Source organism: Mya arenaria, chromosome 14 (genome assembly GCF_026914265.1).
Source record: "Mya arenaria isolate MELC-2E11 chromosome 14, ASM2691426v1".
Taxonomy (NCBI): Eukaryota; Metazoa; Mollusca; class Bivalvia; order Myida; family Myidae; genus Mya; species Mya arenaria.
In genome coordinates, this window is record NC_069135.1 from 15371546 (window position 1) to 15515724 (window position 144179).

General features: G+C 36.8%; 2 protein-coding genes across 4 annotated transcripts; one reads left to right on the forward strand and one right to left on the reverse strand.

Annotated features, from left to right (window-relative positions):
- Nucleotides 1-22774: 22774 nt before the first annotated feature.
- Nucleotides 22775-96054, forward strand: LOC128217763 (potassium voltage-gated channel protein Shal-like). Of its 3 annotated transcripts, none has more exons than XM_052925134.1 (5): nucleotides 22775-24504; nucleotides 83618-83780; nucleotides 91399-91587; nucleotides 92453-92617; nucleotides 93089-96054. In XM_052925134.1, exons 1-5 carry the CDS (start codon nucleotides 23396-23398, stop codon nucleotides 93374-93376), a joined length of 1914 nt encoding a protein of 637 aa, XP_052781094.1. In that variant the 5' UTR covers nucleotides 22775-23395; the 3' UTR covers nucleotides 93377-96054. The 3 variants fall into 3 exon arrangements, with proteins under 3 accessions (XP_052781094.1, XP_052781095.1, XP_052781093.1); XM_052925135.1 differs by having other exon boundaries at nucleotides 93092-96054; XM_052925133.1 differs by lacking the exons at nucleotides 83618-83780; nucleotides 91399-91587; nucleotides 92453-92617; nucleotides 93089-96054 and adding exons at nucleotides 74104-74266; nucleotides 77203-77394; nucleotides 78929-79093; nucleotides 79374-81938.
- A 16525-nt stretch (nucleotides 96055-112579) lies between these two features.
- Nucleotides 112580-113518, reverse strand: LOC128215868 (uncharacterized). Its single transcript, XM_052922477.1, has one exon. The coding sequence runs from the start codon at nucleotides 113516-113518 to the stop codon at nucleotides 112580-112582; it is 939 nt and encodes a 312-aa protein (XP_052778437.1).
- Between the last annotated feature and the right edge of the window lie 30661 nt (nucleotides 113519-144179).

Genomic DNA, 144179 nt, shown 5'->3' on the forward strand with positions numbered 1-144179 from the left:
GGTTTCCTTCATAAGAAAAGAACCACTGTTTTCGACATTTATTCATTCTTTTTGGTATATTAAAACAATTGTATTAATTGTGGTAAATCTTATTTGGGAGTAAGATTGCATCTTTAAAATTATACACGACGGTTCGCGAGTGTATACTTTCTATCACAAGAAGTGAATGAAGTAACTGTTCTGTTCATTTGTTTTCAAGGGCAACGTTCAATAACTAGCATGGGTATGAGTATAGAAGAAAAGAGAAGAAAGTTTATTCAAAAGCAACATACAACACACTACATATTTGAAATAGGCCAATATGACCCTTGATCAAATTATTGCATAACATAATACAATAGCTTATGTATACATGTATGGCGAAGCATATTTAATTATTTATAAATAGGTTTATCTATATCACAATGTTAACAACTGTATCTGTATGATTCAATATACTTTTCTAAGTACATCAACTTTGAAATATTTTCTCTGTTGTATACCCATTATAGGGAATACTTCCGCTTGTGTATACATATTTAATTACGAGCAAATGGCCCATGATCGAAATTAAGAAAAATAAATAAAATCAATTAAATTCATAAATAAAATCAATTAAATTCATAAACAAATGGACAAATCATAAGACAACAACTGTATTCAGCATACCAATATGATAATAATATAATGTTTATAACCTTAATAGTGAATAAAGATTTTGATGAAACTGGTTAAATATCTTGGTCGGCCAGCATTAAAAAATAAATAAATAAAAATAATTAGGTCTCCCTTAATTGGCCTGGATTAGGGTGTGTGTCTTTCTTATTTCAAAAGCATTAAAGATAAATACAGCTAATTTCCTCACAACATTTGCGTTGTTGGATTTTAACAACTGAATAGTTTTGAACATACTTGGTCTTTCTCTATAGTAACGCTTGATATATTTACATCGTATACCATTATACAATATTCATTCAAATAAGAAGTGGTATTCGTCTTCTAACTTATTACACGTAGCGCATAACCGTTCTTCTCTTGGCACGTTTCTCCATCGACCAGTCTCAATACCGAGCCGGTGTGAAGACGAACGTAATTTTGTAAGTGCTATTCTATACATCTGAATATTGTCTTGGTTAAGATATGACTGCATTTCAAAATTTGCGAACACTTTATAAAAAGTTGCTCTAGTTGAGTTTTCTAATCTGCTATACCAAGTTTGAATAAAAGTATCCTTAACCCGACGCTTAAATATGCTAAGAAATTTATTATTGTTACCAACACCCTTTGCAATCCAAACGTCTTGAAAACCGAATGTGCATAACACACCATAACCGCCCAGTTGTTTTCACCAGGATTATTTTCAATTTCAATCAACATGCTTTTATATATAATAATAGGCTTCACTAGTTTATCAAATAAATCTAAAACATGTTCAGTCGATATGTTAACAAAGCCTTGAAGGTATTTCTTCATTTTAAAAATTGCCTTGTTTGCTTGTCCTGACAGTGTTTTCAGGCATTCAATAAAGGATCCTCCAAACGTAAGCACAATTCCCAAATAACAATATTTTGGTACAATTTCAATTTCTGAATCACTATAATAAAATGAATATTTTGTGCTAATCTACCGCCTTTTCTGAAAACAACAATTTTAGTCTTATCTTTATTTACAGAACGCTTCCATCTTCTACAGTAATTCTCTAAAATGTTAAGATTAGTTTGCATTTTACGCTGGTCTTTGCAAAAATTACGATGTCATCTGCATACATCAATAAAAAGAATTTAACCATGTTTAGATCAATACCTTTGGCTTCATTTAGAAACAACTCGTCTTCTAAATCATTAAGATACATAGAAAATATAAAAGGGCTTAAACACTCCCTTTGCCGGACACCGAGAAAACTTTCAAACATTTCACCAGTTTCACCATGAAGTTTAACTTGTGTTTTAACACTGTTATATATGCCTTTTATAACACTAAACAATTTTCCTCTTAGGCCTAATTTATATATATAAACCATATATTTGGCCTAACCAAATAGTCAAAGGCTTTAGAATAATCCGCAAATAAACAATACAGTTGTTCCTTCATATTTAAAACCTGATTTATCAAACTATGTAAGACAAATATATTGTCAGTTGTTCCCATTTTTGAGCGAAAACCTGCTTGAGCTTCAACATATATGTAATAAGTTTCGGCCCACATTGCCAAACGTTCATTTATACATCGTGTAAACAATTTCCCTAATACACTCAACAATGTAATTCCTCTAAAATGTTTAACATCCGATAGGCTACCCTTTTTATGAATAGGAACTAAATACCCATCGCTCCATAATTCAGGAAAATGGCCTACTATAGTGTATACACTATAGTGTAGTAATTTATCCGCACGATAGATATTGCAATGTTAAGCTCCGTCTACTTGTAACGGTTCTGATATGGGTGTTCATGTTCAGACGAATACAAAGGCTCTCCAATCTAGTACAACACAAACACAAACAAGAAACAAGCGGAGGTTACATCAACGTTAATACATATTCAAATAAATATTGGATTTATTTTATTAGTTGAATTGTCTGGGAAAACACGTGACGCCTTAAACAGTTTTGGAGCTCAATAATCTTTGAGGACATAGCAAGTTGTTTTCTATTTTCATCACCAAAGATAACCATGTTAAGCGAATTCTAAATTCTAAAGCGAATTTTTGTTCAGGTAGTAAATGAACACATACGGGAAAAGTCTCGATTGTGGTGAAATGAAATAGGATGTATAACTGAACTGTTTGAAATGATTTTAATGTGATCAGGTGTTATATGAAAGTTATTTCATAAAAGAAAACTACAATAACATAAATGAATAATGCATGGTTGCTCTTGGTCTGCACGAGAGGTGGGATAATCTTCAAAACGGTGACAGATGATTGGATAGGTTTTTATGATACATATAAACATAATTCGGAATTTTGTTTAAATTCGGACAAAAGCAATTTACATTCAAATAGTTATACTTCTTTAGGTCGCTTGAACATATTCTTGAACAAAGTTCTGAATTTTGTGGACAATTTTCGCTATAATTCAAAAGATTAAATCAAAATGTTCAAGAGGTCTAATGCAGCGAGTCATCCATTTCGTTTTCTTTTAATTCTTTTGATAAAACATGGAGTTTTATCACTGAAATAGCATCACTGAATATATCAACTACTTTTAAAATCAAGGGTAGTTACTTCCCCTTGATCAAAACAGAACGTATCACTTACAAACCAGTAAGTGTTGCACAAAATATATTTGATATTTAAAAGCTACCATATCTTTTTAAAAAAAACTGCTATAATATAATATTTTCAATCATCGAAAACTTGTTCTGTTGCAAAAACATGTCACAAGATCAATCAAGATGATATGTTTTCCATTTCGTTCAGTATTTTTTTCTTTTATTTAAATTTTATTTTTCTATTAACTAATATTTATTTGATCAGTAACTGTTGTGTTTATTTCTCATTCTCTCATAATGTCATAGTAATTTAAATACAGCCAAGATATTTACTTGACGCCTTTAGTGCGCTTAATAAGACACAAATAACTTTTTTTGAATTCACAGTAAAAGAAGCCTTTAACATTTGGATAAAAGTCCCACAGCGTACAATGCTTATAAAAATGGTGATGGTAGAAGCTAAAATAAAGGTGTGTTTTACATGGGTTATACCTTAAGATGTTTATGAATACCGGCCCAAGCCTTGCCCTCGGCTGAAACACTCTTGTCAATCGAATAACCATTGCTTTCCTAGCAAATATCGATGTCATAAGAATGGAATAAGATGGCTGTGGTCGGAAGTTTGAATTGAAATTAAAAATAATATTACACAATCTTGTTGTGGCTGCACCAAGGTGTCGACCCACGTTACTTACGTCATCGATCGCATACTGAGCAAAACTGAATATCTTTTTGAGAAATAATATCGTTACGTCGACAGCGCGAACCATTACTATCAAACGATACCACCATGGGTCACGGACAACTCTCAAATCATGGAATTTTAGCCACCGTATCATTGTCATTGTTTTTCTACGATCTAGGTCGGCAACACATTGTCGATTCTACGATCTACGATCCTGGTCAACATATTTTAATATTAAACTCATTGTAGATCTACGATGTACAATCCACATCGACAATATTTGCAATTTTTTTTATTTGGTCGGTCAACCAATTTTAATGTCGATTTTATTGTCGATCTACGATCCAGTTCGACCAAATAATTTATTTTAATGTTGATGTTTTATATATATATATATATATATATATATATATATATATATATATATATATATATATATATATATATATATATATATATATATATATATATATATATATATATATATATAAAGTGCAATATAATTGAGACAAGAAAAGCTAGAAGTTTAGCTTCTTCTATTTCGAGGGGTGAATGCGAAAAGGTTCTAAGTGACATTAAATAAAGAAGCAGATAGAACCTTTTCGCTTTCACCCCTCGATTTGGAAGTAATAATGGTTGGATACTGCCTTTTGTAAATAGATATGTTTTTGTCATGCACGTCACTATATAGAGAGCGTAGCTAGTGGGTCAAAATAAGTACAAACATCAAACATGCCCAGACAACAGTCATCACAAACGTTTTGTTTTTATTAAGCAACAGGTCCAGACTTACTGTTATAGCAAATTGCAAGCAGCAAATTTAGCCTATTAGGGAACGTGTCAACTTATGAGGCTGAAGGCTACGGGTTCGAAACCCTTTGTTGATCTGGGTTGTGTATTTTAATTATAAATAGAAGATGACATTCACGTTTTATATTTCTTGTCGCTGCTGCCAATAACTGCATGTTCGGGTAAAGGTATTGCGTATGACCAGTTATGGTGCTTCACAAAACAGCTTGGTCTCAGGACAAATGGCTTGTAGACAATCAGGCAAAAATGTTTACCAATGAGCTGACGTTTTTTCCGAGAGCTTTTGTTGATGGAATCTTTATTCCCTACTCCTACTCTGATTTGCAAAATTCAAAAAAACTATTTGCACTATTTATTTGGCATCGTCTGAATACTGTGCATATGTATATAAAATCTTAGAACAGTCTCAATAAAATCGAGCGTTTTTGTCCTGATGATTAACAAATTAACGAATTACTACTCTGGGAGATGACAGTGCCAGGAGCTAATATTTCTCTATTCATGTTCGTTACTTCGACTTGTTACCGGCATCGTGAATGACAAAAGTCCCATAGCAGCATTGTGGTGTGCGGCCCATCTTCGTAAAGCGCGCACATCAATAGCGGCTCCCCAGAGAGTCCGTAAATAGGAGGCAGGCAATATGCCTCATCACACCATGAAAATGACTACACAGATGTTAGAATAAAGCTTATATGTGTTCTGAATTGACATATCTAGTTCCCCGTTCTCGGTATATGGTTTACAGAATGAAAAATATCGGGAATATTAAAAAAATATCCAGTTCGGGGCTACACATGATGTAAACAGTATTTAAGAACAGTGTCGCGAGAAAGGCAAGGTTTGCGTTTTGTCTTCGAAAACATTTTACGGTCACGAAGAAATACTACATGTAGTGCAATAAAAGCTACAGGAACATATCCTCGAGCCGTACCCAGAATACGATTATATTTACTCGAGTATACCGCCGCCTACCTTAAATATTCATTTAATTATATGTCTAAAACGGTTGAGAAGCATATCATTTTTGCATCATTACATTTACCAAGATACAACAGGGTCAAAACAAGATACAACAGGGTCAACACAAGATGCGTCAGTGTATACAATATACGCCAGGGTCAACACAAGATACGACAGGGTCAAAACAAGATACGACATGGTCAACACAAAATACGACAGGGTCAACACAAGATACGACAGGGTTAACACAAGATACTTCAGGGTCAACACAAAATACGACAGGGTCAACACAAGATACGACGGGTCAACACAAGAAACGTAAGTGCTAACACAGGATACGACAGGGTCAACATGAGATACGACAGGGTAAACACAAGATAAGACAGGGTAAACACAAGATACGTAAGTGCTAACACAGGATACGACAGGGTCAACACAAGATACGACAGGGTCAACACAAGATACGACAGGGTCAACACAAGAAACGATAGGGTCAACACAAGGTACGACAGGGTAAACACAATATACGACAGAGTCAACACAAGATAAGACAGTATCAACACAAAATACGTCAGTGCTAATACAGGATACGACAGGGTCAACACAAGTTACGTCGGGGTCAACACAAGATACATCAGTGTCAACATAAGATACGACGGGTCAACTCAAGATACGATAAGGTCAACACAAGATACGACAGGGTCAACACAAGCGTGTTTATCAAGTGTTATTGACAATCATGAAAATTGACGTTTTGGAAAAGTACCGAAAGATCAAAACGATGTGTAATTTCGGTAGCAAATGTTTTGGATGGGTATACGATAAGATAAGAAAAGAAATGTGTACCGCTACGTGCACTATTCGAAAAGTTACAAGTTTTTTTGAATGAATTTTATTGCTGTCTTAATTTGATAAGAAATGATTAATTCAGAACCAAAAATAAACAAATTAAATGATCACCTCCTATGTAATTGTACCTCTTGCACATTGCAAGCAAAAGCATATCCTCCACAGAAATGGACACCTGTTAAAACATGCCTACAATTATTGTTAAACCATTTGAAACAAAATTTTGCTTCTGTAAAAATGTGCAGAACAAAGGCGAGCCATAACAGACTCGAACACAGCTCGTACATATTTTATGACGCGGCCCTCAGAGACATGTAAAGCCATACCATAAATAGACCAGTTATGAAACCCAGGTTTTCTCTGGGGACTTCCTTGAATAAATCAAAGCACAGAGACATCTTTCCAAAACACGCATTCATTAAATAATTATATTCCCGTGAAAACAATGATTGATCAATTGATTACGGAAACTGTAAGTAAATATACACGGTACGTATAATAATGTTTGTTGTTGATAAGCTTGGCAAAAAATACCAACAAAAGTTTGTTACATATATAAGTATTTTAAATTCATTGTCATTGTTCGTTTTTGATCCCTTGTACTGGTACTTGTTTAATAATGTAGTTTCAGTTACATGGTGACCTTGATTCATTGAAATAAAATATGTTCCCTTCTATGATATTTTAGCATGTATTTGTCAAGATGTTTTAGAATGTTCAAGAGTGCTATATTTATTCAATGTACAGAAGGTTTAGAATAAAAAAGATATTTATAGAAATTGAGAGAGAAAGCTTCTGAGTGTTCTCAGAGACTATGTAAATTATGTAATAAACAGGAGATAAAAGATGAGTACCACTTTATCTTCTCGTGTCCGGTGTATGATGATTTGCGAGTGTCACTTATACCGAGTAAATACAGGACTAACACAAATATCCATAAGATGCATATCTTACTAGCATCTAGAAATGAGAGTATTATTCAAAATATTGCTCTTTATTTATATCTTGCATTTAAGAGACGACAGTATATACTTGATGTCCTGTCTTAGTGAAAAACCTAAAAGGTGTGGCATGCATGTTCATGTACATTCATGTATATATATATATATATATATATATATATGTTTGTGTAAATGTTCACTTAAAACACTGTACTGTGTTTATATTTGTAATATTGTGCATAACTGTGTCAGGGGCTGGAGGCCTTAATCACAAAATAAATGTCTTGTCTTGTCTTGTCTTGTCATTTTGTAAATAACGGCAAACTTCTCTGATCTGAGGTGTTTTTAAAGGTAACAATACTTTTTAAAAAGGCTTCACTAGTGCTGAATATATTCTTAATGTTTGGATTTAATCAAACTACTCTGCGAGGATTCCATTTCAACCTTTTGGGAATAGTTTTGCTAGTCTCCATTAGAGCTCATCTTGTGTGTAAAATAGTGTATGATGATTACATTATGTGGACTTTCAAAAATACCAGGACTAGTGAATGTGTTTGGTGAAACTATGAACCTTACTTTCTATTCTAGCTATTCAACATTTCGAATTGCTTATGTGAAATTACTTTTGTAAAACTTTAAGTTAATACACATTGTTGTTGTTGAAGTTGGTTGCTAGTTTATTTTTACCTTTTGCGTTTGATGGTTGTTAAAGAATTTTGGGCTCGTCCGGGATTGAAATGATTTTTCCAGGATATCTGTTGAAATTTCTTCATATTACTGCCATAAAATCACATTCGATACACATATGTTTTTTAGTGAAACTAGCAACAAACAGCCAAGTGATTCAAATTTGATAAATTTGAAGATAAGCCACTATTTGGCTATGAAGACTGATTCGCTAAATCCTGACAAGCATGATAATGTGCCTGAAATAAAGTACTATCTGCGTAAGCAAGATATTTAGAATGCGTTGGTCCGTTATTTAGTAGAAAAAGATATTCCACTCTGCCTCGTAGTTGAACCATAGACTGAGTAAACATTTAGGGAACTTTAACCTGAACTAATACATATGCAGTAGGAGGAAGAACGCGAAGATGCAGTTTCAGTAAAAATTGAAGAAATAAGAAATCCAACAGCGAATAAATCAGTCTGAACCGAAAATACTATCATTGTTTGATAATACGAAACATCATTGTAAGAAATTTAATTTGACAAACATTTTCTACACGTTGAAAAGGTTGCAGCAAATCCGGAATGGCCTAAAGAGCATGTTTCTTTTGAAGAGTGTTTTAATTGACGAAGCTCGTGAGGTTTACACAAAGTTTAGTGTTGATAAAAGCTCTGATTAAGACAAATTTAATAAGTTCATTCAGAAGGATTATCAGTTGGTCCAGTAGTACTCAGTTAAGCTAATGAAACACCAATGTCAGGTCCCTAGGTGTTAAGAAAACGATGCTGCACCATTTCTGTTGGCCTGTCCCTGCAGGTGTTTCTAGTTACTGTAAACCATACCACACCTGGTAAAGACACCTGATTAGACAATACCACAAGTTCATTCACAGCATTTAAGCGCCCTTGAACGATTTTTTTATGAAAAGGGCGCTCAATAAATCTGGTATAATAATAATAATAATAATAATAATAATAATAATAATAATAATAATAATAATAATAATAATAATAATGATAATAATAATAATAATAATAATAATAATAATAATAATAATAATATAATTTCTTCATTTCTTGAGCCTTTGAACTGGATCGTTGTATACGGTGTTGGTCCGTTACCTAGAACTAAGTCAGTTACTGAATACGTATTGACAACTACTGTGTGCTTCAGTACGCAACCTTAAACGTATCTATTCAAGGAAAATTAAATAAACTGTTCACATGTGTTGGTCTTCCAAAAGCCATTCAGTCCCATCAGGGGTCAATCTGCATGTCCGGCATATTAGGGATATTCGAAATATTTGAAAAGACATTTTAAAATATGACACTTTCATACTGTTTTTATATTGTGAACGACTATAAAGAGGGTATCAATTTGCTAATTTCTGCAGTAGGACAATCTGTAAAGGGGTCTCTCTTCAGAAAATCAGGTCTTTCTTCGGTCGACTTAGTGAAGGCAAGGTACGACCCATCGTGCCGAGAGTTAATTTTGACATGCACCTTGGACAGGGTGAAGTCAAGACAAGACAGGACAAGGCATTTATTTTGTGATTAAGACCTCCAGCCGCTGACACAGTTATGCACAATATTACAAATATAAACACAGTACAATGTTTTAAGTGAACATTTACACAAACATATATATATATATATACATGAATGTACATGAACATGCAAAGTCAAACCTATAGATGCAAACGTCAATGGTATCTCTGGTTTTCCGATGCCTACATGTAAAATGCAACTGATGTGATCTCTTTGCATGGCTGGTTATCATCGGAAATACAGTAATAACTGTTCAGTACTTGCAGAACCCTTGACAAACAAACGTTCATTTGAATTGAAAAATGTCAACATGATTTTAATATGCTTGACGCCATACTCAAGAGTGGAACCAGTTCTCTTGGCACCAGATTTACATAAGTTGACTGTAGATGCCAGTGACATTGATGCAGGTGCTATATTGATACAAGAGGACAAAGATGGTGGCCATAACATTATCTTTTTAGTAAGAAAATGTATTGCATTAAAGCTCTGCATATTTATCACCGTGTACACGGGTTATTGAGAAAGTTCTTTTGGCATTTTTTAAAAGAAGGCCTGTTAAGACCTGGATTTAACACCAATACCGAACTGTGGAGGCAGAATTACATGTGGTGTGACGCATCCAGCAAAAAATAGGCCCATAAACAGAGGTCCCGGATCTCCTCAAGAACACTCGTCTAAACGCTAAGTTAATGAATTGGATGCTTGTGCATAGCAATATTTAACTTACGTACTGTATGCCAAGCATTAGTTAGTTGTTTATCCTTTACAATAGTACGTTGCAAACGGTATGTATGTATTTGCATGACCATCTGTTAAACCCGGAGAACGTCGTGAATAACTAATTACATGGATAGTGAAAGCAAACGCCTACAACATATTGTTAGGCCCCTTATACTTGAATATATGTGTGGCGAAACAAAAACATAACCATTTACTTTTAACAACAATATTTATTTGAAATACTACAGAAGCAAGCTCAGTAGCAAAAAGTTTAAACATAAACCCCCTTTAATGGCACAGGGTTAACACCAAAGACATAGAACATAAAAACAAAGAAATCACAAACAAAAAGCATGAAAAACAGCAAAAATATCCACAAACAACACAGTGCATATATACTTTATAAAAAACTAGGTATGTTTAACATGGAGTGTTAGGTACCGCCTTGGAACGGTCAGAAAAGTGTAAATTTAAACCTGTTTACGTGCACAAACCTTACTCTTATCCCAACAATCCTGAATAAAGCAAAAACGTTAAAGGTAAATCTTATCAAAGTATGCATTCACTTGCGGAAACTGAATAATATACAAATAATAATAAACTAATAGGTAAACCCCTAGTACTTCAATATTTAGGGATCCCAACTCTATCTACAGACGACGGAATACAGTTCAGAGTACCTAATCTATACATACATGTATAACATAACCATTCAAACAAGTTACACCAGCCACTAAATGAAAACTACAGACAGCAATGAATGTGTTTTACTAGGTCTATGCCTTAATCTGACGATAGTGATTAGAAATTTGGTCTAGCGTTATTGCTCCGATGATTCAAATTCAAGCAATTGTTGCATGAAGGCCTTCATCCCATATACACATATGCATACAACCAATTATAAACAACGAGAGTGTTGACACAAAAGGCAAATATGAGATGTATCAGACAAAATGACTAATTTTGAATTTAAGCAGTACCCCGATATACCACGATATACCACGATATACTTGCTAGTTGCTACTCACATAGGTCTGTATTACTTTATCAGCATACAGCAAGTATATGGACAATTTCTGAACAATTGTTTCATTTTAAGATGCAATCAGCAAAAATAACTTATGACGACTAGGACTAGTGCAATATTTTGGTGGTATATAAACTACTCGTATGACCTTATACAATGGACATTTCCATTATGCGGAATTATGGCCGAAATGGGTTTCGCTGCTCTAAACTACTCGTGTTCGCCGTCAACAAATATTCTTCTCAAACAAAGGACCGCAGTTTTCCATAGCAAATATCGATGTATTAAAAATATGGATAGAAGGCAGCGGTTTTGGGGGGTTTATAGTAAACTGTGAACTATTTTACACGATCTTACTTAGACCTGCATCCAATAGTACAATTGTCTTCAAGTTAAATACTTATCGCAGACCACACGCGGCGGCAATATTTGTAGATCGTTACGGATATAGCGCCGTCCATTACGATCAAACGATACCGTTATCAGCAACGGATGCCATTTTAGCCCATACAAAGTCATAGCTTTTCTATCGGTTCGAGTTTGTGATAAACTCTCGCAGACATCGCGTATCGGGATTACGGCCGGCCGGTCCGGCCTTTTCATATCACTAAGATGTATAAATACGTATATGATCGATCCCACGATGAGTGTGTTTTTTCTTTGATCTTTGCTCTGCCTCTATGTTTAAGAGATTACATAAATGTCTCTCTCTCTCTCTCTCTCTCTCTCTCTCTCTCTCTCTCTCTCTCCATCCTCATTATCTTCTCGTTTTCCATTTCAAAATGAGGACTTTTTATATTCATACATCCGACCAAAAGGTATAGAGACACCCACGAGCTACTGTCATTTCCCAGTGTACTCTTTTTCCTTTTTTTAAGTAACTAATAATCTAAAAAGACTACAAGAGCGATTTATGCAATCAGAACCTATGCGTAATAAACTAGAGATAAAAAAACAGCCGGTCAAAATCCGTTCGCCTTCACCTGAATATATATTTATATGGCATTTTGTCGCTTTATTTACATGCCCTCTTTTTTCATCGTGTCAATTAATAAAAAAACGGTTAAAGATAACAGGTATCTTGATTGTAGGACGAAACACAAGTTCAAGTTCCGTGAGAGAAGTACAGCTGTATTGTCGTGATGGCCACCTCTGTGAACTTTATATGGAGAAGACAATGAAAGGTCAAGCACTCTCTACAGATATTGTTTACTGCATGTATAACTATACGTGCCCTGTCTGCTTTAAAAGTTACCAGCAGACAAATTTATAAACTTTGATAAGTTGTACACAGGTTTTAGTATGTACATTTAAATAATATGACTGGTAAGTTGTACAATGTAATTCTATTTTTGAAAATATATTGGCCAATAAATAAACAAGATCAAAACACAAAACTGTATTTCTATATATGTTTTGTCTGGTTACTTTCAACGTATCATTCCATATACCAATACATCCACCTACTTTAGTGCGATAGGAGCTACCGAGAACAGCCGTTAAAAGAAGACTGGTTACACGCAGCATCTACTGTAACAGAAATAAAGTGTGTTGGCATTCATCACCCTTATACATTTACGCATTATGCGAAGCATGATGATATGCATATGCATTATGCAGTAATACCAGAGTTGTGTCCCTTGACCTATTGCAAATGACTGCACGTCATGTGTAGGCCATTTTCCAGAAATGTTTGTGTTTAGGATATATATAGAAACATTACTGTTATACACACTGCACTTTGCTCGGTACATCTGTGAGTAAAACCAGATGTATGACCCTTGACCTATTTTAAAATAGACATCAACATTTGTTGATATATCTCTAAAATAACTTAACACTAAAATATTTATTACTTAGCATATTCATACTTAGTAAACACGAGCGCAAATGTCGTCTATGGTCCGTTGGCAAAGATGTCGTTTTTAAAGCGTTTGTGGTCCCAGTTTTCAACAAATTTCCATCAAACCTATAGTATTTGTATCTCTGTATAATATTGGTTACGTTATAAGCGATGTCACGTTTGAAAGAAATTATTATAATCAGTGGCAACACATTCAAACCGTGGTTCATGACATTTGTTCATACTGTGTGTGTCTAAATCTAGGTAATAGTTAGATGACCTGAAGTAACATTTGATAATTAAAATGGGTGGAGTGAGCTAAGAGACGCAACGCTACTCAAAATCTGACGCAGTGTCTGTATCGGATGGGTTGCAGTAGGTGGACCTTTAAAAGCCCGTTAAAGTTGAAATTCTGAATGATTAAGCCTACAACTTAATGACTGTCTATCTCGAATTGCATTAGTTGTAAATGTAAGTTGTAGTCTAAGTCAAATACAAGCAATACTCAATGTGGAATAAAAAGTGCGTCGCTAGTTCAAATCTAAAGAAAACGTTTAAGCACTTAAGACAATAATGCTTAACCTTCATAAACGTTCATAAGAAATTGTGAAGAATTGTGAGAATATCGGTGGCAACAAAAAAGCTTTTCCTTGAAACATTTGCAGGTGTTGCTTCGTCCGATGCAATTATATGCTGAAAATGTGAGATGAAAGCAGAGTTTAAGAGCAAAGTAAAGGAAGCCGATGTTAACATGGTTTACATTATCATATAAATAACAATTGATTAAAGATGGAATATACCACACAGAAGGTATTTCTAAGGTTGTTTTTATATTATATACAAACAATTGTTCCAAACAACAAATGCATCGCCATGTTCAGAATTAAAATGTACTGAAACCCTGAAAACAAAAATCAATATTTGAATAAACTGTAATATTTACATATCTACAATAGGAACTACACAACGTAGCTTTTATTACAACATTTCATATAAGAAAAATGCCAACCAACAAACTACTTTTTGTTTTCACTGCGGAGCAGGGGATACGGCGTTGACCGGTTTTGAGATGCGCGTTCCTTTCGTGAGGGAACATGCTCACACACCAACACAGTTTACTACTCAGCACCAAGTAGTGCAATGCCGGGCGTCATGTCTAGCAAAACGCGATTATCTTTGTTGTAACTCTCTATGTTTGAAGCATGGGTATCAATACTACTGCATTTAACATATATTCCAGCTTGTGTATTTGATCTTGGTGGATGATAAGAAGCTGTTTGTATAGAAATGAATGTGTGCAAGGCTTTACATAATAATAAGTAGGTCCTATTCCCAGGTTACAAATAAGCACGTCCACCGCTATAATGTAAAAACGCAGGAGTTAATTCACAGCAATCTGCGATAAAGCTGTAAAAAATCGATAAGATTGATATTCTGTATTATTGACAATGGACTTAAGTTATTTAAAATGTATTTGACGAAACCAGAAAGATGTTGACCAGTCATTTATAATTCACCTGATATGTTTATTCTGTAAAAACAGTTTATACGACTGCTCAATAACTGGATCAGTAGATAAGATTAGATATATTTTCAAATCGTGGATAGGTCAGATTAATAAAAGCAAACAAATTTCCAACTTGCAAAATTTCGTTTATTAAAAGCTTTGTAATAACAATTGATATTATGATGGTGACTGTGCATTTAAAATGACAAGACTTTGTTCTGACTTATTCAGCCATGTGAAAAAGGACGAAATACGCAACTTTAGCATAGCATGTGGGTTGGAACAAGAATATTCTTGCATACCGGACGTGGGTTTCCGGTCATGTGACCGGTGCTGGAAAAACTCATCTTACACCCACCATGTAAGATGAGTCACGCGCAACAACGCGCCACTTCTTATTTCTTTTATTGTAAATTTTATTAAAATTTAAAATAAATAATCGTAAAAGCGCGATTTTTAAAGGAACTATTTGACGCCGATAGTGATTTAAAATTACTGCGCTTTATGAACTCAGTACACAACGTCGCACGAGCCTTTTGGTAAAATGTACAAAAGTGCGTTTTCTACGTCAATTTTTCCACAAATGCATAATTTTAGGTATGCAAGAAAAAATATCAATCATGTTTTTCCGGTCCGGATCGAAAAATCCGACCCTCGGGCACACTGCGTGACCGGTAATTCGGCAAGCCTCGTTACCGGCTTACGCGCGTGCCCTCGGCTAGGATTTTTCTATCCGTACCGGAAACACATGATATATACTGATAGTCATGTATATTCGCTTTATGTTCAACTGTGTTCTATGATTGAGGGGCATCTAAAAAATCTCGATTTCTAAATAACATGTTTGTATGTAAACAAGAATACTGACATAACACAATTTGAATTTCAAAAACCCAATACAGATAGATAGATTCTTTAATTCCTCCAATATTGAAGAGCCACTAGTAAAAACACCTCTCAAATATCAACCCTGTTTAGAGGCACAAGGGCAGAGCAAAATCTCCACACAAGTCTGAACGAGAGACACAAACACTAACACCAATAGTCTTATAAAATTTACACTTTATGGTGTACATTCAGTATGTTTATTTTCATAATTACTCTCTATAGATGCTGTTAAATATACACGGGTTCATCAAAACGGACCAAACCCAAATTGAACATACCAAATATAACAATATGCAAGCTTAATATCGTAAAGTGAATTATGGAACCAACACGGACGCATTTGCCATACCGAGAACTGATGATTGCATAGACAATTTGGGAAACGCGAAATATGTGACCAAATTCGATTTTCTCAAAGGAGTCAGACAATTTCCGTTTATCAACGTTTGTCACACCAGTACAATGGTATGCCAATATGGGATGAAAAATCGCCAGCGACATTTCAGCGGCTTGTTAATATGATGATCTCTAGCACATGGAATGAACATTTTTAGAAAATCAAGGCCTTGTCCGATCGACTCACATCCACTAAAGGCAAGTTGCAATCAATCTTGCCGAGAGTGAATCGTGTCATGCAACCGTAACATATTTAAGTCATCTTGTGGCACAGGTTCGAGTGTCAACAGATGAAAACGTCAAAGCTCTTTCTGATTTTTCTCTGCATACATGTAAAATACATCCGATGCGGTCTCTTCGCATGGCTGGTTATTATTGGAAACTTTGTAGTATTGTTCCAGTAAATGAAGAACCTAAGACAGACAAACGATCACGTAGAATCACAAATGGCAAAGTGCTTTTGATAGACTTAACTCCATACTTCAGAATGGAATCAATTTTTTTTTTATTTTGACAAATCCCTCAAGTGGACTGTAGATGTCATTGGTATTGCTGCTTGTGCTATATTAATACAAGAAAACAGTGGTATTGCCGCTTGTGCTGTATTGATACAAGATGACAATGCTAATGCTTGTGCTGTATTGATACAAGAGGACAGTGATAATGTTGCTTGTGCTGTTTTGATAAAAGAGGACAGTGATATTGCTGCATGCGCTGTATTGATACAAGAGGACAGTGATATTGCCGCTTGTGCTGTAGTGATACAAGAGGACAGTGATATTGATGCTTGTGCTGTAGTGATACAAGAGGACAGTGATAATGCTGCTTGAGCTGTATTGCTACAAGAGGACAGTGATAATGCTGCTTGTGCTGTATTGATACAAGTGGACGGTGATAATGCTGCTTTTGCTGTATTGATACTAGAGGACAGTGATATTGCTGCTTGTGCTGTAGTGATACAAGAGGACAGTGATATTGCCGCTTGTGCTGTATTGATACAAGAGGACAGTGATATTGCCGCTTGTGCTGTATTGAAACAAGAGGACAGTGATATTGCTGCTTGTGCTGTTTTGATACAAGAGGACAGTGATATTGCTGCTTGTGCTGTTTTGATACAAGAGGACAGTGATATTGCTGCTTGTGCTGTAGTGATACAAGAGGACGGTGATAATGCTTGTGCTGTTTTGATACAAGACGACAGTGATATTGCTGCTTATGCTGTATTGATACAAGAGGACAGTGATATTGCTGCTTGTGCTGTAGTGGTACATGAGGACAGTAATAATGCTTGTGCTGAATTGATACAAGAGAACACTGATATTGCTGCTTGTGCTGTATTGAAACAAGAGGACAGTGATATTGCTGCTTGTGCTGAAGTGATACAAGAGCGCAGTGATAATGCTTGTGCTGTATTGATACGAGAGGGCAGTGATATTATTGCTTGTGCTGTATTGATACAAAAGGACAGTGATATTGCTAATTTTGCTGTAGTGATACAAGAGGACAGTGATAATGCTTATTGTGCTGTATTAATACAAGAGGACAGTGATATTGCTGCTTGTGCTGTATTGATACAAGAGGACAGTATTATTGCTGCTTGCGCTGTATTGATACAAGAGGACAGTGATATTGCTGCGTGTGCTTTACTGATATTAGAGGACAGTGATATTGCTGCTTGTGCTGTTTTGATACAAGAGGACAGTGATATTGCCGCTTGTGCTGTATTGATACAAGAGGACAGTGATATTGCCGCTTGTGCTGCATTGATACAAGAGGACAGTGATATTGCTTGGGCTGTATTGAAACAAGAGGACAGTGATATTGCTGCTTGTGCACAAGAGGACAGTGATATTGCTGCTTTTGCTGTAGTGATACAAGAGGACAGTCATATTGCTGCTTGTGCTGTAGTGATACAAGACGACAGTGATATTGCCGCTTGTGCTGTATTGATACAAGAGGACAGTGATAATGCTGCTTGAGCTGTATTAATAAAAGAGGACAGTGATATTGCTGCTTGTGCTGTATTGATACTAGAGGACAGTGATATTGCTGCTTGTGCTGTAGTGATACTAGAGGACAGTGGTATTGCTGCTTGTGCTGTAGTGGTACATGAGGACAGTAATCATGCTTGTACTGCAGTGATACTAGAGGACAGTGGTATTGCTGCTTGTGCTGGCGTTATACAAGAGGACAGTGGTATTGCTGCTTGTGCTGCAGTGATACTAGAGGACAGTGATATTGCTGCTTGTGCTGCAGTGATACTAGAGGACAGTGATATTGCTGCTTGTGCTGCAGTGATACTAGAGGACAGTGATATTGCTGCTTGTGCTGGCGTTATACTAGAGGACAGTGATATTGCTGTTTGTGCTGCAGTGATACTAGAGGACAGTGATATTGCTGCTTGTGTTGCAGTGATAATAGAGGACAATGATATTGCTGCTTGTGCTGCAGTGATACTAGAGGACAATGATATTGCTGCTTGTGCTGGCGTTATACTAGAGGACAGTGATATTGCTGCTTGTGCTGCAGTGATACTAGAGGACAGTGGTATTGATGGTTATGCTGCAGTGATACTAGAGGACAGTGGTATTGCTGCTTGTGCTGGCGTTATACTAGAGGACAGTGATACTGCTGCTTGTGCTGCAGTGATACTAGAGGACAGTGGTATTGATGGTTGTGCTGCAGTGATACTAGAGGACAGTGGTATTGCTGCTTGTGCTGGCGTTATACTAGAGGACAGTGGTATTGATGGTTGTGCTGCAGTGATACTAGAGGACAGTGGTATTGATGGTTGTGCTGCAGTGATACTAGAGGACAGTGGTATTGCTGCTTGTGCTGCAGTGATACTAGAGGACAATGGTATTGCTGCTTGTGCTGCAGTGATATAAGAGGACAGTGGTATTGCTGCTTGTGCTGCAGTGATACTAGAGGACAGTGGTATTGCTGCTTGTGCTGCAGTGATACTAGAGGACAGTGGTATTGCTGCTTGTGCTGCAGTGATACTAGAGGACAGTGGTATTGCTGCTTGTGCTGCAGTGATACTAGAGGACAGTGGTATTGCTGCTTGTGCTGCAGTGATACTAGAGGACAGTGGTATTGCTGCTTGTGCTGCAGTGATACTAGAGGACAGTGGTATTGCTGCTTGTGCTGCAGTGATACTAGAGGACAGTGGTATTGCTGCTTGTGCTGCAGTGATACTAGAGGACAATGGTATTGCTGCTTGTGCTGCAGTGATATAAGAGGACAGTGGTATTGCTGCTTGTGCTGCAGTGATACTAGAGGACAGTGGTATTGCTGCTTGTGCTGCAGTGATACTAGAGGACAGTTTTATTGCTGCTTGTGCTGCAGTGATACTAGAGGACAGTGATATTGCTGCTTGTGCTGTATTGATACAAGAGTTTTCTTGATGAGTAGCGTAGCAATACATTTAAGTTTAATCTGATACGTATTTAATCACCATAACTGCTTTTTTCTCATTGTAATAACATTAATTTAATAATAAGTTCATAAACTATGTTTTCCAACGGCATGATATGTTTTATGCTTAGAAGTCAATGATTAATTTACCATTCTTACTGAACGCATCAATAACGTGACTGAACTGATAATTACCCTTGTCGGAACTAATCACTTACATACACGAACTAATCTCTAACCGCATCATTAAATCAGTATCTGAATCACTAACAATTACCAAAACAAATGTGTACCGAATGTCACACTATGGGATTATGTTATTTTAAAATGTCCTTTTAGTTGTATTTAGAAATATACATATAATTCTAAAGGCATACAAATGTCAGCGGTTCCGCAAATACATAACTGAATAGATACAATCTGAATATGAATCACTGGCCGTTTAATGAACAGTGTAACACTCTATTCAGAGGAATAATGAACCTTGCTTTTGCGACGATGCGGGATGTAAGGACATCTGAATCCTATGGTCACATTTCTAGTCAAACATTTAAAGAAAGAATTGGTCGAATGTTATCCAATATTCCGCATCGTTTAATAGTTAATGTTTTAATGTTTAAAGGTGCAGCTGGCTTTTCCATTCGATTCTGGTTTTAATTTTGATCTTAGATATATGTATGGGAATCACGTTCTTCGTCCGTCCGTTCCGCGTTCGTATCGTCCAGTACATAACTTATTCACGGTGGGATTTCAAAACAATTCGTCATAAGTTACCATTGCTGACCACCATAAGATCATGGCGTGTCGCGCCCAACACCCGGTGTCTATCTTCACGTTTAAAGTCATTGCGCGCCACGGAACGTTTGTCAGTAGTTCTATTACGTACAGTGACAGTGATTGTGTTTATTTCTTCAGTAACATTCATTACAAGTTTTCGTAATCAGCAATGGTTCTACAGCAGCGAGGTTGTGGATGATCTATTGCTGTACATACTGTATCATTTTATAAAACTACTTCTGTAAGCCAATAGTTGAATGTGTTGACGACATGAAAGGACCGATTTCAGTATCGTAAAACATGATTATTCTAATGGTTTTCCTACTGGCACATTCCAGTGCCTGAAACCACTATGATCACTTAAAGAGGCTAAGATGAAAGTAAACCAAATGATGACTCCTGATTTCTATAAATGAACATTACAAACATACAGTTTTAAACATGATTTCTTCATTACAGCCAGTGACGTCCTTTATCCGTCCAGTCGAGGTGTGTCTATGCACATGAAGCAATACATACATTTGGTGTTCGCACATATATGTGGGCCAATGACAAAAGAGGTGTTACCCTATTTAGTATTTACTGTAGCTTCATATCATGTAGAGCTGAGTTGATGGTGAATACGAACATTTATTTTCGTGGAGAACATTTTCGCTGCGCTCGCTTTTTTCATTTTCTCTAGATCGCTAAAATAAGCTCTAAAATATACATAGCATTGTTCCGATCCGGCTAATCTTTTGATATGTCATTTCCATAAGTTGAACATTTTCGAGGTATTTATCCTGCGTTATTTTGCCGTATTGTCTTAAGCCCACGGGGACGCGCCACAAACGAAGACGTTTTTCTCCGCCTGCTGGATGTCATTGCCCCAGATGGTCATAGATCTTTCTAAAAAAAAAGAAGAACGTCGTTATATATTTCTTGCTGACTGACAACACGAAGATACACGTATCTACTTAGGATCGTATAATGTATACCACAATGGATAGCAGGATGTAGTAGCGACGTTTAATAGTTGTTCAAGATTGTTAGAATTAACTTACCAAAACAGTTTTATGCAACATAGTCGCATAACTAATTATGCTGTGTAAGTACATACTAACAACCATTAAGTACTTAGTGGTCTACACTATATTGTATAAACAACCCACTCACTGGACCAGCCACTGTTTAAATTTACTGCTTCACCTCATTATAATAAAAACAAAAACGCTAAATGCTGATTAACCGAAATAAATGTATTTGGAAACTTGAGAAATACTGCCTCCCCAGTGTACAAAATACAATACTTATAATAAGTTGTCAACATTATATTTTGTCCATTTTTTTCTTATTCATATAACGTTCTTTGCCAGTAATGATATTAACTATAACATTGTTATCGATTAGATGTTTTAATGTTTGGTTTACATCCAAGCCTTCAAGTAAAGATTAACCTATACTTATTAAAATTTAATAATAATTAAATGTAAAACCATTTAACCTACCTGTCAATGATCGTCATACAGTTTTCTATGGATATATCTCACACCTAGGAAGACTGACTTTTAGTTAAATTAACAGAGGATAGTTAAATTATTTACCTTTTTATTTACCTGGAAATATGTTATAAGGGACTAGCCGGTCGTTTAAAATGTATTTCGATTTACTAAGCAACGCGTTATTTTCCTGTCTTTAGCTCGCAGAATAACAATGCGGTATAGCAATTAAATGGTCTTTTACGTGTTCATGTAATGGAAATACTTTTGTTAGAACTTTTCCTGAAGGAAAAAACTAGAGGCTGTGCGTCTTTTCGTTTGTTATGTCTGCTTTACCTAATTATTGTCAGAAAAACATTGATACAATTACCAACCAAGTCTGAATCAATGAAATGTTGGACAGGGTAAAGCAAATGTATCGGACAAAACGTTGCAAAGTAAACGACGATATTTTAATAACGCCCTTAAACAGAAATGGCTCCGACTGATCTAATGTTAAGGACGGCACATTGATTCACGATCGATGCGTGAGCCATTGTCACCTAGCATTTATAGCAAATAATTACAAGGATAGATATGCAAATAATCAAATGCGACGCCAGTTACATCAGAGACATAAATGTATCGAATAATTTCTGGAACATTTCTATACAAATGACTTCTCCAACTTCTCATTTGGAATCGATAATTTCGTGCTCCATCGGTAATAGATTTGCGGCCTTTACAACATTTGCCACTGCAGGTTTAGCCGTCTAAGCCGCGTTATTTCCTCTCATTTGCCACTCTCCAGAATCCCGCTTAGGTCAGAGATGCGATATAAGACCACCGAGCCCGTAAATCCTGTTTGAGGAACCCGGGTGTGAAATACGGCCATCTTCCCCCAAGCGCCACGTTAGAACGGCCTAAAAGCCGAAGGAAACAGTTTTAACTACGTATGCTGATGAATTTTGAATGAGAAAATAGCTAATTATGCAAGACTGTATGGACAGCGGTATATTGGCAATCCATACAATGTCTGTATAGTACGGTCTCATTGATTTTCCGTCTGCGACGCGAGTTGCGTTCGGCAATCTACTGTTCTCCATTCCTCCAGGAGCCAAGCAGATAATATTCGTGGAACGCTGGAATCATCAGTGTGCACAGTGCCAGTTGTGAGAATAGCTAACAAAATGGCGACGTAACCACATTCTCAGATATGTTTGGACGCTATGAATCTTGTTTTGTTACATGGAAAAAAGACAGCACCGGGACAGTGTTTTAATTCTGGCTTTCTTACAAATATATGTGACACATGACTGGATTTTTTTTCAGTGACATTGTCTTGAAATGCGTTATAGTGAATGATATGCATATACGTAAGCCGCTTCGAGTATTGGATTTTGTGTTAATAATTGGACAATAGGTAATAGGTAATAAATAATTTCCAGTATATTTTTTATCTTACCGACTCTCTTTGTGAACTGAATTGAACAAACGTCGGATTAATAGTGTATGTGATAATCATATCTACATTTTTACATCGTACACCGACCGAGCGACCATATGCGTCACCTGAGGTACGGATGGGTAGGTGGCTTAGCGGTGTACCGCGTGGACCCTTGATCCTGAGAATCACACAAACCATTCAAAATTGTCGCCTTTGAGCATCTAGACCCCTCGCCCTCCAAGCCAACCGAATCAGACAAGATGGCTTCCGTAGCGGCATGGCTGCCCTTTGCCCGGGCATCAGCAATCGGATGGGTTCCGGTAGCACAGAAACCGCTGCCCTCGTCGCGCATCAAGAAGGAGGAAGAGGAACATGGGGAGGACAAGCTATGTATTAACGTGAGCGGTCGCAGGTTCGAGACCTGGCAAAACACGCTGGACAAGTACCCGGACACGCTATTAGGCTCAAACGAAAAGGACTTCTTTTACGATGAAAAATTCAATGAGTATTTCTTTGACCGGGACCCAGATATATTCAGACATATATTAAATTATTACAGAACTGGAAAACTTCATTATCCAAAGCATGAGTGTATATCTTCCTATGATGAGGAGCTGGCATTTTTCGGTATTATGCCGGATCTTATCGGCGACTGTTGTTACGAGGACTACCGGGACCGGAAGCGCGAGAATAGTGAGCGGCTGCTGGACGACAAGGCGTCAGACGCCGGCGACAACGAGCCGCTGGATTCTATCAGAGAGGAAATGTGGCGCGCTTTTGAGAACCCTCACATTGGCACAGCCGCGCTCGTGTTCTATTACGTTACAGGGTTCTTTATCGCCGTCTCCGTGTTCGCTAACGTAGTGGAAACAATACCGTGTGGTCGTGTACCAGGGACGGGTAAACGTCTTTCTTGCGGCGATAAATACTCTGTTCCTTTCTTCTGTCTCGATACAGCTTGTGTTATGATTTTTACTGCAGAATATCTATTGCGATTTTACGCTGCTCCAGAACGTTTAAAATTCATGCGAAGCGTTATGTGCGTCATTGACGTCGTGGCTATTATGCCGTACTACATCGGGCTTCTAATACCAGAAAATGATGACGTAAGTGGGGCTTTTGTCACACTCAGAGTGTTTCGTGTGTTTAGGATTTTCAAATTTTCAAGGCACTCACAAGGGCTTCGTATTCTCGGCTACACTCTTAAAAGCTGTGCAAGTGAACTTGGCTTTCTACTCTTTTCATTAACTATGGCTATTATCATCTTCGCTACAGTGATGTTTTATGCAGAGAAGAATGTTCCTAAGACGAAATTCACGAGTATTCCTGCGTCGTCTTGGTATACCATCGTAACTATGACAACGTTAGGGTAAGTAGAACCAGATTTGCCAAATTATTCTTGATCGGGTTATTGCTACCTTACGGACCCATTGATGCGATAATGAATTGTCTCTGTACCCGCATAGTGTTCTATAATAACCTGCATTCCTCTCCTGTCTTACATATGTAAGCTAACTTCTCACCTCGAACTGTCTACATGTATACATCTTACATGTATTGTTCCTACGGTAAACGCTCTAATCAATAACATGTAGTAAATATTGTTATATTATCATGGACATAGATTGGTGGCCGGATAACTGGATTGTTTCTGGTAATTAGTATTGATTTCTAACAAGGCCGCGCGTCACCTGTTGGCCAAAGTTCAAATATTGAAAGTCAAGATATTATGTGTTTGATTTCAACCAACAATAGATCAGAAGTGCATGCCTGATAGTCCCATAGTTGGATAACATTAGAAAGCATTTTATCAGATGAAAAAATAAAAGGTTCACAAACTTACTTAGCAATAATTTACAGTGTTTTAATATTTTTTTATATTTTAAATCAGAAACATTATTGAACTATGGTATGGAGTGACCAGATGACACAATTGTTGTTTATGGAATCATTAGATAGTTAGCTTATTTGTAGATCGAATTCCTTAATTGGCACATGTGTCCACACTTAATTCTTAGCGGGTCCTGTTACCGTCTAGCACAATAGATAGCTACAATGTGCATGCATGCAGAGTGTTACGTTTCAGAGCAAAACAAACATTTCTGTAATGATGCCTCTTATACAATGAAGCAAGATATAACATATTGTGATTGTTGTTTATGAATACGTTGTATTGAAATGCGATGCTCTTTTTATGTAAGGAATATTTAGGTAAAATGCTGATAAGGTTCTCAATCACATAATGTGTCTCAAAGTATCTTGAATGTTGTACTGAAATATTTAGCTCTTTGTATACAATATGTTCATTTGGGCAAATTGCCGGCGATTTTACCAATGCATACAAGCAAATCGTTCTAAGTACAACATCCATATGGATATAAACAGTGCAGTAAGAACATGCAATGTCATATACTGTGTGTTCAGCTGCTTGCATCTTTTACTAATCTGCGATTATCAGAATGAGTGCGCGATCCAGTTATAACGAGGTTACCAGTAGTAACATTAACTGTAACAGTAGAACGGTTACAGGTGGTAGGCGCTACGAGACTTGTGGGTTTTCTTACCTTACGACTCGAAGAGCTATGTGTTATGACGCCCTATGATTTATCAGATGTTCATTGCTCTTATGGATAACCATTTTTATGGATAACCATAACTACTGTACGAGAGTATATAGGCACGTACATTCGTAATCAACAAGTGCTTCCACTGTTGTGAATATCTTTTGTCTAGTACTATGAGTGTGTTGCTTAGATATGCCTTTCCTTCTTAATATAATACACGTCTTCGTACATAAAAACATAATAAAAATATATCTTCAACATGCGATACATTGTTTTTTTGAACTGGATGTTATGGAAACTATTTGAGTATACGTCTCAAACTTTGGTTTCTATGATTAATACCCTACCTGTTCTAGACAACCCCGTTTATAATCAGATCATATTAATATTGTTGGAGGTAAGTGGAACGCTTTTTACACATTAATAATGAAAATGAACCCAGATCTGGCAGAAATATTCCCATGGTATTGTACAAGGTTACATAGGTGCACCTCCAGCAGTTGGTGGAAATATGTATTTACAAACTTAGATAAATTTTCAAGGTGAATTTGCCGATAACGTAGCGTACTAATTTGCAAATATATAATAAACTGAACTCTTCAAAACATATGTGGATTTAGATTCAAAACGGCGGGTCTTCTGTTTTTATATAATAAAATATAAATGTAACGCGCTTATAGTGGAAACCTTCAGGTATTCATTTAATGTTAATTACTGGAATACTATTTATTTCATTTGGTTAATGCAGGTAAAACTATATCTTACCTGTAAATGTAAACTATGCATGATTTTCACCAGTACCACGGTTCTCACTCAAATAGAGTTTACATGTATGTGTATTTATTACATGTTTGCTGTTGAAAATTGCAATTTTGACAAAGTATTTGTACGTAACGAGTGGTGCGTAAACACGATAAACATTCCAGAAGATGGGTCTTTAATTTTATGCAAATCAGAATCATTTTCCATACCCAACAACAAAATTACAGAAGGCCGTGCAGATTATCCAACGGAAGTTTCCTGATTCCATATTTATTTCCATTCTATTTTCAAATATATTTTCCCTACATAACATGTCATTTTGTAGAGTTGATTTTATCTGAACTATTTCGTATAAATGTATAAACCAGCGTTTGGCCTTGGTGATGTTGACATGTACCATCATCAGTGGTAGTACCAAGCAAACAGGCCTTTAGCATTCAACTTTCAATGATAGCACTACTTCTTGACGGTTTATAATTTATCGGAAAAACGTGCTATGGCAAGCCTTCTCATAGTCACACGGAACAGGTATTGTGATACTAAATGAATTTTTGATTGACTGCAAAATCCTTTATGTTCCAAATCAATATTCTAACGATTGATTGTGCTAATTCCCGCGCAAACACATGTACTGTGACACAATAGTGTGAGCAACGTCAGACCGAGTAGAGAAACGCCTTGCTGTCTCTTAATGTTATACAACAGCCATGTCATCCATGTCGTCGTAGAACACACACACGCACACGCGCACGCGCACGCACACACACACATCCCTATGCATGTATATCAGTGTTGAGATCTTCAGCTAATATTAAAGTTACGTTTATATATAACTGACTTAGGACTTGAGATCAATATACATTATAATGTTATCTGCGTTTTCCAATACCTTCTTTGCGTATTTTACCTGCGTTTCCTATTGACCTTATTCTTATCTGCGGTACTATATCTATATGTTGTTCACAATTTATGTCAAGTAATTGATTGTAATTAAACTATTGAAAATGACGATAATTACAAACACCAACGAATTTTCTGAAAGCTTAACTTAACCTAATAAACAAACATACATATTTTAAAAACAAATACGACCTCTGCTCTCCTGAAATGAGCAAATGGAAAACTGAATAAAAATAGACTCGACGCCTTCTTGCCGGCGACTAACAAAACTTGTTTTCCAAATACGGTTAATGTGTTCGCCTTTTAATTCAAAATAGTAAAACTTTGGACGGATCATTTCCGGGAAAATCTGAACGAAACATGACTATTAAATAATAAATTTACGTGTGCTTTTAAAATTGTATACATAATATATGAGAGAATGTTTGACATTTCAATTTCCCGGCAAACTTCAACACATTGTATGTCAAAAATGAGCGTTGTCATCAGTTTAAGTATAAAACTTTTATCGATGTAATTAAGTTCTTATTCCATCGTACAGTAGCTATTTATAATATTCCCCACACTTTTAATTTCATAAACTGCTTGTGTTCGTGTTTGCTTGACAGTGCTTCCATTATCTTCAACTAAGGGTGTACATACTCATTTCTCCCCCCAGACTTGGTTAAAACCTTTGGGAAGGCGTTGTCTGTTCTAGTTGATCTCACAGATAGGGTAGTTGTAAACCATCTATGGCATTGACTTGTGTTAAACGTTCTGGATCATCTGGTCAAAGTGAAGTATTCTTGAACTATTGAATTGAACTATCAATATAGTAAGTCATTGGACAGCTTTAATGACGCTCGTGACAGTCTTGGTATCAAACACAGTTACAAGAAGAAGTAAAAGATAAAAACACGTGTTATGACGTGGAAAAGAAACCCCCCATGCTCCGACGACGTCATTTTTAGTCTTCGTACGATCTTGATGCGGCTCATTCAGACTGTTGCCATATTGAATTAAATTGTATTTTGCTTTTGCATTGCAATCCTTATACAGCACTGTGCAATGCTTTTCGGCGAATTAGTTCTTACGTGGTACCTTTAATTCTTGAGGCTAATAATTTGCTACTGACGTCAGGACCTCACCGTTTAGGTGAACACAAGACAAACACTGTCTCTGGTTAGGTGTTAGATTTATTATACGCAATTTGTTTAAAAAAAACAACAACTAAAATAAAATAACTACGGGAGATCAGTGGATCAACTTGTGGTGCGTTTTAATTTTACTGTAAGACTAAAAATATCGTTTTCTAGACACGTCTTATTTCTATTCGACGGATATATATTATATATAATTCATGTACCCGTGAGAGTCACGTGATGTTGCATCCCCGATAGACAGTCTCCCACACAACTTTCTGTTTTTAGAATATACACAATGAAACAGTCAGTCACGCATCCTGCGGCAGAAAACAGAACGAAGTATTTAAAGATTTAAACTAAGGTAAACTTGGGAAACTAATAGTCATCATTTGAAAACAGGTTACACTCACAATGTAAGAAATAAAACACATTGTCCAGAGTTCGCATCATATAGACAATAGTCCATCCCGTACGGAATAGACTTCTGTGCCAAAAACTGCATTTTTATCAGCACAAGAATCGATATTTACATCTACCATGGGGACAGCCACAACCTAAAAGCATTACGTCATTTCAATTTGCCAGAAATTTAGTGTATTTGTTTTATGATCGAATGAATAATTGAAAGAAAAATGGCCCAGCTGTCAGTAGACCAGATATTGATTGAGTGTACAACGCATCTCTTCACTGTAATTAGCTTTTATATTTCCGAAGTTTTTCAAGTTATGAATTATATATCTGAATTTTGTACCATTTTGGAGGGAGTTCTCTTTGTGTTTGTCCAATTATGCAATATACGGTCAGACCGGTAACCAGTTACCAGTTAGAAGAGTTGATAGCGTACAATAAAAGGCGTGCGGATAAATCATAACGCTATATATATTCACTTAATGCACGTTACTTGAACGCTGTCCTTGACAATATTGTACATTAAAAGTATCTCCTATTGCCAAAAAACTAAGATGAAGGAAGGATGAAAACGAGAGGCCACGATGTGTGCTTTGTCCCTCACCTCAGTTAGACTGCATATGCATTTTAATTGGTTTTTATACATACGGGTACTTCTTCATTTTTGCCCGTGGGCAATATAGAGAGTTCCAGCATGGCTACTTATCAGGCGCGGGAGAAAACAATTGCTTCATCCATTAGCTCCGTGATTGAAATGATAGACTCGCGATTCGCGCTCGTCGTGTACGATTCCATCAACTCGGGTAGGGGATGTAGTATCTATTACTGAACACACTATAGTTATTGCTAGAGGTCCTTCTGAAGACAAAGCAGTAGAGCAGAAACAACTCATAGACACGCTAACATTCAAAGGCGCACAATATAGTTATGCAATCATTTATTTTTAATTTTAGCGCATACTCATGTTTTACTCATCTACCTTAATTGTGTACCTTTATAATAACGTAAATATTATTATTTTAGTTCTATTTCCATCTTTGTTATCTATTTGATGCTGAAGGCTACACCCCACATGTCATGTTTATCTTACAATACTGAAAAGTTCCCGAATGCTATTTATACACTTTCTATCTTTCCAGTCATTAATCAATTAATGAACACATACATAATTAATACGCTCCTACGTGTATGCACTTCTTAGAAAGATCACTTAGGTATCGATTCTTCAAGCATAATGCTATGATAATATAATTAATGAGAACTTTGTATAATGCTTTCATTGCAGTTGTTCTGGGCTGTTGTAGATCAATGAATATTCGTTTAATACATCAATTCAAAAGTACTTCGAAAACTATGAAATGGAGAGAAAAGAAAACGAACACCAATTCGAACTATAATGATTCCAAGACGCTTAAACCCACTAAATATTACGGTAATTACCTGCAGGAATGTTGTAAGGTAAACACATTGCCGTATGGAATGAAGACACAATGGCTAACGATAACGATGCATCAACGATATACTTTATAGGCTTAATAAGTTAATATAAATAATCGGCTATATTAAATGAGATCCAGTCGGTGCTCTGGAGATGTCTGAAACTATTTTGACTGCAGTTAAATTACACGGCAATGACGTGGTAGCTTAAGTTATGGTTGTTGTTGTTGTAGTGGTAATGTTTGAGGTAGAGGTAATGGTTGTGGTAGAGGTAATGGTTGTGGTAGAGGTAATGGATATGGTAGAGGTAATGGTTGTAGTAGTGGTGACATTTGTTGTAGTGGTAATGTTTGAGGTAGAGGTAATGGTTGTGGTAGAGGTAATGGTTGTTGTAGAGGTAATGGTTGTGGTAGAGGTAATGGTTGTGGTAGAGGTAATGGATGTGGTAGAGGTAATGGTTGTAGTAGTGGTGATAGTTGTTGTAGTGGTAATGTTTGAGGTAGAGGTAATGGTTGTGGTCGAGGTAATGGTTGTGGTAGAGGTAATGGTTGTGGTAGAGGTAATGGATGTGGTAGAGGTAATGGTTGTAGTAGTGGTGATAGTTGTTGTAGTGGTAATGTTTGAGGTAGAGGTAATGGTTGTGGTAGAGGTAATGGTTGTTGTAGAGGTAATGATTGTGGTAGAGGTAATGGATGTGGTAGAGGTAATGTTTGTGGTAGAGGTAATGGTTGTGGTAGAGGTAATGGATGTGGCAGAGGTGTTGGTTGTAGTGGTGGTGATGGTTGTGGTAGAGGTAATGTTTGTGGTAGAGGTGATGGTTGTGGTAGAGGTAATGGCTGTGGTAGAGGTAATGTTTGTGGTAGAGGTAATAGCTGTGGTAGAGGTAATGTTTGTGGTAGAGGTAATGTTTGTAGAAGTGCTGATGGTTGCGGTTGTGGTAATGTTTGCTGTAGATGTAATGGTTGAGGTAGTGGCAATTGTTGTGGTAGAGGTAATGCTTGTGGTAGAGGTGATGGTTGTGGTAGAGGTAATGGCTGTGGTAGAGGTAATAGCTGTGGTAGAGGTTATGTTTGTGGTAGAGGTAATGTTCGTAGTAGTGCTGATGGTTGCGGTTGTGGTAATGGTTGCTGTAGAGGTAATGGTTGTGGTAGTGGAAATGGTTGTGGTAGAGGTAATGGCTGTGGTTGAGGTAAAGTTTGTGGTAGATATAATGGCTGTGGTAGAGATATTGGTTGTGGTAGCGGACATGCTTGAGGTAGAGGTAATGGCTGTGGAAGAGTTGATGGTAGTGGTAAAGGTAATGGTTGTGGTAGAGGTAATGGTTGTGGTAGTGGTAATTGGTGAAGTAACGGTAATGGTTGAGGTAGCGGTGATGGTAGTGGTAGAGGTAATGGCTGTGGTGGCGTTAATGTTTGTGGTAGAGGTAATGGTTGTGGTAGTGGTTATGGTTGTGGTAGTGGTAATTTTTGAGGTAGAGGTGATTGTAGCGGTAGAGGATATGGTTGTAGTAGTGTTGATGGTTGTGGTTGAGGTGATGTTTGTGGTAGGGTAATGGTTGTGGTAGAGGTAATGGTTGTAGAAGTGGTGATGGTTGTGGTAGAGGTAATGGTTGTGGTAGAGGTAATGGTTGTAGTAGTGGTGATGGTTGTGGTAGAGGTAATGGCTGTGGTAGAGGTAATAGCTGTGGTAGAGGTTATGTTTGTGGTGGAGGTAATGTTCGTAGTAGTGCTGATGGTTGCGGTTGTGGTAGTGGTTGCTGTAGAGGTAATGGTTGTGGTAGAGGTAATAGTTGTGGTAGAGGTAATGGCTGTGGTTGAGGTAAAGTTTGTGGTAGATATAATGGCTGTGGTAGAGATATTGGTTGTGGTAGCGGACATGCTTGAGGTAGAGGTAATGGCTGTGGAAGAGTTGATGCTAGTGGTAAAGGTTATGGTTGTGGTAGAGGTAATGGTTGTGTTAGTGGTAATTGGTGAAGTAACGGTAATGGTTGAGGTAGAAGTGATGGTAGTGGTAGAGATAATGACTGTGGTAGAGTTAATGTTTGTGGTAGAAGTAATGGTTGTAGTAGTAGTAATGGTTATGGTAGTGGTAATTGTTGTGGTAGAGGTGATTTTAGCGGTAGAGGTTATGGTTGTAGTAGTGGTGATGGTTGTGGTAGAGGTGATGTTTGTGGTAGGGTAATGGTTGTGGTAGAGGTAATGGTTGTAGTAGTGGTGATGGTTGAGGTAGAGGTAATGGTTGTGGTAGAGGTAATGGTTGTAGTAGTGGTGATGTTTGTGGTAGAGGTAATGGTTGTGGTAGAGGTAATGGTTGTTGTAGTGGTGATGGTTGTGGTAGAGGTGATGTTTGTGGTAGAGGTAATGGCTGTGGTAGGCATAATGGTTGAGGTAGAGGTAATGTAGTGGTAGAGGTAATGGTTGTAGTAGTGGTGATGGTTGTGGTAGAGGTGATGTTTGTGGTAGAGTTAATGTTTGAGGTAGAGGTAATGTTTGTGGTAGAGGTGATGGTTGTGGTGTGGGTAATGGTAGTGGTTGTGGTAATGGTTGTAGTAGTGATAATAGTTGTGGTAGTGGTATTATTTTTGGTTGAGGTAATGGTTGTTGTAGTGGTTATGGTTGTGGTAGTATTAATGGTTGTAGTAGTGGAAATTGTTGTGGTAGTGGCAATGATAGTAGTAGTTGTAATGGTGGTAGTAGTTGTAATGGTTGTAGTAATTGTAATGGTAGTAGTAGTTGTAATGGTAGTAATAGTTGTAATGGTAGTAGTAGTTGTAATGGTTGTAGTATTGGAAATATTTGTAGTAGTTGTAATGGTAGTAGTAGTTGTAATGGTTGTAGTAGTGGAAATAGTTGTGGTAGTGGCAATGGTAGTAGTAGTTGTAATGGTAGTAGTAGTTGTAATGGTAGTAGTAGTTGTAATGGTAGTAGTAGTTGTAATGGTAGTAGTAGTTGTAATGGTAGTAGTAGTGGAAATAGTTGTAGTAGTTGTAATGGTAGTAGTAGTGGAAATAGTTGTGGTAGTGGCAATGGTAGTAGTAGTTGTAATGGTAGTAGTAGTGGAAATAGTTGTGGTAGTGGCAATGGTAGTAGTAGTTGTAATGGTAGTAGTAGTGGAAATAGTTGTGGTAATGGCAATGGTAGTAGTAGTTGTAATGGTAGTAGTAGTGGAAATAGTTGTGGTAGTGGCAATGGTAGTAGTAGTTGTAATGGTTGTGGTAGTTGTAATGGTAGTAGTAGTTGTAATGGTAGTAGTAGTTGTAATGGTTGTGGTAGTTGTAATGGTAGTAGTAGTTGTAATGGTAGTAGTAGTTGTAATGGTAGTAGTAGTTGTAATGGTAGTAGTAGTTGTAATGGTAGTAGTAGTTGTAATGGTTGTAGTAGTTGTAATGGTAGTAGTAGTTGTAATGGTAGTAGAAGTTGTAATGGTTGTAGTAGTTGTAATGGTAGTAGTAGTTGTAATGGTTGTAGTAGTTGTAATGGTAGTAGTAGTGGAAATAGTTGTAGTAGTTGTAATGGTAGTTGTAATGGTAGTAGTAGTTGTAATGGTTGTAGTAGTTGTAATGGTAGTAGTAGTTGTAATGGTTGTGGTAGTTGTAATGGTAGTAGTAGTTGTAATGGTAGTAGTAGTTGTAATGGTTGTGGTAGTTGTAATGGTAGTAGTAGTTGTAATGGTTGTAGTAGTTGTAATGGTTGTAGTAGTGGAAATAGTTGTGGTAGTGGCAATGGTAGTAGTAGTTGTAATGGTAGTAGTAGTGGAAATAGTTGTGGTAGTGGCAATGGTAGTAGTAGTTGTAATGGTAGTAGTAGTGGAAATAGTTGTGGTAGTGGCAATGGTAGTAGTAGTTGTAATGGTAGTAGTAGTTGTAATGGTAGTAGTAGTTGTAATAGTTGTGGTAGTGGCAATGGTAGTAGTAGTTGTAATGGTAGTAGTAGTTGTAATGGTAGTAGTAGTTGTAATGGTAGTAGAAGTTGTAATAGTTGTAGTAGTTGTAATAGTTGTGGTAGTGGCAATGGTAGTAGTAGTTGTAATGGTAGTAGTAGTTGTAATGGTAGTAGTAGTTGTAATGGTAGTAGTAGTTGTAATAGTTGTGGTAGTGGCAATGGTAGTAGTAGTTGTAATGGTAGTAGTAGTTGTAATGGTAGTAGTAGTTGTAATGGTAGTAGTAGTTGTAATGGTAGTAGTAGTTGTAATGGTAGTAGTAGTTGTAATGGTAGTAGTAGTTGTAATGGTTGTGGTAGTTGTAATGGTAGTAGTAGTTGTAATGGTAGTAGTAGTTGTAATGGTAGTAGTAGTTGTAATGGTAGTAGTAGTTGTAATGGTAGTAGTAGTTGTAATGGTTGTAGTAGTTGTAATGGTAGTAGTAGTTGTAATGGTTGTGGTAGTTGTAATGGTAGTAGTAGTTGTAATGGTAGTAGTAGTTGTAATGGTAGAAGTAGTTGTAATGGTAGAAGTAGTTGTAATGGTAGAAGTAGTTGCAATGGTTGTGGTAGTTGTAATGGTAGTAGTAGTTGTAATGGTAGTAGTAGTTGTAATGGTTGTAGTAGTTGTAATGGTAGTAGTAGTTGTAATGGTAGTAGTAGTTGTAATGGTAGTAGTAGTTGTAATGGTAGTAGTAGTTGTAATGGTAGTAGTAGTTGTAATGGTAGTAGTAGTTGTAATGGTAGAAGTAGTTGTAATGGTAGTAGTAGTTGTAATGGTAGAAGTAGTTGCAATGGTTGTGGTAGTTGTAATGGTAGTAGTAGTTGTAATGGTTGTGGTAGTTGTAATGGTAGTAGTAGTTGTAATGGTAGTAGTAGTTGTAATGGTTGTGGTAGTTGTAATGGTAGTAGTAGTTGTAATGGTAGTAGTAGTTGTAATGGTAGTAGTAGTTGTAATGGTAGTAGTAGTTGTAATGGTAGTAGTAGTTGTAATGGTAGTAGTAGTTGTAATGGTAGTAGTAGTTGTAATGGTAGTAGTAGTTGTAATGGTAGTAGTAGTTGTAATGGTAGTAGTAGTTGTAATGGTTGTGGTAGTTGTAATGGTAGTAGTAGTTGTAATGGTTGTGGTAGTTGTAATGGTAGTAGTAGTTGTAATGGTAGTAGTAGTTGTAATGGTAGTAGTAGTTGTAATGGTAGTAGTAGTTGTAATGGTAGTAGTAGTTGTAATGGTAGTAGTAGTTGTAATGGTTGTGGTAGTTGTAATGGTAGTAGTAGTTGTAATGGTAGTAGTAGTTGTCTTGGTAGAAGTAGTTGTAATGGTTGTGGTAGTTGTAATGGTAGTAGTAGTTGTAATGGTTGTGGTAGTTGTAATGGTAGTAGTAGTTGTAATGGTTGTGGTAGTTGTAATGGTAGTAGTAGTTGTAATGGTTGTAGTAGTTGTAATGGTTGTGGTAGTTGTAATGGTAGTAGTAGTTGTAATGGTTGTGGTAGTTGTAATGGTAGTAGTAGTTGTAATGGTTGTGGTAGTTGTAATGGTAGTAGTAGTTGTAATGGTAGTAGTAGTTGTAATGGTAGTAGTAGTTGTAATGGTTGTAGTAGTTGTAATGGTAGTAGTAGTTGTAATGGTTGTGGTAGTTGTAATGGTAGTAGTAGTTGTAATGGTTGTAGTAGTTGTAATGGTTGTGGTAGTTGTAATGGTAGTAGTAGTTGTAATGGTTGTGGTAGTTGTAATGGTAGTAGTAGTTGTAATGGTAGTAGTAGTTGTAATGTTTGTGGTAGTTGTAATGGTAGTAGTAGTTGTAATGGTAGTAGTAGTTGTAATGGTAGTAGTAGTTGTAATGGTAGTAGTAGTTGTAATGGTTGTAGTAGTTGTAATGGTTGTAGTAGTTGTAATGGTAGTAGTAGTTGTAATGGTTGTGGTAGTTGTAATGGTAGTAGTAGTTGTAATGGTAGTAGTAGTTGTAATGGTTGTGGTAGTTGTAATGGTAGTAGTAGTTGTAATGGTAGTAGTAATTGTAATGGTTGTGGTAGTTGTAATGGTAGTAGTAGTTGTAATGGTAGTAGTAATTGTAATGGTTGTGGTAGTTGTAATGGTAGTAGTAGTTGTAATGGTTGTGGTAGTTGTAATGGTTGTGGTAGTTGTAATGGTAGTAGTAATTGTAATGGTTGTAGTAGTTGTAATGGTTGTAGTAGTTGTAATGGTTGTGGTAGTTGTAATGGTAGTAGTAGTTGTAATGGTTGTAGTAGTTGTAATGGTTGTAGTAGTTGTAATGGTAGTAGTAGTTGTAATGGTTGTAGTAGTGGCAATGGTTGTAGTAGTTGTAATGTTAGTAGTAGTTGTAATGGTTGTAGTATTGGAAATAGTTGTGGTAGTGGCAATGGTTGTAGTAGTTGTAATGGTTGTAGTAGTTGTAATGGTTGTAGTAGTTGTAATGGTAGTAGTAGTTGTAATGGTTGTAGTAGTTGTAATGGTTGTAGTAGTGGAAATAGTTGTGGTAGTGGCAATGGTTGTAGTAGTTGTAATGGTTGTAGTATTGGAAATAGTTGTGGTAGTGGCAATGGTAGTAGTAGTTGTAATGGTAGTAGTAGTTGTAATGGTAGTAGTAGTTGTAATGGTTGTAGTAGTGGAAATAGTTGTGGTAGTGGCAATGGTAGTAGTAGTTGTAATGGTAGTAGTAGTTGTAATGGTAGTAGTAGTTGTAATGGTTGTAGTAATTGTAATGGTAGTAGTAGTTGTAATGGTAGTAGTAGTTACAATGGTAGTAGTAGTTGTAATGGTAGTAGTAATTGTAATGGTGGTAGTAGTTGTAATGGTAGTAGTAGTTGTAATGGTTGTAGTAGTTGTAATGGTAGTAGTAGTTGTAATGGTTGTAGTAATTGTAATGGTAGTAGTAGTTGTAATGGTAGTAGTAGTTACAATGGTAGTAGTAGTTGTAATGGTAGTAGTAATTGTAATGGTGGTAGTAGTTGTAATGGTAGTAGTAATTGTAATGGTAGTAGTAGTTGTAATGGTAGTAGTAGTTGTAATGGTTGTAGTAGTTGTAATGGTAGTAGTAGTTGTAATGGTTGTGGTAGTTGTAATGGTAGTAGTAGTTGTAATGGTTGTAGTAGTTGTAATGGTTGTGGTAGTTGTAATGGTAGTAGTAGTTGTAATGGTTGTGGTAGTTGTAATGGTAGTAGTAGTTGTAATGGTAGTAGTAGTTGTAATGTTTGTGGTAGTTGTAATGGTAGTAGTAGTTGTAATGGTAGTAGTAGTTGTAATGGTAGTAGTAGTTGTAATGGTTGTAGTAGTTGTAATGGTTGTAGTAGTTGTAATGGTAGTAGTAGTTGTAATGGTTGTGGTAGTTGTAATGGTAGTAGTAGTTGTAATGGTAGTAGTAGTTGTAATGGTTGTGGTAGTTGTAATGGTTGTAGTAGTTGTAATGGTAGTAGTAGTTGTAATGGTTGTGGTAGTTGTAATGGTAGTAGTAGTTGTAATGGTAGTAGTAGTTGTAATGGTAGTAGTAATTGTAATGGTTGTGGTAGTTGTAATGGTAGTAGTAGTTGTAATGGTTGTGGTAGTTGTAATGGTTGTGGTAGTTGTAATGGTAGTAGTAGTTGTAATGGTTGTGGTAGTTGTAATGGTAGTAGTAGTTGTAATGGTTGTGGTAGTGGCAATGGTTGTAGTAGTTGTAATGGTTGTAGTAGTTGTAATGGTAGTAGTAGTTGTAATGGTTGTGGTAGTGGCAATGGTTGTAGTAGTTGTAATGGTTGTAGTAGTGGAAATAGTTGTGGTAGTGGCAATGGTAGTAGTAGTTGTAATGGTAGTAGTAGTGGAAATAGTTGTGGTAGTGGCAATGGTTGTAGTAGTTGTAATGGTTGTGGTAGTTGCAATGGTTGTGGTAGTTGTAATGGTTGTGGTAGTTGTAATGGTAGTAGTAGTTGTAATGGTTGTAGTAATTGTAATGGTAGTAGTAGTTGTAATGGTAGTAGTAGTTACAATGGTAGTAGTAGTTGTAATGGTAGTAGTAATTGTAATGGTGGTAGTAGTTGTAATGGTAGTAGTAGTTGTAATGGTAGTAGTAGTTGTAATGGTAGTAGTAGTTACAATGGTAGTAGTAGTTGTAATGGTAGTAGTAATTGTAATGGTGGTAGTAGTTGTAATGGTAGTAGTAATTGTAATGGTAGTAGTAGTTGTAATGGTAGTAGTAGTTACAATGGTAGTAGTAGTTGTAATGGTAGTAGTAATTGTAATGGTAGTAGTAGTTGTAATGGTAGATGTAGTTTAAATGGTTGTTGAAGATTGCATGGTTGTACCAGCATTCGTTGTTGTAGTAGTTGTAATGGTTGTAGTAGTAGTTATAGTTGTGGCTAGGTATATGGAAGCCGTTTTAGTACAACTCACAGCATTATATTGCAAAATAAATCTGTAAAGATATAAAGTTTCGAGCGTCTATTTGTGTACTGAAATGGTAGCAATGACCTATCTATCATGACACTTTTTGTAGCTTACAAGCTCTTTACAAAATGTATGGTTCTGCTTTATTAGGAACTAAGCCAATGTGACGTGAAAAAAACTTCATCAATAACACCTTAACAATCTAGAATGTGTAAAGCAACAGTAATTACTTCTAAGAACTAATGTCACGAGTGCATGTAAACCCGGCAATCCGTCAGCGCACGTCATTTCTCGTTAGCTTAACACCCTATAAGCCGAACAATTTGGATCTGTATTTAACTCTCAAACTCAATTTCTTTCCCTCCTGGGCTATTTTTAATTGTCGCTCGTAGACATGGTCGGTGAATCTCGACGGTTTGCCCCACTTCGCAAAAGAAGTGCTAAAGATGCTCTGTCCTTACGCTACTGGTTCACATGCATGAAGTATTGTTGTTTGATATGCTGAACATTTCGTCTTGTTGTACATATAAGTATATGATGTTTCTTATATGATATTAATCATCATTTTTTATCGCTTGTAATCATATATACATGCGCGTGCACTGTTTACCATGGAATCTATGGAAAGGGTGTGTGTGATACTTTGTGAATCCATCATTGACGTATACAATATTACACCAGACACAATCTGACGCAATTCATATATTTTCCAAAGTTGCCCAAAAGTGCATTATTGTATTGGTGTTTTACACATATATAGACAAAAGACATTCGTATCTGAATGAAATATCTTATGTCTAAAAGCAGATATTGCGTACTTTTATTCCTGTCTTTCAAGTGAGCATGTTATTGCGGGCGGTACGAAGCTGCATACCCTCCATTTATTTGTTTATCAAGAGAAGTGCTTTCTCATTATGAACTACAGTAGACTTTTGGTGAGTGTGTGTATGTGTACTATTATCTACCGTAGAGTATGTGGTACGTTATACAATATGGACAATCTGGTGCAGCAAGTCAGGCGCACATACATTATAGACGTCTATCTTGATAGATGCTCAAAAGAAGAAAAATAATGCATTATTATATGGTTTGATTTAATGATCCAAAAAAGAAAATGATTTGAATACAGGTAAAAACCTATTAAAAGATAGTATCGATATGTTTTTATGTTTTAACTGGATAATTTGTGGCTACGTAGCCATTAATTTAAACCCACCATTTCTAAAGGCTCATTTCCTTTTATCTTTACACAGATCCTATGCATATTGTTCATGCAAGTAAAATGAATTAAACATATGTATGCATTATACTTATACGTTTCTTTTGGCCATCTATCTATACTTTCTGCCGTGTATGGTCGACTGTGTGATATCACAACAGTAGCTTCAAGTTGCACACCTAAGTTATTTAGTTACTGCCAGTCAGTCTTTGTTATTTGAAAATAACAGGCGCGTAAGCTCGTAAATTTTATTGCAATTTGTTAAACATTTGTTCAGCAACAGGTCTACTGATGTTCCACGGGCAATTTGCGTGTGCGGTATTACTGCCTGTAAAACAGATGATTTATACCTGAATATAGACGTGGCTGTACTAACAACATTAATGTAGGCATCAGGATTGCAAATCAGATGTTTATACAGAACAGAACAGAACGTATTTTATTACACGTAAACTCAACAGTTGTTTCTCTTGTATATACAAATTTTACAAATATATTAACGTTAATGTAAATACACGAACATTACAACATTACAATTAAACTTACATCAAAACTATATTATTATATCATCGTTAAAAGTGCACTCTTTCTCCCAAATAAGATTTACCACAATTAATACTTTTTTAAGATACTAAAGAGGATGAATACATGTCGAAAACAATGGTTCTTATGAAGGATACCGAGTTTACTTAGAAAGAAAGGTGAAGAAAACACGGTATTTATTTCTAATGAGACGATAGTAGTCATTTAATTTTTTTTGTGTTTTCAGCTATTAAATTATTGTACGATTATAATAGTGTTATCAGTAATAAATATTTTCCATAAATGCCTTATTTAGTAAGAAGTGAAAGGTTTATCACTCAAATTTTATGTTGGATATACATGAATATGTATTGATTTTGAATAAGAGTGTCACTTTAAAGAAGTATTTTAATTAGCATATGAAGAGATATTTTGGTAAATATACGTCACTACGACAAACAATACATACATTGTTTCTTAATTTTAATAAACTTTAAACATTAAAATTAAACACATATGCCATACTCCCATACAGGTTCACTCTTCTATATTAGCTCATATAATATACATAATACAATCATAATAAATGCCACTGAACAAGATGAGAATATTATTACGTCATAAATGACTGTATTCTGACGTAATTGTATGTCGCGTGACTACTATTTTGGTAAATATACGTCACTACGACACACAATACATACATTGTTGTTTCTTAATTTTAATAAACTTTAAACATTAAAATTAAACACATATGCCACTGAACAAGATGAGAACATTATTACGTCATAAATGACTGTATTATGACGTAATTGTATGTCGCGTGATTACTAACTGAAAAAGTACCATTGCAAAACATAAAATACAGTTCAAAGTACTCATATGACAAATATAAGTTTTGATTATCATATATATGTAGACTCAATCTTATTAATTAGGCATTCTTTCCTTAATATTAAACCTTCGTTACTGATTTGATTAATTTCCCACATTTCTGATATATTACGATTTACATTTCCTATTGGAGATAACGCATGATTGGAAATAAAAGTTATTGTATTACAATATATTAATTACTAACCTTCACCGTTATACCTTTACTGCCTCCGTTTATTATTTTATATATCAAGCGTGTATATATTACCAATAAGCGTTGATCTTTAACAAAAGGAATGGACTGACTATCAGTACAGATATTCGTTTTGAAATAATTAAAAAGTACAAAAAGTATTCAGGATACTTGAACAATCAAGAGTTTAATTAGATATTTAGTTTGTACATGAAATATTAAATGTTAGGTCGAAGTTTACTTCACCGATTAAATACAGAAAACAATATTTCACTAGTAATCAATTTTTCAATTTAAGTGTAAGTGGTCGAAAATATATTGTACCTTATGCCGTGTCTTTATGGCAGTCGGCCTTATTGGTTTGATTTTAATAAGGTGAATCGGAACATTTGAACAGAGGCTGTGCTAGTAGACATTATATTATCTCGACCATTAGGCTGATTAAAGGGTTATGCATGCATTTACCAAAAGTAATTGAAAATCCGATGGCGTCGCATTAGATAATTTCGTCTTGTAAATGCATTTTAAGGAATGCCTTACTGAATCGCACGAGAGGATAACGTCGAGACGTCATTTTTGTGACGCCATATGAAACAAACATATCAACTGGGAATATTTAACGCTGTACTAATTTATTAAACAATATGAAAACCAATTTGAAAGTTAAGATCAGTGGAAATATCAATTCTTTAAAAATATTTCACAGTAAAACAAAATAACTAGTTTATTTGTTGTTATATAATTGGTGAAATATATATTTATATATATTATATATAATTTAGAGATATCTTTTTAAAGAACAACAACAACAACCTATCAACATATGAGTACACAACAGTCAGACTGTGAGCCAACTGGTTTTTACATGTTGACAGTGTGTGAATAGTAACTTAGAAACGAATAACAAATTAAAAACCCATACCTGCATGAAGCAAAGAAGCATAAATAAATGAATTATACTAATCATATCTATAGAAATCCGCCATAACATACCCCATGTTGTCAGTCATTCCACAGGAATCGGACTTATTTTTTGTTGTTGCCTAATAGTAGTTTCTAAGTAGGTACATGCAGTTCAATTGGAAGCTTTACAGAAGGCATGCATTTTAGCGCCATTAATGCCACTTGCCTGCCGCATGTATTCACAGGATGAATGCCAAAACCATTACCTCCTGTGATGAATATAACAATGCAAGTACGAGAAATGCACGGGGCACGGGCAAACGGGTAAAAACCATATGTTGTGAACAGCACAAATTAACTTAGATTTATGATAAACGCATCCCAATCGTTTTTTCGAATTTTTCGCAATCAGATAAATTTCCGAGACTCAATTTTCCTGTTAGATATCATTAAATCATGCGGTTGTTTGAAGCCGTGAACTAATTATTAGCTATATTGGCGTCGATTGTGTATCTTGTTTGTCGTTTATAGAGAAACAAAGAAGAAATATAGTAGATGATATAAACATAAACGTGGGAGAAAGCTTTTGATACGAGACAAGGGAATAAATAAAAGAAAAGTTAATAGGCTGCAACGAAATTGACAAGTATACGACTACATGTAGTTAACCGCATCACCGTTCAAGTTGAAGCTTAAATACAGGCAAACAATAATATTCAAACGATTACTATCACGACTATCAGAAGGTATAAAAAAGTGGACGATGCACTGATAATCATTGTTAATGCAATTGAAACTGCAGGAAGTATTCAAAAAGGGGGCGATACAATTATGATCATTGTTAATGCAATGAGAACAGCAGGAAGTATACAAAAAGGGGGCGAGACAATGATGATCATTGTATATGCAATGGGTACTGCATGACGTATACAAATACGGGCGATGCAATGATGATCATTGTTAATGCAATGGGTACTGCAGGAAGTATACAAATACGTGTGATACAATGATGATTATTGTGTATGCAATGGGTACAGCAGAAAGTATACAAAAAGAGGGCGATGCAATGATGATCATTGTGTATGTAATGGGTACAGCAGGAAGTATTCAGAAAGAGGGCGATGCAGTGATGATTATTGTGTATGCAATGGGTACAGCAGAAAGTATTCAGAAAGAGGGCGATGCAATGATGATCATTGTGTATGTAATGATGGGTACAGCAGGAAGTATTCAGAAAGAGGGCGATGCAGTGATGATTATTGTGTATGCAATGGGTACAGCAGGAAGTATTCAGCAAGAGGGCGATGCAGTGATGATTATTGTATATGCAATGGGTACAGCAGGAAGTATTCAGAAAGAGGGCGATGCAGTGATGATCATTGTATATGCAATGGGTACAGCAGGAAGTATTCAGAAAGAGGGCGATGCAGTGATGATCATTGTATATGCAATGGGTACTGCAGGAAGTTTACAAAAAGAGGGCGATGCAGTGATTATCAAATTATATGCAATGGATACAGCAGGAAGTTTACAAAAAGAGGGCGATGAATGATGATCATTGTAAATGAAAAAAAAAACAGGGACAGATCAGTTAATCTCGCCCCTTCAATGTGCAGAAATTACAAATTATCGATTAGAGTATTCTTAACTGGATTTACGCTACCCAAATTTATGAACATTCTATACTGACATGCGTTCAGTTTTTGGTTCTGGGAATTTAGTCTCATCCTACTCACGTGTAAGTTCAAATATTATCTCAACAGTCATTAAGCACAACATCAGCTTCCGTTTATTGTGTGGCCTAAGTGGCAAAGTCGATCTCGTCATAAATTATTTATGAATCAGGCCATAACCAGGTTGTTAACTTAATTTGTCGGACCTGTATTGCTGATTTTCGCTTCATATGTTGGGCCATAAAATATAATAAGGACCGCGTGAAAACATGCTCTAGACACGCTATGATTGTGTTCTGGTCCAGGCCAGACCTTGTCCTCACCACCACATCGTCTTCACACTGGAAGGCCTTGAGGCCATACACTTGGGAAAACAATTTGAGTATGAGATTTAAGAGGTATCGAGAATGATTACCACTTCACATGATGTTTTTGTCTATGTTTTGATTTTATTCGAAAAAAATATGTTAACGATATTATTTTACATGATATTTCCGTATGGAATATAGGACAAAACATACCATGCCATCTTTGACTACACAATAAACAAAGGTGATGTAAGCAAATCCTGGAATTGTTTACTAATTATATGCTTATATCATTGTAAAGCTAATCCTAATGGGCGCCGAGTGCCATGCTGACATATTTGTATGCAGTTTATATTAAATGAAACTAATGAAATACATACTATAAACAAAATATATAGCATTACAGCACACAACGTATGATACTTATACTAAAATGTAGCTCATCATTGTTGTGGGATCCTATGTCCAGTACGGGATGTTTTGTTCACCGTGTCAAAATGATTTGGGATCTTTTGTCATACTAGTCAATACTGTGCTGTTTTGCCCATGGGATATTTTGTCCATGGGATGTTTTGCCCATGGGACGTTTGGTCCGGCTCCCTTTCGTCTGTGTACCATTTAATAGATATATGTAAAAAAAGAAGCCGTTGAATGTTGAATTGTAAAGTTGTTCCTCACCTTATGTCATAATATATCTTATATTCAAATACTGCCATTTCATATTCTATATAACATTTTCATTCACGATGATTGTGTGAATGTAGAACATTAGCCCCTGAGCTCAGATTTGGACAAAAAGCAACTTCATGATATTGCACATGCGGACAACATACGTACCTCGTTCAAGTCTCGATAACCTATATGCTCTGTTCTGTTCTGTTCTGTTCTGATTATCTTGTAATATAAAGACGCAAGGAGTCGCTGTTTTAAGAGGCCCCAATTTCTCGAACCATCTCAAGTCCCTTAAAAACTATAACAGGGTAAACCTAAGCAAACCTCTTTTTTTTCGAATGTTGTGTGTAATATTCTCACTTGGAAGGGATTTGAGACTTAAAAGGATTTTTCTCATAATCATTTCGATGATCTTTTTCATTTTGTATGATCAAGTTAAGCGTAATCTTTATGAATGAAAAATGATCTTTCGGCTTGTTAGGCTTAAGATTATTCGAGAAATAGGGAGCAATTGTATGGCAATCAAGCAAAACAGCTCTGGAATGAGAACATATATGAAATGTTTTGCATATTAACATCGGATAGACAATAGACGTTTTATTGGTAGTTACAGGAAATTTGAAGAGACAGCAAGTGCTGTGTTTGTACTGTGAGCCAGGAATGTAAGTGCATTGTTGTTGTAGTTTTGTTTGAGTCGGTTATTGCTTGTCTTTCTACAATCGGTTCTAATGCCATTCAATTTGTTTTTATACATGAATAAATACAAAGTTATCAGCAATTAAGACGGACAATATACATACAATGATATAACGTCTATGTCTTGTGTGTTTGTATGTTTGACGTTTGGCCTGTGTATTGCATGTAAATATTTTATACCCACCAAAGTCAAGAGAGCCATAATTAATTGCAATAAGATCATGCTGCATACAATTTAACCGCTATTTCTAGTGTTTCTAGTGTTTCCATACTCACCTACACCTTAAATGTAGGTCATAAAAACTCCCACCAGTCAATACAAGTCAAGTGTCTTCTTCCCGCTACAACATGACTTTTTTATATACGTTTTTCGCTGGTTTCGTGATAAAAATAGTAGCTAACATAGAAATATATTTGTATGTGAATGTGCCCAAGGTTCTGGTAGCGAAGCAAGCATACTGCAATGATCTATACCTGGCTTGGTTAAATAGTAAGACATGTGGATACGATTATCTCCCGACCCCGACCTTGGATCTACTATGCTATATGTTAACTCCCCCACTAATTCATGGCCGACGACGCACATATCTTTGGCCGAACAATGAGTAAAGACGAAATTCATTACCGTTCTCAGACTTATTGTAACACTTTGGACATTTCTTAGGTTTACAAGTTACCTGTTTGACACTACGACATATTCACCATCATCTCCTATTGAAACAGATCATTTTGAAGCGGTAACCCAAACAAAACAACCGTGTGAATTTGTGTTTATGATAAACTGTATGCTTAAAATAAAAATACAAACTATACGAAGAAAACGCTTAGTTTTCTAGTTTCAACTGCTTCCCGTTTTGAGGTAATGTTATAGCGCCTGCATCGTGTATCATTTGTAACTAGAATCATCCGATAACGTTGTACCTGTGTAAGAATAGTGTCATGTATTTGCACTTTAGTTTTACCAACTTTTGGGTGATGTATTATTAACAGGTTTCAAGTTTTAATTTATGACCAGAATATCCACAAGGCCATGGTCAGGGCAGTAGTCATAAAACATCGTAAGTCATTTCTGAACTGAAGTCAATTTCCAAAAATTTTCATAGTCATAACAAAAGATATGTATAAGTGTTTTGTTACATAAAAAGTATGTATTTTGAATCAAATTAACGAAAATAACGTATTTCAGATATTTTGAAGAGATTATATGATAGGATAAATGACAAATACATAAACTTTTTGAAGTGTAAAAGTTGATCAAATGCATATATCATTCGAGTATAGCAATCAATATACACTGTTGAATAAATAAATGCTTCATAACACCCTAAATGAAATTAGTTCATACATAATAAATATATATACATATATGTAACTGATGAAAAATATATATAATATACATATATACATCTAATGCATTCAGAGTGATAATATCATACTTAAATATCAAGTACTTATGAAAGAAATCAATAAATTTTACATGTATATTTTAACATAAGATTGTAAACACTAACATTTTAGGGGTAAAGTATAACAAATGATTAAATAAAAGTTTCATTTTTTCTATTTTAAGCCCACACGGAAATGTGAAGCCAATCTTTTACCTGGTATCATTTAATGCATCTAAGCCGTACTTTGCAGTCGGATATTTGTTTTGATATTTCTATCCCACTGTTATTTGCTTGACGTGTGCCAACAATGACGCTTCCGCGAAACCAAATCATTTGCTGCTTCCGTAAGGACAAAAGATAATGACAATAACTGCGATGTTTTTCCTAATATAACTGAAAACCCAACAGAATATGACTGAAATAGCAATTTGTAGCAGATAATGCATTCGTTGCGAGAATGCTTTGCAATATCTTGGATGTAGGACTTAGCATTGATCCGCCCGAGTGTCTTTATTGATTCACCTCGCAAGCCCGGGCTTGCACTAGAAGTTAAACACAATCTGTTTAGATAACAGGTGTGTGCGTGAATTGTTGACTTTTGTTCTTTTATTACAAACTGTGTTGACTCTTAGAGTCAGTGATATAACCAGATCGTTGTATACTCAAATGTATTTATTCTACACTGTTTCAGCTATATGCGCAATTTCATTAACTCGCTAAAACCCATTTAGTAGGAATGCGCATTGCTATCGCGGCTGTTGGATAGAGGACAAACACACTAATCCAATGTGTCATCAGCCCATATTTTATGGTATATCATGTGTACTTTAAACGAAAGCAGTTGGGCTTCAGGCAACATATTTTATTGACAACATAACGTTACAGTGAATGTCGAAATGCGCTGAGTGTTTAGAGGTGCCAAGTTTATTTATGATAACTCTCGGCTTTACGTGTGTCTTTGGCGCCTCCGTAATAAAAGTATGTTGGTTTTGGACGACGGACAAGGCGTAATGCTTTTTCTGACCACGATAACATTGATTCTGCTATTATTTTCCAATCCCAAATATGTGACTGGACCATCTTAATAACTATAAAATATTTAGGAGGGCAATGTAATCGATGTCGCTAATAGATGTCGTAAAATACTCTGCCTGTCGTAATTCAGTCTGCATCGGACTTGTCCTAGAGACACATCGTACAAGAGCGAAGCTTTTAAATAAAAGCGATAGATCACGGTATGATATCCGCTCTCCGAGACATTAATAGTAGTTCTCGGAAAATTATCATAGGTTTCTTAAAGGCGGCACGTCGTAGCTGTCAATACTTCTTCCACGTTCATGTTGTTAATAAACGCTGCTAGCGGTTGTAAATATATAAGAGAGAGATATATGGCCATTTGCCTAAATATAAAGGAATGACTGCGACTTCAGAAGTTTTTCTTCACTAAATTTATTCAGTATAACGTCGGTTCAATATGAAGCCGAATCTTGGCCATAGTTAATACTCATAATTTCGCCTAAGCCACCACAGTGACTGGCTAAGTAGGCCCTCAATGGTCTTGTCCAGAAATAGATCTAACAGATACATACAAAACATACACGAATTACAAATATGAGGACAGATTGTAAAAATATAACAAAAATCATGTTTGCAAGTTAATGCTTGCTATTTCGTATATAAAGACAATATAGGGCGTATTGAAGCGCAATTGATTATTTGTGTTTGTATAACTTTTATAGGTTACGTACATAGATGAATTCAGAAAACATATATAACAATTCCATTATGTATTTCACGCTCATTTACAGGTCAGTATACTCCTTTTATAAAGTGACAGATGCTTAATCCGTTAAAGCACCAGGGTCCATATGGACTGATGAACGTGAAGTTAGCGGCCTAGCGGCGTGAAGTTAGCGGCCTAGCGGCCTAGCGACGTGAAGTTAGCAGTCTAGCGGCCTAAAATGGCATACTATTTCAAAGCATGTATGCATGCCTTTTCTTCTTTAACAATGATATATTAACTGTTTTATTGCACAAAAAAATCAATCTGAAGCGATTTTCAACATTTTTCTTCAAAAAAGTCGATCAAACATTTAGCTATTTTAAAGCATGTAAACAAGCCTGCTCTTCTAAAACAATGATATATTTGCTGTTTTTATTCATAAATAATCATTCTGAAGCGATTTTCAACATTTTTTCAAAAAAGTCGATCAAGCGATTCAGCGGCCTAGCGGCGTGAAGTTAGCATCCTATTTGAAAGCATGTATACATGCCTTTTCTTTTTAGACATATGTTTAGAAATCCATACATATCCATCCAATTGCACATCATTTGTCGAAAATAATTATATTAAAGATAGTTTGAAAATTCTAAAATTAAAAAGCCGCCTCAGGGTAAACAGGTCAAATATATGTCTTTTCAACTTTAATAGCCATGGGAGCGCCAGGTCTAACACACGTCCGAACCGGATTAAAACTAGAGAACAAGTGAGAAAGGCGCCAAAATAAAGAAGGGCGGACAATTAAACATTCGGCGCTGAGAAAGAGTTCCCTCCCTTGATAATTATTAAATTTTCTCAAAATTAGTTAAATGACATATGCCTGACGAAAATAGCCATGTGAGCGCCAGGTCTAACACAACGAATGACATATGCCTGACGAAAATCGCCATGGGAGCGCCAGGTCTAACACAACGAATGACATATGCCTGACGAAAATAGCCATGGGAGCACAAGGTCTAACACAACGAATGACATATGCCTGACGAAAATATCCATGGGAGCACAAGGTCTAACACAACGAATGACATATGCCTGACAAAAATAGCCATGGGAGCACAAGGTCTAACACAACGAATGACATATGCCTGACGAAAATAGCCATGGGACACCAGGTCTTACACAGGGAATGACGTATGCCTGACGTAAATAGCCATGGGAGCAACAGATCTAACACAGGGAATGGCATATGCCTGACGTAAATAGCCATGGGAGCACCAGGTCTTACACAAGGAATGACATATGCCTGACGTAAATAGCCATGGGAGCACAAGGTCTTACACAAGGAGTGACATATGCCAGACGTAAATAGCCATGGGATCACCAGGCCTAACACAAGGAATGACATATGCCAGACGTAAATAGCCATGGGAGCACCAGGTCTTACACAAGATATGACATATGCCTGACGTAAACAGCCACGGGAGCCCCAGGTCTTACACAAGGAATGACATATGCCTGACGTAAATAGCCATGGGAGCCCCAGGTCTTACACAAGAAATGACATATGCCTGACGTAAATAGCCATGGGAGCCCCAGGTCTTACACAAGGAATGACATATGCCTGACGTAAATAGCCATGGGAGCCCCAGGTCTTACACAAGGAATGACATATGCCTGACGTAAATAGCCATGGGAGCACAAGGTCTTACACAAGGAATGACATATGCCTGACGTAAATAGCCATGGGAGCCCCAGGTCTTACACAAGGAATGACATATGCCTAACGTAAATAGCCGTATGCCTGACGTAAATAGCCATGGGTGCACCAGGTCTAACACAGGGAATGACATATAACTGACGTAAATAGCCATGGGAGCGCCAGGCCTAACACAAGGAATGACATATGCCTGACGTAAATAGCCATGGGAGCACCAGGCCTACCACAGGGAATGACATATGCCTGACCGGTATATACCCATGGGAGCGCCAGGTCTTACACAAGGAATGACATGTGCCTGACGTAAATAGCCATGGGAGCGCCAGGTCTTACACAAGGAATGACATATGCCTGACGAAAATAGCCATGGGAGCACAAGGTCTTACACAAGGAATGACATGTGCCTGACGTAAATAGCCATGGGAGCCCCAGGTCTTACACAAGGAATGACATATGCCTGACGTAAATAGCCATGGGAGCACAAGGTCTTAGACAAGGAATGACATATGCCTGACGTAAATAGCCATGGGAGCACAAGGTCTTACACAAGGAATGACATATGCCTAACGTAAATAGCCGTATGCCTGACGTAAATAGCCATGGCAGCACCAGGTCTAACACAGGGAATTGACATGTGCCTGACGTAAATAGCCATGGGTGCACCAGGTCTAACAAAGGGAATGACATATGCCTGACGTAAATAGCCATGGGAGCGCCAGGCCTAACACAGGGAATGACATATGCCTGACGTAAATAACCATGGGAGCGCCAGGCCTACCACAGGGAATGACATATGCCTGACCGGTATATACCCATGGGAGCGCCAGGTCTTACACAAGGAATGACATGTGCCTGACGTATATAGCCATGGGAGCGCCAGGTCTTACACAGGGAATGACATATGCCAGACGTAAATAGCCATGGGAGCAACAGGTCTAACACAGGGAATGACATATGCCAGACATAAATAGCCATGGGAGCACCAGGTCTTACACAGGGAATGACATATGCCTGACGTAAATAGCCATGGGAGCGCCAGGTCTTACACAAGGAATGACATATGCCTGACGTAAATAGCCATGGGAGCAACAGGTCTAACACAGGGAATGGCATATGCCAGACGTAAATAGCCATGGGAGCACCAGGTCTTACACAAGGAATGACATATGCCTGGCGTAAAAAGCCATGGGAGCGCAAGGTCTTACACAAGGAATGACATATGCCTGGCGTAAAAAGCCATGGGAGCGCAAGGTCTTACACAGGGAATGACATATGCCTGACGTAAATAGCCATGGGAGCGCCAGGTCTTACACAAGGAATTACATATGCCTGACCGGTATATACCCATGGGAGCGCCAGGTCTTACAGAAGGAATGACATGTGCCTGACGTAAATAGCCATGGGAGCGCCAGGTCTTACACAGGGAATGACATATGCCTGGCGTAAAAAGCCATTGGCACGCCAGGTTAAACACAGATTGAATGAAGTAAGCCGAATGTATATATACGTTGGAACGCCACGCCTAACACAGGTACATGTAATATGTATGCTAAGGTGAAGATTGAAAGGTATATTTATGGATATTCTCAGCTATTGGAGCGTCAGACCAAAACAAACATAGCGTAAATGAATGTTGAAACACCAGATCTACCACAGTGGGAATGAACACGTTGTTGTCATCTCTTCTAGATCGGATATTACATGACCTACGGGGCTTCCGAGCTATTTCCAGATATTAATCGGCTGCAGACATTGCAGCGCTCAAGGCATCAACAATCGTGTTGATGTCCTGAGGTCATGTACTTCAAAACTCATTAACTACTCAATAGTTTAGTCGTGAAAGGTATTCGATACCAGTGTGGCCTTCTAATTGTAGGGTATTCCTGTTCTAACTGTTCGTTCTTGTACTTAAACAGTTTGAATTGCAAAAACAATTGTTCTAAAAACTTCATTTTGATTAGTGTATAAAGGTAATAAAACCCAATTTTATTTTAAGTTGTTAAATGCATCTACACACAATGCTATCCCAAATATACATGAAAGGTACACATGGATTATGCATTGTCATATCCCGATAGAATCAGCCACTATTTGTATTTACTTTGGAAGATGCAGGCATCGATTTCATCAGAACATCTCAAGAAAATAGGTTCCCCTAAATATAAATGTTCCTGCCATCAGAGTGGATGTTTGATGGATTTTATAGATAATATTTCTCAGCTTGTTTGGCAAAATTAATACTGTTTGACAAATTTCCCATTTCGCGATTTATGTGCTGAAATTCGGCACGCTAATATGATTGGATGTGGGGCTGATATATCGCAATTTCCTTGTAAAGAATCCATCAATATCCCCTCAATTGATGAGATATTAAGCAATAAAGGGTCTTAAAAATAAGTCCAATATAAGTTATTCTTTCCCAAGAATGGTTCACTTCAGGTTCACTGTGTATGCTGTTAATCGGGTTGGCATAAGTTGAAATGTTTGTGCGTGTTTTCGTACGCTGGTGTAAATCCGGGGGCCATGATTACGAGCTTTCTCATAATATTTACATATACTTTCGTAAAATAAATGGAATACATATTATATTTTGGTTTCTTCATAACAATGCTTCGATGAGCCTGTGTGTGAACTCAGACTTAAGACTGTTCGTAATCATGGCATCTGTTTGGAACGCCACTGAGCCTCTTTACAATGCGTTATGCCTATACACATCAATTCGATCCATGCCAGGGTGTCTCTACCCTAAGACTAGTGACATACCGTGTATACAGTTCGTATGTACTCAAACAACCTTACTCTGCCATGACTATTAGGATTTAGCGATAATGTATCTGGGGACCACGGTGTAGGTACACATTAAGCACAATGACGTCTTATCCCGCTCCTGACGTGGACATTGACCATGACAACGCCTTACTAATTGATACACTTTTATTACACGTACTCCGACCGTTGCCTTAATTTAGAAGCCGTTTCCTTGGATGCGCGCGATCAGCACATGCAGAAATACTAATATTAACTGTTGGTAGGTGGTGCGACCTGGATGCCTTATAATAAGGTATTTATCGAGACAATACAAAAACCTATATTTCTGTTATTCATAAAAAATACTGCGGCTTCAATTAAACATTTTGAGAAAGAAATAAAAATGATACAAAAGGGTCGCCTTAATCATGAAGTATTTAAAACTGTGAAAGTTTAGACGGCTTATGTCATTGATGTCACCGCATATTTCCCAAACACACAGTAGTTGTCGCAGTTGGCAGCAGTTGCCTCCAAGCAGACTTACATCCGTCAATTTTCCAGAGAATTTATTTCACCCGGTCTCCAGAAAATGTGATTATTTTAAGAACAATTTTCCTGACTTAATCCAGAAAACACATTGCGAAACAAGCTATGGTCTCCTGTGGATGCAATGCCTGGCCACAGAGAAGAAAAAAAGTGATTTTCTTTGACATGAAAGCTATTATAGCATTTTATAATTGACGGAGATTGGAATTATGCTTTTTCGTATCGGTAGAGCATAAAATGCTATCGATTTGCACGCCTCTGGATGCCTTGACATGCGCGAAGGCAATGGATTGTTTATTAGCGGATTTCTGCATCCTGCACATTCTTCATGGTCCCACTGCTCCTTATTCCTGTAGTGTGTAATTATTGCTTTGTTTATGAGAGTCTGTGACGCCATGACACAAGGAAGTACTTTATTTTAATTTCCTCTCCAGTATTGTTCTTTGAAGTAAGCATTAAATCATTTAAGACCAGTTCAAGTCATAATTAAAACCTTTCCAGTGAGGTGAATGCTTGTGGTTAATCTTATTATGCCTCATTTTGATTCAGATAGCAAAGCATGTCTATTTTTTGTGACTCTTAAGAGTGCGTCTCCATTTTCTTGGTCCTAATGTTTACTCGAATAATATTAGAGGCTTAAATATGGAAACCTCGCCTTACTAAGTAAATCCTTGTTTACGATGGTTTCAGTGAACTCGCATATGGACTTTAAACATCACAACCTTATATGTTATTCGCACCAGACAGAGGAAATCAATGTCATAAGCATTTTTATAGAATTGAACTTCTTCATAATAAATCACTCACATTTTGTCTCATATTGTTAAAGTTCATTGCTCTTTCGCTTGATATTCTGTCTGTTACACGTATTCCTTCTTCAACAGTAGAACACCTTTTGATTTTATACAAGGTTCGAGAACAATGCAGATAATTTGAACATAATTTTATGGAAATGTGCATTTGCCGCTTTGCATATATCGGCATGTAAGATTATTCACAGTTATGTATATTCTACTTGTGTGGAATAGAAGATGCAATTAAAAAGAAAGGACTTGGGAATAACAGAACAGAACTTTTATTAGGCATAAACATTAACATGTTCGTAGCCAAATGCATATATATACATTCACGGCGGTAATATAAAACAGTATTGAAATTAATGTTGAATGAGAAGAGCATAAATTCAAGAACAAATATAAATATAGCTATTCAAATACTAATAAGCAATAATTAAATTAAATTAAAGCACTTTTGCGCTTTTCAGTGGCAATATAAACAAATTTAGCAAGTTACCTTAATAATGCTGCGTTTTCAGAACTTAACAAATTACATAGTTTTTTCTTGGTTGGCCAATGACAATAATATCGTGGTAAGCACATTTGTCTACTATCTTTATAAAATGGACACACAAGAATAAATTGATATTCATCTTCAATCATATTCATATTGCAATATATGCATTTTCTATCATGTCTTGGTATATTTCTATATCTGCCTTCTTCTATAGCTAACTTGTGTGCTGAACATCGCACTCTACTTAGAGATACTCTATTGTTAACATTAGTGACACTATCGAGATATTTTTCATAACAAAATCTTGTTTTTATATCTTTATAAGTACAAAGTTTGGACGAATCATTTAAGGTCGCATACCATTTCTGCATGTGCCGATCATATAATCTTTCAATAACTTTTGACAACTGTAATTTAGTGACTGACATATTATCCCATAGGTAGTTAAATCCTAATTCATTTAACAATTTTTTAACATCAGAATACCATGAGCTGATTATATTTAGTGAACTACAATATCTAAAACATCTAGACAACAGTTTATCATTTGAATTTACAAGCTTATACCAATATTGCAATATCCTCTCTTGGCGTATAACATATAATGGCACTTTGCCAAGTTCACCATAAACAGTAGCATTAGTTGTTTGACATCTAACATTTAGTTATTGTTTTAAAAATTTCAAATAAACCCTTTCTATATCGGGAGCAGAATGAAATCCCCATATTTCACAACCATATGTTAATATTGGTAAAACCATTGAATCAAATAATTTAAGTTTTTCATGTACATTTAAGGGTATATTTTCAAAGTTTAACTTTGTTATAAAATAGACTGACATTTTCTTTCCGTGTACCTTTCTTGCATATCATAGCAACAGTTTTATTAGTATTTACAGTGATATTCCATTTTAAACAATAATCATGTAATTTATTTAATAACAGTAAAGGCTCGTGTGTGGGAAAGGTGAGGAAGGCGTGCGGGAATGGTGGAAAAGGGTAAAAAAGCATCGGGAAAGGGTGTACAAAGCATTGATAAAGGGCGAACAAAGCATGTGGTAAAGGGTAAGTAAAGGGTGTGTGAAGGGTGGAAAAGGGTGTGGGACGGGTGAAGAAAGGGGTGTGGAATGGTTGGGAAAGGGTGATAAAAGGGGTGAGGAAAAGGACGGGGAAATTTAGTGGAAATGGTTAAGGCAAGGGTTATGAAAGGGACGAGGAAAGGGTAAGGAAAGGGACGAGGAAAGGGTAAGGAAAGGGCGGGGAAAGGGACGAGGAAAGGGTAAGGAAAGGGCGGGGAAAGGGACGGGGAAAAGGTGTGGAAAGGGTGCAGAAACGGTAGGGAAGGGTGGAGAAAGGGTAGGGAAAGGGTGGGAAAGCGTGGGGAAAAGGGTGAGTAAAAGTCTGAGGAAAGGATGGGGAAAGGATGGGGAAAGGGTAAAGAAAATGTGTGGAAAGGGCGAGGAATTGTTGGGAAAGGCTGTAGAAAGGGTGGGTGTGTGTGGAAAGGGTGAGGAAATGGTGATAAAAGGCTGAGGAAAGGGTTGGGAACGGAATGGGAAAGGGTGAAGAAAGAGTGTGGAGAAGGTGAGGAAAGGGTTATTGACTTCTCCATGTTTAAGGGTCATGTACTTATAACACTTATTGACTTTGGGATGTTTACAGAAATGTAGTGTGGTTTTTAATGTATTCCCATACATACACTCGGTTCTATTCTGAAATGGGGAAACCACATCTAAATCAAAACTGCACCCTATATGACCTTAAAACATAAAATGCAGTATCACATGTGGGTGTGTCTTGTGGGGAAACATATTCAGTACAAAAAATAGACAGCAGTAAATAGATTGAATTTGAATAGATCAATTTTAATAATAATTTTAAATTCGTAACCAATATTATTTAACTATCCGGATTATGAATGTGCTGACCGAGCGTGCACCTTCAGTACATCACGTAAAGGCACGCGCCTAGCAGACACAACTGTTTTGAAAGGTTTGGCATTGCCAGAAAACCATTAACCCACCTGTTTTAAGTGTCTTCTGACGTAGATCTATTGTTTACGAACCAAGTAAAAAATATTGTCAGTAATTCTACCATATGCTATACATGTATTAGTTTTACCCATTCCTAGCACCACTACTATCCATACTTTTACCACTGCTACTGCTACTACTACTACTACTACTACTACTACTACTACTACTACTACTACTACTACTGCCACTGCTATTGCTACTGCTTCAGTTGCTGCTGTATTGCTATTGCTACATTTTTTTACTACAACTATAACTACGACTACTACTATTACTACTACTACTACTACTTCTACTGTCACTGCCACTACTACTACTCCTACTACTACTGCCACTGCTACTGCTACTGCTACTACTACTGCTACTGCTACTACTTCTACTGCCACTGCCACTACTACTACTACTACTACTACTACTGCTGAGACTGCTACTGTTACTCTACTGCTACTGCTACCACCACTACTACTACTACTACTACTACTACTACTACTACTACTACTACTACTACTACTACTACTACTACTACTACTACTACTACTACTACTTCTACTACTACTGCTACTACTGCTAATACTGCTACTACTGCTGCTGCTGCTGCTGCTGCTGTTGCTGCTGCCGCCGCCGCCGCCGCCGCCGCCGCCACCGCCACTACCACCACCACCACCACCACCACCACCACCACCACCACCACCACCACTACTACTACTACTACTACTACTACCACTACCACCACTACTTCTACTACTACTACTACTACTGCCACTACTACTACTACTACTACCATTACTACTACTACTACCACTTCTACTACCACCTACTACCACTACCACTACCACTACTACTACCACTACCACCACTACCACTACCACTACCACTACCACCACCACCACCACCACCACCACCACCACCACCACCACTACCACTACCAGTACCACTACCACTTCCACTACCACTACTACTACTACTACTACTACTACTACTACTACCACTACCACTACCACTACCACCACCACCACCACCACCACTACCACTACCACTACCACTACCACCACCACCACCACCACCACCACCACCACTTCTACTACTACTACTCCTACTACTACTACTACTACCACTACCACCACCACCACCACCACCACCACCACCACCACTACTACTACTACTACTACTACTACTACTACTACTACTGCTGCTTCTACTACTAATACTATTGCTAATTCTGTGTATACAAGCAGCTGGTACTGACATGGACACTGTTCTTTCTATCCACTGCTACTGTCAACTGTCACTGCCACTACTACTGCTACTGCTACTGCTACTTCTACTTTTGCTACTACTGCTACTGCTACTGCTACTTCTGTGTATACAAGCAGCTGGTACTGACATGAACACAGTTCTTTATATCCACTGCTACTGTCAACTGTCACTGCCACTACTACTGCTACTGCTACTGCTACTACTACTTCTGCTACTACTGCTACTGCTACTGCTACTTCTGTGTTTACAAGCAGCTGGTACTGACATGAACACAGTTCTTTCTATCCACTGCTACAGTTACTGCTACCTATGAGACATATGTTCATTCTGCGTTTACTTCACTCTAACATTAAACACCACATACTAATGTAAACAAGATTGTCAATTTGCTGTCTTTCAGACACATTTAAACCCATTAAAATAAATTGGTTACCTCGGTAACCAGGTGCCATTTCACTGCACAGACTAAAAGGAGTACTAATTGTGTATGATGGTTTGTTGATGTGGCGCGCGGTATAATTCTCTTCTGACGTCAATCAGTCCTGTACATCCCCACTCACCAGCTAATAACGGTGCCGGCAAACGAGATTTTCTAGTATTATTATTATCAACTTACGACGCTGGGATATTGCTTTAGCGAGGTTATTTCGTTCTTAGATTAGCTCAAATTGATATTAACCTCCGTTGGTCATGAAATGAAATTGCGTAAGAAGATACAAAGTACGCACGTTCCGAAGTAATATAGTTGATTTTAAAGTACACTAAAATTACCAAACAAATGCATTGCCACAGATACTTTAAGTGACACTCTTATTCAAACTCCACGCATACACATGTGTAACAGACATCAATTTTGACTGATAAACCTTTAACTTATAACTAAAGTATACATCTATGCAAAATATGAATTACTGACAACCAAAATGTAACCGTGTATTTAATAGCAGAAAACGCAAAAATATTAAATGAGTGGTGAATGCTAAAAGATTTACTGTGATCTACTATATAGTCTCATAAGGTAGAAACACCATGTTTGATGCACATTAAAACTTTCTTCAAATTAAACTCGGTATCCGTCATAAGAACCATTGTTTTCGACATTCATTCATCCTTTTTGGAAAATAAAAACAATATCATTATTAAATGTGGTAAATCTTATTTGAGAGTAAGATTGCATCTTTAACATTTTCCCCTTTTTCCATTTTAAATACAAATTGGTTCAGATTTTAGGTGAAAAATATTGTTGTAGCCAGATATGATGTTTTCATAATGATCCAAAAAGGTTTAGTTCACATGCATTGTCGCCTTCACATCCATTGTCGCCTTCACATCCATTGTCGTTATAAATATTCAGGAAAGCAAATATTTCAAACTCTCCAAAGACATTCATTTATTTACATACTGACAACACTGAGAGAAGGGAAGCCGTTTTAATCAAGAAATGGATCATTTACATGGCAACCTCATTGGGAGTGAGAGTTGTGTCTTGCTCTTGCTCTGTGCCTTTAATCGTTCTACAGGTAATGCTGGTTGGCTGGTGCAAAGTGGATTAGTGACAGCTTAGATTGCGTTCTTAACTGCCATGACGTGCATTCAGAACAACGTTATAATTGTCTGAGTGCTTATGATTTAAACAGGTTATAAATAGAATGATTAGGGTCCAGAAAACGATGTATGTATAATGTAGTGCATGACACTCTATAGTATATAAAGTGTTCATTTTGGCGATCTACAGAAAATGGAGCGAGCGCAGCGCGGCCGCAAAGTATTTATTGCTTGCACTTATTTGACCCATAGCCTCCACCTTTGTGTAGTCACGTGGAGATGTTAAATTGTCACGAACTGATGAATTTATTTATGAAAGCAACTAAAATGGATTGGTTTATGAACAAAAAATGGAAGAACACCGAAATATGACGGTTTATGGTACGTTAAAAATCAACACTGCTTGATAGATGAGCAAACATTTGTGTTAAATTCGGATTCGTGCCTTAAGTTTTAACTGACGGCACCTTTATCTGCCAATCTTACGAGTTACTTATTTAATTGTTCCTTATCAAAAATGGTTGCAAATATTGGTGCCAATGTCATTTTCTAATTTGCTGACAAATATAAAACCAAAAGTATTGTCTTGAAATGGAAATTATACCATGCATTGAGTAAAAAAACAACATTAATCGTTATCTGAACTAGGTATGAACTTTTGCCAAAATAAAGAGATCTAAATTTAGAAAGTTGTCTTAACAAGCTCCAGAAGTCTATAATTGTAATATAAGGCCGCCGTCAGTCCTCAAGAGTAAAACGAAATCCGGAAAGAAAGGAGTTGAACATACAATACCAACGCAGAATTCTAAGCCAAAGATGGTCATTGGTGCTATTAAGAGATGTACCAGGGCTGATGCTTATGAATCACAAAATGCGAATTCTCTATTAGTTTATTTTAAAGAGAAACACAAGGGCTCATAAGTGAAGCATAGGTACAAGTACAATACATCACCAGAGACTATTCGAAAACCGCAGTCATCCTCCAGTAAACGAAGAAAACACCAAACACGCTTGTATTCCTCTGTGGACAATCTATCAAGACAACTGATTTTTTCCAACCACCTAGCCAGATTTAAACCAAATCATGCAACAAAGGCCTAGCTATTATTCTAAATTTGATTAATCTCTGTCAGGAGCGATTTCATGACTTTCAATTACAGTAATTTCCTCCCGGACAACAAAATCAAGTTTTACGAGGCCCGGAACAGATTTGGTGCTCCTCCTTTTTAGGAAATACAAGCCTTTCAACTCTCAAATGAAACAATTGAATTTGAATGAGGTCGATATGTTAAGTCAGCAAATCGATTAGCTAGGACATAACAAGAAATGAATACGTTTCCAAAATAAATCACAGCATACTTTTTATTTATGCAAATGAAGATATTTTTTTCTCAGACAGTTCCTTTATGCCGTTATACGAGAGTTGATGTGTGTGCTTGTGTTTGTTGCCGTTGGTATGGCGTGTCTCAAAAGTGTATTATCAACAGCATTAAGACACAAATTAGAGCTACAGCTTAACATTTTGAGCTGTATTTGCCATATGTAGCTAAAGCTGTATTTTGTAAATAAACGTAAAACACAGCAACAGCCATAAAGTACAATTGTAACTATAATATTTAAAGCTTTAGCTATAAAAAACAACATTAAAACATTATGAAAATTTACAGTTGTAGCGCCAACAACTTGAACAGCAGCTATATAAAACAGATATATAAAGCTATATACACAGTTGTAGCTACATTGAACATGTCGCTATTGTCATATTGAGAATTCGTGCTAGTTGATACGCAATACATTTGCACGAGTCGGTAAATATTGTTAAATGCAACTAAATATAGCAATATGTCTTTATCATACGTGTCGTGCGAGACGCAGTAATACTCCATGCATTGCGACACATTTGGAAAGTAATGCTCCGTGAGAACAGTTTCTGCTGATAAAAAAACTGGCCATTTAAGCATCAGCTAAGGCTGATGTTAATATTATAATTCAGAAATATAAAATCCACCCATAATGACCTTCTTGAAATGCGGATTAATTTCATCTTTAAACTTTTTTTTTATGAAGAATTTAAATCAAAACAAAGCAAACAAAAACATAAATTGATGTGATTTATTTACACGATTATTTGTTAGTAAACTACGGACATAATTTAACTGTTCTTGTGCATCAGGAAATACTAACAACTCTACATTAGATACATACAACTAAAGATCATTTGAAAAGGGGGAATTTCTGCTCATTCCATGTGTGAGTATGTCGCTCCCCGAAAGTTCCTCCGGGCCATTGGAACAAACGAGCCAGATCAATATCGCAATTTTGTTGTTTCTCTACCATTTCCCGTCGCCGTATTCAGGGAGATATCTGGATAGCGTCTATTAAAGTTTCGAGAAATTTAATCTATCTTTGTCTTCTTTGACATTTAACCAATGATCTATCTAGCCATAAAATACCATTTGCTGAAGTTTGGCGAAAGCTGGGGTTTGGTTTTGAAACTCATAAGCGGTGATGTATAAAGCGTTAAACTTAACCCAACCAAACAACTACGACAAAAAACATAGTTTTGCTATCAAAAGGCTTTCGGTTGTACATGTCAGTAGTTTTTTTTTTTATTACAAATGACATAAATTGTTTATAAAACTTTAATTTCTTTCAGTTTATAAGTTATTGTCTAATGCACATCTTATTGAAACATAACGCTCAATATATGGATAAGTAAACACAGTAAAGTGACAAATAATAATAAATTGCACTGCGCTGTACTTTGCCCCGCAACTAGCATACGCTTTAGTTCCTCCGGTTTATTTCCCCGATAAAAGGAGACGTAATCTGATTGGCTGACACTAGGAGGCCTCGAGGTGAAGCGAAAAATAGCCCGAGTCACGCACGTGGCTGAACATTGGCGCGGTCATATACGAGTCCAGGCACGCGAATATACACTTTATTTGGTCGTATGTCTCGTACATGCATGGATAAAGCATATATATCACCATCCAGGCGATGTCATATCCTCACAAAGGTTAAAGTGTTATTGCACTTGCCTGGAGCGAGTGTTATATTCACTATTTATTGTCCATTGTAATAGCAACCAAACTTGACATACCTACAACCCTATCCTCATAAAAGATAAATACACTTATTTAGTTTATTTATTTATTTATTGCTTTATTATTGAATTGTCTTTATATACTTTCCCATTGTATAAAACAAGAGCATATGTGAGAGTCCCTCTGCCGTGTCATGAAAGTTGTTCATTTTTAGATAATTGGCATTTTATACAGACTTTTATAAAAAATCTCGCATTGAAATTAGTGGAAGTAGAATGTACAAAGTTTCTTGCCATAGAGTATACTTTAAAAATAACTTAGTTTAAAATGTAGTAAAGATACATACCACGCACTGAACTAGACACATATACAGTAAATATCCATGTAAACCAATATCAATTATTCTGTTAAGCGAACTATTCTGGATTGTTTGATATGTTTCATTAATCGTTGAACAAGTCCCTTCCAGCAAAAACATGCATTTATTTCTTTGTATTTTAATCCATAATTAAATGACTTGGCATTATCTTTAATTGTGTACAATTACATAACATTACTCGCACGAAAGAAACAAAAACTCGTTAGTATAATCGATTCAGTTGCTCAATTCCTTTCTCTAAATTACATGCGCTGAGAAACTCATACCTCCGCCTCATCATTTTTTGCAGAAACAGAGAGATTAGAAATTAAACCATTTTATTATCAAATTGTAAATGATATTATTGAACTACATTTGGCATCGGGGCTCGTTAATTTAAATGCATCCTTTAATTCCTAGCTTGTTGGTATTACAGTTTTATGGTATAATGGTTATCAGCGTCTGCAATGCTTAATTGATAATAATTCACGTAAGTTTATAATGGAAGAGAGATCCAGGTGCTGATTTCCGAAACTTCTTGAGCTTAACAGACTTAAGTAGATTATTTTGTGTATCACAATTCCTAACATAAACCTGATTTTAATAAAAAAAATAGTTATTGATGATTATCAGGCTAATAACTTCAATAAACAGTCCAAAAACCTCCAACAGAGTAATCATTTCACATAAATTTATTATAAAACAACGAAAAGAGTGTTATAACATAAAAAGTTATTTCGAGATAAGTTAAGGTTAAGCAACCATATCTTACTTAACTAATATTGGGCCAATTTTTCAGAAATGTGCTAAAGTTATCAACGTTGTTAAAGGCATCGGTGTTGACTTTTGAAGGTAGACTATTTGTTATGTGCTGATATATTTCAATGAAACAAGCATAGCTGAATCAGCTGTTTCAATATTTGTGAACAGTACCGCAGAACACATGTGTTCCCATAATACTTATAGAGTATTAAAGATTTTAAAATTAATAACGATCCAGAAAACAACGTTTATAACTCTATCAATGTTCTGATCAATCTGCCCATTATATACATAAACGAAGAGACACAATACATACAGACCAACACAGGACCAGAACCCCTTGGTTAAACTCATTGGGTTTATCCTAACGGTAATATGCAGCTTGTGCTGCAAAACGATTCCTTCCCCAGGCACGAGATGTTTTTTTCATGACACCTCGGACCTCTGTTCAATGTTTTCAACGGGAATTTTATTACGGAATTGACCGTAAAATGAAATTTTGCTATTCAAAATCTGTGCCTGGGAAGAATTTCTATTAGTTCATGAAATAAAAATTGAATTGGTAAAGTATCTTAAATGCGCGTGAAACAGAATCCCCGATGTTCTGCAGTTTTCATGACCTGAAGACTTTGATTGATTAAAATATTATAGGTTTAACGTGGATCCTTCAACACCGCCATACTAATGTAACGTTAGGATAACCAACAGAAGGGACTAAGAAATAAACAACAATTACTTTTGTTATTTTTCAATTCTGATGAATTTATATCAATCTTAAAAATTGTTCTTATCCTTTTTGAGTTCACTTTTCCCCCGTTATTTATCAGTTTCAACGTTGATGATTTATATATTATCATCTAACATAAATACCGTTGAAACCAATATTGCAAAATGGTATTGCAGGAATGAAGATGCCGGGTGGCCTTACACGATGTTATAGGGGTGGGGTTCATCAATAAGGCTGTTGATATGAGTCGTTGATTGTCTGTAAGGCCTTTAAATAATATGATATACACAGTTTAGGCCTAGGAATACGTCCCTGGAAATATCCATTTTTACTATTATCGGGTTTCCAAATGCTATGTCAAAGGATGTTGTTGTTTTAAAGTTATTGTATTAATTCCGAAGTGTTTGCCACAAGGAAAAATGATGGACGTTGTTCTCAAAAATATTGTCAATTTCCTATTTGCTATTTTAGAGACATTGGTGCATTTATTGAGGGGACATTATCTACCACTTCTTGTTCACATGTATACAGCAACATTCTAAAATAGATCATGTCTGCGTTTACGCCCTTGTGCTTTCAACCATACTACTGTTGATATTAAAGGGACTAGGCCACAGTTGATACAACTGCAAGAAAACAAGAAAACTGACATACAATTGATATCGTTGTGTACAAAGGATTGAATCTTAATTACAGATGTATCACATCGCTTACGATAAATGTATCTTTCGAAGATTTTGCGTATTATTTCCAAATCGAAAATTTTCTGTGATAGACTACCAAGTAAATTCCAGTTAATTTGTAAACAGCGTCGGTATATGTATCTGTACTAATAACGTGGCATTCACAAATAAACACACTATGAAATGGGAAACCATTATGCGCTTCTTTAAACGGGTAAAATCAGCTGCGATAACGACACAAATACTATTTAAATCATGTAAATCATTATCGGCCTCATACTCGTATTGACAATTCTAGACTTGTTTTGGGGAAATACTGTGTTAGTCGATTTTGGAACCATCTGGTGTCTAGTCTCTTCAAATGAAGCATTCTTTTGTGAAATAAAACGTTCATAGTTGCATTGACATAAATTAGAGCAAAACAAGAAATAACTACCTAAAATATTTGAGCAATTATATATTTTGGAATTACTATTTCAAGCGAAGAAAATACATGCCTTAGCTTGGTAGAAATGAACAAGTGAAGGTTCGTATGTCCTTAATTGATTCTAAGGTGACGTTTGTGTTTACAAATAGATTCTGAATGTTTCTTACCAATTAATAATTCACGAGAACGTTGTTCCAGGCTATAAACCTTCCCCTTTCTGGCGTTAATGCTGTCTTCTGATAGGCTTACTGTTACAAGTAGGAAAACCACCGCAATAACACATGGGTTTCCTACGCGTATGATGTTTTTGCTTAATGAATGAAGAGGACGGGTTTCAAATAATCATGAAACTATAATGGTGAAGAATAAAGATTATTTCAAAGCGCTCAGTCCACTATAGCATGAAACCATGAATGCACGCGAGGAAGAAAAGCATAATTACAATGAGACTATTCTAAAAGAAAGAAACATGCAGTATATAAAGATAAAACAGAAATGGTGGAGACCATATTATTAGAAATATTCTGGATTCTTTGATGTGTTTCTTCGATAAATTCCTTTCTGCATGAATTCAGTGCCTTGGCGTTATAATCAATAACAAAACGCATGAGTATTATCTGTAATTGTGTACAATTATATAACAGTACTCGCACGTTGGAAACAGTTAGCTTAATCGGTCGAGCTGCTCAACTGTCTTCTCTAAATAATATGCGTCGATAAATACATATATCAATACCATTCAACTGTTTGTCATAGAGAGACTTGAAGTTAAATAAAAATTTTTATCTTTTTTTAGTGATTTTCAGTTTCACAACGACAGGACTATTTTCAAAATGACTAAAATCCCGTAATATCCGCGTATCAGCTGTACATTGAAAGTAGAAATTTCCGTTGCAACAAGGAACATATTTTATAGCCTTATTATGTACTGAATTCCAAGTTATTTTTGGGAAGGTTTATCTGTATGTTGATAGTGATGTTGGTCATAAACTATACTATAACTTGTCCAAAACAGGATTTTATTTTTCATCAAATATACCCAATTCATTTTCCAGACAAATTTGTCGGCTATACGAGCTGACATTCTTGCGTGTACTATTGATTATTATTAATATGCAAAATTACTTCAATAAAAAATTTCATTAAGTTATCAGTCATAATTTCTTCATTCAAGTAAATCAATTTGCTCAATTACCTGCTGTTCAGCCGTATATGTGGAACAGATTAGATTTTCATTCTAATCCAGAAATAAATCAAATTAACTCATCTGTTCATCAATCATAGGAGAAATTGTGGGCCTCAATAATAAAACCCTGAAAATCTTCATTTAGTCTGCACGTAAGGCATTCACAAACCAGAGCCATTGTTGCAAACGACATCATGACTGACAATTTCTGGGACGAGATTTCTTATACAGGATTTTGATCGCATGTCGGCGGTTTTAAACAACATTTCACGCAGTCATTTCCCTGCTTTTAATTTCAAGGAAACATTTCTATGAAAACTCCATGTTAAACATATGTTTACGACTTGAAAACCATCAAGTATAGAGAAAAAAGAGTAATATATTGTACAACAGGTTTAATTTATACATTTAAGTACGGCTGCTGATACGCTCTGGTCAGAGAGTATGTTGTTAGCTTAGTTGGTAGAGCGCCTCAAATGCAAGCCGACGGTTCGTTCCAATAACGTTTGCAATCCATCCATCAACCCAGACACACACTGAACATGGTCCAGACACAGTAAATATATGAATTGTCACAAGCCGGCATTAAAGCCAGTACAATTTCGGAAAAAAATAAGGATAATATAATTTGTTGACTAACTTGTTCTTTTCTAGTCTATGGAAACCAATTCCGCACAAATTGACTGAACTATCACCATATGTATCTTCATTATCTAATAAGTAGTTCTTTTGCTATGAATAAAACACCGTCTAGACACGTTAATGATTCTTTTCGTGATTGACATTCCATAACTGGATGAAATAACTCGAGAATAGTATCAAATGACCATCAAATACACGGCATTCTATTATTAGTCGTTCTTTACACACAGATATGGATATGATAGTGCAGAAATAAATACAATTAAAAGCCTTTTATAGTATGTTGTCAAGGACAGCGTTCAATAACTAGCGTATATACATGTATATTGAAATGTCGTTGTAATTTATCCGCACTATACTTATTGCACTTTACTTATTGCTTACTGGTTTCCGTCCTGATATTAAAGTTAATAAATGAAGGAAAGCAAGGCAAGGCTTTAATCACATCAGGCACGACAGAGTTTGGCCAATTTGCCAAATAAATGTCATTTATGTAATTATTAGGAACCGCTTTTAGTTTAATTTCAACATCATGTATTAATTTCGATCATCTGTTTCAATAATGATAGTAATTATTTCAATTGGATTTGTTCTAGTACATTGCCTATATGTTAGAATGTCTCTCAAACAAGGAATGCATACTTGCTGTGTCTACTTCTCGGCCAACGAGTCCAGGAATCCCATTTCTGTCAAAGGCAGAACATAATACCGCGAAGCTTCACTAAAATGCTGAAAGTTTGAATTTGAAGAATTGTCTAACTGGCTTGATAAATGTTGCATAATTCGCATGCCTTTGGAACGTATATGTTTGATCGAAATTTGTTTAAAACCAAAGACTGGCACAGCTATCGATGTTTCAATACCATGGTCATACTTGCCATGGAATGAAAGAGTTTTGTTTAGTCGATTCAACTGGAAAGTTGTTTTTCTCCAGTATTTATAATGTATATGTTGGTGCAATATGGCAATGTTAGGGATATTATACACATGAAAGATTGTCCCAGTACTTTCAAATATCTAGTACATACGAATACCTATGATCAAACACATCTATGACAGCTACAACCAGTGATATCTAATACATACGAATACCTATGATCAAACACATCTATGACAGCTACAACCAGTGATATCTAATACATACGAATACCTATGATCAAACACATCTATGACAGCTACAACCAGTGATATCTAATACATACGAATATTTATGATCAAACACATCTATGACAGCTACAACCAGTGATATCTAGTACATACGAACACCTATGATCAAGCACATCTATGACAGCTACAACCAGTGATATCTAGTACATACGAATACCTATGATCAAACACATCTATGACAGCTACAACCAGTGATATCTAATACATACGAATACCTATGATCAAACACATCTATGACAGCTACAACCAGTGATATCTAATACATACGAATACCTATGATCAAACACATCTATGACAGCTACAACCAGTGATATCTAATACATACGAATACCTATGATCAAACACATCTATGACAGCTACAACCAGTGATATCTAGTACATACGAATACCTATGATGACAAAATAATTGCTAATTTACCTGAACTTTAGCGAACAATTAATTCTCCAATATAGCCAAAACGTCCTGGAAAATACAGCTTACCTCTTTTTCCCGAAAGGTCAGGGTTTGTCACATTGTCTGTCTTTTGTCTCTGCGGACTGACGTTCTAATCTGTCGCCTGGCTGCCCGCCGACAGCAATGAACAGACGATTTTTGTCAGCCGATTGCGTGGAACAATTTCACATCACAGCAAACTGATACCCAATTTATCGGGCTAATTGAGATGGAAAAATATTTTTTTCTAGCAAAGTATCATAAGAAGTAGGTTTTAATCAGATTGTGTCCCCAGAATCCGAGACGTTCATATATCGTGGGATGTAAGGAAAAGAGTTGGGTTGAAATGTGTTTGTTATAAATGACTTTAGGAGGAGAATTTGTTAATACGGAGATTCAGATGGTGTCATTTTATTTATGAAATAAGGACTAATATTCCATCTTAGTAATGTACACGATGATCAAAATACGTGTAATACTGTTATCTACACGACTGTCGATAAGACTGACAGATGAGGGAAGTGAGCAGGCGTTTATGCCCTTTGCAGTACAGGAGGATTAGTAAATACTCGGCACAGTTTATCTTTATACAGAGATATACGCCAGTAGCCTTAATGTGTGTAATTGACTCCAATTCCACTCTGTACAACACCTTGACCTTCAGAAATTTAAAGAAGGCGCATTTGTTCACAATTAGCTTGTAACTCCAGGGTGTGTTCATTCGTGGTAGGCATGGGGACATTTATAGAGAGACAGCTAAGGCCGGTTTCTCGGCAACCGTAGCAACTAAGTCAACTACACTGAGCCTTTGAGTATGCTATTGTTTATTTTCTAGAAAGTGAGAACTATTCCCATCTAAAAATGTTTTATGCTGAACTCATATACCAATCTGTAACAAAAGCTTAATCATTATTTTTAAAACAACAACAACCAACAACAACAACTGAATTGTATAACAACGAATCACCCTTTTCATTGTATCTGTTTTTCTACTAGAATGACACTGTGCCTATTAGATGTTCTTTTAAATATTGATAGCTGACATTGAAAGGACGAAAAGATATTGAGCGGCAAAAACAGAATAAAAAGCAATTTATACGCATCTCAAGATCTATGACCTAAAGGTCTCTACGATCGAACAGTTGTATTGTGCTAGAGTCCCACGTAGCCATCAATAATGATGCCTGTCAACAACTAAATGTCAGGGAACATCATTTTCGGGAGTCAAGTGTCGACAACCACTATACAACCACTATACAACCACTATACTATTCGTTGAATACTTACATGGCGTAGGAGGGAAAGCTCTCATAATTTTTAAATACAAACCTAAGTAGTTTCTTTTGGGCTCTCGAGGACTTGTTAGAACTCAAAGAGTGCTCATGGTTTTCCATTTATCTCAAATGTCGTTGGCAATTGCAAATGCTCCCTGTTTCATGCAACTGCCGTTCTTTCGTATTTGGAAATATACATGTTCTGGGCTAAATGCATTACTGGCCTCTGTCCTATATATCAGAATGCCGCTTGATACGGTCAAATGCACATGTGGTCCTGTTTCATAAAAAACTTAACTCATCAAACATGGATAGCTGCAAACAGCTAACCCAAACTCATCAAACATGGATAGCTGCAAACAGCTAACCCAAACTCATTACACATGGATAGTTACAAACAGCTCACCCAAACTCATCACTCGTGGATAGTTACAAACAGCTCACCCAAACTCATCACACATGGATAGTTACAAACAGCTAACACAAACTCATTACACATGGATAGTTACAAACAGCTAACCAAAACTCATTACACATGGATAGTTACAAACAGCTCACCCAAACTCATCACACATGGATAGTTACAAACAGCTAACCAAAACTCATCACACATGGATAGTTACAAACAGCTAACACAAACTCATTACACATGGATAGTTACAAACAGCTAACCAAAACTCATTACACATGGATAGTTACAAACAGCTAACCAAAACTCATTACACATGGATAGTTACAAACAGCTAACCAAAACTCATTACACATGGATAGTTACAAACAGCTAACCCAAACTCATTACACATGGATAGTTACAAACAGCTAACCCAAACTCATTACACATGGATAGTTACAAACAGCTAACCCAAACTCATTACACATGGATAGTTGCAAACAGCTAACCCAAACTCATTACACATGGATAGCTGCAAACAGCTAACCCAAACTCATTACACATGGATAGTTACAAACAGCTAACCCAAACTCATTACACATGGATAGTTGCAAACAGCTAACCCAAACTCATTACACATGGATAGTTGCAAACAGCTCACCCAAACTCATTACACATGGATAGTTGCAAACAGCTCACCCAAACTCATTACACATGGATAGTTGCAAACAGCTAACCCAAACTCATTACACATGGATAGTTGCAAACAGCTAACCCAAACTCATTACACATGGATAGTTGCAAACAGCTAACCCAAACTCATTACACATGGATAGTTGCAAACAGCTCACCCAAACTCATTACACATGGATAGTTGCAAACAGCTCACCCAAACTCATTACACATGGATAGTTGCAAACAGCTCACCCAAACTCATTACACATGGATAGTTGCAAACAGCTCACCCAAACTCATTACACATGGATAGTTGCAAACAGCTAACCCAAACTCATTACACATGGATAGCTGCAAACAGCTAACCCAAACTCATTACACATGGATAGCTGCAAACAGCTAACCCAAACTCATTACACATGGATAGTTACAAACAGCTAACCCAAACTCATTACACATGGATAGTTACAAACAGCTAACCCAAACTCATTACACATGGATAGCTGCAAACAGCTAACCCAAACTCATTACACATGGATAGCTGCAAACAGCTAACCCAAACTCATTACACATGGATAGTTACAAACAGCTAACCCAAACTCATTACACATGGATAGTTACAAACAGCTAACCCAAACTCATTACACATGGATAGTTACAAACAGCTAACCCAAACTCATTCGTGGATAGCTGCAAACAGCTCACCCAGTAATGCTTGTTCCTTCCCGAAATGTTTATGTCGTCTTTCATTCTAAATCAAAATTTAAACCAAATTCAATCGTCATCATTGAAACATTTCACATGTTGGGCAAATGTAGCAAAAGGTTGATTTTTCTCAGTTTCAGCTTTTTTTTTAGTCTGAAACCTGCAAATATGACATTGTTCTGGAATAATTGTTTATTTTATGTTATCATTATAAATAATGTGCTATGCATTTGTATTTGAAAATTCAGTACATTAAACTTGCATGAGGTGAACCCTGACATTCACATTCACTGTCTGCAGTGAGCGGGGAGCATGGAGCATATCGGGAAAAGATTGAATGTTTCTGCTGAGTTATCAAATTATTGTTTAATTAACTCTCTGACGTCACTCTTATCCCACGAGGAAACCAATCAGTGCTTTATATAAAACTTTTTGCTCCTATCTCTAATCAATTCAATGGTTCTTATTTATTAGGTTCTATTTCATTTCAATAACGATATTAAAAATTCAAGTGCTTTTTCGTTATTTACCACTTATTCAGATATCGATAACACATACATGTGACTTGCTCTTGGCATGGCTGAGAAAGGTTCTATAACATTTCACTTTAAAGTATTTTACGACCACAACTTTTGTATTCACTTACACTTTGACGAACTTTTACTTGTATTGAAAATTAATTCAGCTGCCAATACATGTACTTGCATTATTATGATGTCTTCTCGCAGGGTCCAATTTACCCCAGGCTAATTTTTCGTCTTCGTGGCTCTTCCTACCATGCAATAGAAATACTTATACAGCGTCCTGGCCCATCTTTGAAGAATTATTGTAGGGCTTCGTCTACTGGGAACTGGTGTACGATAAATATCTCATATGTTTAATGCTATCATAATTAAAGACACTTTATCATCTGGCAACCTTTCACCGCTTTCTACACTTATTTCTGGCCAAAATAATGCCTTTTGTATTGATTCTTTGTTGCGCCGCAAATAGCTCCAACCTCTTAGAGCTATTCGGGGATCTAAAAACACATAGAGCTCTACGATGAGCCCTATGCGTCGATCAAAGGATTGCATAGAGCTGACGTCACTAAGAGTTACCGAGGAGCTCAATGCGTTCCCGATCGTATCGCATTCAGCTCGCGTTCAACCGCTCGTATTTCTGTTTTTCCTGTTATCTGATTTATGAAAACTGTGTTACGTCATGAGATGGTAAAAGTATCAGTAGCACTGGAATCAACGAGGAGAAAAAGACTTCTGTATCAAGTATTGTAATATGAGGGCAAAGGAAGTATAACCTATTTCGCTTGTTAAAAACATACTGAAAATCTGAAGCTATTCATGTAATCTAAATATTTCAGTACAGCATTCAAAGAAAACAAATTCTATTTTGCATTCTTAAATAATAATCAAAATAAGTATCAATGACAAATCTTAGTATCAAATTAGAACTATTGTATTATCAAAAGATATTCATTTGCATGTTTTCTTGCTAACAATCTATTTCCAAAATAAGTTTTAACTCCACAGCAAATGGCAGCTATATGTAATCCATTAAAACCCTACTGTTATCAGATAAATATCATATTCGAACGCTAATAATTCCCATTTCCGTATCACATGAATTTAAATGTGATTTGTTTCTGTCACCAGGTAACCCCATACGCATTTAAGTTGTTTTTCCTGTACCCAGGTATGGAGATATAGTACCAAAGACGGAGATGGGGAAGATAGTTGGGAGCGTGTGCTCGCTTAGCGGTGTGCTCGTCATCGCGCTTCCGGTGCCCGTGATCGTGTCAAACTTCAGCAGAATCTACCACCAAAACCAACGTTCAGACAAACGAAAAGCACAACAAGTAAGTCCTCTTGTGTCATACTACTAATATTGTCAGTTTTGTGTCCGCATAGGTTTTGAGGTGAGGAAAAACAAACACATTGTTTTTCAGACCGAAAATCTTGTCCTTTTGCGTAATATGGCCCACGGCATAACGGAATGTGTTTTTCGATTTGTAACTGAACGCATACATGTCAAGATGTTATTTTTAGATTATTCGCTGATGACAGAGCACGTTTTAAAGGCTTATTGAATAAGCAGCTATTTTTCGAAAATATGACCATGGTCTGAACAAAAAAACAGTGTGGCCAAAGTTATTCTTGCTTTTGTAACACATAGATATAAGAATGAACACTATGTCTGACCTATACCGATAGGATATACTATAAACTAACCGAGAAACAATATCATACTTGTATAAGTATTCTGAACACAAGGAAAGAGCTGTCCTCTCAGCATTGGAAGTCGTCAGAAAGACATCATTTTCAAACAATACAGCTTAGCCATTTTTCAATCGAACCATAATGTTTTGCAATAAGTAATTGTCAAACGTGCTTCAATGCATTCAGTTGTATCATTTATTTCATAACCATGTGTCGTGGGCGTACAAGAGTCTCTCAGACATAGTTTTGTACACACACTACTTTTCAAATTGTTGATATAGGCATCAAGATGCGATACAATAAGAAAATATAAGTTTACTATTTCATATGAAGCACTGCATATCATAGAAATATTACAACAGTGAATGATTTTATGGAGACGGATTTCTGACGACTGTGCTCCATTAATTGAATACTAGAAAAAATAAAATATTCTCATTTTCGTCTTCAAAAACTGTTTTTATTTGATAAAAACATATGAAAAGTTAACGTATATTTATTACTTTAACATAAACAAATAAAATTCCGTTCATGCGTACTACAATGAATCAGTATTTTAAGGAAACACCACATATTTGTAATGAAACAAGCTATTAGTTGTAAAAGCAGCATTCTTACATGTTGATAAAGAACTACATTAATGTCTTATCCATGTTGGCTATGATAGGATTCCATTGTTAGTGTTCTCTTACATAAGTACAGTTTCAATATTTGATCATATAGCATGTAGGACTGACCACTGGGTATAACTCGCGTCTCTCGTGCATATATTCCAGACTGGATCTTAGATTAAATTGTGATACATCAGAATGTTTCATGCCAAACATTCAAATGGTGCAATCGATACTTGCACGCTGAAAATATTAGTGTAGCTTTGTTCTGGCCTTATGAATTATAAACGACTTATAATAGAGAAACGAGCATCCATTATGGTTACAAGCAGCTCATAACGATCGATTAAGAAACATAATACGCTAAAGTATGCGCCAATGCTTAATGACCTTCTTCAGCATGCCAGAACGTGAACAATGTTTTGTCATTTTGCCTCTCCTCAACTTTTTTTAAAAGCCCATGTGAATATACCATATTAACTTATTGCAACCTTTGTTCTTTGACTAAGAAGTAAAGTGCAACTATGGAACACAGTGGAAGGCATTTGTAACAATGCAATTCAAACTGTATGACTTTATTTAATACACTTTTTATAATATAACATATATATTCAAGTATGTCTCTATATTTTTTTTTAACGTTGACTTATTTTTAAATTTGCTGTTGTTGGAGGTATATGCATATATAGGGTTATTTAAAAAAAGAATCATTTCATTGTTTGAAATGTTATCCTTAATGGTAAACGTACAAGCTTAATACAGGAATTACACATTATTCAAAGAGATATGTGTCCTTTTTTGACAAAGCAGTCCCTGATAAAAACGCTTTTTCACCTGAAATTACTTTTTTTTAAATTTAAATTTTAAGCAGGAGCTTGAAAAACTTCTAAGTCGTTCTTCACTATCGAAAAAACACACACAATATTAGTTTTGAGTGCATTTCTCCGACATTTCATTGTTAACTATGCTTGAGCAAATGGTGTCTTTCCGAAGTACTGTCAACCAAAAATAGCGAGGCATTTGCGTCTCCTCGATTCATTACTGGCCAGTAACATTGCGGAATAATTAGATTTGTTCGTCACAAAAAGCAAATTACGGGATCAGCAGCTGTAAGTGTGAAGATCAGACGACACTTCTGAGTGGTGTCCAGGAGACAGTCCTTAATTCCCTGACTGACATGTGCATGCCCCACATGATAAAATGATAAAATATATCCTTTTTTTTCCAAATATATGACGTTTTTGTACGATTAACACGCAATGTTACGAAACATTCCATTCTATTGTATTATATCAGAAATGCATTTTTTCTCTGCTTACAAGAAGTTCAGATAACTTGTATTCTTTGTGCATTGGCAGTGCAGAAAAACACAATGAAAAAGTCCTATTACATGCACTACCTCTTCCGTCTAAATTTCTCGAAAGTTCTTAAACGAAACTAGCTGAAGTAGCTTATTTCATTCAGTCAAATTTCTTACTAAGTAATTTATCCCGTTATAAGGCACTGAAGATGTTCAGAGAAATTGGAGCATGTTTCTCGACCAACCTTAAGTCGCATATTACAGAATAAGTCAGCATACTTACTTTCTTGTTTGAGCATGATTTATCGAGGAGTTTGCATACTTTAAGAGAGGACTTAATGGCAATCAGAATAAGCCATTTCTTATTTGGTAAAAAAAACGTTAGAAAAAACATACGGAAAAAACCCAGATACTTACGATTCGTACACTCCAGAATGAACAAGAAATTGGGACCAGCAGGGTTCCTTGTACTAAATAATGCGTTTTGGACAATCTATGTTTGTATCATTCACATACCTTCCCGATATACATTTACTAATGATCATTCTCCACTAAAGTCGGAAATATTATTATATTTAATAAAACTATCTACTCCAGTTTATTCTACCACATAACTCTATTAGATCATTTATCTTCTCTAACTGTTAGCATGTCTTCCTTGCAGGCAGCCCGCCAGGCTCGGATCCGCATGGCAAAGAATGCCAGTGGAGCAGCGTTCCTGAGCTACAAGAAGCGAGGGGATGATATGACACTTGCTCAAGATAGTGGCCTGGATATGACACACATGCGCTGCCAGAACCAAGACAAGTTTAATATGCAACATCATCACTTGTTAACATGCTTAGAGAACACAACAGTAAGTGAACTCTTTCGAAACTACGAGTTTTATTGTCAGAAACAATATATTATTCTTATCCTTGTCCTTAGATAAGCTTCAAGGCTTACTTTCAGTCCATTGGTCACTTATTTAATAGTCCAATCAAAACACTTGGATTCTAATCTTGAAATTAAGTGAAATCTACGGTAGCTATTGAAACAGCCCCGTGTTTATTTGATTTTGCTATTAAAATGGTCAATTAAATTGGTGACACGGACACTTTTTTAACGTAGGAGATATTTTATCACGCCCATTGACAAGGTGTTCGCAACAGTAGGCTACTTCTTAACATGCTTAGAACATATCACAGTGCAAACATGGCGAGTGGATTAAGGTATGTGTGTGTGTTGAGGGGGGGGGGGATTCCCACTGCCTACATTTTTAAACCATTTGAATATCGGGTCTGAGGAAGGGGCGAGGTAAGTGCACACACTTTAAAGAAAATGTGGATAATTTTGCACTATTTGATATACAAAGACACACCCATAAAACTAAAGATGGCTTCATGTCAGAATGAAGTCATTATCAAACTTGAATTTCTAACATAATATCCACACGAATATGACCCTTTCTTTGATCAATATACAATCAGGAAATGGAACATTGTATATTATATTTTTCATGTGTGAGAAAATTGCTCAGTAATTGTGAACTACCAATTGCTTAAACATACTTGGAGAATACCAACAGTTTGTATGAAGAAAAACATCCCTTCGTTTAGATGCTTCTGAATATAAGAAAAACAATAGAGTCATTGTTCTTGTGTCAGAAATTTTAGTTTAAGACTTGTCATATTATTGTTATTCCTAAAGATAACAATTATATAGCCACTCTCCTTATTTAAACGTCAGGGCTGGTATTCAATAGTCCACTTGAGTCAATGTTATGGTCATACCTCATTGACTTCAGTCACTCTATTGGTCAGTTATTATTAACATTTAATCCGATTAGCTACTTCGATCTTATATCCAATTATGACTTGCACTGAATGCCAGCCTAGCGCGTGTTTAGACAGTAGAAGGTAAACGTGACAATACAGACTGTACGTCCAAACGTGACAATACAGACTGTACGTCCAAACGTGACAATACAGACTGTACGTCCAAACATGAAAATACAGCCTCAACATGCAAATGTGCAAACGTGACAATACAAACTGTACATGCAAATGTGCAAACGTGACAATACAGCCTAAATCTACAAACGTGAAAATACAGAATGGACATGCCAACGTGACAATGCAGACTGTACATGCAAACGTGACAATACAGTATGTACAAACAAACGCCACAAAGAGAGTCAGAAAGTATGACGGTGAAACTGAGAAAGTAGGCGAATGATCCACGAATACCCATGTGTAGCCTAATTAGTATTCTGCCCGTTCAATACGCATAGGAAATACGTTTAGGAATCCCCATCTTAATGAATATCTAATTGATTAATCTAGCTCTGCTGTAAAATCCTACTCAATGATATGCAGTGGTAATTCTATATTTCGTATTGTCATCTACAGGACCGAGAGTTTGTGGAGATGGACATGACATTCACGCCAAATGAAAAGCCTTCCGAGACACCGCCTCCGTCTCCCGATCCCTCGCTTGCCTCCCTCAACCGGAGCGGCGACTTTTCCTGCTGTGGACGCCGCCTCTCCAGCAATCGGCGCTTCCTCATGGACAAGGTATGAATCCATGTCTTGTCATTGAAATTAAATTAAGTACATTGATCGTTTCTGAATCGGCATTTTGAAAAGTTTCAATATTTTCTATAAACTTGGATTTGAAATAGTATAATGAAATAAACGTTGTGGTTTGCAAGAAATAAAATGACCGTCACGCATTCGAGCGCACACCGAGCATACTAACATACGTGTCCGAAAGGAATATATACATGTGCAAAAGTAATAGCAACAGTCGTATTTGTTTTTATCAGTGTTTAATAGAAATGATGTTAATTCTCAGAACAAGGGCGGGCATCATGCGGAAGAGCATGACGAATTGAACGACATCCAGATCCGGTTACCAACGCTCCATAGGTCATCTCGTGCCAGCTTGAACGCCATGGACAAAATCAACAACAAACCAAACAACACACTGTCCGTCACGCAGGCTGTTATTTCCGGTCCAACGCCAAGTACCACACCGGAAACGGAGTCCTCACGGACAACTCAATCAACCAGTACCGGGGCCGTATCACCGATGTCCCACAACCAACCCGGGTCTAACATTGTACGCATATCCACGTTATAACGATTATTATATAGATGCTGGTTCTTCCGGTTGATGGTTTTGCAGATTAAGGCGACGTGTCTTCAAACCGGAGGTGTTTAAAGAAAGAATATGACTGTCGACTGATGTTTGAACAAAACTGGTAGAAATGACAGCAAACGTCGCGGAAGGGAGGGTACTATTGTGGAAGTTGAGTGAGGAAACTCCCGAAAGCTCAATATTTGTTTTATGTATGGTTGGTGTTAGAATTGTGTTGAGCCGTATTGTATACAATGTGAACTACTTGTTTACGACCTCAAAAGTGAATAAAAATACACACGTGAATATCAAAACGAACCAAAGGCAAATGTCAAAACGAATCAATCAAGCACCAATCAAAACTTTGGAGTACAAAACGTTTCTCGAAATTGAGAAGATATTTGAAACAGAAACATTTAGTGATTCGCCCTCAATATAGGATTCATGATCACACAGCAACCATGAATCATCGGGTTGGTGTATAGTGTGAGAAGGTGTCTTGTGCGGTTTATCGAGAATTATTAATTTGAATTCTATGAAATAATACATACGATATTGTCATTAGAATCAAATGATATTAATTGATGTTTGCAGCATTACTTACAATGCTGTCATGTTACCTTTATGTTACCTAGTGCGTTTGAGAAGTGGTTTATCTAGAAAACTGTTTCGTTATTTGTTATATATTTTAAGTATTATAAGGCATAGTCCTTTATGTTGATATGTGAAACCTGAAGATATTTTGTACTATGATCCAGTTTTGCTCATGTCGTTTTCTTCGACCTAGTTGCGCATGTGCGGGTTTGTGTCACGTGATCGTCAGCCGCATTGCATATTAAACTGAGTTGCACGCTCACAGTTTGTTAATCTAGTTTTACATAGAAGACACACCAGTTTTTCTTTTGTTCCATAAAATGGTTGTAACTATTCTGCCATATCATGAATGTATGTCTATGTGTTCCAACAACTGTAAATTGACTTTCTACTAATCTATTTGGTGTATTATTTCATGTATGTTGAATGTCAAAACCATAATTATTGAATTCATCATCTATTAAACTATAAACAACGATTGCAAAAGAAAGCTTTAAAAAATCAAGAACTAACATGCAAAGCGTTCTAGCATTTGGTCTTTTACTAAACGATTGTGTAACAGTGTGATGGTATTAAATACTACGTTAAACATTCAACTAAAATATATAAGCATGTCGGCACTAATGCAACTGTATCAGACTGTGATTGAAAAGTTGGTCAACGCTTATGTAATTTTAATGTTTATAAATATCTATTTGAGGCTTGTTATCTTGAAAGAGTATTTTTTATCGAAAAGTGCTCACCGTTTTTTAATGAAAACGTTATATATATATAAGAATGAACATTATACATTAGTCATGATGTTCAAATCGGCTTACAACTTTGGCACAATGAACTAACTGAATTCATTTTTAAGTTAGATGAACGATTCTTATAATGTCCAAGTATTCATTTAGTGTTATAGGCTTAGATTTATTAAATTCAATAGTAAATGTGTATTCATTTGCACCTCTAACCAGCTGTTTGGATTCCGTACCATTTTGAATGACGTTTTATTAACAACGCATCTCGCGCAGCAGACAGTAGTAATATAGGAGAAGAAAATTCAAATGTTTTGACTTCATGCGCGCGACAATTCGTTTCACTCTTTCCCCCCGTCTGTGTGTTATGACGTCACTGCATGTCATGTTCTATTGAGGTGTCGCTGCATAGCAACACAACGGCTAAAAAATCCTAACTATTCAATGTATAGTATTTGTATTAATAATTTCTTATATTTGCGAAAAAAAGTTGGTATTCGATTCGCTTGGTTGTACCACACTTGCCCCTAGGAACCGTGTACACGGTGTATATCGCTCTTGAATGCGTCCAGTCATTCCTTTAACAGCCATACTATTTGGGTGAAATAGACTGGCTGCCCAATGGCTATGTCATAAGGGTAGATACTACTTTAATCCTGTGATTTATGCTGTTTAACCGCCGATGTTTGTGTTAGATCCGAGTGTAATCTTTTTTACCTAAATGCTTTTACACTTTTACAACAGTCCAAAATAATTGTAAATGTTTTATGCCTGAATAGTTTCAAGTTCTTTCATTCATGTTTATCCTTTTACTTCTAAATCTAGTGTATGATGTTCGTATGCCAGATTTTCCTTGCTGTCTTTTTACACGAATATATGATAGTATATTTGATATGTTACTCCTTGTAAAAAGACTTTTACATTCACAAATTAAACAAGAAACTTTCGTTGTTGTTTTTCTTTCCTCTAGGGAAGATTCTTATCGAAAACTAGTGGCAAGACGTTGAGCGTATCATATAACATGTATACAAAAATAATGTGTACCACGAAACCGAAAGGAGCTGCATATACGTTGAAAACAAACGTGTTTTTCGCATACCGTACACAATTTTTTTATGATTTGCTCTACAAGTATTTGTAATCAGATGTCCCAACTTAGATACTTTTGACATATGTTTTTATAAAAGCATCTTCTTTTTTCTTTCTTTTTTCTAAAAGGCGACATAGTTTCAACATAAATTGAGTATGTTGAGTAAATCAACGTCTTTTTCTTGCACGAGCGTCAGTATTTTTACTTACTTATAGTAAAATAGTACAAACATCCATTTTTGCAGTAGTTTTTAGATTTTAAGGCATGTAATCGAACTTTCCATTGATTTAAGAAGAAGCCTAATTACGCGCCTTTCTTTGATCATTTTCGATATGAAAGTTTTCTCATGCATGATAAAGTTATTACATTTTCATTTTCTTTTCTTTTTTAACAAAAAATAATGTTTTGATTTAAGTCTGAAACCTGCAAATATGATATTGTTCTGAATATTATTTGGCTAGTTCATTCGAAGCATTTGAAACGCTGAAATAGAATGAGATAATCTCTAGCATTGTCACCGGTGAGTGTTGGACATATCGGGAAAGTATTGAATGCTTCTGCCGACTTATTAATTTCTATTTTTCATTAACGTTCTGGCGACATTCGAGTCCCAAGAGAAAAGCAATCAGCGTTTTAAATGATTTTTTTTGCTCCAATCTCATATAAATTTAGTGGCTCTAAAGAATAAAGTCCTATATACCTTTTCCCGGCCACATAAAGTGTGCACATTATAGAACAGTTCTTGAAATTGTTTGATGCAGAATGTTTTAACATGTTGACGTACTTTCATTTGTAGTGATATCAAACATGTAATTGCATGATTATGATGTCTCAGAATATTCATTGCCTCATGTCACGTGTCTGTTTTACTCCAGCCCATTGTTTAGTGTTGATGGTTCTCCCCAAGATGTTATGGAAAATACCGCTACAGCATCTCGTCTGCTTATAGATTTAAGAATGGTTTAAATAAAGCAATGTCTACTAGGAACTTGAAATCATGTACGATATGTCTCTTCTATGGTTGATGATACCACGATTGAAGACATTTAATCATCTGATTTTAACACAGATGTGTGGCTAAGATTGATTTTAACATGCATGCTGTCGTCCGCTCATATTTATGTTGTCCCTGACATATTGGAATATTAGGCAAGAAGTGTATAATTTATCTTTATATCAATTCAAACTACAAAAATAACCTTTTTCCGATCCTTACATATTTTTAATATTGTAAATATTTTATAATTTTGAAATAAAAAATATGTTTTAACTAACTACAAAATAATTATCTTCTTGTAACCTAGATATTTCAGTACAGCATTTCAAGAAAACAAATATTACATTTTTACATATATACTAATCAAATAAAAACCAGTGGCAATTCCAGCATATTTATTGCATTCATTGATAGTAATACATTGATCTATTGACCTGCTTAAACCACTGGTAAATGTCAGATATATACTGCATTTGAAGCCCACAAAAAACACTTTTACGTCTTCCATTGATTTAAAATAGACTTATTCTGTCCGCAGGTATGGAGATATAGTACCAAAGACGGAGATGGGAAAAATAGTTGGGGGTCTTTGTTCGCTCAGCGGTGTGCTCGTCATCGCGCTTCCGGTGCCCGTGATCGTGTCAAACTTCAGCAGAATCTACCACCAAACACAGCGGGCAGATAAACAAAAAGCACAAAAGGTAAGTCTTCTTGTGCAATAATACAGGACAATGATATTTTTCATGCTTACGTTCATTTGTATCCGAATTAAGTGTTGCTCCTGCGACTAGGTTTTGTGTTTTTTCCAAAGAATAACAAATCCATTTTGTAAAAAGAAATCGTGTCCTTATTTTGGCCGAGGTGTCAACAGATACCTTTGTAAGTTATGTTATGTTACATGTACTTTTCTTAATGGGACTCATTCTAAGAATTTATGTAAAAAACGATTCATTTAAAACGTTGTTGAAATTGTTTTACAGACACCAAAATCAAATGCCAGATACAATTGTTCAACAGCGTTACTAACGCTTTTCGTTATTTGTTTAATCATGGAAACACTCGTTTTGTTCGAATTGCAAACGCAATTAACGTTTTCGATGTATGCAACTAAAACACTTGATCCTTTTCATTTGTAATGAATGTTTTTACTTTACATAAATCGAATTGACGTTTGTCTTGAGTCTTAAAAGTTAAACAGTGTGGCTTATGTTTACTTTCATAACATGCCTTTAGTTCTAATCAATACGCATTGAATGTGTAGTAACTATAATAACTAAAACATATTTGAATGATTGGCCAGCTTTTTAATGACTCACTTTGCAATTGAGTTGCAAATCCTTCACTGCTGTATTTTCAAAAACAATGATAAACAATCAATTGCTTGTCTAAATGCCCGATGGTGGGGTACCATTTTAACAGTTTACCCCTAACATCATAAGCTTTTTATAACGTATGCGCCGATATCATTTAGGATTGACCATTGGCTGTAACTTTCATTGATGCTTCTTCCCTCGTGTATTCGTTTGAAACTGGATTTAAGCTTCAATCGCGTTGATTGCGAGCTATAAATAGTTAATGTAGTGTAGCTATTTTCTGCGCTTATGAATTATAAACGAACGGCAATAGAGCAATAAGCATCCATTACGGTTGACATTAACCCAAAGCGATCGATTAAGAAACGTTTTACGCTAAAGTAGAAGCCAACGTTTGATGGCCTTTTCCAACATTTCAGTATGAGAACAATGCAGTGGTGTTTTGTTTTGCTTCTCTTTTCATTTTACGTTTTAAGTCACATTTCCAACAGATATAGCTTTTATGTTCATATAAACTTAGTTTTATAACTGTACTTTAATCTTGAACATTGTTAAGTACTGATTTAAGAGGAAGTTTAAAGGCATTCAAAATATTGCAATTCAAACTGTATGATTAATCTCTACAATTACATGACGAACGGTTATGACTGACGAGTCACGAATACTCCCGTAGCTACTGCGTACCAACATCACTAGCAATACATATATAGAACGTATATACACACCGTAGTATACGGGTATATATAGATAAATAGCGCATCACTATAAATATCTGAAATTATTTTTGCAAGAAGTCGAAGCGTCAGTGGTCTGATACATGATGTATACGCTGCAAAATTAGATTTGCTTTAGATGCTTTCAGAATACGAAAGGTGCGTATTTTTTAGAAGAGACATGTTTTGTCAAAGAATTATGTGAAATATTTGATTATTGTAATCATAGATTCATGCGTATTACCTTATATTGATTTGTATTTTAAGCAGATAGTTGGAAAAACGACTTTTTATCATTCCTTAAGAAATGACAAAAACAACAGTTCCCAAGTCATTTCTCCGTCGTTCTAAATTACCAACGCTTACTGGATAGTCACTTACCGAAGTAATGTGAACCAGTAAAAGCGAGGCTTTCAAGTGTCTTTGATTCATTACTGACCAGTTACATTGCAAATAATTAGATTTCTTCGTTCGAAAATGGCAAGAACGAAATAAGTCGCTATTAACATGCAGACGGTTGTATGAGCTGTGCCCGGGAGACAGACAGACGTTTGTATGAGCTGTGCCCGGGTGACAGACAGTCGTGTTTGTATGAGCTGCGCACAGGAGTGTGACGTAATACCGTAATACTTTTATCAAAGTTATATTTAAGATATAATTAAGATTTAATTAAATGTATATGTGTCTACATACTGTATGCTTAGTAATGTAGGGCATATTTGATTGTCATTTGAATATGGAGATGGTTGACAGCCGACCTGGTACAAATGTACAAAATGGTCATGTTAATTACAAAAACGTGTATTCCTGTGGTTGTAAAGCTGTCATATGTAGACAACAAATTAGTTTAAGAGAGATGATTTGGGATGTGAAAACAGAGTTGGGTTAGGCAAGGCAAGGAACGCGGCCTTGGGTCCTTAATGGACGGCAGTTAGGATGTGGGATTACCTTAAATGTCATGCTGTATTATATACTGATTATTATACTTAGAAAGAACGTGGAACAATAAAGAAATGACATTCGAACGGTTGTTGTTTAATAACTTAAAGACTTCCAACAGTTTAAGTGAACACTTAGAGAGTTCTGTGGCTGTTACGTCACAAGAGACAGACAGACGTTTGTTTGAGCACAGACCGACGTTTGTATGAGCTGTGTCCGGGAGACAGACCTTTTGATCGTGACTAATATGTACAAGGACTTCTAGCTCATAAAACATATCGACTTTGATTCTTCTTCTCCTTTTTTAAAATATATGGCGACAACTTAAATATTAATCAAACATTATACGCCGTAACATAACGTCCTGTTTTAATATCTCAGAAATGCGTAAAAGTCTCTAATGTTAAGAATTCTTATTTCTTGAAATTCTCCGTGCATTGGCAATGCAGTTAATAAAATGAAAAGATATATTTGTTACGCAATTGTGATTTTTTTGCCCTTGTAATTTAGCTAGACTGTTAAACGGAGTATCATCCATGCTCCTTTCGTATACTTTAAAAAAAAAAAACAGTATGCAAAAAATGTGTAATTCTAAAACAACGACAACAGCAGCTGAACCGTTCACTGCAAGCCATCGCTGAGACGCGTAAGAAAAATAGTTTGATTGACATAAAGGCGTCAAGTTTTGACAATCCGTGCTTTGATGTTATTAAAACGTAGTGTTTTTATTATTGAAAAAAACTTAGGTTCATATTGCAATGTTGTTTTAAAACATTTATTATTTTGGGAGTTTTCTTTGTGTTTTTGTTTTCTGGATGATGGTTTGGGGTATTTTGGTTTTATCAAGAAGTACAAAATAAAACCTTGACGTAACGATTCCACATAATCATGCAGTTGCTTGAGTTGTTATTATATTTTTGCATTAGGTTTACCAATTTTAATTTGGCTGATTGAATGGATGTATATATTTTGTATGTAACAAGTGATAATTTGTCTTATCCACACCTTATTCGTATTTTTTATATCCATCTATAATCGGAGCCAATTGATTAGGGTTTTTTGTTCTCATAGCCAAATGTGTTTTTCCTTAAACTTTCAAACCCTTATTTTACCAATATAAAAATAATGAAGCAGTTTCTAAATACAAACAACACCGAAACGTTTTAAGTTTTCCTCCTTTTTGCACACATGAATACACAGGTTTTGTTCCTTCATGTCTTTAATAAGCTTCTGTCTCTTTTAGGCGGTTAGGAATTCAATTTTCTAAAACTATTTTTATGTATAGAACCTTTTCTCATTGAAATTTCGTGGTTAATTTAAAAACAAAATCAAATATTTCAATGGCTTAGTGAAAATAAGTATTATATTTTCCATTTTCTAGAACCACATGCTTTCGAAAAAAGATCCGTGATTTATGTGAAGGTGTAGCGATATTGATAAGTCCTGACTGTGTTGTAGCATGGGACTACATTATTCATCACGTTATGATTGGAGCTAACCTAAGTAACAAATAAACGCTGATTATAAAATTTTACGGGAGGAAAGGGGACGAGAATTGCTGTTTTTGAAAAGAAGAAAAAAATCGTAAGCGAAAATAATTATCAAATGTAATATAGGAGTAGATTATCGACTTCAGGCGAGAAATAAAATTGCTGATTTGCAAAATTTATACAAATTATTTTAACATGATGAAATCCGGCAATACTTCTGATAAATGTTTTAAAAAGCACGCATGGAAAAACTGATGTATGAGAAACTTTAAAATAAATAATAGTAAACTATTAAAATGGACTGTGATTGAAACAATACAAACATTTGGAACAGTATCTGACCTGAAATTGAATGCCACAAAATGTTCAATGGGTTGGTAGTTTAAAATTATCTTTAATTTCTTAATAATCATTTTATCGCATTTTTTTCTGAAGTTGAAAACAGTAAGCAAAAGTCTTATAAACTAGTATACAAATTTATAAACAAAAGCCCTTAAACGAACACAATTAAAAAGTAAATGGAATCAAGTTTTTATTGTGATCTAAACATGTCATTTGGTCAACATGTCGGATCCGACTTAGCTAAAAAAGATTCGACCATTTTCAGAGATTTTGTTTTAGGGAGCAATTACATACAAAATGAAGACTATAATCAATTGCTGTTATGCAAGCTCAGTTTTCGTTATGCGATCAATGTATATAATACCTTCGATAGTGTTTAAATAATATCGAAACATTGGCATCTGTGCATATATTGCGTTAAATGATTATGTTTATATTATATGGTCATACAATTGCTGTTACTTTGTCAATAATATTGCGTTTGACGCGAACCCATCGTATACGTGTATGCATTATTCTCATGCTACTTCATGCATGAAATACTCTTTTTTCTTACAGATTTTATAATGCTCATATATATTACATTTTGTTCAAATCTCCCTTGCGGATGATATATCAAAATAAATGAAACACACGACGAGGCAAATTATTATTTTACACTATTTTCTTCTTGAGCAATTGCAACCCCAGTAAGAACATTTTGGTACAAAACATATTTTAAGAATAATATCGACAAACAAATACTTATATGAAGCCAAACTTACTACAAACTCTATATTGGTTATAAAACCAGTCAATGCTTCAATATAAACCGCATAATTTTCGAAACCATCAGTTAGTATGTTGTTCAATATTTGTCTGTACACCCGCATACTGCTTAAGCATGTTCCAAAACATTTTTGTTTAAAATTTAGTTGCTGAAGCTTTTTTTGGTTGTAACTTATCATTGTCAAGCCTAAGTTTTATTTACATGTCTTGTTATCTGACTTTGCAGTACTAAGCAATATCATGTTTTCATCATATCCATACATAACAACAAAACAACACTAGTGTCAATATTATAAATTCTAACATAACTTATACAGGTAAGCGGGACAACTCCATCGACTATATCATATAGCTGTACAATACTAGCCTCGATACCATTAGTTCACTGTACAATACTAGCCTCGATACCATTAGTTCACTGTGCAATACTAGCCTCGATACCATTAGTTCACTGTGCAATACTAGCCTCGATACCATTAGTTCACTGTACAATACTAGCCTCGATACCATTAGTTCACTGTGCAATACTAGCCTCGATACCATTTGTTCACTGTGCAATACTAGCCTCGATACCATTAGTTCACTGTGCAATACTAGCCTCGATACCATTAGTTCACTGTGCAATACTAGCCTCGATACCATTAGTTCACTGTGCAATACTAGCCTCGATACCATTAGTTCACTGTGCAATACTAGCCTCGATACCATTAGTTCACTGTGCAATACTAGCCTCGATACCATTAGTTCACTGTGCAATACTAGCCTCGATACCATTAGTTCACTGTGCAATACTAGCCTCGATACCATTAGTTCACTGTGCAATACTAGCCTCGATACCATTAGTTCACTGTGCAATACTAGCCTCGATACCATTAGTTCACTGTGCAATACTAGCCTCGATACCATTAGTTCACTGTACAATACTAGCCTCGATACCATTAGTTCACTGTACAATACTAGCCTCGATACCATTAGTTCACTGTACAATACTAGCCTCGATACCATTAGTTCACTGTACAATACTAGCCTCGATACCATTAGTTCACTGTACAATACTAGCCTCGATACCATTAGTTCACTGTGCAATACTAGCCTCGATACCATTAGTTCACTGTGCAATACTAGCCTCGATACCATTTGTTCACTGTGCAATACTAGCCTCGATACCATTAGTTCACTGTACAATACTAGCCTCGATACCATTAGTTCACTGTGCAATACTAGCCTCGATACCATTAGTTCACTATGCAATACTAGCCTCGATACCATTAGTTCACTGTGCAATACTAGCCTCGATACCATTAGTTCACTGTGCAATACTAGCCTCGATACCATTAGTTCACTGTGCAATACTAGCCTCGATACCATTAGTTCACTGTGCAATACTAGCCTCGATACCATTAGTTCACTGTGCAATACTAGCCTCGATACCATTAGTTCACTGTACAATACTAGCCTCGATACCATTAGTTCACTGTACAATACTAGCCTCGATACCATTAGTTCACTGTACAATACTAGCCTCGATACCATTAGTTCACTGTACAATACTAGCCTCGATACCATTAGTTCACTGTACAATACTAGCCTCGATACCATTAGTTCACTGTACAATACTAGCCTCGATACCATTAGTTCACTGTACAATACTAGCCTCGATACCATTAGTTCACTGTGCAATACTAGCCTCGATACCATTAGTTCACTATGCAATACTAGCCTCGATACCATTAGTTCACTGTGCAATACTAGCCTCGATACCATTAGTTCACTGTACAATACTAGCCTCGATACCATTAGTTCACTGTACAATACTAGCCTCGATACCATTAGTTCACTATGCAATACTAGCCTCGATACCATTAGTTCACTGTACAATACTAGCCTCGATACCATTAGTTCACTGTACAATACTAGCCTCGATACCATTAGGTGAACTACAACTTCTAACATCTTTATTCCATGCAATAAAACTATCATTGAGATCCTCTATACCTAGGTTTTCATAAAAGTGTGCTTATGACCATGGCCACATACATACTAATGTTGTAAAACTTGTATTCCATCCTCAAAACCGATGTCATTAACAATAAAAGAGTAATCTATTGCAGAATCAAAATCTATCAAACAATAATCAGATAAATGTTTTGGATCTTTAACACAATATTTATCAATACATGTAAATACATTCGGCGTAGCAATATCATAAACGACTTCACAGGACCGAGATCTCCCAACATAAGGTTTTGCTTTATCGAATTGTGTCGGTTTATGTATGTTTCAACGAAGCTTAGGCCTAAATAATTGTACATTTTTCCCGAGAAAAAAACATCATACTTCATACTTCATACTTCATACATCATACATCATACTTCATACATCATACTTCATACATCATACTTCATACGTCATACTTCATACTTCATACTCCATACATCATACTTCATACATCATACTTCATACATCATACTTCATACATCATACTTCATACATCATACTTCATACTTCATACTCCATACTTCATACATCATACTTCATACTTCATACATCATACTTCATACTTCATACGTCTCGAGAATGCAGTTACCACAAAAGTCTGAAATGTCATTATATTTAAAACAAAACTATTCGGAAAACAACAAAACTAAACAATCAGTTTCAGTATGCAAGTTAGTGGAATCTATTGTATGTAGTTCTGCCAAGCAAACACTGGAATGCTTATCTTCTCTAACTGTCACCATTTTCATATTGCAGAAAGCCCGCCAGGCTCGGATCCGTATGGCGAAAAATGCTAGCGTAGCAGCGTTCCTAAACTCCAAGAAGCGAGAGGAGGAGATGACACTTGCTCAAGATAGTGGCATAGATATTTCAAACCTGCATCGCCCACTGCACAAGTTTAATATGCAACACCACCACTTGTTAACATGTCTTGAGAATACCACAGTAAGTAAACTAGCGTTTGTTCAGTGGTTATCACGCTTAGAGTATACAGCCGTAAACAAGTACTGCATAGTGTTGGCATGCTCTTACAAATCAGAAACAAAATGGAGACATTGCTCTTGTGTCAGGCACTTTAAGCTTAATATTGATCACAATTTCCTTTCCTATTTATAACATTTTCCGTGATAATATACTTAAATATTTCATAAAGAAAATAAAACGAATATAGTATAGTCTCCTTAATCAACATACACCAGCATTAGTTTAAGTAATACTAATTGAAGCCGACAATACAAACTCCACATGCAGACGGTACCAGAGAAACAGACGACGCAACCGAGAACCCAGGCGAATGTTGGGTTGTCATAATATAGCAATGCCAAATAAATATCATTTGCGTTCATTAAGCATAGGAACCATTTAAAAAACGAAAAAAAACTACACTTTTAATGAATATCCTTATAAGTAAAAGAAACCTATCAAAAGGTAATTAAACAACAAGAACTATGATAGAGAGTATAAAAATAGGTAGGTAATGGTATACGTACTTAACCATTTTTTTTATCGAAGTTATACATTACAGACAATTTTAGTGTGGTATCAAAAAAAAGAAAGTAACTCAGTGGAATGCTAAAATATATCACCGTTTTTTAAAGAACAACTAACCATAGGGCGTAATGAAATTATAAATGGTTTACTTATTTTGCGGTCATCACCAGACCAAACAAGGTCCTAACCGTTCCACATGCAGAGACGCCTGTTACTGAGGTTGGCTCTGAAAAGCCGGTACATTTGATTTTTATACCGTCGCCAGTAAATACTCGTTTGTTTGCAGTGTGTATTGCATATTTCGTTCTGTTATCTATAGGACCGAGAGTTTGTGGAGATGGACATGACATTTACGCCAAACGGAAAACCTTCCGAGACGCCGCCTCCGTCTCCCGATCCCTCGCTTGCCTCCCTCAACCGGCGCGACGACTTTTCCTGCTGTGGACGCCGCCTCTCCAGCAATCGGCGCTTCCTCATGGGCAAGGTATGAGGCTTTAATACACCTGTTATTATTTATTTAAAATACAAAATTGAACATATAGTATATTTTAGTGGTACATATTTGCTAATAATTTATCCACACTCTTCTGTTTTGAAAATACTAAATGTAAATTGAGAATTTCTTCGGAACGCCGTTTAAGAAAGCATCTATGTTTTATATTTAAAATGCCATGGATTATCATACAATGGTATAGAAATATACAAACCGAAATACTGTTCCAGTACAGTAATGTTTGTAAGCCATAGTACGGCTAAAACATCTTTCGACAGGCTTACCGACCATAGAACTCGGCGTGTTGGAAAGGTTAATGTTCAAATGCATACCCACAATTGTATTGAACTTCTTTTGGTATTATTTTAAATGGTTTACAATGAAGATGTACACATGCAAATGGCACAGCCTCTGCCGTTAGTGTTCTCGTCAATGGCTCATGTCGATGTTGTTTATTCTCAGAAGAAGAGCGGACATCACACGGAAGAACAAGATGAATTGAACGACATCCAGATCCGGTTGCCAACGCTCCATAGGTCATCTCGTGCCAGCTTGAACGCCGTGGACAACATCAACAACAAATCACACAACACGCTGTCCGTCACGCAGGCTGTCGTTTCCGGTCCAACGCCAAGTACCACACCGGAAACAGAGACCTCGCGGACTACGCAGTCGACCAGTACCGGGGCCGCATCGCCCATGTCTCACCACCAACCCGGCTCTAACATCGTACGCGTCTCAACGTTATAACGAATATTAAGGCGACATTGTTTTAACAGTTAACGGTATTACGGATAAAGTTGACGTTGTCGGCCGTAATGAGTTACGGTATTTGTTGCAATGACAGCACACGTCTGGACATATAATTGTGCGAAAGCTACGCGGAAGGAGAGGAACTGTTGTAGAAGTCAGGTGCACGAGGAATTCGCCCCGAAAGCTCAATATTTATTAAATGTGCGGTTGATGGCAGAATTGTGTAGAGCCGACTTGTATATATTGTGAAATTTTTGTTCACGGTCGTCCATGCGAAACCAAATACACACGTAAATATCAAAATACACCAAAGACATTATTCAAATTAAATCAATCGAGCACCAATCAAAACTTTGGAGTACAAAACATCCGTGAAAGTGAAAATATATTTGAAACACAAACAAAGAGCGATTCACCTATAAACTCATAGTCGGATTCTAAATAACAAGCAATGAGCAATCACAGGAAAGTGAAATAAGTATGTATAGGTGTCCTGTGTGGATTACCGAGATTAACCTGATTGATTTCCATGAAATATAACATTTGATATAGCCATTACAACCAAACGACATAAAACATAGCTACAGCATTAGTAACAATGCTGATTATTCAGAGTTATCTACTGTTACTAAATTTCGTTTTAGAAGTAGTTTATCTAGAACATTGTTTCGTTATTTGTTATATATTTAAAGTATTATAAGGCATAGCCCTTTATGTATATGTGTGAAACCTGATATTTTGTACTATGATACAGTTTTGCTCATGTTGTTTTCTCCAACTTTAATGCACGGATGCGGGTTTGTGTCACGTGATGGACTACTTTCACATAGCACACTTTATCTTTACCCGAAATGCACTCTCACAGTTTGTTAATCAATTTTACATAGAAGACACACCATTTTATATTGTTCCATATAATGGTTGTAACAATTCTTTCATATCATAAATGTATGTATGTTTGTATCGACGACTGTTCATTGACTTTAATCATCTATGTTTTGCATTATGACATGAACGCCGATGTAAAAGCAATGTCGCATTCATCAACTATTAAACGACAAACAACGAATGCAAAACAATGCTTAAAATGTCAATGCTTAACTTACATCGCTTGATCTGCGTCTGGCCATCAATGCGTAATGAACTTTATTGAAGGAGATGTACGAGTGTGATAAATAAGAATATCAAGCACTAATGCAAATGTATCACGCTGTGATTTAAAAGCTGGATTATGTTCAAGATTATTTTTTTTTGCATATATTTATTTTATACTTGTTATCTTTAAAGGAATCAACATAAAGGAGTAATTTGCATTATATTAGTGCTCTTTGTTTTTGTATAGAAAAATTGTATACGCGTAAGTTATACAGTACGTAAAATAATGGTATTTTCTATTTAATAATGAAGGTCGCATCGACTAATGACCTTCTGTTTTTAGTATTGAAGTAAAAAATATATATATTTTTTAAGTTATAAATCAAACATTTTGAGCCAGTTTAAATAATTGTTAAAGAATCCGGTTTTCATTATTGTTATTTGGAAGTGTCGTCCGAATAGGTTTTCTATGTATAATAGAGAGAGAATGCTACCACTGCAACAGTTTATCAGTCTGAACGAGTAACCAGCTGTGTATTGACCAGTTGTGTGACAGCCGTGTTGGGTTCTCCGAAATGTGACGGAGCGTTACAATCTAGGAAATACAAAACGATACCAGTATTTAGAGTGCTCAAACCTTCCAAGTTTGATTCCAGACGAGCGACAGTTCATATTACTCATTACACCAGTGTGTAAACCCTAACCCTGTGTCATGACGTCATAACGGGTTTTGCAAACTCCTGCATGTACCATTATGTGTGCAATGACGTCATAACGGGTATTGCAAACTCCTGCACTTACCATTATGTGTGTCATGACGTCATAACGGGTATTGCAAACTCCTGCATGTACCAGTATGTGTATCATGACGTCATAACGGGTAATGTATTCACCTGCATGTACCAGTATGCGTGTCATGACGTCATAACGGGTAATGTAAACACCGGCATGTAAGAGTATGTGTGTCATGACGTCATAACGGGTAATTGCAAACTCCTGCATGTACCATTGATGTCTTGCTGCAAGGCTTCAAAACTTCTGATATTTTCCAAAGTACTCTTGTAAAATTTGCATTGATTATTCCATAGCATCATTTTTACGAAAGCTATGCTTGGTCTTCTTTGGTGTTATCAGGATATGTCTGCACGGTGAATATCGTTCCTTTAAATGCGTCCAATCATACAAATAAGAGTGTTTGCCTTAAACATTTCATCATAACTTATTAGGCTGTGTGAATGAAATAGACTGGTCGCTCAGTGTTTTATGTTTTACGAGTAACTTCGATACTCCTGTGATTTGTACTGCTTCAGCGCTAGCGTATGTGTTAAATCCAAGTGCAACCTTTTCTTCTTAACACTTGTACAAATTTCACAACAATCCCAAATACGTGTAAATGCATTATTCCTGTATAGTTACAAGCTTCCTCATTCGCTGTTTATCTTTTAACTAATAATTCTAATGTATTATGTTCGTATGTTATATTTTCCTTGCTGTCTTTTTTCACGTACATATGATCGTATGTTTACTATGTTACTCCTTGTAAAAAGACTTTTACATTCACAAAATAAACAAGAGGTTTTCGTTGTTTTTGTTCTTTCCTCTGGAGAAAATATGAATTGAAAATAAACTGGAAATATTTTTGGACTTTGATAGTATATCAAAAAAGTCCTATTAATACAACATATAGAATCTATGATAAAATAACAGTAAAATGTATTGCATCTCTAAGTATATGTTATAGGAGACTTTAGATTCAGTACGACACTACAAACAAACAATATACATACGAGATGAATGAATGTCATTATTTTATGAAAACAATATGCATACAGTATATAACAAGAAATATATATGTATGCAAAATAAGAAATTAGAAACATGCTAAACTTGGTATGAAAATAAATCAAAACAAGGGAAGTACATCAGTGCAAAAAACGCGCACTATCATGCATGGTTAAGAAATTGAAGTAAACTATGGATTATCACCGCGGTCAGGCCGGAGATATACTGATTGTTACTATTTCTAGCGTAACGTAGAGTATATATATATATGCCAAAATGCCAATTATCTAGTTTAAACGTTTTTTTCTTAAAACGATTATATTTTTTTTCAATAAAATAATATATTACGATCCATTGTTAAAAATAACGTATGATTTTGTTACAGAAAGGCTGGGTTTTGAGGTAATTGTGCATCATTATGCGATTTCCACTGACATGCTGTTGGAATTATTTTTCCGTAATTGGCGATTCAACAAAGCGCACGTGTGTGTGCGTGTGTGTGTTTTAAGAAAACGCTTAAGGTCGGTGACTACTAAAAATGTCCTATTTATTCTATAGACAGTTTACCAATTCACTGTCATGTGTAAATCTAAATTAATATGTCATGTAACTTCCGAATTGGTGTAATTTTCACTTAAAGGAAAACTTTTTTTCGTTTTGATAAAACTACATTCATCCTAAACCAGACTTTGATTTAAAGCTCTTTTGCAAAAATTGAAGATTTAAGAGCTCTTTGAAAATACTTATCCCACAGCGTCAAAATTGTTTGCTTGCGAAAAATAAATAAAAACAGCTTTTTTTACCTATTTGCACTCGAAATAACTTTTACTTGTCTATCTTCAAAATTCAGCAATTTATTGATTGAAACTAGAAACAATATCATAAACACAGACGTTTATACTTTAAATCATCAAGAAAGTACTTTATAATGGCCCTCATGCCCTTCCGTAGTGTCTACCTAAACATTTACAATCGATTGTTTTATTTAAACACTGGAAACGGTTTTAAATGTCACATTTTTATTGTTGGGATACGAAAATGGTAGAACAACATACATTTTGATAGTTTTGGGTAACCCCAGTTTGACCCTCAAAGGTCAGTGCCTACTAATGTGTCTCCTATATATTCTATAGACAATTGACCGATTTGCACGGAAAATAACACTGATTTCTAAAGCTTTACGACCCCAAAAACCATTGGGAGAAAATTCCGTCTTAACTAAACATAAATCTACGTTAGAAAGTGACCAAATCCGGTGTAGGAGTACAAACAATGCGGTGAAAATGTAAACAAAAAAAATACATCCAGCCCGTTTAGCCTGCTTCAAAACCTATACAGATGGAAAGTAGCCAATAGTCTGAGATACTATAAATGTGCTTTGATTCAATGGCATGTCTAAATTCAAATATATAAGGCATGCAACAATGTGTATGCAATTCCGAAATGGTGTAATTTGCCCATAAAAGTAAATTACCGCCATCTTGATTTTGTATCATGCGTTTAAAACGAGATACACGAATATCTATATTTTGGCGAAAGGATTGTGTGCAAATTGCCATTTACAGCATTCAAGCATTCTCGGCCACCAGGGTGGTGATGCTATGCGAACCACATTTATCATTATCAAACCTCAGATGAATGAGAATGTATTCAAGTTAAACAGCCCTGGATGACAGTTATCTGGTTATATAGAGTGTTGTGTTATGCACTGTTTACAGATGTAGTTACGGAGCGCAAGTTATTTTAAATAATACTTTTCCTCTTAAATAACTTACTTGTTACCTGTGAACGACGTTAAAGATAACAACAAATGTTGAAAAACATATATGCATGCGTCGAGTTTTCATCATTTTACTCGGCTTTAATGGAAATCAGAAGTGGAGAATTCGGACAGTAAACACGAAAGGTTGAACACTTCATCAACGAGAAAGTGTAATACGATTCCTGATATAATTCTGTAAAATATCTTCATTGTTGTTCATGATAAACGTTGTTTTTGTTGAGGTGATTATGCATGTTTCTAACTGTCATGGCTTCACTGTAAACTGTTGGTAAAGTGACATCCAATCTAACGAAAAATGTACGAAATGGTAAATTACTTAGTCAAGATATTTTCGTTCAGAAACATAACTTGATAGAAAACAACGAATGAAAAAAAAACATGAATAGAAAGGGGAACATATTCATTAAAGACGATTATTATAAGTTGCTCACTCTAACCCGAAATGTCCTTCGGGCCTATGTATATCAGTGTTAGACTGATACCATAAGAATTTTCATATTTATTTTAAAACTCTGATTTTTTAACCGTAAAAATGATTTGCCATACAAAGGCAAAACTGATAAAATTAGAAATATTAAACACACTGTTCTATTTAATATATACAAGCCTTTGTTAGTCAAAGCCCGTAATCAGTTACCTTTATCAACACCCTGTTTCAAAGCAAACGTTTTATACTTAAAGATGCACTCTTACTACCAAATAGGATTTACCACAATAAATAATATTGTTTTAATATTTTAATATACCGAAAGGGATGTATAAATGCTGAAAACAATGGTGCTTATAAAGGATACCGAGTTTAATTTGAAAAAGAGAGCATAAGACACGGTGTTTCTACCTCCTGAGACTATAATAGAACACAGTAAATCTTTTAGCATTCACCAATCATTTAATATTTCTGTTTTTAATTACACGGTTACAATAATGTAATCAGTAATTAATATTTTTAATGCATTATTTAGTAAGTAGTTAAAGGTTTATCAGTCAAAATTTATGTTTGTTATACATGTGTTTGTATTAAATTTGAATAAGAGTGTCACTTTAAGATAAATTCAGTTGGCAAAATGTTCATGTACGAGTTATGTCTGCAACGTTTCAACGTAAATTGAGCAAAACTGTTCGATCAAAACACTTTCTTTAACAAAATCCGTTTTCCCCTTACTATAGGTCAGTCAATTAACTAACTGATTTATGAAATTGTAAATTAAACGATTTCTGCAATAGTTTTTGTATTTTTGAAGAATGTCATCGATTTTGAATTACCTTAATGACGCGCCCGAAAAGATCTCGTTTCGAGGTCTGAAACCTGCAAATGAACAACAAAGTAATAAGAGTACATTAGATAATCACTAGCATGGTAATCGAGTGTGGAGCACTTTGGGCCTGAAAAAAATCTTGAATTATGTCGCAGAAGTGATATCCACTAGTTCATTACAGGATTTTATTACATATTCACGTGCTTTCATTTGTAGTTATATCAATACATATTATTGCATGTTAATGATGTCTTACATTATTCCTTTTCTCCTGTCGGCTGTCTGTAGTACTCCAGCCTTTTTTTCGTCTATATGGTTCTCCCTTATTCTCTTTTGTTATAGAAAATACGAATATAGTGTCGTAAATTTTAGAAGGATAAAAGACAAGCCATTCTACTGGGGACTTATACAATAATGAGCTATACATGTTTATTACAATATGCAATACTTACTTCGGATAATAACTTTAAACAAAGACCTATTTCTTCACCACTTGCAAGAGTTTGATTGAGAGTTTAGTTTCTTTAAACACTTCGACAAACCTTTTCACAAAACGGCCGTCTGACGGAGCACTGTCAAGGCATTATTTTGAAAACAGGTTGGTCTAAGTGTTTGATGAAACTATTTTATCAAACTCAGGTAATAAAACGAAGGCGGGGCTCTTTAAGCGGCAAAGACTTCCCCTTGTTTCATTTACATTTGTGTAGTAAAAGAAAAAAATATCTTTATTTTGTGTCATTTTATTAAGCAAAATGTTGCCTTCATGATGAAGCACTATTATATTTCCCAATAAACTAAGGCAGTTCTTGTTTCAGTCCCCAGGTACGGAGATATATTACCACAGACTAAATTAAAGAGAACACAGTCGGGTGTCTGTGTTCAATCAGCAGTATCCCCGTCATCGCGTTTCCGACACAAAGAACAAAGTGTAATAATACAAGACAATGACAGGTAGTCCGACATTTCATAGTCGACATGTTTGATCATGTTTACGGCCGTTTGTACCAGGTTTAATTTGTTATTTGGCAATACCTTACTGTGTTATTTCTATGTTCATGGTCCTGGTGCTTCCAGAAACACACACATTCATTTAACATAGACCGTTGCACATTTTGAATGATGGCAATAAAAGGACGGTGTCTATTTTACTTACTTCTATAAACAGACACTTAACATCACCTGTGAACGCAATTTTGTAAATTTAAGCCTAAGATATTTCAGTTAGCATATTGGGTTACTAAAACGGATTGCGTTGTATCATTTAAATCAGTTTTCTGTTCACCTTTTAACGATTGTTTACGTTGTCTGAACCTATAACACATGAACGAAACCCCTTTTAATTTGCTATGGAAGATTACACGTTTGATAAATGACAAGAATCTTAAAGAACAATAGTGAGACCTAAGTCTTCTTCTGTAACATATCTTAACAGAACCTAATCCCTGCCCGTGTCTGAATATCTCTCATATTCGTTTACATGTAACTAAGCAAAAACGGTGTTCCTTAACTTACAGTGGAAGTCGTCTGGAAGACTCCATCAAGGGATACGGCTTAATCTTACTTGTATTAGAAAAGGATATGCAGTGATACACTATTTTAACATGCTAGTATGCATCCCTTTTTATGATATATTTTAATAAATATGAAAAAGATCCTATTGTGTTTTTCAAATAAAAAAAATATTTATTTGTTTAACAACACAACGTATATCTATAAATTTTGTTATTTTAAAACAGTCATACTATTTATAAGTATTTGAAATATTGACCACTGTCTTTGTTTTTTCAATTTACAAATGAGTTGCAAACCCAATTCGGCCACACTCTTAAAGGTTGGTTCTATTTTACATGTTTATGTCATTATAAGAATTTTATGCTGGCTGTGCCGGTAAGATTTAGGACCGGTCAATGGCTGAACTCTCATTGTTACTCTCGTGCAAGTGGAGCTTTAAGCTTTAATCGCGATAGATCAAGTTTCATGTAAAATATTTAATAAATGTGATCGATGCTTAACACGTCGTAAATATAAAATAGTGAATCTATGTTCTGCGCTTACGGCCTATAAACCACTTAGAACAGAGACTGAACATCCATTACGGTTGACATCATCCCATAAAGATCAAGCTTTTCTTGTTATAAATCACATTTTCAGAAGCTTCTGTACTTGTACATCTCAACAAATGTTCTTTGACTAAGGACAATGAACGAAGTTAAAAGCATTTGAAACAAAAAAAACCCACGTGGCCTTCCAATCAAACCAGCCGATTGATGCCCAACTAACCAGTAAGCGTCAGTTGCGTATTGCTATCCGCCATGGCTTCCGACACGCTGCATTTAATCAACATTAGCTCGCTGTTTTCTTTATATCACAAGATATACACATTACTCCTCATTAATTAATGAAGTTAAGACACAGAAGAAGGGCCAAAATACTGACATTTTGGATAAATGTTGATCTATTTCTGCATTTATTTGGTATCTCTGTGATACCAAAGTTACCCTTAATAAGAAGAATATTACCATCCAAATGTATTAATCGTTGAATATAACCATACGTAATATACATATAATGTTCATTTTTCTTAAAATATGAAAACATACTAGCGCATATAATCAATTATAGTGTATTACTATGACGATATTTTGTGATTTTTACAATTTAAAACCATTTTCCCACTTATGAGTAAAGTGTTAAATCCGAAGCATATACTTTTCCTTTAAAGGACAGGTCAGTTATCATTTTAATTGCCATGTTTTAAGATTTAGATAAAAGATCTAATATATTGCCAATAATACAATGTAAAATACGGGAACAAGCTCAGTTGTCAAAATTCAAAAATAAACCCTGTTTAAGGGTACAAGGCAAGGGCCAAAACGAAGTGCGTCCGTACGTTCGTGGGTTAACGTGTGTATGTGGGTTCATGCGTGTGTGTGTGCGTTCGTGCGTGCGTTTGTGCGTGCATACGTGCATGTGTGTGTGTATGCTTAATAATGTCATCGAAGAGGTCGCAGCATGCAAGATATCTGGTCCATGCGGTATAAAGTTTGCTGTTAATGCTATCGTAAAAGTACTAATTTAAACAGAAATTGCATATCTTTAAAACAATATTAATGCAGGTTGTTTTCGAAGCAGTCCCTGATTATTTTCAATTTACCTAAAACGGTACTTTTATTTTTATGCTGATAGCTGAACACGACTTTGCTGTACTACAAAAACGACAGATCAGTTTCCACGTGATGTCTCCGTCTCTACATTATTAACAACGCTTGAGCAAATAGTCTTCTTCTGAAGTACTGTCAACCAAACATACCGAGGCATTTGCGTCTCTTCGATTCATTACTGGCCAGTAACATCACGAAATAATTGGATTTCTTCGTTACAAACCCCAAATTACGGAATCAGTCGCTGTCAACGTGCAAGCGCAAACGACACGTCTGAGTGGTGCCCGGGGGAAAGGCCTTTATTTCTTGGCTGATGAGTACAAGGATTTCTAGCGAATAAATCTATCGAACTTCTTCTTTCTTGTTTTGCAAAATATATAGCGAAGAACTTTATCATTGAAACAGAAGGCGAATAACTTTATTATTGAAACAGAAGGCGAAGAACTTTATTATTGAAACAGAAGGCGAAGAACTTTATTATTGAAACAGAAGGCGGAGAACTTTATTATTGAAACAGAAGGCGAAGAACTTTATTATTGAAACAGAAGGCAAAGAACTTTATTTTTGAAACAGAAGGCGAAGAACTTTATTTTTGAAACAGAAGGCGAAGAGCTTTATTATTGAAACAGAAGGCGAAGAGCTTTATTTTTGAAACAGAAGGCGAAGAACTTTATTTTTGAAACAGAAGACGAAGAACTTTATTATTGAAACTTAGTGGCCTGAAATTTGTGGGGAGGGCCATTTTCTAATGTTGTTATAACTTGTGGCCCAACCCAATATTATTGTACATGTATATTTATATTGTTTGTTGAAATGATTTATATGAAGTGCGTATTTTATATAAAATAAAATACGATTTAACTAAATGGCCCGAAATATACCATTCTGTTTTTATATCTTAGAAAATTATGCAATTCCTTACTTAAAATAATTACTTTAATTTCCTTGATTATTGGCAACGTAGTAGTGGAACTATATATTTGTTTCACTTCAAAATTTCAATATTGTAATATATCATATAGCCTATTTTCGACCACAACCTATTTTCGACCACCCCTAAAAATTGGTAAAACACTTCCATTTTGTGTCACTTGCGGTAAAAATAAGCTTCAACGGTTAGCCAAAACTGTTGAACATGTATGTTGTCATTTAAATTATCAATGATTTTAATCGGTTTTGAAAATGAAATTGTGGAACAAGATAGGATTTGATCAACAGGAAGTCTGAAAGGTTAAAAATTGAGTCATAACAAATTGGTTTTGAATGGCATTAGCTATTATAAATAACGAATAACCGGAATTTAACATGGCAAACATTTTCTCACGTGTTTTCGAAATTCATCGTCAATATTTCCATTCTTCAAATATTTCTTGTTTTTACATCGGCTGATTTTGACATTCATTTCAATATGTGACAATTGCTAGGGTCGATCAAGCCTAGCTGCAGGTTTATAATAATATTGGATTGAATGACCCTGTCAATTTCGCTAGTTAATAAACATTCCTCAGCAGATAAACTGAGGTAAAACAAAACGTTTCAACAAAACATTTCTTGTTTCACTGCTTTTTGACCATCACTGGATGTAAACATCCGGTACGGTTCTACGAAGTGCTCGTTATTAAAACACAGAGGTTGAGGTAAAACTAATTTCACCTTCCTTGCACCGATAGTTTCGTTTAAATTCCTTAAAGCGTTTCTTGTATGAGTGTTTGCCTACCAAGTATTCGTCGGCTTTTTTTCTTGACGACATGGTGCAGGTGCTCGTCTTCTTCGTACAAATGCTTTTGCAGTCAAATATGCACGTATGCGCACAACAACCAACAAAACAATACGTCGGCTCGCGATGTTTTGGATGTTCTGGATGAGACAACTTTTCAAACTAAGGATCAGCTAGTGCCAACGTGTCCCGGGAAGCAGAATTGACCACCATATGATGGGGTTTTGTACAGGGCTGACTTCGATTGGCTTCTAAAGATAAAGTTTGACGGAGTGTACCGTGTAATGGTGGGAAGAAAGAAGGAGGTGGCATCCCTAACTTCGTGTAAGGCTTTGGATAGGGTAGTTCTTCATCTCCATGCCAGCTGTTCAAGACATCAAACTTTCAGTGGTAATTCTATCAATTATGAGGAAAATTAATATTTGTAAACTATATTTACTTTCAATGTAGATATATATATATATAATATTGAGGATTAAAAGCTCGACTAGATATCTTCCGTCAAAATATAATATACGCGAACGTTTCTTTTTTATATTACAAATACGTCATTAGTGAGAAAGAAGATTTCCGTATTAACGTCAACTTTTAATGTAGTTAAGGTCCCGATCCACATAAAGGTCAAATTTCTATGACTGCCAAATTTATATTATATTTTTTTTCATTATTCAATAATAACAAATATCATACAACACAGAACATTGCAAACATATATACATATCATTGAGATATTTATATAGTGTACTTGTTATTTGTATTACATAATATTCGTTTTTTAAATATTTATGTATGAGTGATATCACATGCAAAAACATATTGTACAAAAGGGTTAATATAGGTGACTGCCAGAGCAGGTAGCAGTTATTTAATCTTTCAATATTAAAGTGTTTATAGAAAAGAGAGTAAGAAGATAATAAGGGAGAAGGGTAGATCGGATAGAAAGGATAGAAAGGAGGTATTTCTGCATTTAAGTAGTTATTCAGCAGATGTCATTTGTTTTCATGGAAGTTTATTTTGTTTCGCGCTCTATTTTTTCTTGAAGTTTTACATAGTTCAAAAAAGATGTAAACGTTGGTATAGTGTTTCTGTTTTTCATGCTAAATATGAAACACTTCATAAGCAGTATTAAAAAGTTTATTATTGTTTTATGTTGTAATTGGTCAAAGATGCCAAAGCTTATGGTTTTTAAGTTTAAATTGATCGAGGTTGGATTACGATCAATTATTACTTTTAATTGTGAACACAGATTTTGTGTAATTCTACATTCCCAGAATATATGTTCCTATGTTTCGATGTATTCCCCGCAAAAATCACATACACTTGTATAGGAATTTGTGAGTAGGTTTAATCCTGTTCTAAGGGTAAGTAACATCATTGGAGCATCTGTAGTAAGATGTGTAGATTGATTTCCATAAAGTGTTATCTATATGTTCATTTGGTATGACCCGTTTGAGTTTTTCATCTATTTGGCTGTAAGTTTCTTTATTAAGTTGGATTGAGTATAGCAACGTGTTAGGTTTTACGTTCCTTGTTTCGATTTTGTGTTTTAGCGTGTCTTGAGAGTCATTAATTGGCAATTTAGCTCTCATTTGATCTTTCATTGACTGTGGCAAACAGGCTATTAGTTGATAATATTTTAGGTAATCGTTATTTTTTATATTGCATAAATATTTAATATCTTCAAATTTGTAAAAGTCCTTTGAACGATACTCAAATATGTGTTGTATGTATTGTACCAATCTCCGTAATAAAAAGGGGCTACCGTTGTTATTAATGCGTTTGTTGTTCCATATTATGATTTTGTTTGTCGGCATATTTGGATATAACTGGTTTATTTCTGTCCAGGAATGAATGATGTCAAATAAGAACTTGTTTCCACAACAAATTGTGTTAATCAAGGTATCGTTTAAATTACACTCAAAAACAAGGTTTCCACCGTATTTGTCAATTAGATTTGAATAAAATGTTTTATATTGGCTTTTGTTAGAGCGATCTTATATTCTTTTTACCCATGACGCTTTAATTGAATTTACAAGTTTATATATGTCAGGTACTTTCAGGCCTCCATGCAAATGCTTTTTGAACTGTTACCTTGCCAAGAAGAGTTTTCTGTGATGCCAACTTTTTAGGTAGTTTTTGAAGTATCGTAATTTAGGGAGAGAATTTGAGGTCTAGGAAGCTATTTTCAACATTTGTGAAATATATACAGAGTGTTTTTGCTTGATTCGATGTCCATATGATTTTCTTTTCTGGCAAGTATGTTGAATTCGAGTCTTGCAATTTTCCTGCTCTTAATATGATTGCCTTTTTAGTGTTCAGTTTTAAACAGATATCTGTCCGAACTCATCTATTGTATTGACGAGGGCGGTAAAAGATTGTTCGGTGCCATCATTTATATAAGTCGCGTCATCGGCAATCAGTGATTGTTTTTTCTCCCACCTCAGATAAGTAGATCCAATAATTTAACCGGGCTAGAAATTCTTATCTTGCCCACAGGCGAAGATAAAATGCCCGTATGGAATTCCTTTTAAATGGTCACTACATTGAAGTTACCTCCCTAGTTGGAGACAGTCGTCTGTAGCATCATAGAAACCTTGTCTTGTGGCAATGCTTAGAATGCTTATTAACTATTTCTCGCTTCAAATGTCACCATAATTTTTTTCACGAACCTTTCAAGAAATAATGTTTCACTCTCCTTAGAACTATTTAAACACCGATTTGACTATTAACATAATCGGAATCAATGCGCGCATATCCATGCCAACCACAAATTATCAAATATCCATACGCAATATTTTCACTACGCACAAAGGAGTTCCAGCAAAAACATACATTTTTACTTAATTTTGTTTAAATGAGGTGGGAGAAAAAGCATCTACAATAGCCGCTCGTGTAAGATAGGTTCATCCCGACCCTCGCGCAGGGGTGTTTTGCGGAAACTCGGTTAACTTAGTTTCCGCAAAACACCTTACGCTCGGGTCGGGATGAACCTATCTTACACTCTCGGCCATGGAAGATACTTATAATCTCATTATTGTATATATTTAGGCCTACAATGTCCGTTTTGTTCTGTACAGCGTTGGAGAGTATATCCATTGTTGATGATTATACTAATTATCTTATAATAAAACAGTTTAACCCATTTGATTACTTTGTCATCAAAATTAAAATGACATAAACAATTGAACATGAAGGAATGGTCTAGGCTATCAAAAGCCTTTTCAAACGCAGCAAAAGATAAAATTCCTGGTGTGTTTTATTTTGTTTAAGAAAGAAATACATTAATTTACCAGTCTAAAGTGTTCTCCTATATATCTAGATTTTATGAAACCAATTTGATAGGGGCTTAGTATTGATGGCAGTATACATTTTATTCTGTTCGCTATGCCTTTGTGGCAACTTTGTAGTCTACATTCAATAAAGTGATCGGTCTCCAGTTAGATAAAATTCTTAGTCTTTAACAGGTTTTGGAATGAGAGAAATAATACCTTGTTTTTTGGAGTAGAGATAAATGTCCTGTTGTAAACGACGAATTAAATGAGTTTGTGTAGTTGTGTTTTAAGTTGTTCCAGAATGTTTTATAAAACTCAACTGAAAATCCGTCTGATCCTGGACTTTTGTCGTTTTCATTTCATTTAGTGCTTTAAAACATTCATGTTCTGTTAAAAGGCCTTCACATGATAACATTTGTTGGTTGTTGAGTAGTCTAATAAAGATAAATCATGTCGAATAAGGGTATTTTTCTTGTATAGATTAGAATAAAATTAATATTGTTCATTAACTATTTCCTTTTGGCATTTTGTAACTTTAATATTAATGTTAAGTTTATGCAATGTTTTGTCTTTTGCATTTGTAGTTTTTTTTCAGTTTTGATGAATATGTTAATGTAGCGTTTTCAATATTTCCTCTTAATATGTTCCATAAAGTTACTGGGTTTGCGTCTTCATTTATATTCAAAGTATCTGTAATTGTATTTCCAATTATTTCTTTATAGTCAGGCATGAACAGTCAGCTATTGTTTAATTTGAAATATCCTGGTCCACGTTTGTTTTGAATTGCACAAAGTCATAAACTAACAAGTGCATGATCTATGGAAGCCTTGGAGGGCCACTTTTGAGTTTCGACTTACGGGTACTTTTGACTTTTGACTTTTGACTTTTGACTTTCGACTTATGACTTATGACTTATGACTTTTGACTTTTGACTTAGGCTATGCATTATACACGTGCTCCAGAAGCTGAAGGGAACTACGTTGATTTCAGGTATGTAACCCCTATTTTAAACGTTTTCCCTGGCACATACACTGTAAATTAAAATGATTTTAATTATTCTTGCTCAAATACTTAATATCGCATATATTTAATTGTGGGTTGTGACGGAGGATTTTGTGTGTGTGTGTGTGTGTGTGTGTGTGTGTGTGTGTGTGTGTGTGCGTGTGTGTGTGTGTGTGTGTGTGAATGAGTTCAGTAATCTGTTGACTATGTTGTTAATGTTTTCATGTTTTTAGTGGTTATACATGTTCTATCTTTCTCAACACAAACTCTGATCTGACAAGTTATATCACTTTTAAGACGTTCACAGAGCCAGTATTAAACATGTATAGCTAGGTAAGAAATAGACTGCATTTTTACCGGGCAAACACAGAACCAGCATTAAACATGTATAGGTAGGTAACTTTACCAAGCAAGCACAGAGCCAGTTTTAAAAATGTTTAGCTAGGTAAGAAATATACCATTAATGAGTACTTCCTTTTTGAAGACATATGGAGTACTTTGGACTCAATAGTGTTACCTATGTTGTACAATGTAGAGAATAATATCATATATATAAACATGTTTTTCAGACACAACTACTCGACTGAAAAATATGAAGATGACAACTTGGATAGTGTTCTGTGTCTGTTTCATAATACTGCTCGGTATTGCCCAAGCTACTGTGCCAAGGTACCTACCACCAATATCTATAACAGACAAAACTCTGCTCACAGTAGAGTACTTTCAGAAAGGCTTTAAGATCTATGAAATTGTTGCATTTTTACTGACACGACATGGCATTATAACGTCATTGAGGACAGTAAAGAGGATACTTAAACGCTTAAATTTGAAACGACGTAATATAATATATACACCTTTGGAGATTGTGTCTGATGTTATAAACAGAGAAATACAAACAAGAGGACAATGCATAGGTTACCGTACAATGTGGCGTCGGTTAATGCTGGATTACAACATGTACGTCAAAAGGGACGACGTCATGGAAATAATGAGAGCGCTGGATCCAGTTGGTGTAGAGCTGCGAAAAGCACATCGTCTCCGCCAGTATACTTTGCCAAAGGACCCAATTTTGTATGGCATATAGACGGTTACGACAAATTAAAGCCATATGGATTTTGTATTCATGGTGCGGTGGATGGGTTTAGTAGGAAAATAATATGGTTTGAGGTTTCGGACTCAAATAATGACCCACGCTTAATTGCAAGATACTTTTTAGATGCATTGAATGAGCATAAAAAAGTCCCTCGAATACTACGTTCTGATGGTGGCACGGAAAACTGCATTGCTTTACTTTTGCAGCAATACTTCCGGCACGATGCTACTGATCCGTTTGCTGGGGCTCGAAGCGTTGTAGTTGGAAAAAGCACATCGAACCAGCGCATTGAGAGGTGGTGTGGTACATTACGACAAAATGGAATACATTGGTGGATTAACTTTTTCAAAGACTTACGCGATACAGGGACGTTTAATGAGCTGGACGCAATACAATGTGAGAACTTAAAATTTTGCTTTATGGATCTCATACAAACCGAGTTAGACCGGATTGCACAGCAATGGAACGTTCAGGAGATAAGGGAACAAACCAATTCTTCGGTTATTGGTGGAAAACCTGACACACTGTTCTTTATACCAGGTCTGTTTGAAACTCACGACTTTGGTAATGCAGCGAACTTGAATGACGTAAATGTTTGCAAAGACATGTATTCGCGTCCAAAAAGACACTGTGAGGAATTCAAAGAATTAGCACATCTTTTGAAGCCAGATCTACAGATGCCATTGGAAGCTGAGTCAGCACTACGACTGTATACTGAGTTGAACAATTTAATTTCGAGAATTGATTAAACATAAATACCCATTGTACTAATGAATATTGCATGGACGTACGTTATTGATAAAACTACTTTAAGGGTACTGCATATCAGTTTCGAAAAATGGCGATTAAAAATCAGAAAATTGTTCTAAACAAGAAAAGGTCTTTGAAAGTTCTACCATTTGACTTGCTTATATAGTTGTTTTAAGGCATAAATAAAGCTGTAACGTGTCTCAGAAACTGCTTATGCGGCTTCTTATATGGTAGGTGCACTGTAGTTACATTAACCCTTTACTCCATATATGCATTATACTCCTGTCTACGCCTGCTTTCTGGTCAGGATACATCTTGTTTGCAAATATGGAATATCATAGAAATTAAATCTTCAGATTCGGCTATGACAATAATATTCATTAGTTTATGTGCTACTATAAAGATATATTCAATTATATACTCATGGTAGGTGGAGACTTGCTTGAATATTCATATAATAAAGAGTTCAATCATAGTTGCCTCCATAAAAACGCATGTGTGTATCTGTCTTATATTATCTAGTGAGTTTTTTATTGATACCACTGGGGTGAGGTAGATGTCCTGCAACTGCCGGAAGCTATTGTTTTAGCTTGTCCGGTAGTAATTAGTCGTAATTGGAGGCTAACATTATGCAGATACCTTCCATTCAACATTGTCAGGTTGCAGAAACACTGTTTTGGATATTTACTATCGATATCGTAGAACTAGGCTGACAAATTAGAATAGACAGTTTAGGCCAGGGAATATAATTTTCGAATTATGACATAGCCCTTAAACCTACAGTCCTCATATTTGGTAGGGAGGTTCGGGATGATGAGTAGATGACTCCTATTTCTTTTGAGGTCAGTACGTCAAAGGTCAATGTCATCAAGGTCATTCATTACTGTAATTCTGACCAAATGATTTCCGATCAATAACTCATCCATCCTTACAGTCCTAATATTTGCTAGGGAGGTACTTGATGATGAGTAGATGGCCTCTATTTCTTTTGAGGTCAGTAGGTCAAAGGTGAAGGTCATTCAGTACTGTGATTTGATGGCAAGGCTTTTCATGTTTTATAGGTATATATTGCTTGTGACATGATATATGCAAACATACCAACTTTTTTGACCTGTGACCTTGACATTTGACCTACTTTTTATAAGTTTAATCTTGGCCATCTTTGACATACATTAGAAAAGAAATATCTGCTTTTAGGGGGGCATTTGTGTTTCACAAACTCTTGTTTAACTAATGTAACTCAATTGTTTCAAATTGCTACAATGAATTGTTTCAAATTGCTACAATGAATTTCACAAATTAATGGCATTTTGTACAAATGAACCCTTTCCACAACAGGCTTTATTTTAGATCATTTCATCATTGTCTCTACTTTTACAATTTTTAAAGTTAAGTTAAAACTTAAGTAATGATTTGAATTCAAGCATAGGCTCCATATAGTCAAATGCTTCATTTTCGAAAATCTGATATTTCAGAGGCGTCCAGAGGCGCTGGTGTTGAGGAAAGGATCAAATATACAAAACAATATACATGTAAGCCAAAGAGTTTGAGTATTGCTAATGCAGACTTTGACAACATCTACAATAATGCCGATGACTTTGACTGCAGACCAACTTTTAAAAGCTCTCATGGAATAGTCTCAATAGTGTTCAAATGATTTCCAAAAGTAGGTATTTATACAGGTTGTCTCTAAGGTATGTATGGATATAACTCGTAATAACTTTTATGAACTTTTAATGGTCCTTTTTATTTATCTGCAACAAACTAATGAACAAGTCTACTGTTGTATTTTGTATACATGTATTTTAACGATTTCTATGTATACATGTATTTTAACGATTTTAACGGTAACATTTCAAACACTGTATACCTGAATCAAAGGGCTCCTATAAGAGCCAACTGGTCTTGTTTTACACTGTGTGCAAATGTAACAAGTGCACTTTAAATCAGATCTATAATGTTAAAAGATATAACTTTGTGTAAACGGATTGTGTGAAACCTCATTTTAACAAATATCTGCCGTCATGAGAAAATGGACCCTTTTGTCTTTCTACTGAATAACATAAAGGTCACTTGTCTCAAACGTTAATTATCTTTAACACAAAACACAAAGATCTATATAAATCCTTACCAGTATTATGCGATATATGAGGTGTGTTAGGGAAAATAACCTCCAATATAATAGCCAAATGAGGCAACATGTACATTACTAATTGCACAGGGCATTCTAAACAATCGTCAATCTGATAAAGAGGGCCATGATGGTCCTGAGCTGCTCATCACATTTCTTTAAAGTTCATGTTTTAGCGCAACTACAAAGTCTAATGCTGTCGGTCGGTCCTCAATCTGGTATGATAAGCCCTTCTGAATAACAGCCTTCAGCTGCACTGAAAGGGTATGCTCCCTGTCTAAATTACTTAACCCATGTGGCATATCCTTTCTTTGCATTGCCCGGATTATAACCTGGACAGAGTCGTCATTTTCATCATCCTCACTGGTCAAGTCCCATATGGTTTTGGCAGTAAAGAGCTCAACTAATGAACAACAGAGGCTCCAAACATCTGCTTGTGTTCTGCCTCTCCTAGCTTGCAGAAGAATCTCTGGAGCTTGATAAGCTGGAGTTCCTGGCTGTGTCTCTCTGCGATCTGCAACTGTTTTGGTCATGGTATTCATTACCTTCACCTTAGACAATCCCATGTCACAAAGTTTTGCCGTTTCCAAATTTCTCGTCAGCAAAATGTTTTCAGGCTTAATGTCTCTGTGAATAACTATTGGATTATGATTATGTAAATATGCTACACCCTGACATACTTGCAATGCCACTGCATGTTTTTGAGGCACAGTAAATTCGTACTCATTGTCAGCAAAAAGCACATCATCCAAATTTGGACCTGCAATGAACTCTGTGAGAAGATAGAGACAGTCAGTATTGATTGAGTAACCCATCAGTAGAACAATGTTTGGATGCCTAAGATGACTGTTTGTGACAACTTCTTGCAACACTGACTGTTTCACAACTTTCATGCGTTTTATCTTAACTTTCTTCACTGCAATATCTGTTCCCAAATATTCACCTTTGTAAACCTCACCAAAACCACCCTCCCCTATTTTTTCCAATAATTTGAAGTCTCCAAACCTTACATTTAAGTTGTCAGTATTAGCATCCAACTGTGTAAACCCTTTTTTAACTGGTGGTTGCTCTGCAACTAAATTATCAGAAGAACCCATACTCTTTCTTGAGTTTTTTTTCCAGTAAGCTAAGCTTTAATATCATTTTCATTTTCATCCTTGTCCAGTCTGGTTTCCACAGAATCCACAAATCCTGTTGAAATATCTAAGAATTCAGTTGTAACATCACCCAAAAAACTTGTTTCTGTAACTGTTGAAATAGCATTTGAACATGTACACTCATTTTCGATCAAAATACTTGTTTCGGTAACTGTTGGTGCTTTGTTTACTGCTGCACCATATTTTTCACAGAAATAACCTGTTGAAACGGTGTTTGCATCTGAACCATCTTTTTCAAAGATTACACTTGTTGCAGGAATTGTCTGAACAGTCTTTGAACATTTGCCATCTTTTTCACAGATTACATCTACTTTAGGAATTGTCGAAATAGTATTTGTTCCTGTACCATTGTTTACACACATTGCACTTGTTTCAGGAATTGTTTCAGGAATTGTTGGAATAGCAGTTGCCCCTGTGCCATCTTTTTCATGGATTACACTTGTTTCAGGAAATGTAAGAACAGCGTTTGCACCTGTGGCATCTCTCTCATGGATTACACTTGTTTCAAGAAATGTTGAAACAGCGTTTGCACCTATGCCGTCTTTTTCACAGAATACACTTGTTTCACAAGCTGCTGATACAGCATTTGCACATGTGCCATCTTTGTCACAGATAAAAGTTGTTGTTGTTAAACTGTGTGTACCTTTACCATCATTTTAACCCAAATCACTTGTTTCAATAAACGTTTGTGTAACCATGTCTAGGCTAGAATCTGTAGCTGCTGTATTAGAAACGCAATCTTTGAAATCAGCAGTTATGCCAAAGTGTGTGGTGTTCAGATTTTCAGTAACCTCGCTGTCGATTCGCATATCCATGTCATATCTATCTGTAGTTGCGGGCAAAGCTATTTCAACACTCTCTTCAAAGGTGTACAACGTTTCGCCTACTTGGCATTTTACATTATAGACACCAGTGTCATTTGTATGTATCAACATGAGATTAATCCCTGCTGCATATATGCTTTGATCCTTATACCATGTGTAATTAACGTTTTCAGAACAGTTTGTTACTACGCCTAAAACAACTTTGCCTTCATTCATTCCACATATCTCATTAGGTCCATGAAATATATATGCACTGTCTTGTCCAGCGACGTCTTGTGGAAAACTGAGGCCAGACGAAGTTCGCTCCATGTAAACCTTATCATTTACAGCCAGATACGTTACATTATAACCATCTTCAAATGGGTCGTAATCGTCTATGTCATCAGGAATACCTGATAATTCCCTGCATTGTTTTGTGCTATGACATGTGATAATTGAGGTGTCTCCTGAATATTCTGATGTTTCATTCTTAGTATACTGTACATGCAGTCCTTGTATTGTCTTCCTGTTGGCAAGATAACTCGTTTCACTTGTTTCTTCCAGTGGCTTTATTTTATCATAGGTAATGCTTTTCGTCGAGAGATAAACATGGAATTGAGACGAGTACCTTCCTGTTGATTTAAAAAATTCTTGAAATGTACACGGTTGTTCATCTATATTGCAGAAGCGTTCAATTTTCTCACCGCTGTAATTAGTTAAATTCACTTCCATATCATTTAAATTTCCAAAAGAATTTCTTCCATTCGGAAAAAATAAACGTTTGCCGACTTCAATTATTGATTCCACTGACTGAGGCTCCGTTATATTATATTCCATCTTCCGAATGCCCCCACCTCGTCTTGATGTAATTTGTCTAAAGTCACCTTGACAGTAATGGCGCCATCCGATATGTAGCTTGTACATAGTATGACGGCCGCTAGGTTTCTGTTTTCTCTTTTCCTGTCCTGCAGCATCCTAAATGAAATAAGTAGAACATGTAGTCCTAAATGAAAAAGTAGTAGTAGTAGTAGTAGTAGTAGTATTGGTAGTAGAAGTAGTAGAAGCAGTAGCAGTTGTAGTATGAGTAGTAGTAGTAGTAGTTGTTGTTGTGTTGTTGTTGTAGTAGTAGTAGTAGTAGTACTAGAAGTAATAGCGCTAGTAGGGCTAGTAACGGTAGACGGTGGAAGTAGTAGTAGTAGTAGTAATGGAAGTAGTAGTAGTAGTAGTAGTAGTAGCAGCAACAGCAGCAGTAGCAACAGTAGTAGTAGTACATGTAGTAGTAGTTAGCAGCAGCAATAGTAGTAGTAGTAGTAGTAGTATAATTGTAGTAGTAGTAGTAGTAGTAGTAGTAGTAGTAGTAGTAGTAGTAGTAGTGGTATTAGTAGTACTAGAAGTGAAGTTGTAGTAGTACTAGTAGTAGAAGTAGTAGTAGTAGCAGAAGCAGTATTATTAGAAGTAGTAGAAGTAGTTGTAGTAGTAGTAGTATCAGCTGTAGTAGTAGTAGTAGTAGTAGTAGAAGTAGTAGTAGGAGTAAAGGTTATAGTAGTAGTAGAAGTAGAAGCCGCCGCAGTAGTAGTAGTAGTAGTAGAAGCAGTAGTAGTACAAATAGTAGTAGTTGTAGTATTAGCGGTAGTAGTAGTACTAGTAGTAATAGAAGAAGTATTAGAAGTAGAAGCCGCAGCAGTAGTAGTAGTAGTAGTAGTTGAAGCAGTAGTAGTAAAAGTAGTATAAGCAGTTGTAGTATTGGTAGTAGTAGTTCTAGTAGTAGTAGAAGTAGTAGATGTAGTAGCAGTAGCAGAGCGATAGCAGCATCAATAACAGTAGTAGTAGTATTAGCAGTTGTAGTGAAAAATCCTAAGAAATGGCATATTATATATGTGTTATAATAACTTCTATTATAGATCAATTGTATGCAAAGTTCTACAAAACAGAAATTAACAAGATTGCAGTCTGAAGGACAACTATATTCCCCACCGCCATGTATAAAGTTATATGAAATTCCATCCAGTAGTTTTCAAGTTATGCTCCGGACAAGAAAAAGTAACAAAGGAAAATAACTCAGTAATTAAGCAAATAAGTTATGGTTCTTGTACACTTCACTTCCTCTCATGAGCTCTACCATTGTATGAAGTTATATCAAATTCCATCCAGTGGTTTTCAAGTTATGAAATATGTTATATATATTTGCACCGCTTACAATCTTCTGTTTAGATAAGGAGATAGTGCATGTTTCTACCTGACTTTGCCAACGAACGACATTCATTAAAAGTTGCAGTGTTAACAATTGCTCCGCTTTTTCATCAAAAAATGGAGCTAATAAAGTGGTTTCCAATAAAGAATACCTTGTTATTTTAAGTCGTTCCCCTGCCAGTTCCAAGACAAATCTATTTTTAGACATATTTACCATTTTTTCCTTTTCTTTTGGCTCACTGACTTTTTTAGTAGCAGGCACCAGAGCTTTCTTCTTCAGCTTTTTACTACGAGTACGAATATTTTCAATTACTGCTTTAATCCGCTCTCCTCTTTCCTGCAAAGTATGAAGTGTATTAGCTGTACATCTGACATTCAACAAGAATCTGAATTCTGAAAGAAACGACCAGTTACATGTATATATAAATTATTATTTTATTACACAACACGCTCCTTTCGGTTTCTTCGGAAATATAAAAAAGAGTAAACTATTCGAACTATTAAAGGCATATGCTACAGACCAGCCACGGTTTTTCTAAAACAACATAGGTAAACGTTGTGCACCGCATCATAATGCTTTAACCTGACGAGGAAGGTAATAACGAGAACGGTTAGTCCGAGGTTTATTTGTCGTAAAGCTTAAAAAAGAAAGAAATGCACATTTACCAGAAAGCCCGATAACCTATTAAATATATACTATAAGGGCGCATAATCCCCAATGCCCGAAGCTCAATATGCTGTAATAATCCAATTAAAATGGTGTTTAAGCATATCAAATGACTAAATAAGTCAAGTACATAGAGGTATTTATCTATTGATAGTATCAATAGTTTCATAGATCTATAAACAGGACTTAAGGAACCAAATTATACTCAGTTCACATGAAAAAGCATAGTACACTAGTACACCACTGTAATCCACCTAAATAAAAGGGTACTAACAACATCTAGGACGAAACAGCAAAATATGAATCGCGAACGAAAGGTCGAGGATACGAATATTGCATTCTGGTTACGAAACTGACGAGGACGAAACTATTTCCTTACAAGTAGCAGACTTATAACAAGTACTGAAAATTTAAGTGTAGACTCTTGAAGAAGCATATAAATTTACATCATATTCATATATAAGGGACTACAAAACATAGAAATTCTCACATCTATGGCCTTTTGAAAGCGAACAATCGGAAATTTACCTTCACAAAGAGCGAAAGACCTCGGACAAAAGATTAAACCGCCCCAATACTATTTCGAAACAATGCTAAACTGTTCCCCATTTAGCTTTATTTCATTCCTCATCAACTTGATTAAGTGTGCATTGTCACACCCTATAGAGGTCCCATCGAAACGAGTTACACGGGATCTCGATGAACTTCAACGAATAGTGCTGTCTTTAAAAGGGAGCTCTATTCGTTAAAAACATTTGAAAGCCCACATACAGCTTATTTGATAGTTGTCACATATGGCTGGGACGTACATAATTTAGCAAGGACGTGTTTATACAGCATTAAGTGTGAAATAATGGCCGGAACCGTTGACAGTGTTCGTGTTATTATCATATATTTTTTGGATCAAAGGGCTTAGGGGACCAAACGCGGCCTTAGGAACCCAGTCCAAAAACAATTGAGTGCGCTATAATTAAATCTATCTAGTTCCTTATGTAGAGCTTTCTTTACAGGCGCTTCAGGTGAACATTTTTACCAGTTATTGAGCAGAACCCGATTTCAAAATCAGCTCACGATGACCTTTGACTCAGTGACCCATTTTCAATTAGGACCAAGTGTCATTGAAATCAATACATTATTTCCAGTGAATATACGACGATTTCAAAGGTAGGTCAATGTGACCTTGACCATTGACCTAGCAACGCTATTCTAGCAACTAATATGGTACTGTATGATGGTGGTCACGCTTCATTGAATTATACTCAGTAGTTTCTTGCGACTTGCGGATTGCGATACCAATAATTTGTTAAAGAAAGGACTGAAGGACGGACGGACGGACGGATGAACCACGGATGAAATGCGATAGTTTAAATTACAAATTTGAAACTGCAAACGGCAACAAACAATGCTGATCTAAGTGGGTTTAAAACCCGATCCAATATTTAGGCTTTTCATTTATAGATATGTCAGATTGAGCTTACACATGTAGCAAAGATTCCCTGTTCCTGAAATGAATATGTTACAGAAAGGCCTACATTGTGCACTTTGTGACAGAAGAAAAACACGGGGAGCTCTATTCGAGGGAAGCTCTATATGGAGTGACAGTGCATACAAGTCAAAGTATTCAGTGAACTTTGAATTCTGCCCAAATAGCGTTGTGGAAAAGGATCCCAAGTGTTCCTTTCTAGTACATTAGAAATAAAAACCAAACACCATTTGTGTCGGTGTTTTGCATGAACGGTGCCATGCAAACAAAGTGTTTTCGACTCTTCTTTCCGAATTAATTGCAAATTAATAACACACTGTTCGCGGACGTGTGTATATATGTTTTGTTTTCAATTATTTCGCAAATAATACAAGAAAAAACTAAGACAAATGAACTTACTTCTTCTGAATAGTCCTTGTCCGCCATCATGAGATGAGGCATGCATCTCAAACGTAATAAGTCAAAAGTCATAAGTCATAAGTCGAAAGTCAAAAGTCAAAAGTCAAAAGTCAAAGTACCCGTAAGTCGAAACTCAAAAGTGGCCCTCCAAGGCTTCCATAGTATACTATGATCAGTTCTGAAACTTGTGCGTATACGACAATCAGTAACAAGATTTTGAATGGAATCCGATATCAAAAAATAATATAATCGACAATGTATACTTGGTTTTGAGTTTGGGTGCCATGTAAATTGTTTTTATCGATGTGTTTTATACGCCATATAATTAAAGTTTCGTTCATACTTTTAATAGAAGTCCGACATCGATAATGTCTATTTTGGTTGCAGTTCTTCTTATCTTAAAATTGCCACCGATTATTACGCGTTTGTCAGAGCTATTATGTATAAAATCTTGCAGACTTTTAAAAACTTTTATATCGTCTGTATTAGGTCCGTTTATATTAATAATGGTATACTTTTTAGAGTTGATTGAGAGTTCAATTGTCAATATTCTTCCAGTATTAATTTGATACGTTTCAATGCACCAAAAGTATAGTTTGGTTGTATAAGAATTCTAACACCTTCACTGTTTGTCGAGACACTATTAAATAAATGACCTTTTCATTCTTTTTCCCACGGATCTTTGTATTTATCATGAAAATGTACTTCTTGTAAAAGATAAAACGTCGAATTTTGTTCTTTTAACCATTGAAATATTTGCATCCTTTTTTCTTTATTACCTAGTCCTCTGACATTAATAGTACATATAATGGTATCCATATTGAGTTGAGTAAAGATGATTCATTATATTATATTGGTACCACTTGAATGGGACTGACTTGTATGCGTAGAAAACCACTATCTAAAACCATTAGAAACATTCTTTTTGGTATCGAAAATAAATACAAAAACATTTGAACCGACTTTGTCAATATGGTAAATAACGCATTTGATCAAGTTTTCAGCAACAATATCCTTCCAAATGATACCAATATCATATAGGATTCCAGTAAGACGGATTGACACTAAGGTATATAAAGTCATAAGTGCTTGAGTGCTGTGCTAGTGTTCCGATGGCCTTGGGTTCAAGCCCCACATTGAGTGCTGTCCTAGTGTTCCAATGGCTTTGAGTTCAAGCCCCACATTAAGTGCTGTGCTAGTGTTCCGATGACCTTGGGTTCAAGCCCCACATTAAGTGATGTGCTAGTGTTCCAATGGCCTTGGGTTCAAGCCCCACATTAAGTGATGTGCTAGTGTTCCAATGGCATTGGGTTCAAGGCCCAAATTAGGTGCTGAGCTAGAGTTCCGATGGCCTTGGGCTCAAGCCCTACATTGAGTGCTGTGCTAGTGTTCCGATGGCCGTAGGTTTAAGCCCCATATTAAGTGCTGTGCTAGTGTTCCGATGGCCTTGGGTTCAAATCCCACATTAAGTGATGTGCTGGTGTTCCAATGGCCTTGGGTTCAAGCCCCAAATTAAGTGATGTGCTAGTGTTCCAATGGCATTGGGTTCAAGGCCCAAATTAGGTGCTGAGCTAGAGATCCGATGGCCTTGGGCTCAAGCCCTACATTGAGTGCTGTGCTAGTGTTCCGATGACCGTAGGTTAAAGCCCCATATTAAGTGCTGTGCTAGTGTTCCGATGGCCTTGGGTTCAAATCCCACATTAAGTGATGTGCTAGTGTTCCGATGGCCGTGGGTTCAAGCCCCACATTAAGTGATGTGCTAGTGTTCCGATGGCATTGGGTTCAAGTCCCACATTAAGTGCTGTGCTAGTGTTCGAATGGCCCTGGGTACAAACCCTACATTGAGTGTTGTGCTAGTGTTCCGATGGCCTTGTGTTCAAGCCCCACATTAAGTGCTGTGCTAGTGCACCGATGGTCGCGGGTTCAAGCCGCACACTGAGTGATGCGCTAGTGCACCGATGGTCGCGGGTTCAAGCCCCACACTGAGTGATGCGCTAGTGCACCGATGGTCGCGGGGTCAAGCCCCACACTGAGTGATGCGCTAGTGCACCGATGGTCGCGGGGTCAAGCCCCACACTGAGTGATGCGCTAGTGCACCGATGGTCGCGGGGTCAAGCCCCACACTGAGTGATGCGCTAGTGCACCGATGGTCGCGGGGTCAAGCCCCACACTGAGTGATGCGCTAGTGCATCGATGGTCGCGGGTTCAAGCCCCACACTGAGTGATACGCTAGTGCACCGATGGTCGCGGGTTCAAGCCCCACACTGAGTGATGTGCTAGTGTACCTATGGTCGCGGGTTCAAGCCCCACACTGAGTGATGTGCTAGTGTACCTATGGTTGTAGGTTCAAGCCCCACATTCAGTGCTGTGCTAGTGTACCGATGGTCGTAGGTTCAAGCCCCAAATTCAGTGTTGTGCTAGTGTACCTATGGTTGTAGGTTCAAGCCCCACATTCAGTGCTGTGCTAGTGTACCGATGGTCGTAGGTTCAAGCCCCAAATTCAGTGTTGTGCTAGTGTACTGATGGTTGTTGGTTCAAGCCTCAAATTCCGTGATGTGCTGGTTTAAACCCCACATTGAGTGATGTGCTAGTGTACTCCCCCATCCTATACTTAAATTTTACATTTACTGAACAAGTAAATTCGTTCTAAGTCCAAATATATAAACTAATACATTACACTTTATTGAATAAAATGGCAAAACTGAGCATTTGTTATGTTAAAGTTATGTTTGCAAGTCCCATGCGAGCAATTACATCAAGCAACATGCAGACCGAGATTCACTATAACATTAGTAATTGACGTTTAACAGCGGGGAATCATTTTCGACATTTGTATAGTTTAGACCAAACTTATACAAACAGACCGAGTGGCTTTTATAAGCAGCATGGCCAAACAAAGGGTAATCATTCATGGTTCCAGTAGTAATTATGTTCTGTAGTTTTCTCCCTTGAATGGCATACAGTTATAAGTTATCATCTATATCTGCGTGACATATTGACATGTTCATATTATTACATAATCTATCTAATTCCCTCAACAGTTTCTTCACATGAAGAAATCCCTCTGGTCCCTGTTCCATCTACTCGTTAAGGGAATTGCAACTGAATAAGCATCGCTATCAATATTTTCAGCACATTGTATATTTGACTGTATAATAAAACAAGACAAGACAATGATTAGATATAATGATAGGTTCAGTGACTACAAAAGATGAAATGTTTTTAATGAAACTGTTTTTACATAAATCATAGGCAATACAACTACAGCCCTGACTACTATCACGTCTATATTACCCACATCAGTATCATCTCTTCATCTACCATTAACTATTCGCAGACCTGTAGATTTAATGAAAATAAGTGAGCTGTCCTAATGCTGTAAGGTACATAATGTAATTTAATTGATAGTTTAACCGTGATCAGCTATACCGGATACATGGCGCTATTTCCAACTGATCTATTTACCACATTTTCTTAGTTATTCTTACATAACCAGTAATACTAGCCATACATTATTACAGTCTAATACATAATGTAATGACCATAGGAAAGCATGGACCACCCAACATGGCGACTATATTTAAGAGTACAGTGGGAAGTTTGTAAAATTGTGGTCAAGTGGTCAAACTTGAAAACGAAGATTGAATATGATTAACAAAACTGTGTTGTTCTTTTAGAATTAAAATCTAACATAAGCCTCATGTTGCAGTGGACACCATTCACTTGCATTCATACAAGGATACATTCAAACTAATATTTGGCATTGTTATAACATTTCGTTATACTATCTTAAAAGCGCAAACCAAAGTACGGGAGCATTTTACCAAACTCATAACGCCAAAGTCACCCTATATGAACATGCGAAAACCAAATACATGTTATCTTATTATCAGAGTATGTACACGTGTCCGTTTAGAGAATTTAAGACCAGGCAACATACTTTGCAGTGATAAATGTAACAATCGCTAAGATCAATCCAGAGCCTTTTCAATTCGAATTTAATTTCGTTGTCAAGATGTTTCTTTTTATTACAGCTAATTCCAAATAGTAAGTACTTAAGCGTATGAAGTATGCTTTAGCTAGAATCTGTGCTATGCACCAGTCAATTGTAATCACGCCCCCAAGGTCCGGGGGTATACCCGGGATAAGGGCTTGTGGATGGGATGTGTTTACCCTCCACGTGGCCCGGCAGTGCAGAGTGAATGCGGGAGGTTTTGTTTTCGCGCCGATTATACCGGTCTTACCTAAGTATACCTGGGTGCGAGGGCATTTGGCGGAGATTTTGCCTGCAGTTTGTCCCCTCAGAGCGGAGATTTTACAACATAATGGGGACCCGTATGTATGCCCCCTGTGGTACACGGTAATGGGTTTCAGTATGTATGCCCCCCTGTGGTACACGGTAATGGGGATAAGAATGTATGCCCGACCTGTGATACACGGTAATCGGGATCAGTATGTATGCCAAACCTGTGGTACACGGTAATGGGGATCAGTATGTATGCCCCCCTGTGGTACACGGTAATGGGGATCAGTATCTATGCCCCCCTGTGGTACACGGTAATGGGGATTAGTATGTATGCCAAACCTGTGGTACACGGTAATGGGGATCAGTATGTATGCCAAACCTGTGGTACACGGTAATGGGGATTAGTATGTATGCCCAACCTGTGGTACACGGTAATGGGGATTAGTATGTATGCCCAACCTGTGGTACACGGTAATGGGTTTCAGTATGTATGTCCCCTGTGGTACTCGGTAATGGGGATCTGTATGAATGCCAAACCTATGGTACACTGTAATGGGGTGCAGTTTGTATGCCTCACCTGCGGTACACGGTTATGGGGATAAGTATGTATGCCAAACCTGTGGTACACGGTAATGGGGATTAGTATGTATGCCTCACCTGCGGTACACGGTAATGGGGATCAGTGTCTATGCCAAACCTGTGGTACACGGTAATGACGATAAGTATGTATGCCTTACCTGTGGTACACGGTAATGGGTTTCAGTACGTATGCCCCCCCCCCCCTGTGGTACACGGTAATGGGGATAAGTATTTATGCCCCCTGTGGTACAAAGTAAGTGGGATCAGTATGTATGCCAAACTTGTGGTACACGGTAATGGGAATAAGTATGTATGCCCCCCCTGTGGTACACGGTAATCGGGATCAGTATGTATGTCTAACCTGTGGTACACGGTAGTGGGAATAAGTATGTATGCCCCCCTGTGGTACACGGTAATCGGGATCAGTATGTATGTCCAACCTGTGGTATACGGTAGTGGGAATAAGTATGTATGCCCCCCTGTGGTACAAGGTAATCGGGATCAGTATCTATGCCCGACCTGTGGTACAAGGTAATCGGGATCAGTAGCTATGCCCAACCTGTGGTAAAAGGTAATCGGGATCAGTAGCTATGCCCAACCTGTGGTAAAAGGTAATCGGGATCAGTAGCTATGCCCAACCTGTGGTAAAAGGTAATCGGGATCAGTAGCTATGCTCAACCTGTGGTTAAAGGTAATCGGGATCAGTAGCTATGCCCAACCTGTGGTAAAAGGTAATCGGGATCAGTAGCTATGCCCAACCTGTCGTAAAAGGTAATCGGGATCAGTAGCTATGCCCAACCTGTGGTAAAAGGTAATCGGGATAAGTATCTATGTCCAACCTGTCGTAAAAGGTAATCGGGATCAGTATCTATGCCCAACCTGTCGTAAAAGGTAATCGGGATCAGTATCTATGCCCAACCTGTGGTAAAAGGTAATCGGGATAAGTATCTATGCCCAACCTGTCGTAAAAGGTAATCGGGATAAGTATATATGCCCAACCTGTCGTAAAAGGTAGTCGGGATCAGTAGCTATGCCCAACCTGTCGTAAAAGGTAATCGGGATCAGTATCTATGCCCAACCTGCGGTAAAAGGTAATCGGGATAAGTATCTATGCCCAACCTGTCGTAAAAGATAATCGGGATCAGTAGCTATGCCCAACCTGTCGTAAAAGGTAATCGGGATAAGTATCTATGCCCAACCTGCGGTAAAAGGTAATCGGGATAAGTATATATGCCCAACCTGTCGTAAAAGGTAATGGGGATAAGTATATATGCCCAACCTGTGGTAAAAGGTAATCGGGATCAGTATCTATACCCAACCTGTCGTAAAAGGTAATCGGGATAAGTATATATGCCCAACCTGTCGTAAAAGGTAATCGGGATCAGTAGCTATGCCCAACCTGTCGTAAAAGGTAATCGGGATAAGTATCTATGCCCAACCTGCGGTAAAAGGTAATCGGGATAAGTATCTATGCCCAACCTGTCGTTAAAGGTAATCGGGATCAGTAGCTATGCCCAACCTGTCGTAAAAGGTAATCGGGATCAGTATCTATGCCCAACCTGTCGTAAAAGGTAATCGGGATAAGTATCTATGCCCAACCTGTCGTAAAAGGTAATCGGGATCAGTATCTATGCCCAACCTGTCGTAAAAGGTAATCGGGATCAGTATCTATGCCCAGCCTGTGGTAAAAGGTAATCGGGAATAAGTATGTATGCACCCCTGTGGTACACGGTAATCGGGATCAGTATATATGCTTAACCTGTGGTACACGGTAATGGGGATCAGTATGTATGCCTAACCTGTGGTGCACGGTAATGGGGTGCAGTATGTATGCCCAACCTGTGGTACACGGTAATGTGGTGCAGTATGTATGCCCAACCTGTGGTACACGGTAATGTGGTGCAGTATGTATGCCCAACCTGTGGTACACGATAATGGGTTGCAGTATGTATGCCCTACCTGTGGTTCACGGTAATGGAGATCAGTATCGATGAAAAATCCGTTGTACACGGTAATGGGGATATGTATGTATGCCAAACCCGTGGTACAAGGTAATTGGTTTCAGTATGTATGCCAAACATGTGGTACAAGGTAATGGGGATTAGTATGTATGCCTCACCTGTGGTACACGGTAATGGGGATAAGTATGTATGCTCCCTGTGGTACACGGTAATGGAGATTAGTATATATGCCAAACCTGTGGTACAAAGTAATGGGGTGCAGTATGTATGCCCCCCTGTGGTACATGGTTATTGGGATTAGTATGTATGCCTCACCTGTGGCACACGGTAATGGGGTTGAGTATCTATGCCCAACCTGTGGTACATGGTAATGGGGTTGAGTATCTATGCCGACCCTGTGGTACATGGTTTCAGTATGTGTGCCAACCTGTGGTACACGATAATGGGGATCAGTATCTATGCCCAACCTGTGGTACATGGTTTCAGTATGTATACCCAACCTGTGGTACACGGTAATGGGGTTCAGTATCTATGCCAAACCTGTGGTACATGGTTTCAGTATGTATACCCAACCTGTGGTACACGATAATGGGGATCAGTATCTATGCCCAACCTGTGGTACATGGTTTCAGTATGTATACCCAACCTGTGGTACACGATAATGGGGATCAGTATCTATGCCCAACCTGTGGTACATGGTTTCAGTATGTATACCCAACCTGTGGCACACGGTAATGGGGTTCAGTATCTATGCCCAACCTGTGGCACACGGTAATGGGGTTCAGTATCTATGCCCAACCTGTGATACACGGTAATGGGGTTCAGTATGTATGCCAAACCTGTGGTACACGGTAATGGGTTTCAGTATCTATGCCCAACCTGAGTTACATGGTTTCAGAATGTATGCCCAACATGTGGTACACGGTAATGGGGATCGGTATGTATGCCTCCCTGTGGTACACGGTAATGGGGATCAGTATCTATGCCCCCCTGTGGTACACGGTAATGGGGATCAGTATGTATGCCTAACCTGTTGTACACAGTAATGGGGATCAGTATCTATGCCAAACCTGTGGTACACGGTAATGGGGATAAGTATGTATGCCTACGTTGTGGTATACGGTAAAGGGGTTCAGTATGTATGCCCAACCTGTGGTACTCGGTAATTGGGATCAGTAGCTATGTCCAACCTGTGGTACATGGTAGTGGGGATCCGTATGAATGCCCAGCCTGTGGTACAAAGTAAAGGGCTTTAATATTGAAGCCCAACCTGTGGTACAAGGTAAAGGGCTTTAATATTGAAGCCCAACCTGTGGTACAAAGTAAAGGGCTTTAATATGGAAGCCCAACCTGTGGTACAATGTAAAGGGCTTTAATATGGAAGCCCAACCTGTGGTACAAGGTAAAGGGCTTTAATATGGAAGCCCAACCTGTGGTACAAAGTAAAGGGCTTTAATATGGAAGCCCAACCTGTGGTACAAAGTAAAGGGCTTTAATATGGAAGCCCAACCTGTGGTACAAGGTAAAGGGCTTTAATATGGAAGCCCAACCTGTGGTACAAGGTAAAGGGCTTCAATATGTAAGCCCAACCTGCAGTACAAGGTAAAGGGCTTTCATATGTAAGCCTAAAGAAGACCAATGTCGACGAAAATCAATTTAAAACGTTTCACGACCTGAACCAACAAATGAACACGGTTTACATGTTCGATATGTGTGCAGACGTTTCAGATTGAGAAAAGCTTGAAGCGACATATCAAACGGACACACGGTAATAAACACAAAAAGGGAACACTGCCACAAAGAGTTCAAAAACTTACAAATTCACATGGCAATCTGCTGCAATCCTTTTAGGCGAAGTGGACATGCTTGCAATATCTGCTCCAAAACATTCAAAGAAAAGCGGTATCTCAACGAGCATTTACACTAAAAGCATGAAACAGAGCGCTACATCGGGGCGTTGTGCACCCACAGAAAATCCAAAATAGAACATGGAAGGCATTGTACCTAAATTTGTTGATTTGTTGTTTTGCAAATGTTGGTTTTATGTCTGGGATCGATTTTACTTCAGTTCTGTCTTTCATTGGTCGACTAATTCTTATTTAACAGTTTTATATACTTGTTTTGTTTAGCCATGTCATCTTCAGTTTAATGTACACATTAACAATCAGTTAGCTGCAAGTACAACACAGATGGTCACCGCATTATGAGTACACAGTCACGCGAAGCACTTCATCACAGACTTTAATAAACTCTTTTATTGTTATTTTACGCATATGTGACAACAAGTCAATGTTACACCTATGTTTTGACGGTCCACCAAAGATATTTTAGCAACTTTCAAAGGCCAAAAATATGATATGGACTGGATTTTCATTAATATTGAGTTATATACGACCGATCGAATTTATACATAGAAGGGACACATACATGTAAGGTATGATATATTGAAATAGTACTGCAACACTTAGTGTTGATGCACAATACAGATGACGTATATTTGTGGCTTTGAGCCATTAACTTGTTTCTGGGGATTGCACGTTTATCATCAGGAAGGGTTTGAAGATGTTGATTATCTGTGATTAAGTTTTTCCTACCATACTAGATGTTTTGGCAGAGATCGGCATACAAATGTCAAGGACAATTAAACACCATGTCCTGGTGGAGATCGGCATACAAATGTCCAGGACAATTAAACACCATGTCCTGGTGGAGATCGGCATACAAATGTCCAGGACAATTAAACACCATGTCCTGGTGGAGATCGGCATACAAATGTCCAGGACAATTAAACACCATGTCCTGGTGGAGATCGGCATACAAATGTCCATAGCCATTAAACACAGTCCTGGTGAAAATATAACACAAACACAAACAGATTATAGTAGTACAGTTGAAAAAACGCAAAAATACTAAACAAATAACAGCAATAAGTCATAAATCATTAACCGGCAGGGCAGGGAAGATTGCAATTTCATATACTAGTACATTTTTTTAAGTTTGAAAACTTTCTTTGTAAGCTGGCAAGACACACATAAGTTTAAAAATGAAATTTAAGATTGTGTTGTTCAAAATGCTGCATTAAAATTGAAAGGAAAATGAACAATATGGTAGAAAAGGGGGATAAAAGAGGGGGTGGATAGAAGGAGGGTAGAGGAGGAAGGATAAAAGGGGGAGAGGGGGATAGAAGATGGGTATGGAGAATATAGGAGGGAAAGGGAGAATGAAAGAGGACGGTAGAAGAGGTAAAGGGAGACAGAAGAGGGGGTAGAATGGGGGGAAATAAAAGGTAGAGGGTGAATATAAGATTGCTTAGGAGATGGTATATAGAAGGGATGAGATAGAGGAAGGAAAGGGAAGAAGGTACGCTGGGAAAAGAGAGAAAAGATGAGAGATAAAAATCGGGAGACATAGATAGGAAAGGCTAAGGCTAGAGGAGGTTGGGCATGAACACGAAATGAATGAAGAGAAAAGGTGAGAGATAGGGTTAGTGCTGGAAGTAATTAAGAAAGGCAATTAGATAGTTATCGTAACATGCGTAACCACATACGCATGTACGTTGACTCTATTAAAGAGTCAATGGAAAGACAGAAGAGAGGAGATAGATCTCGTACCATGCATGACCACATACGAGCGGTGGCTCTGCCGAATCGAAAACCAGCATCGCTAGTTCCCGTACAAATTCGTCCAAGATTTGAAATCTTGGGATAAATGTGTTATAATATAAAAAAATTGGCGCTTAAAATGCCTGATTGCTATATCCCTTTTTGTGGAAATGTTATTTGTATCAATGTTCGCAATGGTGCACAGAAACCTGTATGTTATAATATTCATTTTAAAGAGCTTTATTCTGGAGCGACAGTTCATCAAAAATGAAGTTTTTGTCATAATTTAGTGATTTAGTAATATTTTTATGTCTTCCGGTTTGTTTTCTTTATTCTATTTATATAATTAATAAAATTAATAAACATTCTATAAATAAATGTATTATTATAATAACAATGTCTTTCTGTTGCATGCGCAAAGGTTTCACTATAAAGAAAGTTATTTATTATATATCTGATTGGATGAAATATATGTTTTTAACGCACATATATTTCCGTTATACGATTAATGTTGTCATTTACTCGGCAAAAAAGTCATGCGACTAAGTATACAAAGGTTTATAATTATGAATGCATTGAAAAAATATTTTATGTCATACATTCTATGAAAGAAAAAGTCAAGGAAATCGTTCATTACAATTTTTAATGAAGATTATTGTTGTGAACAATGCATTTTATTGACTTGATTAGTATAGGGGTCAGGGTGTCAAAGTCAAAATACAGCTCGTTTCGGCGTATGACCAACCACTTGAATGAAATAAACAGTAACTTTTTTATTTCCTGTTGTGGAATCGCTTACTATTCCTCTTCAAGAAATATTCGAAGGTCCATTAGGGTGGCGTTAAATACGCAGTGAAACGCGGCGTCCAAGAACAACCCAAACGTGTTCAATGCACGAGTGGTCGGCCGACATTGCGTGCCAGTTCATGCGTTGTTTGCCATTTTCCTGGACGAACTGGTTCACAATAGCAGCCCGTTTGAGCATAGCATTGTCATCTTGCAGTTATACCTCTTCAGGTTCACAATAGCAGCCCTATGGGGCCAAGCATTGCCATCTTCATAGATTGGCTGGCGGATATTCATCTGGCGTAAGGACGGAAGCACGTGCGGTCCAAGAATCTCGTCTCGATACCGTTGACCGGCCAATAGGCCGTCAACAAACACAAGACGTGTTCCACCCCCTGCAGTTATACCTCCCCAGATCATAACTGATCCTCCCTTTCCCGCGACAGTCGGCATAACGGTACAATGCGCTTGACGCTCAAGACGCCGGCGCCCCACACGAAACATTCCGAATGTAAAAATGCGACTCGTCACCGAACAACACAGTCCGCCACTACGCTCTGCTTCAGACCGCATGTTCGTTGCAAAAGCTTGCCGGTCATGTATGTGCCGGTCTTGTTAGCCTGGTTTCTCCACCGGAACACGTGACTTAAACCCGCTGGTGTGCATCCGATTACGGATAGTTTGGAATTGAACAGTTCTCGTGACTTGACCACGCCTCTCCATAGGGCTTTGACGCAACGCAACACTGGACAAAAGCCTGTTTCTAGCGACGTTTACTTCAAAGTGGTTCTGGATCGCTCTGACCGCGGCATATCACGAACGGTCCCTGTCGCTTGAAACCGTTGCCATAATCGATTAATCGTATCAACGTCCCATCCCGCTTCTTTAAATCCGATACCACTTAATCAGTCGTCGTCGGATAAATGGTAATGATTCATTTCTACCAAAACTGCTATTTAGACGTACACAATTAAAACAACGTATGCCTAATTTAAAATGGAATCCGCATTATGTAAAGCAGAACCAAATATGCGAACAAAACAAGTTTTGCAATTTCTCCGTAAATCTGAAAAACACGTGCATTTCGTGACTTTTGACTGTAGTTCCCTACCCATTTATAACGGTATTATCTTAAAGTGAATGACCAATACATAATCTTTAATATACATACAGTTGTTCAACATAAAAAGTTTTTTTTTTCACAAAATAAATACCATTATTGAGGAATATTAAAAGTGCCTGGAAAAAGCATAAGAGAACACATCGTCGCATGTCTTGTATATTTTGGGCAAAGGCAATTATTCAAATGTAATAAAATAAATATTGTACAAAGAAAAGTAGCAAGAATAATATAAAAACAAGCATAAGGAACATTGTACACATGCCTTGGTAAAAAAGAGGGAATTGCTATTGAATCAACTGGTAAGGTTGTCTCAATCATTGCCAAGGTACTCGGGGAGGGTAAAACGAGGACGGCTGTGGCGCTACTACCAAGCCGATGAGAGGCGGACGAAGTGGCGGTTTTGGTGGTGGTGGATCCCGGGGTTGGGGCTTCTTGGACATGCGCACTGCCGCTTGCCTCATGGTGGCCGATGCAGTTTGGAGCATGTATTTCCTTTAGCAGCAGCTTCGGTCCTTGGCACTCACCAGGTGTATACCGTGTCAGTGTCTCATTACGGGGGGGCATATATTATCTTGTTATCAGAAAAGAACATTACAGTTAATCAATTATGTTGAAGTTCTACTAGCCCTTTTGACCTTTTCTGTGAAGATGTTCAACACATGCAGGTATTGTACAACCTGTTCAATGTGCCTGCGCCAGTTATTTTAATTTTAGCGGGGTCGGAAATACATTTAGTTAATTAATGCACCATCAAATGCGATAAAAGCATTGTGAGGACCTCGAATAAATAATGACATTAATTTGTTATGCACCAGTCAATTGTAACCACGACCCCCCAGGTCCGGGACTTTGACTTTCGGTCCAGCCAACCCCGGGTAAAATCCCCGCCCTGCGGTGACGAACTGATGGTTAAACCCCGGCCAAATGCCCCCGCACCCCAGAGACTCTATATAAGGCCCAATCCCCGCTAAATTTGGCGCTATGACAAAACTACCGCGGTCACCCGGCCCTGCGGGGCCACCTGGAAGGTAAAAACACGGCCCTTTCCCCCGGCTATCCCCGGTATTCCCCCGGACCTGGGGTAAAGGTAATAATTAAACTAGTAATGCGCACTTTCATAAATCAAAATCATCAATATAGTCGTTTTTAAAGGAATTACAAAATTATTTGTGTCACATTCCGCAACCTAGGCTGGTACGTCTAGGCACATTAAACGCCTGACTGTCGCCAGCAAAAACTAGGTACAGTTAAAACCCGGGCTACCCAGACTGGTACGTCATGGCAAGTTAAAAGCCTGATTGATGCCAGTTTGCAACTACTTTCAGTTAAAACCCAGCAACCCAGACTGGTACGTCGTGGCACGTGAAAAGCCTCACTGTCTCCAGTTTGCAACTACTTTCAGTTAAATCACGGCAATCCAGACTGCTGTGTCGTGGCAAGTGAAAAGCCTGACTGTCGCCAGTTTGCAACTACTTTCAGTTAAAACCCGGCAACCCAGACTACTATGTCGTGGCAAGTGAAAAGCCTCACTGTCGCCAGTTTGCAACTACTCTCAGTTAAAACCCGGCAACCAGACTGGTACGTCGTGGCACGTGAAAAGCCTCACTGTCTCCAGTTTGCAACTACTCTCAGTTAAAGCCCGGCAACCCAGACTGGTACGTCGTGGCACGTGAAAAGCCTCACTGTCTCCAGTTTGCAACTACTTTCAGTTAAAACCCGGCAACCAGACTGGTACGTCGTGGCACGTGAAAAGCCTCACTGTCTCCAGTTTGCAACTACTCTCAGTTAAAACCCGGCAACCAGACAGGTACGTCGTGGCACGTGAAAAGCCTCACTGTCTCCAGTTTGCAACTACTCTCAGTTAAAACCCGGCAACCAGACTGGTACGTCGAGGCACGTGAAAAGCCTCACTGTCTCCAGTTTGCAACTTCTCTGAGTTAAAACCCGGCAACCAGACTGGTACGTCGTGGCACGTGAGAGCCTCACTGTCTCCAGTTTGCAACTACTCTCAGTTAAAACCCGGCAACCAGACTGGTACGTCGTGGCACGTGAAAAGCCTCACTGTCTCCAGTTTGCAACTACTCTCAGTTAAAACCCGGCAACCAGACTGGTACGTCGTGGCAAGTGAAAAGCCTCAATGTCTCCAGTTTGCAACTACTCTCAGTTAAAACCCGGCTTTTATTCACTACGATAAGACTGTTCACGAATGCATCTTCTGAAAACAGTTCGATATCGGACAGTCTAAGTTCCGAATTTCATCACGATCTACACTGACCGCAACGTCAATGAGCATTTTCTCAACGTTTACGTCACATTTTTAAATGATTTTCTGTTTGATGTCATTGCAGGTCAGCTCGATGCAAGAAATGTGGGTACAGGTTTCAGCTTTGGTTGGTCTGCCAATTTTAAATGTCACAGTTACACAGTACAGTACGGAACTACCGTGTGCAGAGTCTTAGCAAAGGCAGTAATGTAATTCCGCATAAATAAATGCGACATGCACAGCCCAAGGCGCAGGTGGTCACCCATGAGGCGCATGGTTATCGAGTTCAACATCATACTCGAAAGTACCAGATTTTAATGAAAATCTGACTGTAAAACATACCTGGAATAATGTTTGTTTTACAAAGTAAGTTCATGTAAGAGTATGGAAGATTTTACGTATATTAATTGTTAAATACACGTATAAAATGCGGATATGAAAGAAAGAGCTCCTATATACTGGAAAGTTGCAGTTCTGGGTTTGACCTCAATAAAAGAATATGCCATACTAGTTCCATAAATAATATACCACATGGAATGGAATTCAGATGTACAATACCTAATTGATTCTCCCTTATGCCTGGACTGCTCTGAGAGTGAATTATGTTAAATGGTCGAAATATATCAAGTAGCATTTCATGTTATATTGAAAAACATATATCGTACGTTCGTGATTCTGACGACTATGGGTTGGATACGAACGTTGAACTTAAAAGACGGGTAAACACACGGACTGGTGACCCCGCCACAGTGAAACTCGCTAATGACATTCACTCAATAATTCTTGTCTTAAGCGGGGAGGACATATCGAACATCAAAGAAGTAATAAGCTATCCCAAGAAAGCGCCAAGACACAGCACAGCCCAGACACCTGGCAAATCACAGGCCGGTACACACGGCAAGTGCACGTGCTGTATTGAATTATCACAACTAAGAAAGACTGTTGACGTACTACAAGCTGATATTTTGCAGCTCAAACAACGGCAGAGCTCAAATGACGCTGAAAGGGACGAAAGTCACTTAACTGTACAAACGTCAATCATCAACAACGCCAAGAATATTGACTATCACCGTAAATGTATACATACTCTTCAAGGTAAGATAGACAACTCCACCACGAAGCAGGATATACTCGGAATACAAGAAAACCTGAAGGTGTTACAGACATCCATCTTATCTATGCAAACGACGCTTAACACCGTTTGTAACACGATCTTCGTACAATCTAATTCTTCTGCCACAACCGTTACGGAATCGAACGACAGGCAGCAAACTATTGTGAATGTGGCACAACCAGTTCCCACTCACTACCAACCGAAGGGCTAATTGCCCATAACAATGTACATTCCGTGTCGCCGATGGAACAAACGGGGTCTATGCATTGGCCTCCGTTGCCGACACAGGAAGTGCCTACACACCCGGAACAACCGGCTAATGAAGCACACCAACACAGGAGCAGCACGAATGCCCGCGAAGGAGCACAATCCTGTGCCAACGATCGGGCAACGGAATCGTCGGAACCTGAAACTAGATCAACGCCCAGTGTGCGAAACAACAACACCAATATCAACCCCGCATCAAAACGTATGAACTTTCGCGGGCGCAATGGAACAAATTATATTGGACAAATGGTTACTTTTGATACAAACAACGACAATACACACAGAAAAGATGCGTCAATAAGTGAATCTATCAGTGACGCCGTGGCTCAACAACCGTCGGCTAGCAACGACGAAGCTGACTTTGGGCAATATGTGAAGCGCCGACCTAAACGTTATTACGTCGGTGGGTTTAAACCTAGCATAACTGATTCAAGACTCGCCAAATACATCAACGACCAAGGGTTAAAAGTCACAAATATCCTGATTATGCGCAAACGACGATTTAACAATGTTGTTATCCGCATAAATCTAGAAGATGATGGCCAAGCGGACAATATTTTAAAAGAGGACTTCTGGCCATCCGGTATCGTATGTCGTCCCTGGAAGCCGCCTTCGCGACAACCTCAACAGGGACCCGGATATAAGTCGGGAACCAGTCATCGTTACTCGGATGGAACCAGGGGGCGCTCCTCAACGGAGCACCAGGATGACGGCTATAGGAGCGATTCCAGAGCGTGGAACAGTCACGAGCGTGCGTATGACACACAGCGACACACAGACCACAGAACGAGACCCAGTGTGCAAGAACGGGACCTTGACTATTATAATGTCGACGTTCAAAACCGATTCGACCGACTTGAAAACGATATCTATTACCAGTAAATACCTAAGATATCATTAACAATATATCATATATCTATTAACAATGTATTTCAAACTACGTATAATAATTTTTATGGTGTTATGCAAAACTATGACCACTTCTTATAACATTGCAACTTGGAATGCAACAGGAATAATGTCAAGCGCAAGCTACCTAAATGAACTATTAGTACATTCCAATCTAGACTTTTGTGGAATAAGTGAACACTGGTTACTGAGAAAGCATTTACATTTCATGAATCAAATTAACAGTAACTATATAAGCTATGCAACGTGCGATCCAGAACTTGACATTTATAGTAATCGCAAAGTTGGAAAGGGCGGACTATGTATCATGTGGAAAAAAACTTTAGATGATAAAGTTTCAGTGTTGAATTTAGAGATAAGTTGTTTAATTGGTATAGAATATCAGTTAGATGTAAACACTACATTATATATTTTTCAGGCATATATTCCCTGTAAAAATCACAACATTGTAAAATATAAACAGTGTATTGAGGACATAGACAATGTATTAAGCTGTTATTCTAACAAAGGAACCGTATTTTTAATGGGAGATTTCAATACTGAATTACCGTCGAGGACATGTATAGACACAAAATTTACCTTTGACACAAGGGGCAATACTCTTTGTAACATGTTGTTAAATTACAGTTGTGTCCCCTTAAATGCTTTACCATTATGTACAGGAGCGGAGTATAGCAATGTTCCATATGGGTGTTTAAGAGAAACACTGATTGATTATATTTTTGTAAATGAACATTTTGTACCTAATATTGAATCGTGCAAAATTGTTGATGACCATGCCTTAAATGTATCTTCGCATAGGCCGATTGTATGCTCTTTTAAAATAAGTGTTACTATGCAAGAAAGTAATCCATGTATAGACAAAGACAAATTTGTTAATTGGAAATGTATTAAACAGAAACATATTGCTATGTATAAACAATTTATGTCTGAGTGTCACCAACTAAATAACTTATTGTGTAAAGAAATAACATGTTGTAATGATATAGATATGCTGTATTGTAATATTGTTGAAATAGTTTCTATGGCAACCTTACAAACTATACCTAAACCTGTATTTAAAGCCCATGTAAAACCACATTGGAACGAAAGATTGTCGGCACTGCACAAAACTATGGCGGAATTACGTTCATCGTGGATCTTAAATGGTCGTCCTAGAAATGAGAGTCACAACAGTTATAGTGAATATAAAAACGCTAAACGTCGTTTCAGGAACGTTCACCGTACTAGTGTCACAGAATATCACAATAAACTTGAAAACGAGCTGAATAGGACTGCTGAAATTGATGCTACCGCTTTCTGGAAGATTGTAAATAGAAGAAAGAACAATACACGCAAAAGCAAATCATTTGAAATGTGTTTCCATGGAAACGTATTCACTTCCCCGGAAGAAATTAACTCGGGTTGGAAGAATTACTTCTCACAGCTTTATTCGCCCTCGTACCAAGATTTCTTCGATTATGGTCATCTGAAAGGGGTTTATAAAGACTATGAAAATATAAAGCTCTATGCAGAGAATTCGAACGAGAACAATTTACTTATTTCAGAAGATATCGTAAAAAGCGCCTTGAAGACATGTAAGAAAAATAAATCCTGTGGGCATGACGGAATTTACTATGAACATATGAAATATGGTGGAGATGTCTTTATCAGTGTCTTAACATACTTATTTAAAAACATGTCGGACTTCGGATATTGTCCTAAAGATATGAAAAAGGGAATAATAACGACACTCTTCAAAACTGGAAAAAAGGATAAAACTAATCCAAACAATTACCGAGCAATTTCTCTCTGCTCGACCATTCTCAAATTATACGAGAAAGTGATATTATGGAATATAGACACATGTAGGTACGTCAAAATAAATGGACTGCAGGGTGGATTCCAAAGAGGGCTTAGCTGTTTATCAACATCATTTATGACCAACGAGTGTATAAATTATGCCATTGAAAATAAATCTAAATTATACGCCTGCTACCTGGATGCAAAACAAGCTTTTGACAATTTGGACCTCAAGATTCTTATATATAAACTTTATAACGCTGGTATTCCCCTCAATATACTTAAAATAATGATTAATCTACAGGCTGAGGTACAAAGCTGCGTCAGATCAGGTCCGATTACGTCAGATTGGTTCCCGATCAGAAAAGGGGCCAGGCAGGGCCAGTGTCTCAGTTCCTTCTACTACCTCGTATACATAAACGACCTTCTCGAAGACCTTTGTGGTTCCTCAATAAGTCTCCATATTAACGACACAAAGTTCGCATGCCCAACAGTCTCCGACGATATGATGCTATTTTCATTAACACCAGACGGTCTACAAAGTATGTTACATATATGCTATGAATACACTAGAAAAAATCGCTACATGTATAACGCCAGTAAATGTAAAATTGTAGTATACAATGACTCTAAACCAAAGCCAAATCAACAGAAACTACAATGGTTAATTGGTCGTGACATCGTAGAAGAAGCTGAGAGCTACGTTCATCTTGGGATAACAAAAGACAAATACTCGACCCTAAATGTAAATATAGATGAATGTTGTGCAAAGCTACGAAGAACCTATTTTGGTCTTGGTGAAACGGGTCTTAACAGTAACACTGTACATCCATTATCCATAAAACGTCTTTACGAAAGTGTAGTCCTACCTAAAGCACTCTATGGCTGCGAAGTATGGAACAGATTGACATCATCACAAATATTGCAACTAGAACGGGCACACCGCACATGTGTGAAGCATATTCAAAGTATGCCACGACATACAAGATCGGACATAACACTTAGCTGTCTTGCCGTATACCCACTAGAAACATATATAGACAAGAGAAAGCTACTGTTCTTTGGACAATTATGCAGGACCAATTCTGACAAAAATCTGAAGCGCCTATTTATATACCGGCTTTTCAGCTTTATCAATTCTCCAAGTGATCAAATTGGATTTGTTCCAGATTTGTATAGACTATTTTGTAAATATTCATTGAAAGCTGTACTCGAAGAATTTATGGCGACCTCACACTTCCCAAATGAAAACGCGTGGAAAACAGCAGTCCGAAAAGCGATTCATATTCATGTATGTCAAGAGTACAAGTCTAGAGGAGGCGATACACAGTTAGAAACTTTCAAAACAATACACTGTGACTACTCATCATCGATTCTGTGGGTCTTCAGTAAAATCTACAGCGATCAGCTTCTATACTGCCGCTCATCAATGAGAGTCCTCTGCAAATTCTTCGGACGACGATATACTGTAACATGTCACCAATGTAACATTTCGACTGAAAACATAGCAGCACACTCAATACTCTATTGTAGAAAAACGGACCAGTATAGACAGCAAATGTGGAAACATATATACAAATGCATGGGTGCGAAAAACTACCAACAGTTTGTGAGTCTTGAACCCGACGAACAAATGCTCGAACTACTATCTGGGTTCGTTCACATTAGCATGAATGATATGAAACGTGTGCCCTGCTTTAAAATTGCAGTACGCTATGTGCACATTTTAGGACAATATGGGTGCAATTTATTAAACATATAAAATATTTGAAAATATGTGATAATAGTTCTTTAATGTCATAGAACATGTCTAGTACATTTCGTTTCGACCCTAGAATGTTTAGGTTGATTATTATTGAACTTACACGTATTTGTTTGTAATTAATAATTACTTATATTTTCCTATAGTCTTAATAGGTTATGCTCTAAGTATTATTAATTTGCACACTTTGTTTGTTTACATGCATACTATTTATTTGCTGTATGTAATGTTTAATATGTGCTTATTTGTCACCAAACTTTTGTATCTATGTCACATTTGTATGTAACTATGTTTTGCTCTCCAATTATGGAGGAAATAAACAATCTATCTATCTATCCATAAATAATATACCACATGGAATGGAATTCAGATGTACAATACCTAATTGATTCTCCCTTATGCCTGGACTGCTCTGAGAGTGAATTATGTTAAATGGTCGAAATATATCAAGTAGCATTTCATGTTATATTGAAAAACATATATCCTTTATCACTATCAATAAATATATCCTTTATGTTTGTAAACCTCCTACGCAGTAATCTCCATTGGTGGCAGCAAAAATGCCGAGGTTTGAAAAATTAACCTTGAGCTTAATTGTTTGATTTGAAAATGTCATTCAAAAGAATGAACTCCAGTTGATAACCTCTTGATGTATAGTATTTTTATCCCCGTTCTATATACTCATATAAGTGAAATGTGTTACAAAAACTTATACAAAATATAAAGCAAGGAATTCACATAACATGCCGGTACAGATACTAGCATACAAGTTTAGTTTCTTGCTTTGATGAAAGTTTTATTCTGCTCATGGGATACACAGACTCGATATGATGGTTGGGTTATTTATGCGAGTTGGTGGCAAGTGAGTAAGTCAGTGAGCGGGCGGGCAGGTTTTGTCGGTAGGTTGGATGAGTAGACGGGCAGGCTTGAGAGCGAGTGAGCGAGTGCCATGCTGTCATGCATATGATTTTGTTTTGAATATCACAGAGATGGAATCATCGCTCAAGCCATTCAGCACTATCAGTAATTGATTTATTACTCAGCGCGTCACAGCCAATGTTAGACCGTGTCATATACAGTGATAAACCGTGTAATATACAGTGATAGACCGTGTCATATACAGTGTAAGATTGTGTCATCGACATTGTTAGACTGTGACATAGACAGTGTTAGACTGTGTCATAGACAGTGTAAGACCGTGTCAAAGAAAATCTGAGACCGTGTCACAGTGATAGACCGTGTCATAGACAGTGTTAAACTGTGCCATCCACCATCCGCTTCATCCACCACCAGGAATAGTATGGGATGTTGTGGTCATTACCAGGAAGGGGTCCAGGCTCTGATCTCTCTTTTTGATGCAACGGCGGGCCGTTGTTGAAAATACCGGTGTCGGATGCGGACACCTCTGCCCAACGTCAGCCCTCAGGAACGTGTGCATGTAGTTGTCGCCAACAGGACTATGGAAAAGTAGCCGTGTTACTCTAGTGCTTGGTGCCGGTATTTTAGGTGCCTTGACAGCCATATGTTTGCCATGATGGCCCAACAGCAATGGCGATAATACATGTATAGTATATAGAGCATACTAAGTTTTGACCTACATGTATGGTTTATAGAGCATGCACGGTCTCTCTTGACCTACATGTATGTAATATAGAGCATGCACAGTCAGTCTGTCTTGACCTTTATGTATAGTATATAGAGCATGCACACTCTATCTTGACGAAAATGTATGATATATAGAGCATTCACAGTCAGTCTTGACCTACATGTATGGCATAAAGAGCATACACAGTCAGTCTTGACCTACATGTATGGCATAAAGAGCATACACAGTCAGTCTTGACCTACATGTATGGCATAAAGAGCATACACAGTCAGTCTTGACCTACATATATGGTATATAGAGCATACACAGTCAGTCTTGACCTACATGTATGGCATAAAGAGCATACACAGTCAGTCTTGACCTACATGTATGGTATATAGAGCATACACAGTCAGTCTTGACCTACATGTATGGTATATAGAGCATACACAGTCAGTCTTGACCTACATGAATGGTATATAGAGCATACACAGTCAGTCTTGACCTACATATATGGTATATAGAGCATACACAGTCAGTCTTGACCTACATGTATGGTATATAGAGCATACACAGTCAGTCTTGACCTACATGTATGGTATATAGAGCATACACAGTCAGTCTTGACCTACATGTATGGTATATAGAGCATACACAGTCAGTCTTGACCTACATGTATGGCATAAAGAGCATACACAGTCAGTCTTGACCTACATGTATGGCATAAAGAGCATACACAGTCAGTCTTGACCTACATGTATGGTATATAGAGCATACACAGTCAGTCTTGACTATATGGTATATAGAGCATACACAGTCAGTCTTGACCTACATGTATGGTATATAGAGCATACACAGTCAGTCTTGACCTACATGTATGGTATATAGAGCATACACAGTCAGTCTTGACCTACATATATGGTATATAGAGCATACACAGTCAGTCTTGACCTACATGTATGGTATATAGAGCATACACAGTCAGTCTTGACCTACATGTATGGTATATAGAGCATACACAGTCAGTCTTGACCTACTAGTTTATGTATGGTATATATAGCATGCACAGCCTGTCTTAAACAATAGTATATAAACTATAAAGCATGCACTGTGAGTCTGTCTTGACCTACATGTATGGTATATAGAGCATGCACAGTCTGTCTTGCCGTGCATGTATGGTATATAGAGCATGCACAGTCTTGCCATACATGTATGGTTTATGGAGCATGCACTGTCTTGCCATACATGTATGGTTTATGGAGCATGCACTGTCTTGACCTACATGTATGGTATATAGAGCATGTACAGTCTTGCCATACATGTATGGTATATAGAGCATGCAGTTTTGTGCCGTGCGTATCTCAACAAGTCTTTGAGACAAGGTCATGTAACTTTACATTTATGCTTACCAGCACTTAAAGTGTTCAGCTAAAAGCAAGGGTTCTTGTGACATTCCATTTCCATTACAAGTTGAGCCGGAGTCATCATGATTCAAGATTTATTTACAAAAACAAAAACAAATGGCCGTAGCCCTTGTATACAAATAAATATAGTATATATATACAATATATTTTCAAGTGCCATGTCCTTACAAACAGTTAAACTATATATAGCTTAGCAAATAAATAAAAACATTTTCTGGGTATTAAACATTTTATTAAAGGAAGAAGAATATGTTGCAAGCTTGTTGTAACTTTCAGTGGTTTTGCACTTTGAAAAAAATAATTAGGTTCAACTTCTGAGTATCTTTTTCATGATTGGAATTGCTCTATATTATAACAAGTTTAAGTATATACTGTAAACAATAACAAGAGGGCTAAATGGCCCTGAATTGCTCACCTGTCATATATTGCACATTGGTTTGATAAGAAATCTGGATGGTTCAAAGTAGTTAAGGTTTTTTAGAAGTCTGGAATAAGCTAGGACTTATGGAGTATATCAAGTAAGAAGATGATATGTTGAACAGTGATGATAATATGGAGTCTGGTGAATGAACAACAAGAATTAGTTTAATTGCTTTTATTAATGAACTCAGGTTCGGAGAAGATTTTTTAAGTTTTCACTATAACACATATAGAGAAAACCCATCAGCCCTGGGGTGTGGCCAATTTTGACCCCAGGGCCATAATTTGAACAAACTTTGTAGAGGTCCACTAGACGATGAATCATGCCAAACATCTAAGCTCTAAGCCACGTAAGTTCAGAGGAGATGATTTTTGAAGTTTTCACTATAAACATATAGAGAAAACTCATGACCCCCCAGGGGGCGGGGCCAATTTTGACCCCAAGGCCATAATTTGAACAATCTTTGTAGAGGTCCACTAGACGATGAATCATTCCAAATATCTAAGCTCTAGTCCAAGTAAGTTCAGAGGAGAAGATTTTTGAAGTTTTAACTATAAACATATAGAGAATACCCTAACCCCCCCGGGGCGGGGCCAATTTTGACCCCAAGGCCATAATTTGAACAATATTTGTAGAGGTCTACTAGGCGATGAATCATGCCAAATATCTAAGTTCTAAGCCACGTAAGTTCAGAGGAGATGATTTTTGAAGTTTTCACTATAAACATATAGAGAAAACTCATGACCCCCCAGGGGGCGGGGCCAATTTTGACCCCAAGGCCATAATTTGAACAATCTTTGTAGAGGTCCACTAGACGATGAACCATTCCAAATATCTAAGCTCTAGTCCAAGTAAGTTCAGAGGAGAAGATTTTTGAAGTTTTAACTATAAACATATAGAGAATACCCTAACCCCCCGGGGGCGGGGCCAATTTTGACCCCAAGGTTATAATTTGAACAATATTTGTAGAGGTCTACTAGGCGATGAATCATGCCAAATATCTAAGCTCTAAGCCAAGTAAGTTCAGAGGAGATTTTTGATTTTTTTTACTATAAACATATAGAGAAAACCCATGACCCCCCGGGGGCGGGGCCAATTTTAACCCCAGGGCCATAATTTGAACAATCTTTGTAGAGGTCCACTAGACGATGAATCTTGCCAAATATCTAAGCTCTAGTCCAAGTAAGTTAAGAGGAAAAGATTTTTGAAGTTTTAACTATAAACATATAGAAAAT

Coding starts and splice junctions, on each gene's coding strand:
- LOC128217763 (XM_052925133.1), top strand. CDS start 23,396: ATGGCTTCCGTAGCGGCATGGCTGCCCTTTGCCCGGGCATCAGCAATC. Junction 74,267..77,202: donor ACAAACGAAAAGCACAACAA/GTAAGTCCTCTT, acceptor TCTTCCTTGCAG/GCAGCCCGCCAGGCTCGGAT. Junction 77,395..78,928: donor CATGCTTAGAGAACACAACA/GTAAGTGAACTC, acceptor TGTCATCTACAG/GACCGAGAGTTTGTGGAGAT.
- LOC128215868 (XM_052922477.1), bottom strand. CDS start 113,518: ATGGGTTCTTCTGATAATTTAGTTGCAGAGCAACCACCAGTTAAAAAA.